The following is a 137,647-nucleotide window of genomic DNA, read 5'->3' on the forward strand; positions in this document are numbered from 1 at the left end:
TCTCACACACAAACGAAACGAAACATCCGGATTGGGTTATGATTTTATATAGTTTTGTGTATTGTTTTTTTTCTTCGTTTTCATTTTAATGCTTAAACTTGTCCTTTACGCAGAGACTGCATCATACAATTCCTACTCCCTTCCTGTGTTCGTGCGTGTTCGTGTACACACCCACACACACTCAAGCACACCCAGTTTAACGTTTATGATCACGATTGGGTTTTTTTTTGCTTTTCGTATTTAATTTTTTTCGCTTGTTGCCCCTGTTTACATATACGCGATGTAAACAGATTTTGCTCTTTTTTTATAATTGAAACGTCTTAGATCGATACACATTTGTTGTTATCATATATTTATATATTTGCTGGTCAAGCATATCCACCCCTTCAAACACACACACACACTCACACACTCGTGGCGTTCTTCCTTTTGCGCCATTTTTTGTTTTCCTTTACCTTAATGCTACATTTTACACATGAACAATTGGAAAGAAAATCTACCGCACACACGCATTCGGATTACAGCACGGCACCATCCCCACCACACAACACAGATCATTTCTCGCGATGGGAGCCCTTTGTGGCAGATCATTTTCACGGTGCGATTAGATTTGTCCACTTTCGCGCGGGTTAGACTCCTTTTTTCTTGCGTACGATTTACTGTTGGAAGCACATATTAAAGCCATATAGCTCGAGCGTTAGCGACGCTCGCTCTGCTTGGTGTTTTTGTTAAGAGTGTATTTAAGAAGGAAGACAAGAACAATCAACGTAGGCTCTTTGGAGTCGTAACAACCGTGCGGTGACACAGCAACCAGCAAAAGTTCCATATCAAAGGTGGACCAACAAAAACGGAAAACGCACGTTCCCGCGATAATGTTCCACTGCTCCACACAGCGCCCATCTGCGCGTGTGCGTATGTTGTTTGGGGGGTGGTTTAGACGCGCGCGTACACGATTGCTGTGATTCGATTCGATTTTCATTAGGCACTCGCTTGGTGAATCCAAAATCATAATATTACATATGCATGTACACACAACAAATAAACGGGGTGTTGCAGTGTTCCGTAAATATTATAGGGTATAAAAAAAAATAATAATAAACATGCAAAAAATAACACGGACCTTACCGCGGGGAAAGTATAAATTACTACAAATGTACAATGTGTGTTTTTTTGTTTATATATAGGTAAATAGCGCAGTAGAAAATTAATAATTATTTCCTTTAATTTTACACAATAATCGATGATAATAAAATAGTAATAAAATAATAATTATAATAATAATAATAATAATAATAATTACAAAATAGTAATAGCATTTCTCGTACGTATAAGACAAACAAAATAGAAAATAAAGGAAGAACTATAAAGATTATCCAGTGTTTTTTTGATTTTAGTTCCTGTCGCCCCTTTACCACCTCTTACTTAACCTCCCTTTTTTTTACTTCGTTGTCTTCTCAGTACACCGATCTTTCCGTTAGTGCTGATCTCCTTCCCGTTTATCGATGGCGCTTATGTCACACATTTTCCGGACATATCGAGCGAGAGAGAGTAACAACAGTAGTGGGGGGCAAAATATTCGCTATTCGAATCGCTTTTGCATTCCCCATTTCACCGCGTCTGTGTGTGCGTGTGTGTCACACTCACTCTAATGCGTTAGGAAGCTCCAATAATAGGAAATGAGCGTGTGAGGTGGTTTGGCCGCTTATTTTCTATAACATCTAAACGTGCTTTAGCTTAGTGATCACTTGTTTTTTTTTGTAGTTGTTGTTTTAGTGCCTTTTGTTTTGCTTGCGCCCCTCCTTCTTGCACACACCACCCCCTCTCCCCCGTTCCCTTAACGTTTACAATTCGTCTTTTGGAAGATTAATATAAAAGTTTAAATTAGTGTTCAAAACTCCCAAAACACACACATACGTTTTAGTTTGCAACGCACCAGAAAAAGAAAAAAACTTTGCATCACATATTTCTTCTGGTGGTAAGTAATCTCTATTCCCGTGGCAAAAACAAAAATGGAATTGACCCTCTTATTAAATGTGGCGGCTTCTTATACCACCAGCGTGATATCGTGTGGTCTTTTACATTGTCTTATTTTACAGTCTAGGGAATAGGTGGAAGAGTCGAGTCCCAGCAGTGTCTAGTTTGGCTACATTGGCCTGTCTTAATTTGGGATCATTCTTTAATTATCTTCTCAAAAGATGTATCTAATTACAAAAAAAGAACAAACAAAAAAAGGTAATTGTAAAGCCAATTCAAAGAAATTCGCTTATGTAGCTGATGTTTTCAATCGAATCGACTGTTAATAAAGTGGACCTCTATCTATTGTGGCAAGGATCAAGGGTGCGCTTGAACGTACGCGTAAGAGAGTGTGCGTGTTTGCTGCTGCCTAATTGCATATTTTATGTGCGCGGGGTGTTGTTCTCTTCATTTGCAGCCAGTTGCGCGACACAATACGCGAGAAATTATCGGCGCGTTTTGCGCGTATCTCTTGCGGGAAAGTGCATAGCATTTCTAACCGTTGTGTTGTTATCGTTTGCTTCGAAGGAAGTTGAGAATAAATAAAATAAATTAAAAAAGGGATTCTATCGGTTTGCGCGGACACACACGATTCGTTTTTACTGTCTAATTCATTATAATCATCCATATTTCACACACGCGAGAAAAAAAAAATCAAAAAATTCGTACCGTTCATAATGTATGTGTAATATAGCACATTAATATATAATTGTATAAAAAAAAAAACGAAATCAGTTTAATAATATGACTCCCTGTGCGGTCTTGTGGGATTTTGGGGAAGAAAGAGAGAGATACATATGTATGGAAAAAGCGGGATATTTGGATGAGACGAGCCCCTCCTCTCTTCTGTCGGAAACCCTTTTCTACTGGAATAGATAATTGATGGGTATGAATTTTATAACAAATGGCTAGATACGTATTTAATTCATTAATGCTCATAACTGCGTGCACGAGTCGTTTTCAGTTCGTTCATAAAAAGAAAAGGAAATAAAATGAAAAGGAAAAAGCATTAGGTGCCAAAAACAAGGGTAGTAGTAAATCAAACAAGCGCTCTCTAGAGGGGTACTAGCGAAGCTCATGATAACGAATAATAATGTGTACAAGATTAGCTTATCTGTGCAAGGGATAAAACAAAACACACCAAAAACTGGCGTAGTCTTTGCTCCTCTCTCTATTATTACCGACATATTATGTGTGGTTTGCGTAGATGTAATAAATAATCATTAAATAAATCTGAGTTTAGTGACTACAAATCTGTTCTTCCCCATTCGCACACAATAATAATATGGGCGTGTGGCGTAGCTGTACGTACAACAGCTGGAGAAGTTATAACAGAGCAGTTAGAAGTAGATAGATATCGGGATTCGATGGGAGCGAATAGCAGATAGTGCATTATGAGCTTCAGCAGTGGTGGCGCGTATTTGTGTCGTCGCTCTCATTCTCGTCATATTATACGTGGGGTTTGTCTAAAGTTCTGTCTTCTATTTGGCAAACTCTCTTATCCCTCTCCTTTCATTCTGTTTTAAGCGCATTTGCTTTATCTGCAGTTAAGTGCACACCGCTACAGATGCGTTTCCTGCGTGTGCGCGTGTGTGTACCCTCCCGTAAGGAAGATGGCGAAATAGGGGTGTGTGTCTGCTATCACCCAGTTCTTATTTCTCGGCTAATCTATTCTCACACGCAATTTCTGTTTTTGTTTTTTTGTTTTTATCGCTCAGGTGAATTTCGCAACACCTGCTAGACTTAACACTGTTTTGCCATTACACACACACACACACACACCCCCATGAGTTTCATCACTTCATTCGCTTGCCGTATGAGCGAACGAAAAGGTCAAAAGCTTTATGAAAACTAAACAACTATAAGGGGGAGCGAGCGAGCGCGCCAATTATTAAAAAAGAAATATTCCAATAATATTACTACTATCGTACCGTTTACATCACATAAGAAACTGAATCAGGCGACAAATAAGGGTGTATGTGTAAATATAGTGCGAAAAATCAATAAATAGTTCCTTCTATCCATTATAGTTCTCGTGTTTCGTTTAGTAAATATTTCCCTCCTCTCAAGCTCGCGCATTTCATATTTTATCCCCGAAAAACAAAGGCAATATGCACTCTCTCTTTCTCGTTCGAATAAGATTTAAATATAAATAGAGTCAAAAGAGTTATGTGTAACCCCACAACAAAACAAAACCCACCATTAGCTGAGACCTATTTTTCGCGGTAGCATATGTTGTGGGGCGGCGCAACACTATCAGCTGGTGTTGCGTCTCTGTATCGCCTGGATTTAAATTCAGGAACTTTAACACAATACAGATGAAAAAAGGATGCACACACAGTCAACCTGCGATAAAGTTATGCAAGTTATGTTAAATTCTTTACACAAATAGCAGAAAACGGTGAGATCGTCAAGAATTCGGCTTGACCATCACGCTATCTTTTGCGATGAAAAAAAAAACCACCAACCCTGCGTGCGTGCGCGGGGCCGCTGGTGCGACACAAAACTAAAGTCCCATTGAAAAAAAAAGGTCATCTTTTCCATATTACGTCATACAGAAGGACGTCAAAAATGTTCAAACAGAGTTATGCTTTCAACCGTACCTAAAGGTGTGTGCTGCTGCTGCTTCTACTGCCACTCTCTCCTATGATGTTGGGGGCGTTTTGATATTGTAGATTAAGAGTAGTGTGTTTCGACGACGGAGCTCAACATATTAAACACAGGAAGCCGTTCCTCCTGTTGCATACCGATAGCCGTCATATTGTTGACACCTGCGTGACCTCCACCACCCATCTTCATGGCGACTAGCGAGGGTGATGATGGTGGTGGTGTGCCCATCGGCGACAGGCCCTCGATCGGACTGGCCGGTGGGCTGGTTGGGAAGAGGAACGGTTGCGGAATGGCACCACCCTGCTGCAGCGTGGGACTGATCGCTTCCGGGAAGAAGTTCGCCATCGAGGTGGTTGGGCTCAGCGACAGTGAGCCGATCGGTGAGGCCCGATCCGACCCGGTGGACATCGACAGTGCCGGGCTGAGTGGCAACTGGTGATGGTGTTGTTGTTGCTGATGATGTTGCTGAAGCTGTTGCTGCTGCTGTTGCTGCTGAACATGAGCGATAGATGAGTGCTGCAGAATGGCCGTTTGCAGCTGTGCCATCGACATTGCCTTGTGCTGCTGCTGCTGTTGACTGTGGTGATGACCGTGTCCATGATGATGCTGCTGCTGATTGTTGCTGTTGAGCATACTGGGACCGTTGCCGGTTCTGGTCCCGGTCTGCGACGACTGGGACGATGCGTTGTTGCCGGCAGAGGCTGCAGCAGCCGCAGCCAACCGTGCATGATAAGCCGCCACGTTGCGGTTGTGGTTGCGCGCCTCTTCGGCATTGTGCACAAAGTGACAGCGTGGCCCGTACGGACAGAAGCCGACGCTGTGGAACGTGCGGCACAGTTCCGTCTTGTACTTCGGGTGGCGCTGCAGATTGCGCAGCTCCTGCATGCCGTGCGCGAACTGACACTTGTCACCGTACTTACACTCTCCCGCCTCCTCGTACGGTCGGCAGAGCTCGGTTTTGTATCTGTTTGTTGGCAAACAAAAAAAAAAACGATACGAGGAAAAGTGAGGATTAGCGAAAATTTGTGTAAACGACTCCGAACATTTGGCAGGCACGAGAAAAAAGGGGGTTCGAACAAAACACTTACCTCGAGGTATTTACTTGCTGTGGCAGCGGTTCGGACTGCGTTCGTTCCAACTTCCGGTGACCGGAGGAGGAGGAAGTGGTGTTGCTAGTAGTAGCGTGCTGGTTGCTGTTGTTGCCGTTGTTGCTGCTAATCGAGTTGACGCTATTGCTGCCGGTGCTGCCAAAGCTGATGTCCTGGGTCAGCTTGATCCCGTTCATGGCGATCATCTCCAGCAGATTTCCCACGATCTGACGGGTCGCTGGCTGAGACGCGGTACGGTACAGGGTATGATGGTGTGACGCTCCACCGCCGCCGCCGCCACCACCACCACCACCGGCTCCACCATTGTTGGCCTGTTGCTGCTGCTTGTGCTGGGCGGAAGTATCATCCAGATCCAGCAGCAGCCGACCGAGCGGAATCTTACGATGGAAATGCGGCGATTGCTGAGATTGCTGCTGCTCAATATGGTGGTTACCGTTTAGCGTTTGCTGACCGTTGCCATTGCTGTTGGTAGCGGCCAACGCAGCGGTAACGTTGAAGGTGGACGCAAACACGAACCCATTGCTGTTGCTGGACGCACCACCGACGGGGGTGATGTTGTGCACGTTGCCAGCGCCAACACCACCACCGCCGACGATCATCTGTGTGTTGCCTCGGGAAGTGTTTGTCTGGTTCTGGAATCGAAAAGAAAGAACACATATTGCAGATCAGTATCTATTGTTGGTGAAACATTATGTGTAAGCAATGAGAATGTTACTCTCATGAATCTTAGAATCTTCCTAAGATTCATGAGAGTGTCATACGGCTTAGTAGTACTTAGGAATATTTCAATTGTGTAGCAGAAGTCCAAGAACATTTGGAAATTCTGAACTTCTGAGATGAATCAATGAGAGATCCATTAATCCATCAGAGATCTATGAATCCGGCAGAGATCCAAGAATTCATCAGAGATCCAAGAATCCATCAGAGATCCAAGAATCCACCAGAGATCCATGAATCCATCAGAGATCCAAGAATCCATCAGAGATCTATGAATACATAAGAGATCCATGAATCCATCAGAGATCCACCAGAGATCCATGAATCCATCAGAGATCCACCAGAGATCCATGAATCCATCAGAGATCCAAGAATCCATCAGAGATCCACCAGAGATCCATGAATCCGCCAGAGATCCAAGAATCCGCCAGAGATCCATGAATCCATCAGAGATCCATGAATCCATTAGAGATCCATCAATCTATTGATACTCGACTAATGTCTCGAATGAAGCTACTGAAAAATTAATCTTCATTAAAAAGTTTCATCGAATAAAACACTAGAAAATAGTATCTTTCATATAAAAGAGAGCAACAAAACCTTTGCAGCCACTCCTCGTCGCTCTATCTTATCAACAGAACGCAATGCTCTGGCCCTTCCTCATTCGAGCAGTAAAAGGCAATACGATAACGGCCCCGGGCGCAGACACCTCTCAACGTATCATGACGTGTTTTGTTGTTGTTACTGCGCGAATCGAACACAACAGCTTGTGCAAAAAAAAACCTTGTCGGAATGTTGATAGCGGAATGCTCTCATCGAAACAACCCCCGTTTTTTTTTTGCCTGCCGATCGATAACGGGGGGAACACCACGTGCAAAAAAAAAAACACATTGCAAATAGGGGAGTACGCGCGCGTGTAACGTAATGTGAGACTGACCAGGCATCGGCGGCCCCGTAAACCCTAGGGAACGAATGACGATTCCAAACATCCCCCCGGAGGACTTCTTTCTTTCACTCGTTGCATAACGCGGCGCACACACACCAAAAAGTCCGTATCCATCTGGTTCCGCGCGCGGCTGATAAAAAAGAGCAGCTTTCGCGCGCCAAAAACACAACCACGAGGACGACGACCAACGCCACCCCTTTCTGTCTGGGGTGCAGACAAAACTTTCACAACCTTGCCGAAGGACGTCACCGACAGATCAAGGGGGGGGGGGACTGCTGCTGCCGAAAAACAGCCGGCGTTATTCGGACATCCGTACGCGCGCCCGCGTGCATATGACAGTTATTATGGCGTGTGGTATTGTTTTCTTTCCATTTGTCGAGTGTGTGAGTGTGTGTATGTTTTGATTACAATTCTTCATCCCTTCTTGTTCCACACGATGATTGAACACACCATGAGACAACAACATCATCGTCGGGGGCTACACGCACACACAACCGGGGAAGTCCCCCCGGGGGACATGTAAGGGTCGAGTATTCGAATGGCCACAGCCAACTTTTGGTTGTGTCATAATTCCTCTCCTCCCCCACTCCACCCCCCTCTTCTGAATCATGCAATCAACAGAAAACCCATCCACCCCTAACAAGCTCCGCGCGCGGCACCACCGAATGGTTCGCGTAAATGTTGCATATGGTGGTCAAACCGAAGTGAAAGTGTCCTAATTTCTCGGCCCGGTGGTGGTTCGTTCGGGAGGCAACAGAAAAAATAAGGCTTGTGGCAGCTTTTTTTCAGAAGGAACAGCGCGTTGGCGCCACACATTCGAGCCCACTTTCGCTACCCTCCTCGGTTGTTTTTTGGTCTCTTCGCAGCCGGTCTGGGGGCGGGTTACTCTCTTCACCGTAATTGAAGTCTAATGATATAAATGCACTTTTGGAGCTCTTCCTGGTGTTCGAATTTTCCCTTAGTCTTTGTTTTCTAAAATTCCAACTCTTATTACAAGATAATCAATTGCTCATTGTGATTTAAAAAAAAACCCTTGGAATTAAGACTCTTTTTCGCAATGAAACATAATCGACGAAGGATAAAGACGTATAGCCACGATTATCTATGTTGCGCCATTCCTAGGCTCGCTTCCTGTACTCATTCTTCTTGTACATGCGCTACACACCGGGCCAGCAGAAGCAGCAGCATGTGAATCTCTCTCGAAAGGTATCCCCCGCGAGATGATGATGATGATGTAACGGCGTAATCGTATTGAAGGAGAATGCCATCGAAATGGAAAGGATGGAAAGGAAAGGAAAAACACAACAAACGAACAAAATAACCGTTACAGCACACACACACACACACACATCGGGCCCCTGGCGGTTCCGATTGGGAATCTTTTCTTCTTCGTCTAAAGATTGCGTGAGCAGCTACAGACATAGGAGGCGTTGGAAAAAAGAAATACGAAGCTACATTCCAGCAGCAAAAACTAAAAATGAAAGCGAATCTAGGGCTTATCTCTCTCCTTTTCTCTTCTAGTCGTGGCCGCAAAAAAACATCACAATAATGTGTGTTTTTTTTTAAAGTTATAAACGAAAAATTTATTTCTCTTAACGTAGAACAGCTTCTATTTAACCGTCGTGCGAAAATCTCCACTTCCGCACGGTGAAGGTAAGCACAGAACCCCAACGTGTGACAAGTGGCGCTGAGATCTGAGGAAGTGTCTTTCACAACAGTGAGAACACATGGGAATTTTTGTTTGGCCAAATTACCCCGGACACAAACAAGGAAGGAACAAGGGACACACACAACAACGGTATTGTGTTGCACAAATGTGGGAGCCAAACATGGGGTGGTGGTTTTTGTTCTACGCAAGGGGGGGTGGTTGGTTGGTTGTTTGTGTGTTGCAACAAAAGTGGCAAAATGTCATCCGTAACGAAGGGGTTGGTGGTTATTGTTTCCATTTTTCGGCTGGCATTTCCCACGCATATATGTTGTTGTGCGACAGGAAAAGGGCCCTGGCTGGGGTGTGAATCGGTGAGAGATCCCCGCCTGCCATATGCATTGTCTCTTTGTGTCCTCCACCAATTCAGTGGGGATCACGGTTATTAGAAATATGTTTCCTGCATTAGGCAATCGTTGCTGCTATGACATGACACAAACTCTGGAAGTTCTTAAAAGTTGTCGAAAGATTTCCGCAACACTGGGCCGGACGAAGAGGTGATCATATTTATTAACAAAGTAAGCTTTGGAATATGGAACACATTTCGATACAAAAGGTGATGTATTTTTACAGTCCACAGATCGTTAAAGATATTATGCACCGAACCAAGGCGCGAGGAGACCCACAAGAAAACGCCGTTTTACGAAAACCGGTTCCAAAGCGCCTTCCTCTCTCCTTCCTTTCTTCGCACCTTATAGCGTCGTTTTGGGGTGGGAGTGAGAGCCCGTTTTCATGAAGTTCGCAGTACAACGCACCAAAGAACACAGCCACAATGGTGGTAACACGGTGCAGACGGACGACTATGGGGGTGTTTTGTAGCGCAATACATTCATGCCATCCAGAGATATCCAGACCAGTAGCATTACCGGAGTTTTCACGTAGCATATAAAAGCGTATGTAAGACAAGCTTCCGTTTCGAAAGTGAACGTGGGATTTTGTTACCGGTAGCAGGGTGGAATTCTTTTTCCTCGAGTGGCGTTGGATGGATTGCCCAATATTTCTCGTCTAATTCTGAAGTTTGACTGGAAATTTCTTGAGCTATTTTGCCACCTCGTCTATTTCAATTCTTATTCTCATTTCGCAACGAAATTGAGGTTTATGCATAATTTTGTCCAAATAGTCCAAACACACTTTAAACTTTCGAATGTCTGCTGCATTAGACGAGATACTTCCACCATGAAGACCTTTCCTTAGACTCAGGATTTTTGTTAGCCACGAGATCGTGCACACACGTTAGGGATGACAGCTCAGTAAGTAAGTGCAAGTGGTGGAAGGGATGCAATACAAGAGGGCCGCCGTTAAATCGTGCAAATGAAACTCCCCCCCCTTAGGGCGATCTAAAAACCGGTCTCGCCCCGAACCGAGGACAGAGGAGATCGAGGACCTAACCGAATCGATCAAGGCGAATCTGATTGTGACACACCGCCACCACCTTTTCCCACTCTCTCTCCTATAGATCTTCGTGTACCTGGGGAGGAGACCTAGAGTGGACCTGCAACAACATGCTAATAATTGTACCGCAACACCACACCTTTCCATTTCATTTGGCACGCTTTAGTGTTGCTTTAGAGCTGCCTCCATCTGCCCCCTCAGGGTAATCGAAGATCGCTGCTAAGGAAAACCCGCAGCACACTGCACTTTCCGGTCAAATATAGCATTACACCCTCCCTCACACTCAACACCGCCACTTAAGGCAACAAGGAAGTTAGTGGTTGACCGACCACACGGAGGTTTTCTATCAATTGCTCCAACAACCCCGGTGGGGGGGGGAGCTGTAGAGGATAATTTACGCGATCTGCAATTACTGCTATCGGCGCGTTAGGGAAAGATATGTTCAGTGCGGGAAGGTGTCTTTCGAGTGCTCCCTCTTCCGTTGGGCAGAGAGTTTAGCTTCAGGGTTATCTAGAAACTCTGAAGAATTAAGAGCAACTCTGGCTCGGAATTCCCAACCTCAACAAAATTCAGGCACCTCGATCACCAACCAAGATGGCGCCCTTGGGACCGAAGGTAGATAACAAGCGAAAAACTAACCTCACAATCTGCCCGATTTCCTCAATTCTCTTCATTATTGCATGCAAAACAAGCTCCAGTTTTCAATTTTCAATGATCACTCAGGGCGTCGGGGGGGAGATAGGCTAACCGACGTGATTCCCGGGCGACTCCTCTTCCGGTTGCCTTGTGTGCCGCACACTTCTCCTCCACGTCTCACAGAGTGAAAATGAAAGTGAAAAGGTAAAACCGTAACAACACTTCACGTCTTCGTGACATCCTTCTCCCTCTCTCCCTTTGCAAAGTTCCTCAACCAGCTCCCTTCACAAAAGCAAGCGGAGAGGAGGACGAGGAGGTGGCGATCGATTTTTCTCTTACCTTCACTTTTTTTTTGCGCTAGACTGCGCTCTGTGAGGGCGTGCTTTGATGGCCGTTGGTAGCGGACTAAAGAAATCAGTGCCCTTTTCCCGCTTCCTGCAAATGCGCGAAGGTGCAAGTGCAACACTTGCAGAGTGGCAACCCCGGCGTTTAATGCTTTAGTTTTTACAGTAGATTTCTCCCGTCTTTATCAGCCTCGTGCCTTGCGCGGATCTCATGCAAGAAGGTCGAAGGGGAAGGGCAAAAAGCTTTGGGGTGGATTTTCACTTTTCATCGAGGGCATAGCAACAAATATTGCGTACTTTAGACCAAAACTGAGGATGATCTTCCCTAAGCCAATCAACATCATAACAAAACCATTTGATAATGAAAATTTTGAACCAGCACTGTATGACACTTTTGTCTTATCATCTGCCGCGTTTACGTTAAAAGGTGACATAAGCTAAAAGAGCTCCGGCATTGCGAATCCGAGCATGTAACAACATTTTACGGTTGGATCCAAAAAGCCTAGGCGAAGGACTTGTTGGGCAACTTTCTTTCCATAGTCCCGGATATTGGGAAGTCCAAACGTTTCACAACCGCGCCTCTCCCGCCATCGACAAACACCTTGGGAGTTTTGTGATGTGCACGCAATTCGCGACGCGTGTCTTGGCACAAATTGTCCAATACCTCGAAACGTCGTGTGTCCTACATTTTCAGTGCAAACCTGGACCAAGACCCCGGGGGGCGTGTGGTTTGCTATTCCACAACATGGGGATATTGATAGCCACCTCGCGCGATCAACATTCGCACACACACACGTAATAGCAGCACGACGGTGGAGTCCCCGGTCGGGCACGCGCTGTTTTAATTCACAATTGAATGTGCTTGGTCAATGTCAGTTGGAGCTTTGAGTTCGCGCGCGCGATCGCTGTGTTTTGGGGGGAGGAAAGGGAGTTAGAGGTTTCGAATTCCGGCCCCGCGAGTTCACGGTGTGTCCGAAATGCGCGAGCGCGCTTCTTCGGATACGCTTTTACTTTCGTCAAGGTCAAACGCGACGCCAAAAAGCACTCGCAATGAAGCAGAAGAAGAAGAAGGAAGAGGAAAAACACCGGCAAGAAATGGGTTCGCACACACAAGCCGTTTTTGAGCCACAGCCAAGAGACAAAGGGGGACGTGGTGTGTGTGATGGGAGAGGTTCGATCTTTCAAGACACAAGAGGCCACCATACTAACTTCCCAATATACAGCCCCTTTCCCCATCCGTTGTCTCGGATTCACAATCAATCTGGGAAGGTTGTGTGTTGTGTGTGAACTCCGGGGGCACAACATGGGAGGGAAAATCGTTTGTTTGAGCTTGGGTGATTTAGGCCACCGGACGACGTACTGCTGCTCTCCGCGGCGGTGCGCGCCTGAACTTGTACGTTACACTTCACACACATTCTCTTGGTGCGCGACTAATCGTGCGATCGCATAAGCCTGCTGCCCTGCTGAATAATGAATGATCATTTTGGGGCGGAAACACTGCGGCGGTAGTGTGTAACACAGAGCCGCCGGTGGGGGACACCTTAAGTTCCGTTTGGCAAGGTGGTATTTGTGTCCAAAAAGTATTTTTCTTTGCTTAACCTGTGAACCAAGCCATAAACGATCAGATTATTTGAGGGAAAATAGAATATTAGAATTCGTGTCATAATTTTTCAATAATATTTATATTAACAATAAATCATTTCAGAAATAGAAATTAAAGTAATTCTCCAATTCTCTACTTGAAGATCGTATAATACCACTTCAACTCTCTCAACAACAATTGATCCCTGCTATATCTCGATTTTAAAAAGAATCTGCTGCTCATAGCTGTATAGTGCGTCTTGTCTCAAACGAGCCCCTCCTTGTTGGGGTGCCGTTTGCACACACACACACACATGGAGCAGTCACTTGGGGTTTTACCACCCATCACACAACTAACAAGTTTGTTGCGTGTCTACGGATAATTATTTTCGGGTAGTGCTAGCGACCATCACCCATCAATGTTTGGTTTCCTCTCGCTTCTCCAACAACACACAAGGAAGGGAAGCCCCGGGGGGTTGAGGAGAGTCAAGATACTCGAAAATATAGTCAAACAGGCAGCTGTGCGTCTCGACGAGTTGTGGGGAACGTACCTTATAATACGTCCGCTTTACACGATGGGTGGCTAGCTAGGAAGGGGAAACTTTACACCCCACGGATACAGTGGATAACCCCGCATACGGATCAGACGCTTGTGCAAAAAGTTTCATCATAGTACGGGGATTTCGTTATAAAAACACCTGCGAAACGAAATCAATCAACAAGACAGCAGCCTTCTCCTTCCAGCAGAGATAGACGCCATCGAGGTGTTTACATATGAGTTATTATAAATTATTATACTAACTGATATTTTATGCGTTATATTACAATGCTATAATATTGACTAAATTAGATTAATAATTTAAAAAAAGTTGCGCTTAATGCAGTTTTTGAAAAGAGTTACTCAAATGAACCTCAAGTGAGGGGAACTATTTAAACCAGAAATCCAGAGACTTCCAAAGATTCATGAACCCTTAGAATAATGGCGGATCAAGGATCTTTGGGGTCATAAATCTTGGAGGATTCTAGCATCCTGAATCAGATTCACCCAACACTAGTAATCATACTAAAATTATAGAAAAATATTAGTATTTATAGCATTGTATTATAGCATTGTCAAGGAAATTATAGCATTATTAACTCGATGATTCATTTTACGTTTTTTTGCGCTATTCGTTCTTGTTTTCGCTATAAATTTTATTTCTTATTCAAATTTGAAGACATTACATCATTACCTTTTGCTTTTGGTTTAGGGGGATACTGAAGCGCATCCCCTTGGAATTTTATTGTTGTTTTTAAAAATAAAAAGCGAATCAATAATCAAAACCCTGCATTATAAGATATAAATTAATTACATCCCTACAAGGGTTCGGTTATGTGCTGGACGTGTTCGGGGGGGTGATTTGGAAAACGAACATTGCAAAACAAAAAACTCGAAATTAACAGTTCAATTATCCAACATTTACACACACGCCCGATTTAGGAAGTTTGAATTACACACATTATAATAAATTATACTTCCCAGATAAGGGTGCGAGCTCACAGGGGTAGTTCTCTCTCTCTATTTGTCTCTCTGTTGTACAAAACGAAAGTGCGCTGCAACGCGAGTGCAATGGACTTGTCTACTTTTGAGCTTCAAAGCCGCCCACACACAACATCTGTGTGTGGGCACAAAAAACAGAGAGAGAGAGAGATCCGCAGAAATTGACAGCAAGGAAATGAGGGAAATTGAAATCGGCGCGCGCGTAACATAACGCTGCAGCAGCAATTGAATAACGTGATAAATTTTCATCTCGTTACCAACCACCCCCGCTGCTGCATGCATGGATATCGTGGGCTGTGCGCAAAAATGCAGCAGCAGCAGCAGCATAATAAAATTGTTGCGTGGGGGCGGCTACACACGCTGCCACTCGTCGTGCGCTCCACAAAAGGGCTTTTGGGGCTTGTGCGAGATGCAGGGACCCGGCCACTAATTATGAACTCAATCTGCAACATTTCCGCGCGAAAATCCTCCCACACACAGACACACAACAGAGAGATTGTTGTGTTTGGTTTTATGAAAGAGACTTCTCGTTTGTGAATTATAAAAGGCGCAAGATTGTTGGTGTCCACCCTCCTCGATCCCATATGCAACACGGTACTATCTTCCGCCCCGATTACTCATGAGTTGTTACACCACAAGATTACTATGCTGTAGTACTGATACACGCCTTCCGGTTTGATTGCTACTTAGTACAAGATGATTAAGCCCAATTCCTCCTAATGAGATGCAGGGTTACCCTATAGTGGGGGCCAATGTTAATGAGCCAATATCTGTGCTTATTTTACTAATTTGACAGAGCTAGTGGTTGGTGATGGTCAAAAAACCAACGACACATCCGGATATCCGGTATATTAATTTCGATTTTTTCCCCATTTTTTGGGCAACTCGGATTTTTGTAAAAAAAAAAATACTTCCCACTCCCTCTCTGTCTCTCATACACACAAGAGTTCCCCCGTATATTTTGAAACTGCATTCGAAAAAAACAATGCTTACCCAAACTCCTCTTAGCTCTCTCCCCTCAATTGATTTTACATTTCATCCGAGAAGCTGGGATAAACGTCCAAATACGGACACCAACCACCACCAAACCCGGACACACACTCCGGAGTGGAGAAAAAAGTGTGAAAAGAAAAAAAAACAACACAAACGATCGTCTGATTATGTAAAAGTCACCCCCTCACAACAAAACTCCTCTTGTTTTTTTTTTTTATAGTTTACCCAAGCCCGCGTTTCGGTTTGCCAATTTTTAAGGTTTGGTCACAACACCGTGAACCGCTTACACACATCCGTTTTTTTTTCTCTCTTTTTCTTCAGCTTCACAGATTGGGTGTGTGTGTGTGTGTGGGCTTTAAAAGTGTGGGGTGAGTCTCGTCCTGGGGGGGTGATGGTTTGCGCGGCTTTCGCGCCTTTTTTCACGCCAAAAAGAAGTTTGCGCCACCATGCGATTTTTGGAGTGGCTGTAAAAGTATGGTGTTGTGTGAGAGTTGAACTGTGGACTGTGTTTGTCCTGCACGGGTAAACGAAAAGATGCCGAGGAGTTTTGCAATGAATATGAAATGAAAGCAAAAGTTTCTTTGCCAGATGTACACAATGCGCAAGCAAAACACAATTCGCATTCGAAAGTGTAACCCTGTTCTGTTACATTATGGTAAGAATGTCAAAATTTTATGGCAAGGAGATTTTTATAGCACAAATTTTTTTATTATCGAGCAAGTTTTAGGTACCTAAATTAAAAAGAAAAGGTAAAAAAATAGATCTCTTCACTCACGCACTATTACACAACGCCAAACAGAGTCCGCTGGCACGCAATGGAAGACAAAACCAACGAGACAATCCCATGTGGCGGACCAGACTAGAGACCAGTACCAAGATGCCAAAGGAAAAAAGCGACTCCACACACACACACACATGTAACAAAATACGCACACAGACTCACCCCATTCGTTCCCTTAACTCCCGGACATAAACTCCTTCCCCCGAATCTTGCTTTACAACCGCGATCGCGTGATCTCTCGTGCGAAGAAGTATTTCCAACTTTAGCCGGTAACGAGATGACAAAAGCGGGACACCACCCCTTCTTCCACGCAACCCCTATATCAAACCTATTCACGCACCCCCTTTTCTCCTGGATGGATTTGAAAGAGAGAAGTGCAGAAACGAGAAAAAAAATTGCGGAAGAAAGAAATAATACTCCACAGAGCTACTGTCGGGTATTTTTTCCCCCCTTGCTGGGTAGTATAGCGCGCGCTTGGTTCCGCACTCGTAACACATCGAAGAAAAGAGCATCATCATCTGCGTATTCCGTTGAGGGGGGGAATTTTCGCTTTCAATATGTGTTGATGATGAAAGAGAGAAAGAAGGCACACAACGTTGTATAATTGGCGGAAAAGCGCAAAATGAAGATGAGAAGTCGGGAAAGAAATGGACTAGTCTGGGATGGTGGCGGAGTGCCTCTCGCACAGTTCCTCCATTAATGGAGGGGGGTTGATATGCGTAGGGGCTCTTCTATTGGAAATAACACGTAGAGATCATGGAGGATATATCATGGTATATCTCCGTAGGATGTTTGAAGTTTTTGGAAAAACTAAAGGAAATACCTTCAAGAACTCAATTTGTGAGACGAGATTTGGTTGAGAGTTGTCCCTTGAGTCCTTGGGGCAACAACATCAATTGGGCTGTAAGAACACTTGAACTTTGCAGAGAACAAGCTCATGGGATCGTGTATCTAGTGAGATGTTTGAAGTTGTTGGGAAAATAAAGGAAATCCCTTCAAGAATTCGATTTCTGAGATTTGATTGAATTGAGACTTGTCTATCACATACACGTGAGTAAATCTCTATTAGACAACAACATTCGTTGGCTGTATGAACGCTTGAATTTAGCAGACAACAAGCTCATGGGATCGTGTATCTAGTGAGATGTTTGAAATTGTTGGAAGACTAAAGGAAATCCCTTCAAGAAATCAATTTCTGAGGAGTGATTTAATTGAGGCTTGTCTCTTACATACACGCGAGTAAATCTCTATTAGACAACAACATTCGGTGGCTGTATGAACGCTTGAACTTTGCAGACAACAAGCTCAAGCGAGGAATGTTCAATCGATTCCCTCACACCCACAGAGAACCATCATCATGGGGGGGCACCATGATTATTAATAACCATGCTGCATAATCATCAGCGTGAGCTGTTGACGCCATTGCAAAGAGAAACGTTACATTGACTCCCAACACCCCAAAGCCTCGGGTAACTTGCGCGATACCATCGAACTGGAACCCGGTTTAGTTTTTGCGTGGGTGTTACGCGGCAATCATTGTGGAGTTGAAGCGATTTGCAAGTAAAAAGTTGTTTTTGGGTGAAGAAAAAAAAGTTAGGAACATTATCCTCACGAAGATGGTAGAATTAAATTTTATTTCATAAATAATATATATATATATTTTTTTTGTTATTTAAAGTAATACTTTTCAAGCTCCCAAGCTCAAGTTGGTTCCAGTGTTTTGAAGTTCTTGAGAAATAATTTAGCAGCATTACAAGAGCAATTAGTAATTCACGAACGCAACACAATTGTGGTTTATGGGAGAGCGCACAACTCTTCTTTTCCCATCTCTTCTGTGCGCAACCGAATATAGCCCCCAACTCTATATTACATTGGCTGATATATATATGCTCGACACAGCGCTTCACATGACCGGTCGCATAAATTGGGTGGCAGTAAATTGAAGAAGGAGTTATTCTACGCTGCTCTAAAACAAAGTTGCCATACATTAAAGTGGAGCTCTTCCTTCAGTGGAGTTGGGAGTCGTACACTTGTAGCTGTGTCCAGCTGTAAGTACTTCTATTGGAGGGAAGGAGTTGGATGTACCCCACATCATCCCCCACACACCACCAGGAGGATTGAATTGTGGCTTGAGTCACTCAACTAAATCCTTTACGCTCTCTTTTACTTTTACTTCAAACCAAGAGTTTATGTGACGCAAAACGGTTCATATTTTGAATTTATCTGCTAAATATGGGTACCACGTTATTTATGCAAGCCGTGCATACACTGACGTTGCGCATACGCATGCTTATACACGCAGGGGAAGCTTTGGAGAGCTTTGGAATGATAACACATCAACATACGCGTTTTCCGACACGCGCGCGCGCGCTTCCCCCGGGCAACATGTGCAGAATATAACAAAAAAGTGCGCCATTACACTTGACTTCCTTTTTTTTTCTTTACTATCATACCCCCTCACACTTCTTTCTTGCTCATGGCGCAAGGAATGACCACTTATCGTAACGTAAAAGTGTATAACCGAGCAGTGTGTGCTTGTGTTTGTTGTGTTTTCCCTTTGCGCGTTTTGTGCTGATGGAAGGGAAACGAGAATTCATTCAACGAGAACACCGAAGACGGGGCCACCACAGGGGCTGCTGCTGAAAAAGTGGCATGAAAAAAGGGAAAGGAAACTCGCCGCCCTGGAATGGTTCGGTTGGTTGGTTGGTGGAAGCGAAATTGAAAACGATTAATTTATGCAATTATTCTACCACGTTCTTTGGTGTGTGCGAGAGTGCTTTGGCCACTTGGCTGGTTGGTTCCGGTATAGTAACTCTTCTCCGAAAGCCATTCTCCCAGTCCCCTCTTCTCACAGGGGCGTTGGAAGATTGACGACACGGGCTCAAGACTTTGCAAAAACCCCAACGCCCGAACGCCTTAATGGTTCGATTAAAGCAAAAAATAGAAACATTAACACAGACAATAAAAAAACTCTTACTTTTCAAGTATACTCCCGGAACGGGCATGAGCGGGAAGTTATGGACCCACCACCTTATACCGCGAAACGAAGAAAACAAAAGCGCTTACCACCTGAACGCGGAACGTCGTCGTCGTCGTCGTCGTCTTCAAGCGCCACAAAAGGTTTGAAAGGGAAGAGTCTGTGGTAGTGGAATAGAGACCGCGACGACGCGTAACACACAATCGAATTGTGTTCATCACTTTTTTAGGGGATATGGACGATGTTGTGAAATGAAAAACCTCCCGCGCGCGCGACTGGCGAAAACAACACAAAGAAAAAAGTACTTGCGGGCCTCCTCCAATAGCAAATAAAGCGCCTATTTCATGTGAAGAAAACAAAAAGAAATGTGTGCGCTTCTGTCTGTGGAATAAAGGTTTCAGGAAGTTTCGAACACATAACAACACAATCAACAACAACATAACAAAAAAAAACTTGCACCAGACCACACAACACAGACTAGTCCCTCTTAGATAATCTTGCTTCCGACTCTTCCGGGGCCAGGGTGTGTGAGCGGATGATGACGACGAAGATGATGCGAGGAGTTGTGCAACTTAATTTCATCCCCGCGATCATCGCAACCCTCAGACTCCCCCTTTTTGTTTCTTTTCTTTCTCTCTTTCCCATCCACTTTCTGGTGCGTTGTGTTGTGGATAACAATTTTCCTTTCGTTCATCAACAACACAACCAACGGCCCACAAAGAGGGAAGATGAAATATTCGCACGGACCAACCAACGCGGGGTGGAGAAGAAAAGCTTTCTTCCGGTGTGGGGGGAAAGGGGAGAGGGGGAGAGATTTAACCCACATTCTTCACATACATGCTTTTATCGTCTGATCTTCCAATGCAAGGGGGAAAATTTTTAAAACCTAATCTCGTTTGTCAAATATTGCAGGGTTTCCAGCAACTAATTACCTTCAAATGTTGCCAAAATCACTAAAGATGTCCAAATATGAGTATATAACTATCGATGGAGGAATTCAAATGACATTTGGAATATTTTAATTATTAAAAAGTTAATTAACCTAATTTAATTATTAAAAAGTTAATTATTAAAAGTAAAGATTAACTTTACTTAGATTGCCCGAGATTGATAAGAAGTTGTCAATTACATCAAGAATCGTTCCAAAACTTTGATTAATAATGTCTGTCATTGTGAAACTGATTATTCTTCTTCCGTTTACATTTATTTATTCCTTATCAGAAGAATTAAAATTTTACAATTTCAATATTGTAATTTAGACAAAGAATTTTAAGAACTGCTTTGAATGACTTGATATTTCAATAAATATTTTTACAGAATGATTATATTTCTAAGTCTCGCGGAGGTTTACGTTAGTTATGGAAAAGATCTTCCACCTAAACTGCCTAAGGTTTGACAGTTATGAAACAGCTCTACAAAGTTATGAATTAAACAATTACGACACGAAGAATGTAATCGGTCGTTGAAAGATATTATAATTTTGATAGTGATGAGAAAGTTTCATGTTTTTTCTTCTTAATAGCCTATTAAGAAACCCTTTAAATTCCTGAATATCGTGTTGAATATTCGCATCAAAAAGTTACGGTGCATAAAGGGAATGCATTATTCATATTAATAATTATTTCACGATCACCAATATCTCCATTGAGTTCCACCCAAATTAAAGATCACTTAGTCATACACACTCCCTCCTCCCCCCCAAACATTGATCCAGTGTCGCATTTTCCCACACAAAAACAGGGGGAAGCGATCGCGATCGCACAAGGGAAGGGTGGTGAAAAAGGGCCGCACCTTATCAAGCATCAGCTATTCCGCCCCTTTGGCGTGGTTTTTAAACAGACATGCGCACACACCACCCTCCCTTTTAAACGTTAACAGGTTTTTCACAGTGTGACAAAATCCGGAAAACGTCACACACTCTGTTGGGGACTTTCCCTACTCCCTTTATACCACCACCACCACGCTTGGTTCGCGCTCTCCCTCGATGGGAAAATCAAATGTACCACATGATCACACACCGGTTTGCAGTTGCAGTTACACACAGAACAAGGGGAAAACTGTTGTCCAAGGTTGACAGCGGCGGAGCAATGGCAGATAACAACAGTTAGAAGATGCGCGCAACAGGGAAATGTTAACTGAGGGAAACTGAGACCCCAAAAGCCCACACATTCTACCAGCAGAATAACGATTCCGTTGCAAATATGCACGCCACCGTCGAGAGAGGGTGGCTTCACAAAAAGTTCCAAAGAATTTGAAACGTTTTGAACAAAACTGGAAGGGGGATCCAGCACAAAACAACGCACCCGCATATCATGAACTATTTTTCCCACCTCATTCTCACCCGACCGTATCTAGGGGTGTGGGGTGACGGTGGTGACCCTTTCTGGGTAGGGAGGATCATACCCGATGAGGATCGTACCCGAAAAATTACTATCAGAACGGAAGCAAACACAAAGCAGTCGTGGACGCACACACACACACACACGACCGTGACGACCTTGCGACCGTTTCCCCATCGCTCTTCCTTTTTTTTCTGTTCCACTTCATTTTTTTCTGCGCTCCCGGAAAAAGTGTTGCAACGAACCCTGCATTCTACCGGCTCTCGCTGACGGACATGTTGTTATGGGGTGGCCCCCACATCATGATGGCGCATATTATTGCAGAACTTTTTTTTTGCAGAAAAAAATCAACAACGATGCGTGTGTGTGTGTGTGTGTGAGGAGAGAAGGGGTTAACGATGCGTGAAGGAAGTATAGTGTATGCGCGCAAAAACAAACCCTCTACCCCTGTGTTTTATTTCCTTCATCATCATCTATCCAAACCGGCCACAAACCGGGGTCTTCTTCTCCTGCAGGTGTCTGTGTGTGTATTCGTTAGCGTAAATGATTTGAAAAATTCATTACTCACCATCACATCGAGGGGGGGTTTTATTTCGTGATCGCTCGATGATTCACCTGCGCCACACGGCGGAACACAACATTCTACAACGGCTTTATATAGAGCAACGTTTCAACAACGAGATCTTCGCATTGCATTACAATACACAACACAACCCCGGGCGAAAGAAACACACCAGGGAGGGTGAAGCGAAAAGTTACGGAAAAAAACAACACAACGCACATTAAGAATGCAAAAAACAATCCGGCAAACTTCCGCACAAACATGGCGTAAAACCCACACACACACACCCTTAATGGCAGAGTTTTTTTTTGGGTCGGGTGATGATGATATAAAAAGCGACGCACAAAACAGCACAACAGAAATCTAATCAATGCTAATGAGAGAACCGTGCAGGAACCGGTCATAACGCCACACAGCAGTAGCAGTGCGCGAGACTCACCACCTCTAACACGTCTCTGGTTAGTTGCGCGGACATTGTGCATCAACTCCACACACACATCAAGAAGAAGTCGCAAAGTCGATAAAAAACATTCTATTGAACTTTCCTTCGAGGCCGGCACACATGGCGCCAAAGTAATAGAATTTGGAGCAATAGACAACAATCAACCCCCGTCACACGAGCGCAAAGCATCAAAAAAGAAGGAGAAGAACAAATGGAACCACAACGCCCCTCTCTCCAACACAACCAAGAATGATTTGTGGTGATTTTAAATCAAGAGCAATTAATACAGCATGACCCACAACGCGCAATTTGGGGGGCGGCCGCATTTGTTTACGGAGCACCAAAGCGACGAGAAGCGACGACATCTCTCTTTCTACTATAACTACCCTTACCCATCGCATCGGGGGGTCTCTTCCCCGAAAAAGGAGATGAACTCCAAACCATCTGGACACAACGTATAAGCGCGGGATGGGGAGTACCGGGGACACAACAACACTTCTGAGAGACGCATCAATTGGTGTATTCAATTTCTTCTCATTGAAGCCAATTTGTGTGGCGAAAGGAACGCGCGCGCGTACACCATTGCGTCAAACGCGAGCCGAGGCGCGCGCAAAGGGAAGCCCTGAGACTCCGGGAAGCCAAGAGACACACAGAGACGATGATCACGGAGGGAAGAATATATGAAGTAAACTACTGCTCTGCATCAACTATGGAGCGAAAACCTTTTTATATGTCTCCTCTCTGTCCCATCACATGGCGATGGACCCATCAAGCAAGAGCTACTGGGGCCTAAGGTATTTTGAACGCAATATGTCTCATTGGGGCAAGCAAAAACCACCAAACAGTCAACATGTGTTTCCAGGAAGATATCGATCGTGCTGTGGTCGAGAGCGAGGGCTCTGTGTTCTAGATAAGTTGGCGAGCACAGTGGTTCTAGTTGCAGTAGAGTAATGATGTGGGGGGTGGGTTCTGTAAGTCTGAATCTCGTGGTGGTGATATCATGTGACACAATCCTCCGGAGTGGACCCGGTTCGTCTTGAAATGTATACACCACCGTGGTGCTCCTCTCTCGGAGATCAAGGTTTATACACCTTGAAGTTTGTGGTCAGAACCCTCTAATATTAAGATCTTCTTATTCGAGAATGACTTCAGTAGCTGTAGAACTTAATTTCTTATGAGTTCTCTTCTGATCTATCAACTATTATGTCCTGTTTGTTGTGATCATTCCCTACTCCGTGTGATCACGTCGTAAATCCGATCTCACTAAAGTTCTTTTAGATAATCAGCAAGGAAAATGAGGATCTTGGATAAGCTCTCAAGCTGGGAAGTATTTCTCTATAATTAGAATTGTTGAGATCGCCTAAATAGACTTTGATTTCAAAGGGATTCTTACGACTCTTTAATATTAATCCCTATATTCCTATTAATCATATTAGGAAGTAGTGATCGTCATACGATCATTCGTCTCTTTAAGTATCCGACTCTTTAAAGATTCATGGATCTCTGGATGGTTGTTGGATCTCTGGATGGTTGTTGGATATCTGAATGGTTCTTTAATCTTTGATGATTCATGAATGTCTAAGAACACTTTATATAGCGACTTGATTTATTCGACTGTTTAAAAACTCGGGGAACTTAGGATCTTGCAAAATAAATCTTTGAAGATTTATGTATCTTCATAATGGAGGTTCAGGATCTTTCTTCGAGACTGGTTTAGGCACATGAATCAGAGTCAGATTGCACCGCAAACACTCAAAATAACAATTAGTCCTAACACTCCAACTCGTCACACCCCTCTGCTTAATTTCGTTGCAGAAGGTGATTGCGAATTTAAAGACCGCGAATCGAAGTGTCTCTTTCCCTGTACGTCTCCGGGTGTGTGTCCCTTTAGTTCCGCATGAATACGGAACTGTGGTAAGCGCAGAAAAGACTTCGAGGACCTCCCCCACCACGCCCGATTGTGCACCTTTTTCCCTCGACTCTCTGTGGTCTGGGGAAAGATCATGCCGTAACACGGCGAGTGTGGGGAATCGGACAGGCAATATGCAGAAGCTGACAGAGTAAGGAGGAGGGTTCTCCTCCTTCCCAGTCAACCATGGCAAAAAAAAACAACCTCCTCCGGTACACCATAACGCCGTGGAGAGCAGTGAAAGTTATGACTTATTTGCTTGGGCTATTGCTGCGCCGCAGCGCGCTTGTTGCGGCTGCTGTCGATCGATCGAACTTTGGGAGGGCGCGCGCGCGCTCGCGCTCCACTTCCGGAGTAGTGTCCACCAGACCCGGGTCTATACTTTTCAAAAAAACAAACGGAAAAAAGGAAGCAAAAGCAGCACCCACCACACAACACACCGGGTTGGGTACCACAAAAAAAACAAAAAATCGTCACAACTATAAACCTTATGCAAACGACAGTTTCACTCTTGGATCGACTCGAAAAAAAAAATATTACCACAGCCGACCTTCTGGGAGGAGAGTATTTTACGTGGGAAGAAGTATGTGGCAAGGGTCCTCCTTTCCTCAAGGAGTGAGGGCAAATATTTTTTCTTTTGCAAAAAAATGAACCATCGTTTGTACTCCGCAACACGAGAAACTATCAAACCACAAAGGATAAGGATCTCACAAACCCTGGCTTTTTGGTCAAGTGACGCTTCTTGGCGCCATTTGTCCCATAACGCAACTAATATAGAAAATGGCACTCGAACCTGTGCGAATGTGTGCAGCGAGAGTAACGTCACCAGGATATTACAAACGGGGATCCTTACCTTGCGTGGGTACTCTCCAAAGTCGTAGAGTGACGCGCTGTGCATTATCGCAGTAGACATTGTTTGTTGCTACGGTGATGCGCGCTCGTAGTAAATTCAGGCTTATACGACGAAACGATGGGGCGCGCTTTGCAGGCACGATTTGCTTTTTAGTACGGCCACGGCACAACTAACACACAGCTAGGCACATATACGCACACTCCCGCCCGGACAGGCACTGATTTTTGTTGGCGGCGCGCTTTGTGAAGATAACGCGAATGGGATGATGATAAAACACACGTCGAAGCCCGCGCGCGCGGTTGCCGAGGGTAGGAATATTACCGTCGATTTTGATTCGCGCTCGTGGGGGTGAAAAGAATCGATTACCTTCGATCTTTTCTTGCGCACACACAAACACAAACAGAGCCTCGCGCACACACAGCACACTTCACTGTTGTATCATTTACACTCGCAGTTGCTTCTTTTGCTCGCACGGTGCACCGGGCATGGAAGAAAGGATCATTTGCCTTTTCGGCGTTCCAGCGAATATTAATAAAAACACACCGCACACCCCACAGATTCACACCGTCAGAAAAGGAATAAAACAAAAGCCTCCAAACAATTAAAAAAACGAAATAATTAGCAAATACACTTTTGCTTTCGTTTTTTTCCCGGGAACTGCTCCTACTTCCTGGGAAAGGTGTATTCCAGCAGCACACTATTAGCGATTTTCTTTTTTTTTCGTTACAGCGAACACAGGGAGAGACAACCGAGCGCGCGTGTATTTAAATAGCGTATTCGTTTTTTCTCGACTCCGGAAAATGCACTATTTTTTGCCGTTAAATAATGATTTTCACTGTTACAAAAAATTCACAAACCTCTTTTTCTTTCGCACTTTCTCGGTGGTATTGCAGAGTTCTTGAAACCGGGCTCGTACCAGTGTGGGCGATTTTTAACTTCGGAATCTCGCGCGGACGATCGCAGTAGACTTTGGAGGTTGAGTTGCGCCAGGGGAGGCCAAGTGAAAAAAAATCCGGGATCTGTTTTTTTCTCGTTTGTGCGCGTCTCGAAATAGGTGACGATCTGTTGGACAGCTGTCAGAACGCAAATGAAAATGGTTTCTTTTTAAGGGGATCACACACCTATCTTTACGGTTCACTAACAATTATTTCACTTTTGCCACTACTACTGCAGAACTTATCCACAAATTGTTCCCTTCGTTCGCGCTGTATCTTAGGAACAGCAGGGTTTGAGAGTAGATAACCGTTGGGAGCCCTTTGCTTTGTGACAGTTTACCCGAGGATGACTGAGGTATTTCTGTGGGGCGAGATAACAATATAAAAACAGCTTAATATCGCTACTGAATCACGTCAGTCATTTCAATTCTGACTCCCGCTTTCACGCTTAATAATACTTACATTTCGAGTGTGATTTCCAAGAAACGCTGTTGAATTCGCGGAAGCTCTACCAACATTCACACGTACACACGGCAAACTTGAAGTGCGCGCCGGTTTATGTTCTGCAATGCGCGGAAATTGCTGCACGAATAGAGTACCCGAACTATTTTTTCGCACTGCAGTAAAATGTCCACGGAAATGTTTCAACGTTCACCGGAAAAATGTCAGAACTGCACAAGATTTGCCGTTATTCAAACAATGTTCTTCTCAAACCTTTGCTCGAATGTTGCACTCTGTGCGTAACGCCGTGGAATGGGCGCCTCCAAACACACTTGTGCTCCTTGGTTCGCAGTACAAAACTTGGCTCAAAACCGAACTTCTTGTTCGCGACTGTTCCGCTCAATGTCCGCTCTACGATCTGCACTGGACGCCGCTCGTTTCAATTCTGTGCCCGTGTGTTGGAAGCGATTCCACTTGGTGGCTCCCGCATCGGAATCGGTACGGTCGCGCACAACTACGAGCGCAACCGACTTTTGCCGCACACACACACTAGCAGGCGGTGCGCGCATCGAGGGGAACGTGTGTGCGTGAATAGTTAACCGTGTTAATCGCAAGCCCACTAGTTGCGCGTGTGTGCAATCTGCTAAAGCTGGTGACTTTTCAAGCCAGGTTTGTGGCGCATGTAATTTTGCTTGTTTTGATGTGATGTGTTGAAATCCCCATTGAAAAAATGGTCCATAATTGTTCTTAATATAAAGCTAGACTATATACAGCTGAATACCAATTAGTTTTAATGTGTGAAACAACGATAAGAAGCGATTTTCGCTCCCTTCTACCAGCGTGTGCAGTAGTGAAGTGGGGCCTGTAAACGATGGCAAGAGTGCGTCAGCCAAATGAAAATGAAATGAAAGGGAAGAAAGGAGGAAACAAACAAAACAAGTGTCCAACACACAGGCACACATTCGCAATGCATGAGCCACAGCGAGCAAGCGGTGAGGAAAGAGAGTGCGCAACACACACCGATGCGCACGAGAACGAGATAGCGCACACATTATTTCCCCTGCCAGCGATGGAGTGGAGTGAGTGAGTGAGTGTGTGTGTGTCGGTATGTTTGCTTCGTCAGCGCGGTGTTGCGATGCGGTGCGATGTGCGCGTGTGTTGGTGCAATTGGTTCTTTGTTTGCATTTTACGTAGTGCGTTTTGTGCTCTCGCTAGTATCTGCTTTATCGCACGGTTCACGATGCGTGCATGTGCAATAATGTGCTTTTTTTCTTTATTGTTTTACGGCTGGAAATGTGACATTTTGTGCGGTAATTGTTAATCCGGCAGATCTGTGAAACGCGTGTGAGATATTGTGCATGTTTTGTGTAGTGTAGTGTACGGGAAAATTGGTGATAAATTGATTCGAAATTGGTGATAGCAATGGCGGACTAAGTAGCGTACCTCGTGGCCTTATCTTCCGGGACATTTCGACGCTTGGTTTGACGCGTCGCTCCGCGTCGAATACTAAACTACAAGCGTCGCTATTTGGAGTTCTAAAGGGCCCACTTTCGCTTCCTTTCTATTCCAAAATGGGAACAAAGCAGAATATGTAAGTTGCTACAATACAGTGTACTTGATTCGTTTGATGTTCACTTTTGCACAAAAAGCTTTAAAATTACAGGGTTCCAACAGGGTTTTCCAGTGCTTGTCCTACCTGTTGGAGTGTAATATTTTTTTATAACAACTGTTGACACCTGATAAATGAGAAGCATAAAATAATTTCCATTGCATCGCAGGGGATTCTGATGTGCTGCACTATTTCCCTGTCCCGTGCCTGTACCTGTGCTTCTATTATCTGCAACACAAGGCAAAATTGTCCCTCTTTTTGATCGTTTTTCAGATACTTCTTACCTCACAGGATCACTGGGCCAACGTTTAGGGCACCTGATTTTGGCAAGAGGGACTGACGTGTTAAGGGCATATTTTGTTCCTTGCCCTACCCTGTTATTATCGCCTTTTTTATACCGAAAATCTATGCTATATGTTAAAAAAAAAACCCCGACTCAAACCCCTAATGCATTAATACCTGCTCTTCCACATCAGCAGGACCTCGGAGAACCTTCCCGGTTGATGGAATATGTGAAAGCGAGATGCAGGGTTTTCAAAACATGGTCCAGATAAAGAATAGAATGATATGGAACGTAGGATTTCGTATACCTACCACATCCCTCGGAGTCCCTCGATCGCGCCACTCGTTTGCATAACCGTGACGAACGACGAAAGAGATCAGATGATCTTACCAGGAACAATGCGCGTGGAAACAACCGCCGCCAAAAACGTGAATCCCTTCCAGAAAACCGTTCGATTTTTGGGATGCGGAGATTACATAAAAAAGGCGATCCATCGTGATCCCTACTCCTGGCGCAAAAAAGGTTCTTATGTACTTCTCCTCACCAGGCCCGGTTCTGGCCACATTCATTTTCGGGCTCGTGAGCGAGGCCGGGCCTTATATTCGACGATCAGTTATTGCTTCCTTTTTGGTATTCTACGCACACACACACAACGGTCAGGATATAACCGGACCCATCCAACGGGGGTGTGTAGGAAGGGAAGAAGAAGCAAAACACCCGCCAGAAGAACCAAAGTCAAAGCAGAATTACCATTAAAAGTTGTATGTAATCGGAACCGAAGAAGGAACGGTCGAAAAGGGAATCGTCCGAAGGTGGAACGGAGGAGTACGGAGCAACGGGCCACGCATTGAAACAAGTTCTCAAAGTGGAAAAAGGATTCTTTCTACCCTGCCTGTGCCTGCCATCCCTGTGGCGCAGGTCCCCGTTCGTCCTGCCGATCACCGTACGGCACCCGGAATTTTCGGACAACGATGGTAGGATTTTATGATTCTGAACTGTTGGTGCGTTTTTTTTTGTAGGTTCTCCTCCTGCTGATGTTGTTATTTTGTTTCACTGTTTTCTTTCGCTGGTTCTCTTGCGCAGGTCCCGGGTGTGTTTTGCTTTCTTCCTGCAACTTGTTTAAGTTGTTTCTTCTTGCTTTCTTGATCGTTCGTTTTTTTTAGGGTACTATTGTTTATCATGTTTCTCGTATCGTTTATATAACTTCTATACTCATTTTAGCTTGTGTGTTGCTTTTCATTTTCGGTTCCTTCTTTGTGGGTTGTGTCCTGTTTCGTTGCCTCCAGGCCATCGGATCGTCGTATGTTGCATGATGCGAATGCGAGAAAGGAAGGAAAGCTAAAGCCGGAAGATTCCTTTGCTGCATCCACGGCGAAGGGTAAGTACGGTTTTCTGATTCTATTTTGTTTTTTTGAGAAACTTCATCTATATGCGCAGCATTTGTTGTATAATGTTGCTGTTTTTTTTATGAAATCCATTGTTTTAAACTCGCAGAACAGCATCCTCCAAGCTTCGCATCAGTCCGCTGTTTCTAATGATCTTGTTTTACGACCAGAGCCACACAGTTGGGTCGCGTCTTTCCTCGAACTGTGGGCATGATCCTTCCGAGCCAGGTTGGACTGTTTTGTAAACAAAACCAAGCGCATAGGAGAAGGATTATTATGCCCTGCGCTGGAAGTGTAAATCTTTAAGCATTTGATGATTTCGCCTCAAAGAAGGGGAAAGATGTTAAAATAATGAGACAAAGTTTTGATTGGTTTGTAGCAACCCAAATCCTCTAGACTGGTCGTTAACGACCGTAAGCAGGGAGCCTCCCATCAACGATGGCAAGTGTTGAGATAATTTATTGCGAAGCTGTTAAATTGGCAGCTGTAAAACTGGGCCTGATTGATCTGTTTCAGTTGCAGCGTTATGTTTAACACAATTAATTAGTAGCGAATTTTATGTGTCAGTGGTAGGTTTTATGGCGCACTTAAAGGAAATCGTTTAGAAACGGGCAAAAGAAATCGTTTTGCAAGATTTGATGTTCTTCTACATTTAAAATCCACAATGGTCAAGTGTCGTGCGGTTGTTTTAGTACGCGGCAGGTTTCGACATTCGATTATCTATAAAATGGTTTGCAAATTTCATTCGTCTGGCTCACCGTTCGTTAGGAACTGTCAGTGAAATGACGCAAATACAATGATTAATACCTTCGATGCACTCTCATCTTGCATTATCGATGATTGTGGTTGACCCCACAACCTCCGCACTTGTACTATCTGCTATTGGTAGAATACTTTCCCATGCTGCTTCAAAAACAGCTTACTGATAGATGTTTGATTGAAGCTGCACTATGAAACAAAAAAAAAACTTCTATCCCAAACACTGTTTCACTGCTTGTTAGCGTTTAGCCTTAAAAAATGTCGTGACCTTCCTTAACCAAGGCGCGCAGTGCGTTGATTTGACAGCAAAGAAATAAATAATTCTAACTAAATGTTAATAACTTTGCCTTGCCTCAAAATTGTAACCAGCAAAGCAAAATAGAAAAAAAAGTAAAACTAATTCCGTCTCAGAACTTTCGTGGTCTAAGCCTGTTGATTGTGGCGTTCCCCGTCCCCAGTTCGCGATGGTACGGACCGTTTGACGTTACAAAACTTAAACAAACGTCCCCTTATCTTGCGGACGGATGGTCGGGCTACTGACGGACGTCGGTCCCTAACAGGCTGCACTCCAGAGTTTACACTCTGGGAGCCAGATCAAAACCACCCCGTACAACGTTTCGGTCCGCCCGGTCCGAACGGTTTGTGTTTGGCATCGGTCTTATCAGCGGGTCGCGTCATTAACTCGCTTGTTATACAACAGGCCGTGACTAGGCGCGTACTGGACATTTCCAGGTCAGGCAGCAGCAACGCGCGAGCAACGCTAATGGGGCAACGGGGAGAATTTCGAGATGAATGTGGCAGGACAGGGGGGTTGATAGAAGCGCAGCGTTTCTTATCATTCGTGTGGCAACACGGAGTTGGTGTGTCGGAGAAGTCAAGGATGAAGTGACGGGGTTGAAAGTTCAGACTTTACAATGAAACTTCTATAAACGTTAGAGCTAATTTATGTACATTCAGTATGTCCAGTTCGTGTATTGGTAGGAGTCACTTTTGGAGTTACTCTTTGCTTCTTTTCTATAACATTAACAAACCCCCAGAAGTTGTGGTTATAAGCTAAATTATTGACTTATGGTAAATATTACTTTCGGGGAAAATATAAGAATATCTAATAATGGTGCACTTCTCGTTTAAGATCTTCAAGCAACAGACAAAAAACATCAAGAGAAGTCAATCAGAAGCGGCAGTACGAAAGTTTTACCAAACGCATGACAACACCATCGCCGCATCCTCACAAGCAATCGGAAAGTAGCTGTAACAAACTGTCAGCCGCCCGTCCATCTTCGTTCGAGCGTTTTCCTGTAGATGTACTTGTCTGCTTACGCTTTGTACGCGCCTGTTGTCTTTTGCCAACTAGACGCAGGGCGTGCCGCGGATTCTTATCGTGTAACGCACCAGATATTGCAAATATGTAAACACACATTTGCCCACATCCACACTGTGTCTCCGTACCACCCCACCACACCGGTGACTGCTGGGTGGAGGGTGCAGTTGCCAGAGCAGTACATTTTAATTAACACCCCAATAACCGGAGGCTGATGGAGTGCGTTTGAAGAACGGTCGATTAGATACGCAACCCCGCAAACATACATACGCGCGGTACTCGCCCTTACTCGCGCCTTTGCACGCTCGGGCCAAAGACCGATTGTGGTACGCGTTGTGTCGCCGATAGGCCACCCTCAAGCAAGCGGTAGAGTTCTTCCTGGAGTCACGAACCGCAATACCCGCGCGGTGTACGTGAGACATGCGCGATTCGCTTCCACGTGCTCGTGCCATAGCTCGCGCTCGCGCGCGGCAACCACATCAAATGTCCGTTCTGCGTTTGTTACTACAACAAACTGATACAATTCATTTCCCATCGCTTGTTTGTGTTGGGCTGTGGTCAGCCAGTGTCTATGTGGTCTTTCAGGTGCGTTCGGTGCCGATAAGATGATGGTGTGTTCGTTTTGCCCCGGTAGTCGTAGATTGTAGCATTGAATCCATCGTGTAGATTTGTTTCGGTTTCCATTTTAAAACTATTGCATTGTGTCGACATTCTGATTAGGACTGCAGCTGTTGGAATATAAATTATGTTATGATAATTTCATGCATATTAAGCGTCTTTCCGTGAGCCGTGATTATGCACGTTCAAAATGTTGTACCGTCACTTTTGTTTGGCAGCTTGTATGTCGAGCCGACATTAAGAAATGTTTGTCTCACCACCCTTGACACACCGAAACCTGACCTTGCGGCGGGATGATGAAATGGACCCCAGCAAGGATATCGAAAGTTGGGCGATTTGCATTCACTATCTGAAGTCTAATCATTTCGTGAATTCCGTGAATAATCCCGTGCGGTGGATATGAGGTGTGTGTGTGCTATAATTATGTATCATCTTATTAAGGCATTCGTATAGCCAATAGCGTATCAAATGGCGCACCAAATACGTGACAATATGAATAACTGTTTCATTCGTGATTTGTTCATTTGTTCCGCAAAGGCGATGGTCTTTACACCCGGTGGATATAGATATAGAGGACAATAATGCCTGATCTTGTTGTCGTCATAATTAAAGCAATCTTGCACTGTGATTGCATCATTTCATATTACGCATGGCTTTATCAGTGTCGAATATTTTTTATCAATAAGAGTTTTTAAGGCCAACAACTTTGGAAGACGCTGAATTAAAGGTTTTCATATATGAGGACCTGATTAGATTATGTTTTATATGCAGAATGATGTCGGAAGAACAAGAAGAGATGAACATCTTGCGTTGTATTGTCAATGGCAGAGTAAGAAATATTTTGCATATTGTGGGATTATAAGGAAGTCTCTATGCTGGTCAGAATACATTGTCAAGGGTTTTGAAGGAGAAAAGGACAGAATATCCACAAGGCAGGAGTAAGTAAACTTTCGTTGCGATAGGTATATTGCATATAGGTCTAAAAAATCATTGGATAATCGAGGGCGAGAAATATTATCTGCTTATGATTCTATAATGAACTATGTCTCATTGATAGATCATTGATCATTTATGATTCTGGGCATTGATTAGAATCAATCATATTATGATTGAATTACTTACTTAACTAATGATTGAAGTTTTACTTACTTATTTATCAGGCGCTACAATCGCTTCGCGGTCTTGGCCTGCTGGAGAAGTCCTCTGAACAACTACGTCTGCCAATCCATAATCCCGGCCTTTCTGGCGGACGTATCAACGCTATCATTGCACCTCAATTTTAGTATCCCTCGGCTCCTCTGTCCATTTGAACTACCCAAAAGGATTTTACGGGGTGGGTCGTCCGGTGTCATTCTCATGACGTGACCAGCCTACCTGAACCTGGCATGTCTAATCCTCTGTACGGCAGTGAGTTCGTCGTAGAGCTCCTAGAACTCATCATTGTAGTAGCTCCTCCATTATCCTTCCACACATACGGGGCCAAGAATCCTTCGTCGATTTTGGACAAAGTCCATGTCTAAGTGATGAAAGTGAGTACTGGAACGATATAAGTTCTATATAGTCCCAGCTTCGGCTGTCGTCGCGACAGGTGTTTTGAGTGGAGAAGTTTCCTCAGACTGTAGACATACCCTAGCGCGTATCTCAACATCAATGATCCTGTCGGCGCTGACTTTTGACCCAAGTTAGGTGAAATTTTGGACGACTTCGAAAGAGCACTCACCTATCTGTACGACACCTCTTCGGAAGTTAGGATTTGTTAGCAGGGCCGTTGATGGTGTCACCATCAATTTGGGTTTGAAGTTATAAATAGACAATAAATTCAACTTAATTAAAGTTGTAACAGAACTCGCGAAGCTCCGATGCAGTTCCCAATTCTTAAGATCTAAACCTCACCGTTAAATCTCTACTTCATCTCGGTGTACATAAAGCATGAAAACATGTATTTTTTATAATGCGGGTTCCAAGTATGAATCGTTACAGATTCAGAAGCTAAACACGAAAAAACTAGAGCACACCAATGAGCGATTGTTGCGACGTTTCATTGCGATCCTGTACCGCGCGCAAAGGACGGTCCCACGATAACGGTTCGATAGTCACCGTTTCAATTTATTTGCCAGCATAATTTCATGGACGGGTTCGGGGATCGTTCGCATCGTTCGGTGCCCCGTTGATTGTGGCAAACCCTCGCGTTCGATACGTTCCAATCGGGCAACAAATAAAACAAAAAAGCAACGCCGTCTGCCACCTTGGTTATATCTCGTTCGGCAAACGTGTTCCTTTTTTTTTTCGCCTGCCAAAATTCGCTCGCTTGAAGGTTTGGTTTCTTGGGCCCATTGCTGGTGGATGGGCTTTGGCTGCAAGAAGCCATGGCTGATTAAATCATGTACGGTTGTGTACGGATGGACCTGGCCAAACAGGTAAGGGTTTTGGGCAAGAATCCAAAACATGAACACAGTCAAACGGGTGAATTTAAAAAGAACCACAACATTGCACATTACTCGAGCAGTGGATGCTGTCAAAGAGGGAGTTTTTATAATTTATTTAAGAATGTTTTAGTGCAAGTTGCTTTTGGTAGAAATGCTGGTTTTGAATAATCTTTCTGAAAAATTCACCGCAATTTTGTAAACGAAAAAACCCCGAAATTTCTTTCTAAAACAAATACCACGTTTAAGATTACGACGGTGTGTGACGACTTGCTTTCCCAATAAGCATAATCCGTCCGTTCAATATACGCGATCGTACAGCTTTTTTTTTTGTCGCTTTCCGAACCTTTGGGGTTTTGTCCATTTTTCGCCAGCTTTTCGGTTGCGGCGTACGATTCAAGGTTAATTTATTCATAAACACTTTTTTCCGTTTCTTCTGCTTGCGGCACCTTTTTCCCCCGATCGTCACCGAGGGCCCCGCCGCGTTACGTCTCTCTTTCACAATGTGCGATATTCAATTTAAAAATTTTAAGTTTCGTCGCACGATTCACGCAACATGGCCACGCAAAAAAACTAACGCACGCAACCCCGGGTAAAAGCCGGGCGTGGTGAGCCGGGTGGGGGTAAGCAACCAGACGGTGAAAACAAAATGAAATGAATTTTCAAACCCCCCTGTGGGCCCGGGCGAAAACTGTGGATGAAACAAAGCAACGTAACCACCAAGAAATGGGAAGAAACGCCACGCCACGGTTGAAAAAAAAACCATCCACACTAAAATCCACATGGAGACACATGGGCGGGGGGTATATGTGAATGGGTTTGCCATGGTTGCTTCCACAACGATAAGATAGTGCCGACCGGGCCCCGGCCCCAGGTTCCGCATGGGCAACAGGGGGCAGGGCTGGGTTCGGTTTCATGTCGCGGTTAAACGATCGGCACAGGAGATGAAACGGTCCAAATGTGAGTTTTACGAATCGCCAATAGTCGTTCGATTTTGGGACGCGGTACGGCATTCGTTTTGTGTGCGAAGTCACGTAGCCGGTCGAGGCGGGCAGAAGGTCTAGACATTGTGCAGAACCTCCAGAAGTCTGAAAGGACTCGAACGTAGGCTCACATGCTGGAGGGTTTCGGTCGATACGTTACGTTCGGCAATTCATAGTTGGATTCGGTGGGGGTGAGAGATGTGGAAGAAAAAAAAAGTGCTATCCACTAACAGCTTGGTAATGGTCCTAGACGAGATCCACTCGCAGACCTCCAAAAAATTATAGGGGTCTAGACCGGTGCGGACCCTGGACCCTGGGCCCTGTTTAAAAAAGAGGGGTGAACCCCGCCATAGTTACCTCGGATGCAAAACCCATCTGAGCGGTTTTGATCTACGAACCTAATCTATAAACATAATGGTCAGTTGCCGATCCGAGTGCAGGACCTGCACGGGCAAGGTTGCTCCGGTCCGCGCAATAAATTTTGGACGTTCATCTTTGAACCCCGCAAACTTCGCAGCAGTGTTATTATTATTAGGCAAAGGCACACCGGTACCGGTGCGTAGTCTCCACTCGAACCTGAAACCTGAACATCCAAAACCGTTTGCCGATGATGGTTTTTCGCTTCGCGTGGCGGGCGTTATTTAATTTCGTTTTTATTACTCGAAGGCTACGGCGTTTCGATGTATCTGCGCACTTTGCGTACTGGAGGTTAGGTGCGGTGCGGTGCAACACTATGGTCACCCGGTGAAGATGGCTGAAGGTGGATGGGTTTTCACTTTCCAGCAGCAATCGGACGTACCACGAGGGCTGCGAAGGGCGCACGACGGTTGTGAGGATTCCGAGCGCCTCGGTTACTGCTACGTGATATCGGTCGAGGGTCAACACCGGGTAACGGAAGAAGTTTTCATTCGTTGTAATGTTTGCTGGTTGGAATATGAAATTCGTTCGTTGTGGTGAGAACCGGGTCAAGAACAGGGCGGATGCGGCATTGAAAATGCGAGTGGTTCATCTTCACGCAGACTGACTCAAGAGTCGATTTCTCTCCACATGTAAGAAGGACCCATGTTTTGTTTATTTGAGCTTTATTTAGTTCCATATTTAAGTATCAATTTCTTTTTTTGATAATGAATGAAGGAATTTCTTAATGTCTATTGCTCTTATCAGCTAGACTTATGACCACCTTTAATATTCATAGTAATGTCTATCAGTTCTTGTGTTTTGAACTAGAGACTTATGAATTCTTGGTCTTTCATTTCTGACAGACCCCTTTCCATCGCAATCACCAAGTTTATCCCATAATTCCTGTACTATTGGGACTTTAAATTGAGAAAATTTCAGGACTTTAAAAAATCATATTTAAAATAATTTAATCAGTATTTTATGTTACAAATCAGTTAAGTAAAATAAGATGATAATGCGGAAGATCGACATGTACAAGTCGGCCTGTCAGGTTCGTAATCATGGTTTTAAACTGCCTTGTTATGCCTTTTGTCTTCAAATGCATACAGAATGGGAGATAGTGTTTTGCTATATTCTTGGTATAAAGCTGCAGCAGCTCACAATACAAAACTTCCAATTGGTCCCACCAAATATGGAGCAATTTGAATATTTACTTAGATCAGGGATCGACACACCTTTCACGAAGAGGGCTAGATAGTAGACACACTCGTGATGCTGTGGGCCAGACACTCCAATCTCTTCTTCTTTATTGGCATAACAATTTCAAGAGGTCTAAGGCCTTCCTTTGATTTTATTTACCCGTAGCCCAATAGTCGGTCCTGCGCATGGGGGATTTTCGACCGGACTTGTCGTGTGAAGACCGACACCGATACTAATATACCATCGGGCCGCCCTGAACCCTCCAATAGGTGTCCGAAATAGGGGATATGTTAAAATTAGTGTTGTGCTTAATAGAGCTTTTGATAAGAGCCATCCAAATGAATCTTAAATGAGGAATCATTCAAATCGGGAAAAGACTCCCAACAGGATATCCCTTAAGGGCGTGATCATGAAGGAGGATGGGGAGAGGGCTTGGTTCGCTGACTGGTGCATGACTCTACGAAGGTTATGTTTTGGAAGATCGTGAAGATTGGTCGATTCATGGAACTTTGAGGATCCATGAATGTTTGAGAATTCAAAGATCTTCGAGGACAATGATGATTCACATATATGAAATGTTAATGTCGTGGGGAAGAGATTTTGTTTTGGTTGTGAGGTCTATATTTTCAATTGAGTCGGATCAAATCCCATTTGTATCGACCAAGTTGCCGCTAACAGACTTAGACATTCGACATCTCCCGGCTTCAAGCGATGTGAAATCCAAGTTACTGGCTCTTGTCTTATTTCCTTCCTTTGGAAACGATCTAAACCGGCTAGTTGAGCTGCCTTCTAATGGTTTATCAAGTTTAAATTGCATTTAGCATATATTATCATCTAATATTCCTCGCCTTTCAAGTATTTTATTTGAAATAATACTTAAATAAGATTTCGTGAACCAAATAATGATCAACAAAACTTATCCTATAATGGTTGCGCACATGAATATCTCTCTATAATAATTTGATGACCTTTCATAAACTCTAGAAGGCTTTAATAAACTCTAGAAGCTTATTTCGAATTGAAATTGTGATAAATTTACCCCTCCAATCTCCGAACTGCACATGATACGGACAGGGATACAATTAGGGTAGAGTTGCTGCAACAGTTCCAATCGGAACTCCCAGGAGATCCCGGAATGCTTGAAACGTCACCCAGCGCGTAGTGTTTCATCATTCAATGCGTAGCCCGCTGGTGTGCGACTGCCTCTCAGCCCAGTAGTGGGGCTGTCGATCGGGGCTGTTGACATGTTATTAATGAATTGAATGGAATTGAAACCCCTGCCGGAGCTGTCTTTTCGAAACCTGTTCCATTCTTGGTTGACGCATCGGTAAATACTCACCGATAATGTAACAAAAAAAAAAAAAAAAAACAAACAGGAGTATAAAACAAAAACAAACAAAAAAACAACGATTCACGCAGTTATTCGTATCCACTTGCCTACAAACACCTCACCGTTTTGGTGGGTACCCTTTGGTTGGTACGATCGAATAAATGTTGGAAACAATCCCAAGAGGAGAAGACAGGAATAAAAAAAAGCAAAGCAAAGAGTCAAAGTCAGCAATAACAACTGCTTAAAATAAATAACGCGACAAGCAAACGTCGCAAATGCTAACTTGTTTACGTTCGTAAATTGTACACACTGACCAAAAGAAGACAAAAAAAAAGGATCAGCGGCGGGAAGATACAACCCCAAGCCAAGTGAAGAGAACGACGGTGCGCGAGAAAAGACATCCAAGAACCCAGCATGAAAATTGCCAAAACGTGCCACCGAAACCGAATGGACCGGCGGGCAGTGAGTCGCGAACCACCGGGGGGGACACGGGCGAAGCACAAAACCACCGGTTAAGTAAACCGATATTTTTCAGCGAACCGGTCCTGGGCCGAAAGATTGGTCGAACCTCCAGGATCCAGTTTTGCGTCCGTCGATCGTCGGGGGGATTGCGGTTGGCAGGGATGGAATGGTGACGGCAGACAAGCCCGGTTTCGCGTTTAAGGTTTTGTTACCGAAGAGCTGCTTTTTTCTTTCGCCTTCGATTCGATCGCATGATTTGTCGACACGTACGTGGACAGTCACAGGGGGGACGCACGCAGGAGAACGGTGTTGGAGAGGGTTTTGCAAAAATTTTCGTTCGCCAGCGAGAAAGAACGTTGATAAAATTAAAACAAAGCCCCCTTCTGTTGCTCCCCGATACGCATCTCGCCCTCTGCCCGAACCAAAAAACGGATGGAAATGGTTTCATTCTCTTTCCCAACTATTCAGGATTCATTCGATTTTGGTGCGGTGAAACGGTGATTTTTGTCCGATTCTTCGGGGTCCAGTTCGGATGCTGGTACGAATGGTACCAAAAAAAAAATGCAGCAGTGGCAGGGCAAGAACAGGATTGTTGCCCAATCCGGAGAAAGGACAACCTGGCAGGACGATGACATTCCATTCAGGGAATTGTCCGCTGGGGAGATGTGGATTTTTTTCTTTCGTTGTTGTTGGTCCGGTCCGGTCGTTGCTGTATAATGCGAGGTGATCCTGTCTCGCAATACCCAAACGCCAAAAGGACAATGATTTGGTTCGTTATTCAAAGGGGTTGTGAATTCGCGAACATCCTCTCCACGAAACCCACTCCCCGGTCCCTTTAACGTTAACATATACCCGTGGAGGGTAATTTTTTGATCAACACTCCGGAAAACCCGTCCCGATGGTTCGTAAAATTTTGGCGACGTTGTTTTACCGAACGGCAACAACACACCGCCGATAAGTGGATACCATCCAAGCGTTGACCATTGAAAAGTGCATTTTCTTCGGCCTGGCTATCGACGCATCCGTTGTGCCGGGGCTTGGAATGTGAGCAGGCGAACGGAGCGAAATTGAAGCAACAATGTGTCGATCCATCACTTAAACCGCAGCCGTGCCGGCAGGCACCGCCTGATTACGACGGCGGTGGTGTGGACGATAATGTTGATGAAGATGATGCAACCACGCGGGGTTTATAATGTACCGGCGATGGGCCGCCGCCCCGGTACCAATTTCCTATCGCTTTAGGGCTGCTGTGTACCGATCATTTTTCAACCTTGAGAAATGCACAAGGAGGCGAGAAACGCACAAAACAAGGTCCAAAAAAAAACACGAAGACCAGAACCAATCTTTGCTGGCCGCGGCTTTTGATGGAAAGATTAATGGAAAAAAAACCCCGAAAAACATCACACAAACCACAGCGAAAATTCGGGCTTGCATCGTAAGGAGCAAACGGTTAAAGACAAAGAACGGTGGTTATAAATTCGCGGCTGGTGAATTTTTGGGGCAAAACATGTTGGTAACGGTGCAGCAGCAGGGATCGCAATCGTCCTGTAATGGGCGAAAAAATCCAAAAGAATACATCCATAAATATTTGTTTTAATTGATCACTGACTTAAAAACGCGAAGGTACACAATTAGGTTGAATTTTCTAAAATATTCTTAGGAATTTTGCTGGTTAATGCTTTTCTAAAAGAAATTTTAGAGTAATTGTCGTTTATATGAATCTTGATTGAAGACTTATTTGGAATCATGAGTCGATTCTCTTAAGAGTGAAGCAAGAGATCTCCAAGCTTTAATGGACCTCTACTCATCAGGTATTCATTAGTCTTTATTCATTTGAAACGAGTTATGAATCTGCTGATTATCATGAATCTTCAAATAGCAGATCAAACTCAATCACATTCATCGAAGAGTTTTTTTCGAATCATGAGATGACTCTCTAGTCTCATGAGATTAGACACCTCTAACATTACTGTGAGTGTTCGAAGATTAGAAGAAGTAATGCTCCTTATTACTGAGAATGAAATTTAATCAAAACGGGAGTACTAACAAGCAGTCAATGCAGTTCATAAGGGTATTAAAGCTCAGATTCTTTAAAAATTAGCGAGTATTATATTGCTTTATCTCCAAACTTTATTAACATTAAGAAACTTCAAAGATACAGTAGTGCTCCATTAGGGACACGACGGATGCCGGATATTCGGATAACACGGATAATAGGTACATTTCCTATGCTAAAATTAGTGTATAATGTGACATAGGTAGGGTTTTTCGTAAAGTATAATTTATTTTCCCTATGTGTTTTATTGTTGCAAAAGAAATTGTAGTTATTTGCTGTAAAAATTTGATCTTATTTGATCATATGCAATTGGGTTTTTCAATTCTTCCGTCAACTGTGTTGCCGGAATATGTCAAATTTCAAACTGCACGGATAACTGCAGATACCCGGTTAAATGGGAATCGGCGCTCCACTATACATAAAATGTGTAGTGTCTCTGTTTCAAAATATTTTTCAATTACAGTTTTTCCCGAGTTACGCGAATGCAAGATCCAATTCCATCATTCGAATAGTTTGTGTAATTTTATATGTGAAATTAAATTTTTCATTTGTCATTATTGGAAATTTTAACAAAACCACGTTTCATTCTACAATTATAAGAATAATTTTTCATAAAGCTGCGCTCTAATTATTGAAAAAACGTTAAAATTTCATTTATGTACGTGCTTCTTCACGTGGAAAGAAATATTCGTTCCCAGAATATTAAATTTAAGCGATATTATCAAGAGAATTCGATTTACGCGAATATTCGAGTCGAGCGAATTTTTTTTGGCACGCATTATTCGTGTGTCTCGGGAAATGTATTATATTCTAGATTCCTGGATAACTTTTACAGGATTTGCATGTTACATCTGTTACATACATCGATAAATTATCTAAACAATTGGAATGATAATTAATATGAAGTTGTTTGTGTATCGAACGGACTATGAGAAAATCACAGTCAACGATTTTTTTTCAACGATTAGTTATTTATTTTTTTATATAAAATTAATTTATTGTTAAAATAATTATCCTTGTCTCTATTTTAATTTAGTCCAAACATGCTTGGACAAAAGCAGACGCATTTAGACGAAATGCTTATACAGTTATATAATTTCCTATATAACTTCGTTATACAGCTTGCTTTTTGTCGGAAATATTGGTGCGGGCCAAAACTTTGCATCCACTACACATCCCTGCATAAAACGAGCTGCACATCAACAGCACGCTGGTGGGGCAACACCGTCAGATGCGGATGTTGGGCTGAATATGTCAGAAGTTATCACCGCTGCCCGGATGATGGGCGATAACGTACGCTTGTACGCCGTTGTTTTACCATTGACGCAGACGTGCATGCAAACCGTTTTTTTGTCAACAAACCGTCAAGCAAGGTTTCCGAGTTTGGCGAGTACCCCCGGCAGGAGCAAATATTGTTCGCCGTTGGCTTCACGCGCCGAACCTTTTGAAGTGATTCCGGCTCCCGCCGCACTATCAATCCGAGTGGTTTTGCATGCAAAGTTCGACTTGGTTCAATACCGAGGCACATGTTAACGGGTGGTGGTACCGTTCAGTCTTCTTTATGGAGGGTGGTTTCGCACATTTAAATCGATGCAAAATTAAAATCATTATTGATAATAACTTAAATAGGTTCTTTAAAAGTTAAGTCCTTTTATACGGGGATAGGTTTGTTAATTATATATTTATATACTAATTTTTGACCAAAAACGGAAGAACAAATCTCCCATAGTTCTAATCCATCGTATGTTTACTTTTCACCTTTAAACCATGATTATAGTTTCAACAGCGCGATAAGAGGCAGCTCTTCCCTGCAGATAATCTTTGACTTGAGAGAATCCTTCGTCTATTGCAGCGTACAAAACCCACTTTCGATTACGGCTACGCTCCAGTTTGTTTGTGGAAGCACTTGAAGTTGAAAAAAAAAGGCTAGATCAACAACAATGTTGCACTAATAAGGTACATGAGTGCAATAGTTAACGGTGATAAGGAAATTCCTACCAAGGATTTGGATTAAATAGTACATTTACTCGAGTTCGCCTTGAAATAGCACCACCAGGAGCGCTAAAGTAACATGAAAACGAACAATTTTAGCAACTTCAAGAAGAAATTAAGTTTATACACCTTTTATATATGCATTAATGATTCAAAACTTCGAAAATTGAGAGGTTCGATGTAAAACCACTTTACAGCGAAGCTTTAAAATTCACTCACTTTGTACCAAACCGCCGTAATCTTCCTTCAGACTTCAACAGACAATGGGTTGGAGAATACATTATCGGGCTGAAAAAAGGGTATTTGTGCCGCATCTCAAAAGATCGTCCCGTTCGTCACGATCGTCCTGCGGTAGAACCGCCATCATGTGTTTTGAAGGCATCAAGGGGCTCTTCAAGGCATCTGGGGAGGAATTGTTGCATAATTTTGGTCCTCTTTTTCTTTCTCTTGCGCATAATTACTATAATTGAGGCTTACCTCGGTTCGAGGCTAGTGTTTGGCGCACGGATGCCAAACCGACGGTTGGGGTATGGGTTGTATGATCCGGTGGCCAGTCTCTCCGGTGTGGTGTGCAGAAGTGTGGAGTGAGTGTTTTGCAACGTTTCACGTTGTTTGATGCTCTTGGGGGCTCACGGGAAAGAGAGAAAAAAAACCTGTTGGTTAATAACGATCATGTCACTCGTGAAGGTTTAATAGGAGTTATATGGCTTGCTTTTTTGTAAATATTGATTAAGCTCAGTTTAAGCTCAGATTAAGCTCACATTAAGCTCAGTGAATATCAATGCAATAGATAGACCTCAGTCAGCAATGAATCACATTGTTAAAAGAGATATTCCCTATTCAATAATATGCTACAAGCTCCATTAGCTTTCTATTCATGTAAATGGGCCAATTTAAATAATTTCGCCGGCTCGTAATGTAATTGACATCATTGACACACGGCCACATAGGGGGACGCTTTAGGGTCGGCCACCATATCGCGTCCCTGCGGGCAATGCCTTGTTTTGACTGACTCATCAAACAATTTAGGCAACATTTAGCGAATACTTTGGCACACAGGAATACACCACTCATTCAGCGTGACGCAGCACGATCAATTTAAAAGAGCTTTATTATGCTTTAAGGAACCCAGTGAGCAATTGGACTCCTCCCATGCATTTTTTATTCGGATCTCTCGTTCTGGCCTACATGCGACGCGAGATAAAAAATCGAGCACACACGTGATACACACGCAAAATCACGGTACGCGATCCACGCCCTCCATCGCGCGTATACGGATATCGCAACGCACCAACACATTCAAAGCAACCGACCGACAACGCGTGTGTCGACAGGTACCTGTGTACTGTGCTCGCGTCTGCCGACTTAGAGTAAAATTTTGTCCTTGCAGCTTACGCGCCTATGTACGCATAGGCGAACACATTCAAAGCGACAGACCGAGAACGCGTGTGTCGACAGGTACCTGTGTACTGTGCTCGCGTCTGCCGACCTAGAGTAAAATTTTGTCCTTGCAGCTTACGCGCCTATGTACGCATAGGCGAACACATTCAAAGCGACCGACCGATAACGCGTGTGTCGACAGGTACCTGTGTACTGTGCTCGCGTCTGCCGACCTAGAGTAAAATTTTGTCCTTGCAGCTTACGCGCCTTGCAGCTCAGCATATGCGGCTCGAAGCCCACATATTCAACCTCTCATTTAAAGCGTCCAACTGACTGGCGTGTGTGGATTTCTGCATTTAATCGTACTTAAATTATTATTTATTTATAAACCATCGGTTGTAAAGTATTGGCAACACTTTAACTAAACAATTGGAACACTTTTTCCTAAGATATTTGAAGGACAAGCGCACAAATTCAATGATCAAAACTAGGTATAATTTGATACATTCGAAGACATTGCTTTGTGGCGATCGGTAACACACGGGAGTATTTAACAATAGCAGGAAAAGTTTAAGTGTTAGATACATACATTGTTCTACAAAGTGGTTAAGAATAAGAAATGTAGTTTTTCTATACATATTAGTGGTGATTTTCCCACAATTTTTACATATTTTTAAGAATAACTAGAAAAGTAGCAGAGATAGATAAAAATGATGTTCTACAAAAATGTAAAGAATAAAATAATACATCTTTCTATGGTGTTTGAAAAGTTCTAAAACTTATACCAAAAATTTTTTTTCATTATTTTTCAATGCAAAAATTATTTCAAAATGCCTTAAATTTTATGTTTTATTTAAAAACAGCCAATCGCCAAGCCATTTGAATGTTTTTCAAAATTTTCAATGACAAAAATCCTTCCCGTTAGGCTTTGTTTATAAACCGTTAGCAACGCACGTGAGCCAAGCTACTCGCGCGACCCTGAAGGATGTACCTATTGCTGCTGCTCGACCGACTTAATCCAATATTCTCTTTCATTACAGCACTATCGCCACGCAAATATATGGGGAAAAAGAGTATCATTCTCTGATAACGGCTCTCACGAGAGAGCCAGAGAGTGGTGCTAGTTCCCCCACCCCCCTTTTTTTTTTTGCATAAAATCATATTTTTGCTACGATCCGGCGTAGGTCCACACGCTGCAAAAGCCGCCGGGCGACTGAAGCGGGCGTGGTTACGCGCCGCTTTATATACCATGCGGTGAGAGTGTGTGCGTGAAGGTTGAAGTTCGTCTTCCTGTCGGTTGTCTACTCGAAAGAAACTCAACTCAAAATTTGACTATGAGAACAAAAGAAACTCGACCAAGAGACTCCGCCTTTGCATGACTGGGAAGCAACAAATGTCAGTGCGCCTGCGGGTCTCCGATCCTATCGGGTTCGGAGAGGGGGAGTTCCTTTTTTTGTTATTAAAGGGGAGCAACACCATGTTTTATGATGAAGGCTCCGGCTCTGAATGAGCCATTTCGGAAGGTTAATTGATTCGCTGGGGCCGCCCGGGAGAAGGGGGTGGTGATGATGTTTTACTAGAACTCTGTCTGTCGTCATGTTCTGAAGATCCTGCCGGGTACACTCAACCAACCGATAAAAGCGAAACATTAAATTGTTCGCATCTTTTGCGAGATGAAGTTAAGGGCAATAAGCAGCGAAAAAAAAAGAACACAGAGACAACATTCTCATTATCGAGCAGCACAAAATGGACGCGAATGGTGGAAGAGTTATGCGCCGAGAACGAAGAGACGAAGGAAATTATTACCAAAAAATGCAAATACCACACCAAAAAAAAAAAAACGATCCTCTCGAAGCGGCACGGTGAAGACGATGACGACAGCGACAAACGTCTCTCGGAACGATGATGATTGCGATGCTGTTAACCGTCATCTTTTCGGAGCAGCGTTAAGAGCCTCCGACAACAAGTCTGGTGACTGGTTTTATGAATGTTTTTAATTTAGATAAGCAATACGATCGTTCCGTCCCTCCCAAGCCCCCAGAATGATACTGGAGGGGGAGGGGACGCCCCCGTACGGCATGTGTGCGTTCCGTCCCTTGTGGTTTTCCGCTTCTTGTTACCCCCGGAACGGCAAGGAATTCATGCACTGCGCGAATGCGTCTTTCCACACACCGAAATGTTATCTTTTCCACTCAATTATGCCACAGAGTTCGGTTCTGTTATGCTGTTATGGGCCGTCGGACCATTTTTGGCATGCAAAAAACAAAAAAAAAAGACACACCGAACCGGTCACAGCAGAACGGCAGCGCGATCTGTGTGCAAACTGGTTCCCCTGCCCGTACGAGCGCCAAAGGACGTTTCGTGACATGCTGCAAAAGCCTCTGGAGAAGGTTCATATGCTGCAGCTCCCGTATCGAGCCAGAGTTGCAGATGGAGTGTCATTGATGATAAACAGACATGGTTTGTGTGTGCGTTGTGTTTTTTTTTATTTTGCTTTCCTCTGTGTGCAAAAGGTGAAACATATGGCCCCAGCATACATGGTCCATGTCTTGGGTACGCTTATCATGTTTTCATCTGCTTGGAATGGTTCTCGTTTTGGGGGATGTTGTTGCATAATGAACCGTCGGGGTGAAATGTTTTGGCTACCGTGAAGTTTTCTCGAAGTTGCAATAAATTGGCAATGCTGTTCAGGACATATTGCCCATTTCAGTGAGCCCCTTGCCTTATTTCACGTGGTGCACATATTTTTAGTACCAGTAGTGTAGTTTTGCGGAAATGAATACTCCTTAAATATTTTTTGTTCAAAAATCTTTAAACTTCTTATATTACTGTGGTACGGAGAAGTCTGATCAATTGGCAATGTTTCAACCATTATTGAACTCTGTTGCAGTTGAATTAGAATAAGACGAGATCGATCTGCAATTCTTTCCACTTTCTAGAACTTTAATGCGTTAGAATCATTTTTTTTCAGATATTCGTTTTACTAACAATTGACTACTTTAGAAATTGAGAATGTCTTTAATATCGTCAATTTGTTTGTCAGCACGAGTAGTCGATAGTAAATAGATTTCAGATTTGCATCGACAAATTATAATTTTAGCTTGAACATAATTCAGAAATGGCTAAAACTTGGTAGATTGACCTCAAAACTCCTTTCAGAAAGAATGAAAAATGTCGGATCTACGCCAACATATTCTAGTATAGCCTAAACATAAAGCAGAAATGGTGAAATTTGTATGAAATGAACTCGAAAATCCTTAAAGAAAGAGGGATTGATTCCAGATCTATTACACAAAACTCTAGTTTAGCCGGAACATTATCCAGAAATGGCTAAGACTTTGCCAGAAATGATGAAGTTGGAAATTTTGCCAGAAAGTAAGAATTATTCCAGATCTACCTGCACAAATCTTAGTTCAACTTGGAGACATAATCCAGAAATGCGTAAACTTTGCCAATAATCCAGAAATGCCTAAAACTCAAACTCCTTTGAGGAAAAATGAAAAATCCTCAACAAATTCTAGTTTAGCCTGAACATAAAGTGGAAATGGTTAAATTTTTACCAAATGAATTCGAAAATCCTTAAAGAAAGAGGGATTGATTCCAGATCTATTAAGCAAAATTCTAGTTTAGCTTGAGCATTATCCAGAAATGGCTAAGACTTTGCCAGAAATGATGAAGTTGGAAATTTTGCCAGAAAGTAAGTTTTATTCCATATCTACCTGCACAAATCCTAGTTCAACTTGGAGACATAATCCAGAAATGCCTAAAACTTTGCCAATTAAACTCATAAAAACCCCATATGATAATGAGAAAGATTCCATATTTACTTCGACGGGTTCCAGTTTAGCTTGAACATAATCCAGAAATGGCTTAAAACTTTGCCAATTAAACCCCAAAAAACCATTATAGAAAGAGAGAAAAAATCCACGTCAACATTAAAAAAGTCGAATTAAACTCCAGCGAAAATCCAGAAATTGTTCAAATATTGCCATTAGCACTCGGAACCCCTGTAACGATTTTGTACAGTCGCAAAATAAACTATAGAGCCGAAAACCAAACAAAAAACAGAAGGCTATCAATCAGAAAAGCCACAATAATAAGCACCTAAGCATCAACTCGCATCTATCTGCATTATCGATCATACCGATAAGATCGATTTGATTAAACGCGCGTCCCAGTGTAATGTGAACCATCTTGGTTTGTTTTTTTTTTGGTTTGGTTTGTTGCTTCCGACATAAGTTATGCACCAAATAAACCGTGCCGAAAATGGAAGGGTTGCCCTGTTTTAATTTAAACGCAATCGGGTAACGCATCGGGCGGCCCTCGAAAAAAAAGAGGGCTAAAACTGATGAAGAGATCTTCAAATATTATTCATGTCCTTGTAAAACCATTCAAACGATCCATTAACCGATCGTACGGTCAGTCAATTTAATCCTTTTTTTTATACTTGTTTTGCTTCACTGCCTCGTTCTCGGTGCGGTGGTTCGGTGGCGAAAGGAGCTTCGTCATGCGGTGGTATCCTCGATCGCTGCTAGCGCTGATGTCCTACGCCCCAAAACGCAGGAACCGGTTCGTAGTGATCGTACCATGTTTAGGGCCTTATCGAGCGTTGAAATCTTTCGTAATTAGGAAAAGACGAAAAATGATGCCTTGAATCGGTGGTGTGACGGCGGACGGTGGTTGAAAACGAGCTTTTTTTTCGAAAAAGGATAGGTTAAGGATGAAGAGTAGAGCGAAAGAGCGGTGGAGAGAGAGAGAGGGAGAGAAAGAGGATGAAAAGTAAATAAACAAATAAGGCCAATGGAAAAATCTTCCTCAATCTAACCGGGAAAGGATTTTTCGTCTTTCTTTTTTTGCTCGGTCGAAATCCACTCCAAGATCATTTAACGTTTGAAGGAGGAGGTAAAAAAAAGGCACATGAAATCAAATACGTTCAAGCAGGGCTGACGCAGGAAGCGATAGCTCGGGTTGAGTTTTGTGTCTGTGTGTGTGTGTGTGTGTGTGAGACGAAGCAAAAAAAAAACACCAAGAAAAAACGAAATAAAATATTGAGTAAAATAATATTAGGGGTCGGTAATGTGAAATCTCGTCTCAGCAGAAGACCCACGAAATGGGTAAAAGGGTCTCCGGGACAGTTTACCGTAGGATCGTTCCAACTCGTATACTCTTTATCCTCGTCACGTTCGGTAATCGGAGATGGATGGATAATGAATTGTGTGGAAGCGTAAGGCCGAGATCCGTAAGGTCTTTGGTTGAGGACACTGAACAAAAAAAAACAACTCAAAAGAAAACAGGAGTTGACGGAGCCGTTGAAGGAGGTTGAAAAGTGAGGAGGAGGAGGAAAAAAAAACCCAACCCCCGAAAGGACCCTGAACAGGTCCTCGAGATCACTCGATAGATGGGGTTTAGTTGTTTTTTTTTCTCCTCCTCCTCGTGTGTGTACAGAAGGAGCCAACGAATGGTTCCGCTTCGAAACACTTGACGTGCGTTGCAGGGATTTCGGTGATTTAAATGGGAACCCACGACGCAAACGGGAAGGCCAGTAAGGATTGAAAGCAAACGCGGTGCGTTAAGATGCGAAGGAGAGACAGAAAAACAAAAGTAGAAAAATAGACACTGCGTTAGGATGTGAGGTTGGTTTGTCCCTTGCGATCACCCGGTACTGTGGTAAGTGCTTTGGACTTTGGAGCTGCTGGTCCGTGACGTACCCATATAGATGCACTTGCAACCCCAGGGTTCGTGTTCGTCGCTTTGGTACCGCGTATTTGTACTCGTTTCTTTAGCGATTATTTACGACATCACGCATCACCCGGCAGACAAGTGGTCGCAAACGTTCGGAGGATCGTTTTTCCTATGCAGGGGGGGGGATATATTTTCTTACAGCAGCGTTACATTCTTCCTAATCTCTGAAGGAAGCTGCGGAAATTTATTACAGTAGGCCGTTTGGTGTTTTTTTACCGTGTTACTGTTACAATGCACCATGAAATGACTGTTGCTTGTTTGTTGAAATTATCGCTCGGCTTGGCTGGCGGGAATCATATGTTTCGTTTCATATTTAGCAATAAATTTGTTAAATGTGACTGTTGGCTTAGGAACGAAGCGACTATCATCACGAGCGAGAGGATTTTATGTGCTTAAGGTATGATTTACATATGTAAACGAAAACTTCATTGGTGGTAAGGTGTATTATCGGGTTTTTGGTAAAGTTTTTTTTGTGAATAGGATGGATTAAAATCAAACATGATTTATGGACAGTTTCCGAGATCAACAGTGTTTGCAATATGACAGCTTATGAAGTTTATAGCACTAAATTCAAGCTAATTAATAAAAAAACCCTTAATTTGCCTTCAATTTAATTACTTACAAAATGTTTCTTGATGCTTTCCTTCAAAATTTTGTCCAAAATGTTAAATATAATATAAAAGCGAAGTTGACTCTACAACGTGGGAGTATAAACATTATGACATCAGGATCATCAGGATTATCATGCGACATACTCGAAAATTAGATACACTATAATTAGATATCTTACTACATGTGGAGCGGCCCGGTGGCATTATGGTAGCGGCACTGGTCTTCACACGAACGGACCGGACCAAAATCTCATCCGGACCCAATTCCTCGTAGCAAGGATTGACTATCCGGCTAAATGGGTAGAATAAGGTCTAGTAAGCCATAAATAAAAGGCAGGCATATGATCTAGTAGGTCGTTATGCCAAGAAGAGAGATAGAGAGAGAGATTAGATGGGTATAGTTTGTATGAATTTCTGTATTAAATTAATAATGTAACAACAAGAAAATTTATATTATTTAAGACCTATAGGTATGTATTTTTACTAAAAGTTGCGAACATAATATGCCTATTTTAAAAAGGTTTTATTTACTGTTAATCAGTCAATCCACAGCATATTGAGAGTTTCTACATAAACTGACAATTATACAAGGCTTTTGAGATGCATTGGTAAAACTGAATCCTTTTGAGGGTTTTATAGGAAGATTCAGTTAAAGTAACTTGGAGAGTTTAGACAAGTCCGATCTGCTCTCTGATCTGATCGCTTTTGAAGATGTAATGCATTTTATTTCTATATAGGCTGTCTGTTGGACATCGAATCGTCGGATCTATTCCGCTATTACCCTTTTCTAGCTTATTTGTTAAGTTGAAGTGGAATATGTAGAGGTAGATCTCAAATAATAATTTCGAACGCTGTCAAGATTTCCAAGGATTTCGAGTTCAGACGTCACAGTTAGCACCATTTCTTGATTCTTTTCAAGTTGAATTCGAATATGTAAAGGGTTCGACGGTTTGGGCAGTCCAGTGATATATTGGTAGCAGTCTTCACCGTTTTCAAATTCTCACATCACATTCCCCAGATCTTTAATCAAAAACTGAACTATATGGTCTTTAAATTTTCACAACTCACAATTAAACATACATTTTAAAATTTGGTTGAATAGTTATATGACAAAATGCTGTTGAAAATAAAATGATACCGAATATCACAACTAAGTATTTTTAATTACACGAAGTTGCTGGTATATATAGACTTACTTTAGCACTCTACACAGTACCTCGCACGGCAGGTCGGTATAAAGATCAGCCAGGAAAAGGGTAATACAACCAAATTTGTAGATAATCTACCGGTTTTCTGACCGTCTCTCGCCAACCTTCCGAGACGCCCACGTGCAAGCTGTACGTTAACGTGTGTTGCCTTTACTGCCCCATCCAACACGTTGGTCCACAACGTTGGACGACCACTCTCGATTCGATCCAACCGTAGCCAGCCGTACGCGTTGATTAACACCGCTGAAATGATCATATTAATTACTGGACCTGTTCGAGTGCGCAATCCACCCAATCGGCTAGCTCAGCCGGTTTGCGCCTTAAAGTCACGATCGCGGAAGCCTTTTGCGCCGTCGCTCCGGTGCGAACTCGATTGTAGATAAGTCACTCATGGAACAGGTCCATGATTGCTGCTGGCTCGTGAGGTTCATACGAGGTGTGTGTGTTTGGTTTTTTTGTTTGTAAATTCATCAAAGCCCTCCAAGTTCCGCTTCTCCTCAACATCCTAAAGTCGCGGTTCGTAATGTGTGTGGGGTTCGCTTGATGTTTGCTTACGGTTGTACTAGGGTTAGACTAACGGTTTTCGGGGTATGATCAAGAGATTTGGAAGGTTGACAGCGATCACATCTGTTCTGAGCACTTATAACGCAGACGTTTAATGAATTGCTCGTTTGAATCGAGCACTTTTCTGGGCAAACTTCCAGCTATGCTTCATTGCTGCAGTATGGGACGTAGCATTAATACTTTAGACATATAATGGGTAGGGTCAGTGTATAGAAAACCGCATCTACCTTCAATCAAATTACACTGTTCTGCAAAAACTTACCTCAGCAGTGGGCGAATCGTGCAGCTGGGACAAAACATAGACTCGCTTTTTTGCGGACATAGTCGCCGGTCATACGTTCCAGCCAGCCAAAGCTTTTCGTATGGGAACAGCAAGTCTTGCAGCTGCGCAGTTGAGCCTATAATTTTGCAGCCATGTTTTCCCTTTCGTTCGGCCACAATACGGGTATCCCCGGTGTAGTGTCTAATTTGATGGATCTAGGATTTTTTCTTCGTCGATCGGATAAATAATCAAACATCCAGGAAAAAAGGGCTGCGCTTGTTCTAATGTAGGAGATCACAAAGCGTTGACTCCGAGCTCAGTGGGATAGGAATTATGTTGGCGTCTTGGGAATAGAATTTCTGGTTTTTGCCATACCGGTCGTCGCCGTCGTTATGCATACACACCGTTGTCCAGCTGTCCAGCACCCTGGCGGGATCCTAGCAATCCCCGTGAGCTCTCCTGTAGCGCTTTGCGCTTGTAACATCGGTTCGTGGTACAAGACGCAAATCAAGCTTACAAAGATTGTGCCTCGATTGAATCGATGAAGGCGCACCGCTTGAATGCACTTCTGCGGTAACTGCTGCAACAGACAGCCGTCGCCCGGACACACCAGTCGTTACGGGCTCCGCAGTGCATTGGGCTATTTCCTGCCATACATGCAACATGCACTCCCGGTGGTGGTGCCATTACGTACGGTAAAAAGCGAAAGTGTAACTGCATGTGCGTTTTAGGTTCAGCAATTTATGGGCCAACGTTTATTTATAACGCCCGTTTTGCCACGCACCGCACATATTGGCACGGCTGGAATCGTTAATGGTTTTCCTGTTTCGTGTCACCGAATGGGTTAAACGTAGGGTTTTTGGTTTTTTTTCTTCTATTTTTATAAGGTTTTAGGTGTGTTTCCTGCATAATCGCATAGCATAGCATGATCCATGAACGATCGTATTATTTTACATATTTTTTTTTATAATGGAAGGCGAGCTTTACCGGGGGAATTTAAACTGAACGTTTGCAATATATTCATACCATTAATCACCGATTACAAAACCATTTTAACTCAGGAATGCATTAACTAATGCTGGTAGAGTTGAACTATAACAAAATAAACCTTAAATGTTGTATTAAAAGTTAGAACACCACTTAGATGAAGTATAATATTTCATGCTAACTTCGTCAATTATCGAACACTCCAGTTTATTGTGAGTAATACTATTCTTTATTATCTGCATTTATGTGTGTGCGTGTCTTCTATTGTTTCTGTAGGCTCAATGGTCTAGGGGTATGATTTTCGCTTCGGGTGCGAGAGGTCCCGGGTTCAAATCCCGGTTGAGCCCTCGCTATTTTATAGCAAAGGAAGAGAAGCTTTTGTAGAGGTGCCTTTCTTTATTGTGACTGATGTCTTTCGATGCTGGTGTCTGGGTGTGCGTGTGCCTTCTATTGTTTCTGTAGGCTCAATGGTCTAGGGGTATGATTTTCGCTTCGGGTGCGAGAGGTCCCGGGTTCAAATCCCGGTTGAGCCCTCGTTATTTTATAGCAAAGGAAGAGAAGCTTTTGTAGAGGTGCCTTTCTTTATTGTGACTGATGTCATTCGATACTGTTGTCTGGGTTTGTGTGGGTCTTCTATTGTTTCTGAAGGCTCAATGGTCTAGGGGTATGATTCTCGCTTTGGGTGCGAGAGGTCCCGGGTTCAAATCCCGGTTGAGCCCTCGTTATTTTATAGCAAAGTAATAAAAGCTATTGCAGAGGACACTTTTCCTTATTGTGACTGATGTCATTCGGTGCTGTTGTCTGGGTGTGTGTGTGGCTTCTATTGTTTCTGTAGGCTCAATGGTCTAGGGGTATGATTCTCGCTTTGGGTGCGAGAGGTCCCGGGTTCAAATCCCGGTTGAGCCCTCGCTATTTTATAGCAAAGGAAGAGAAGCTTTTGTAGCGGACGCTTTTCCTTATTGTGACTTGTGTTAATCGATGCTGTTGTCTGGGTGTGTGTGGCTTCTATTGTTTCTGTAGGCTCAATGGTCTAGGGGTATGATTTTCGCTTCGGGTGCGAGAGGTCCCGGGTTCAAATCCCGGTTGAGCCCTCGTTATTTTATAGCAAAGGAAGAGAAGCTTTTGTAGAGGTGCCTTTCTTTATTGTGACTGATGTCATTCGATACTGTTGTCTGGGTTTGTGTGGGTCTTCTATTGTTTCTGAAGGCTCAATGGTCTAGGGGTATGATTCTCGCTTTGGGTGCGAGAGGTCCCGGGTTCAAATCCCGGTTGAGCCCTCGTTATTTTATAGCAAAGTAATAAAAGCTATTGCAGAGGACACTTTTCCTTATTGTGACTGATGTCATTCGATGCTGTTGTCTGGGTGTGTGTGTGGCTTCTATTGTTTCTGTAGGCTCAATGGTCTAGGGGTATGATTCTCGCTTTGGGTGCGAGAGGTCCCGGGTTCAAATCCCGGTTGAGCCCTCGCTATTTTATAGCAAAGGAAGAGAAGCTCTTGTAGAGGACGCTTTTCCTTATTGTGACTGGTGTCTTTCGATGCTGTTGTCTGGGTGTGTGTGTGGCTTCTATTGTTTCTGTAGGCTCAATGGTCTAGGGGTATGATTTTTGCTTCGGGTGCGAGAGGTCCCGGGTTCAAATCCCGGTTGAGCCCTCGCTATTTTATAGCAAAGGAAGAGAAGCTATTGCAGAGGACACTTTTCCTTATTGTGACTGGTGTTAATCGATGCTGGTGTCTGGGTGTGTGTGTGCCTTCTATTGTTTCTGTAGGCTCAATGGTCTAGGGGTATGATTTTCGCTTCGGGTGCGAGAGGTCCCGGGTTCAAATCCCGGTTGAGCCCTCGTTATTTTATAGCAAAGGAAGAGAAGCTCTTGTAGAGGACGCTTTTCTTTATTGTGACTGGTGTTAATCGATGCTGGTGTCTGGGTGTGTGTGCCTTCTATTGTTTCTGTAGGCTCAATGGTCTAGGGGTATGATTCTCGCTTCGGGTGCGAGAGGTCCCGGGTTCAAATCCCGGTTGAGCCCTCGTTATTTTATAGCAAAGAAAGAGAAGCTATTGCAGAGGACACTTTTCCTTATTGTGACTGGTGTTAATCGATGCTGGTGTCTGGGTGTGTGTGTGCCTTCTATTGTTTCTGTAGGCTCAATGGTCTAGGGGTATGATTCTCGCTTTGGGTGCGAGAGGTCCCGGGTTCAAATCCCGGTTGAGCCCTCGTTATTTTATAGCAAAGGAAGAGAAGCTCTTGCAGAGGACACCTTTCCTTATTGTGGCTGGTGTCTTTAGATGCTGGTGTCTAGGTTTGTGTGTGGTTTCTATTGTTTCTGTAGGCTCAATGGTCTAGGGGTATGATTCTCGCTTTGGGTGCGAGAGGTCCCGGGTTCAAATCCCGGTTGAGCCCTCGCTATTTTATAGCAAAGGAAGAGAAGCTTTTGTAGAGGACACTTTTCCTTATTGTGACTGGTGTTAATCGATGCTGTTGTCTGGGTGTGTGTGGCTTCTATTGTTTCTGTAGGCTCAATGGTCTAGGGGTATGATTCTCGCTTCGGGTGCGAGAGGTCCCGGGTTCAAATCCCGGTTGAGCCCTCGCTATTTTATAGCAAAGGAAGAGAAGCTCTTGTAGAGGACGCTTTTCCTTATTGTGACTTGTGTTAATCGATGCTGGTGTCTGCGTGTGTGTGTGGCTTCTATTGTTTCTGTAGGCTCAATGGTCTAGGGGTATGATACTCGCTTCGGGTGCGAGAGGTCCCGGGTTCAAATCCCGATTGAGCCCTCGTTATTTTATAGCAAAGGAAGAGAAGCTCTTGTAAAGGACGCTTTTCTTTATTGTGACTGGTGTTAATCGATGCTGGTGTCTGGGTGTGTGTGTGCCTTCTATTGTTTCTGTGGGCTCAATGGTGTAGGGGTATGATTCTCGCTTCGGGTGCGAGAGGTCCCGGGTTCAAATCCCGGTTGAGCCCTCGTTATTTTATAGCAAAGGAAGAGAAGCTCTTGTAGACGACGCTTTTCCTTATTGTGACTGGTGTCATTCGATATTGGTGTCTGGGTGTGTGTGTGCCTTCTATTGTTTCTGTAGGCTCAATGGTCTAGGGGTATGATTCTCGCTTTGGGTGCGAGAGGTCCCGGGTTCAAATCCCGGTTGAGCCCTCGCTATTTTATAGCAAAGGAAGAGAAGCTTTTGTAGAGGTGCCTTTCTTTATTGTGACTGATGTCATTCGATACTGTTGTCTGGGTTTGTGTGTGTCTTCTATTGTTTCTGTAGGCTCAATGGTCTAGGGGTATGATTCTCGCTTTGGGTGCGAGAGGTCCCGGGTTCAAATCCCGGTTGAGCCCTCGCTATTTTATAGCAAAGGAAGAGTAGCTCTTGTAGAGGACGCTTTTCTTTATTGTGACTGATGTCTTTCGATGCTGGTGTCTGGGTGTGTGTGTGGCTTCTATTGTTTCTGTAGGCTCAATGGTCTAGGGGTATGATTCTCGCTTTGGGTGCGAGAGGTCCCGGGTTCAAATCCCGGTTGAGCCCTCGCTATTTTATAGCAAAGGAAGAGAAGCTTTTGTAGAGGTGCCTTTCTTTATTGTGACTGATGTCATTCGATACTGCTGTCTGGGTTTGTGTGTGTCTTCTATTGTTTCTGTAGGCTCAATGGTCTAGGGGTATGATTCTCGCTTTGGGTGCGAGAGGTCCCGGGTTCAAATCCCAGTTGAGCCCTCGTTATTTTATAGCTAAGTAATAAAAGCTATTGCAGAGGACACTTTTCCTTATTGTGCCTGGTGTTAATCGATGCTGTTGTCTGGGTGTGTGTGTGGCTTCTATTGTTTCTGTAGGCTCAATGGTCTAGGGGTATGATTCTCGCTTTGGGTGCGAGAGGTCCCGGGTTCAAATCCCGGTTGAGCCCTCGCTATTTTATAGCAAAGGAAGAGAAGCTTTTGTAGCGGACGCTTTTCTTTATTGTGACTGGTGTTAATCGATGCTGGTGTCTGGGTGTGTGTGTGTCTTCTATTGTTTCTGTAGGCTCAATGGTCTAGGGGTATGATTTTCGCTTCGGGTGCGAGAGGTCCCGGGTTCAAATCCCGGTTGAGCCCTCGTTATTTTATAGCAAAGTAATAAAAGCTATTGCAGAGGACACTTTTCCTTATTGTGACTGATGTCATTCGATACTGTTGTCTGGGTTTGTGTGGATCTTCTATTGTTTCTGAAGGCTCAATGGTCTAGGGGTATGATTCTCGCTTTGGGTGCGAGAGGTCCCGGGTTCAAATCCCGGTTGAGCCCTCGTTATTTTATAGCAAAGGAAGAGAAGCTCTTGTAGAGGACGCTTTTCCTTATTGTGACTGGTGTTAATCGATGCTGGTGTCTGGGTGTGTGTGTGTGTGTGGCTTCTATTGTTTCTGTAGGCTCAATCGTCTCCTGTCTCCTGTCGGTCCTGTCGGTCCTGTCGTGTGAAGACCGACACCGTGATCACCCGATGTTTTGTAATAGTATTTGCAAAACTGATAATACTTCTGTATGAATATGGGACAGTTTGTTTGAATATTTGCTGTTCATACGTCAAAATTAACTTCTTGAGAACAGACCACGATTCCTAGTGGAAAAGTGCTTGTGGATTTTCCAGTTCTCGATGTCAGCAACGTAAATCGACACACGGAACTGTCGTAGAGTGTTTTGTTAAAAAAATCCATCGTTCTATCCATCGTTCTTCTTTGCGGTTATCTTCGCTTTGTGGGGGTCTTTTCTGCCGATCGGGCGGCAAATATGTCCCTCCATGAGCTGTCAACGTGGTCTTCCGTTTGAGTCCGTCATTCATGAAAACAAGCCGTTGAAGAACGCGTCTCGTTTGTCGCATTTATGTGTTCAACGTTTTTTTTTTGCTCACTCACATCGTCGCTTCAAAATGGCTCGGAATCGTTTTGTGACGCGGCAGGAGAGCGTTGTATTTATTTTCCATCTTGCTTCTTTGAAAGGTTTTGATGATGGCCGGTTTGCTTGCACGGTTTGCTGCTTGCTTTTTCTGCTGTGTGCGAGAACGCTAAAGAATGTGTATTTATGGGTTGGGTAAAGCTGTTCTCCTGAAAATAAACATACGATGAAGAGAGTTCCTAACGAGTTCCGCCTTTGCCAACGTAGACTGTTAATGCCAGGGACTGTTTGGAAGGTTCTGTTTGAGCAAATGGTTCTTTAAAGTGTCGTCGGAAAATATTACCCCCAATGTACGGGAGTTTAGATGAGCAGTGTCTTGTGTGGTAATGTTCATTAGAATAAAAAAGGAAAACATTTTAAATATTGTTAATATTTTCTTTCACTTTTATGCACTTTTCGGTACGTGTTCTCTCAGTGTGCTTGCTTTGTTTCCTGTTTGTTCCAAGGGTTTTCATAAATCGGTGATGTTTCCTGTCCTTTTTTACAATATTACGCTTATATGATCTGGGAGATGCCCCTTTATTCTTGCTGTTTTTGTAAGTCTTTTAGAACCCAAAATTTGAAAGTCGTACTTTCAGTTTAAAACAATCTGAAAACTCCGAACAGGTTGTGAAGAAAAATTATGCCACAGAATGCATCCGCAGACGAACGATCTCGTGTATCCCCGAGGAGTCGGTACGGCGAGAAAGGAATGCATAAATAATTATGATTAATCAAGGCTTGCGGAATGGTTGCAGCAAACAACAAAGGAGCCTAACCATCATGTTGGTCACGAAAGGGTCTTCCATCACGAACCGCGCCGTGGCCGAACAACAAAATAAAGCAAAATGCACACATCCTGTTGTCGAATGATTGTACCCAATGAATGATCGTCTTTTCGTCTCCCGGTGTCTTTTTGGCTGTAAAAGAGTTATTGGAACTTTAAAAACAAACAAGCAAAACAGCAACTTCCTAACCATGGCTGATATCTTTGTCATGTTAATAACTTTAAGAAACAGTCAATGTAAATCAAATAACGTTTTGAGCGAAGGTTTCCAAATAAAACCGAACCGAACATCTCGCTGATCCGATCTTCAATTGACGAATTAATCAAGCGTATAACCCGCGTGCAGATGAATATAACATCGCTGGATGAATGATTGCACCGGCGTCGGAAGGGTGTGCACTTGGGAACTGCCTGCAGAGATGCGACACTAAACCTCTGACGTTGTACGACAGACGGCTGGTGTTAAATAAAGATCAATTTATTTTAAATTCGTACCACCACCACGATCATGGTTACGCTTTTGCAAGGCAGCAGTGTGCTGCATCGCGGTTTACCCGCGGTTCTTTGGAACACAGTTTGGAGTAAAAGTTCTGCCATGCGTTGGGACCTTAAGCTACTACCCAACAGATACACCCGCGTCTCCGCGGTTCTTACACGATTCGACAACCCGCAATGGGTCACATGAACGATCTGCGTTCTGGTCGTTTGAGGTAATCAAAGCCAAACCACCGAACCGGGTGATCCACATTCGTTCGACGGTTTACGTTGGGTATGGTTTCCCCCGGGGGGTTGGGAAAGACACACATTGAATGACTAAATTAGCCCATCAGGTCCCAAAGATCGTGGTTTATTCGTTTGCTTCTTCGGACCAATTTAGACTAATTTAAAAATATGAAACAATAATAGCGCTAACTGTCTGTGGCTATTCGATCTGTTTCGCTGCTTGCCATTTTGTTTTTGTTTTATCGTGGGTTTCGCTCTCGGGTGTCTCTTGGGAAGATCGTCCCCGCTCTTGCGGCTGGTGACAATGTTCGAATAACAGATCGTGTGGACCATTTTATCGTGAGCTTGTACGCTATGGATTTTAATTATCCACAATTAGGCTGTCGCCTGGCGTTTAGATTGGCTTTTTTCTTCTTTATATTTCTTTGTCGTGTGACGGGAGAACAGCTTTACGCTTCATTAGCATTTAGGTATTCTTGCTTTCGGATGCTTCATAATTGATTTTTCGATTGTTCTGAAGGTGTTTAAGCGGTTCTGGTCATAAGTTGGTAATGCTAAACTTATATATTCTGAGTAAAATGATAAAAAATTAACCTACCTATAAGACTACGTAAACAAGATGTTGAGATCTCTAAACGTTTTATTCATTTATTTATTCTCTTCAAAGCTGAAAGTGATAGGAAAGTGATTCGATTTTCACCAAACGTCGAATGTTGTCTAGATGACGGAGTCTAGAGTCTGAGTTTGACTGTCAAATTAAAAAACACTGTTCCAATAATTGTTCTAAAACAGGCTTTTTCGAGTAGAACCACCTCTGGAACTCTCTCAGAAATCAAGAGTCTTAGATCTCCAATTAGACTCTTTAAAAAATACATACACCTTTAGCTAAATAGACAATCCTTGCAGAGGCTACAGTCAGTATAGCTCCTCTTGCCATTCTAGCTGATACTGTGTGTCGCACCATGGACAGTAATACGCTTCAGATATCCGGTAAACGGACAACTGAAAGAATACCAACACCTTATACATATGCGAACGGCATCTCATAGTCAACGGCACGGTTGTAACTTGTCTGCGAGGTAGAATTGGAGATGAACATCCCCATTCATGCATCACACAGTTTGGAGGATGACCGTCAGAGATCAGGGGAGGTACGGCCAATGAATATGCTGAATACGTGAGGCGACAAACATATCGCGTCACATCAAACGAAACTGTGGCTGTGTTTTACAGCTACGGTCTAATCCCTCCCGACCGGATCTGCGTTCCGTCTGGAAAGGTGTTGAATTAATTCTAAACGACCACAGCCGTCCGAGAGGGACAAGATGCTGGCGCTGAATGTATAAGTGATAATTTACAAACTGTATGTTTTACTGTTAATGTTTGTGCCGCCGGTTTGTGGTGATCGTACAAAACAAAACAAACATGGTCGCGTAGCATATGCAGCACGGCGTTAAGAACCATCGCTCCTCTTTTCTTCATATTTCACTATCTCACTATACGTTGAAAAGACTCGCGCGTCAAATGAATAATGGTCCGCCTAAAGAGCCTGCCCGACGACACGAATTTACGTTGCTGTTGAAAGTTGAGGTTGGAAAACAAATGGCTGCCCCGAAGAAACAAAACCCCAATCGCCGGATGATCATCGGTCTCAACTGTCAAAGTTCGACGCACGTGGACGTGCCGGGCATCAGATGTCAAAAAAATCGGACAAAAAATAGGTCCAGGTTGCGTGTGTGTAATTTCGGGGACGGGGACCTAGGGCACGGGAAGGGACTGCGCGGGACTGACCTCGAACGTTAGATTTGGGTGTCATACGCGTGGCAGCCTCGTGCGCGCACTACCTCCGCAGCGGTCCGGGGGCCTTGCTCCGGTATCTGGTTGATTCGACACACCGATCCGCCATCGGTTCCTGCGGGTGTTCGAAATGGTTCGTGGCTGGTGTTTGGGTATTGGAGAGCCTCCAGTGTTTGGACAAGTTTACGGTTGTTTCGTTTCTTCGTTTATTTTTTGCGCAAAAAAACTTGTTCAAACATTACCCAAACGTCGCCGAACGATGCGATCGGTCGGATCGAGTTTGGTTAGGCTCAGGGTCTTCTGCACAGGGGGAAGATTAAGCGAAGAAAAGCAAGAAGCACGAACAGAAGAATGAAAAAAAAAACACACTCCATCCCACAGCACCACGGAGATTGTAGGATTCCGGGGACGCAAATTGTGCAAACATTAGGCCGCAACGAATGCATAATATATGTATTGCAGAGTTAATAAACTGCCGTATCGACCGTTCGCATTATCGCATCGGTGCGGCGCTGGGGGCAACAGCAATGGTTTACCGACCCCGTGTCGTCCTCGCACAGGAAGTGCGTCGTCGTCAACAACAATCGCCTATCGACACGGAATGATGCATAGAGCGAGCAGAAACTACGAAAGAAGTTGGTTTTGTTGTTTGCTTAGGTGTTTTTATATATTTAGATTCGTGCGTTTAAGCCCGCAATAACACGTAAGAACTGTGATATTATTTGGCAACGAATGGAAGATAAGCTTGAGTTAGGGGGAAAAATACACACACAGACGCTGGTTTAAGCAAATAAACAGCATGAAGGTTGAAATACGAACTGTTTTTCGAAAAAAAAAAACAGGCTTGTTTGCTGGTGCTGATATGGTCCAAGAAAGGCGTTAAATATATTCTGTAGTTTGGAACTTTGGAAATTTGAAACAAACAATGCATCGAGAGTTCCTTTCTGAGAGCAAAATATGCAAGTTGAAGTTAAATGATTTATCTCTACTTATAGCTGATATAGTGATGATCTATCTTTGGAGCTCTCGATCGATGAGATAACAGATGATAATACCTTGTGGTTTAAAAATATCTTAATCCTAGCTATTGTAAACCTTCAAGCTACCTAATACAACATGAAATCGTTAGATTATCTTAGGAGTTCTGAAGCAAATTGTACTGAATTCTATCTCAACTAAGATTGAAGTGATTGAAGTATTCCGAGGATTTTCAGCACAAACTTCATGTCGACTCTTAAAGAATCAATCAGAATCAGCGGAGCCTGCTGTGTGAGCCAATATTATGAGCCAACTGGAGTTCTGAAGCAATTTACTGAATTCTATCTCAGCTAAGTTTTAAGTGTTTGAAGTAATATTCCGAGGATTTTCGGCATAAACTACATGTCGTCTCTTAAAGAATCAATCAGAATCAGCGGAGCCTGCTGTCTGAGCCAATATTATGCAAGTATAGACTGTTTTGCAAGTATAGACCACATATATGGAACTGGAGTTCTAAAGCAAATATACTGAATTCTATCTCAGCTAAGTTTTAAGCGGTTCAATTAATGTTCTGAGGAATTTCGGCATAAACTACATGTCGTCTCTTAAAGAATCAATCAGAATCAGCGGAGCCTGCTGTCTGAGCCAATATTATGAAAGTATAGACCACATATATGGAACAGGAGTTCTGAAGCAATTACACTGAATTCTATCTCAGCTGAATTTGAAGTGGTTGAAGTAGTATTCGGAGGATTTTCAGCACAAACTACATGTCTACTCTTAAAGAATCGTGACTATTTTAATCGAAGGTATTACTAGATATAGACTTTTTATGTTTCGCAGAAGAAAGCATTGCTGAGGTAGAGTGCGTTGGCTTGTGCATCTATCTGAGCCAATATCTTCACTCTTTGCAAGTATAGACCACATATATGATATAGGAGGACATTCAATATTTGAAACCACTATTAGACGAACAGCTGAGAATTAAAGCTTTTGTTGACGAAGTTGTAATAAATACATCACTCCATCGATCTCTAGTTAGATCATCGATATTGTAGTTCCATCACAGATTTGGCAAGAATTAAGGTTTTTTAAATTCAGGAAATTTTATATATTGTTTAAGAGATCACAAGAATACCTATTTTATAGTCTAGAATACCTAGATACGGAAAAAATTCTTTAAAATTAAAATATCAAGCATGCTTTCCAGACACCTTTGAAGCTGTTTTGATAGGGATTGCAATGCTCACCTTGGCGGAAGCAATGTCCCATTCAAGTAGTACAGTGGGCGAGCGTTACGTACAGCGAGGGTAAGAGAATTTGCACCGTAGCTTCCGCAGCAAAGCAATCCAACATTTCGATTCCCATGCATACAATAAATAAATAATATTTATAACACTCGACAGTCCTCTAGGTCTGGTTTGGTAAGGTGTCTCGCGTCCGTCAATAATTAGAGCGTGACCACAAAAACCGCAGTTGCGGCAGGGGCGCTTGGCTTTCACTTTCACCTCTTTCCCAATTCAGTGAGCATTTCATTTTACACACTGTTTTTTTATGACCTTTTCGTAACGATTTCTCGTTTGCAGATTTGACCTGCCCGCCGCGCCCGGTAGTTTGCAGCAGCATATTTCCATTGTTTTTACATGTTGAACCGGAAGGTTTTTCGCATGGTGGAATGAACCCTCTTCAAATACTGCATTCGTCAGACGAGAAATGCAAAAACGACGATGAACCAAGGCAGTTCATTTGGGGAAAGACCTATGTAAATGCAGGTTGGGTCAGATAGGCGGTAAGTAGTTCTTAAAAATAAACTTATTAGCTGTTCATTTAAAATCGCTCATAAGTAAGCGCTTTTTGCCCGGGCGGTGGTTCATTGTTTAGAAATGGTTTCTTGCATAATGACGAGATAAAATGGCCATCAAGATGTTATTTGAACGCACTTGCATCAAGAGTCAACGTGCGCTCTTGGGTGCACGTCGAGTTTAGATCGACGATAGGCAACCGGGCCCGTCAGGTTTTAAGTTCGTCTCCGTAGTGGACTTTGTTACAGCGCTCACTACACTTTTCCGGCGTGAGATTTAATGAACCATTCGCAGCTTTTCTCGTTTGCATTCGAAACCAAGTGACACACAATGGGTGTTGTGCAATGTGCAACTCGTGTAGCAGCGGTGGTGGTGCGGTCGAGACAGAGAAAAGCTCATGACCATGGTCAAAAGAAAGCTTCAAAGTCGTTGATCATTGGTACGGTACGCAGCTTCACATGGCACCGAGGTGTTAAAAGCAAACAATGGCCGCATTTATCCAAATAGCTCAGCGCGAGGTGCGTTGATTTTCCTTTCGATTCGGTAGCGCTGACCGTGTGGCAGCAGCAGAAGCTTTACCAAACAACGAACCAAAACGCAAAACTACCACGATTCCGATCTGGCGGCATGCCGTTTGCGCACACCAACCACCAGCCACTGTATGAAATAACGCAGAGGAAAAAGGCCATTTGCACGAAAGTCCGCCGCCATTACGTCACAGCAGCAGCAGGATCACGACCGTTACAGCAAAGCGTCCGTGCCCGCACACGTGTCCGCGAGGTAAAGCAGCGAGGTGAAATATTTTACCGAAGCTGGTAATGTAACGTTGTCGGTATGGTGGAAAACATTGCACGGCTTCCAATTGCCTGGCCACTTCTTCCCAGTGCAGTGAGCCAAGCGGCGTGTGTGTGCTTTAACGTGCACACATGTATGGCGTAATCCGTGCACCGTGACGACCCACACACACTCACACACGCGCCCCGCAGTTGTGGTATGGCGGCAACACTGACGGACTGTGGTCAGTCAGTGGAGCTGTGTGGAGTTGCCTTATTTTGTCTGGCTCCTTTGGGGTCATGATTGCGTGCGTGAGATTTCGGTGGAAAACCGGCATGCCGTTACAGGATGGATTCGCTTGATCGGTAGTTATCTCTTTCGCTCGAACCGTAATGTAATTCGTCACGGTTTAAAGGCCCGGTTCGGGGTGGATGAGGTAAGCCAAGATGCCCGTCCATTCCATTCCATTCATCATACGCACATGTCAACATGTTTAATGTCGTCCGCAAAAGGGAAAGGGAAATTAAAGTCGCACGTTTCGGTATGTTTACAATTATTTTTCAAAAATTACTCTGTTCAGTGACATAAGGTTTTGGGAAGCTGTAGAACAAGCTTTTGAAGTTGTCAATGAGTTAAAAGGGAAAAGAATTGTAATTTGAAGTTGAATCTTTCTACACTAGCGTTGGTTCTGACTTATATTCAAGAATTGGAATGAAGCTATTGAACAATTTTAAGTCTGAATCAATCATTAATCTTCAAAGATTCAAAAGTATTGAGATATGTTGAAATCTCCAGAGACTTAAGGATCGTAAATAAATCAGTACTCTTCAGAGACTCTGGAATCTTGAGAAATAGAATTATGTCCGGAAATTGAGGAATCTTTCAGAAGCTCTTTGAAGAAATATTATATTTAATTATCTGAGAGGAATGGCGAGGTATTGTAGAACAAGCTTCTGAAATTGTTAATAAGTTAAAAGGAAAAAGAATTGTAATCTGATGTCAAACGTAGAAATCAAGTTTGGAATTTGCTGAATCTTTTTATACTAGCGTTGGTTTCAACTTATATCCAAGAATTGGAAAGAAGCTATTGAACAATTTAGAGTCTGAATCAATCATTAATCTTAAGAGATTCAAAAATATTAGGATATCTTGAAATCTCCAGAGACTTAAGGATCGTAAATAAATCAGTACTCTTCAGAGACTCTGGAATCTTGAGAAATAGAATTATGTCCGGAAATTGAGGAATCTTTCAGAAGCTCTTTGAAGAATTATTATATTTAATTATCTGAGAGGAATGGCGAGGTATTGTAGAACAAGCTTCTGAAGTTGTTAATAAGTTAAAAGGAAAAAGAATTGTAATCTGATGTCAAACGTAGAAATCAAGTTTGGAATTAGTTGAATCTTTTTATTCTAGCCTTGGATCCGACTTATATCCACGAATTGGAATGAAGCTATCGAACAATTTAGAGTCTGAATCAATCATTAATCTTCAGAGATTCAAAAATATTGAGATATCTTGAGATCTCCAGAGATTTAAGGATCGTAAACAAATCAGTACTCTTCAGAGACTCCGAAATCTTCAGAAATAGATTTATGTCCGGAAATTGAGGAATCTTTCAGAAGCTCTTTGAAGAATTCTTATATTTAATTATCTGAGAGGAATGACGTCTCTCTTATGTCAGATGATTTCAACTCGTGATTCGAATGACTCTTCGCTGAAGAATAGTATGAATGGCTCTCCTAGTACAAACTTCACCTGTTGTTAGAGATATATGCGTAAATGAAATATTCTATTCCTCTGGTCGTCTATCATTTTGATTTCTCTTTAAATTACACCACAATCCATTTTTTTGCGTTTTATTACATTGAAGCAACTTCCATTTTCCCATAAATGAGAGCTAATTAAGTGGAAGCTCCGTTTTGGACATCCCCATCAAGTTGAACATCCTATACCATCTTGATGGCGGGGGTATACGCGTGATGAATAATGCCTCAATTAACCAATCAATCAAAATTCATGTTGTGACGATGACTCCACACCGCTGCCAGGTTCGCTAGCACATCATCACGACACGGGTGCTTAAATTACGTTCCATTCATATACACGAACGCTGAGTGGGATTTTTCGGGATGTTTGCTCACCTTCTTGCACGACACACTACACCGATGAGTCATGGAGGATTACTTGTTCTATTGCAAGGTGCTTTTTGAGTTGCGTTTGCTGACTCGAAAAGAAAAAAAAATATAATAATAAGATTTGTTCCACCGTGCTGAGTGTGTTCCACCATTCGAGTCGAGTTGGGGTGTCTATAATTAAGCAGTAGTGAATTGCAACATGCTGTTTAGCTACCGATCGTTGTAATTGCAAAAGAAAATTTACCTCCAAAAAAGCACGAAAAAAAAATCGTAAAGCGAAAGTCAGACGTACGGCAGGAAACTGTGTTCCAACTGTAAATGCGTTGGAGTTTTGAAAGGGCCGCACGGTGGAAACACAAATCGCAAAAACGGCACGCTGCCGTAAAATTGTGTTGCCGATGTGGCTGTTGTTATGAAATCGGCTTAGTAAACAACGATCGACGGTGTGATTGTAACGGTTTGCTTTGGAATGGACGCTTTAGAACACGTATTATAACAAGGAAGTGCTCGACAAACTGATTACAACCAGTGGTTTATGGTGGTGCAGTACGGCTGATAAGAATTATCGCTCTTATGCAGTTGTCACAGTTGAATTAATATTTTAATGTGGTTCCTTATTCGATAACACTTTTATATATTTCTGTAACAAATTAAACTATAATAAATGTGCAATTTAAGCATTAATCTTGCTGTATGGTTTGCGGACCATGTACGGTAGACACGTCACGGTGTAAAGGAATATTAGCCGTCTTTACAACACTTATTGAAATTAGTTGCAATTCCAACATAAAGTCTAACTATAACTAGAGCAGCTACATATGACATAAAAGATCGCACTCATTGAGTAGCACCTTTATATTGACCAATCTCTAAATACCCCGTTTAACCCCTCATTACTTGTAATTATTCACCATGACTCACTTTAGTTATAACTTACTATAATTTAAATTTACTGGTCCGACTCCAAAGCTTGAAGTTTTGAAGTTTCGGATTTCGTCCGTAAATCTTTAACAGCTTCGTTTATATGAGAGACGATCAAAATTTATTACTGGTCTTTTACTCGTTTGCAACAGGAATACAGGGCTGGATCCTCGAAATGCAATCCCTTTTTATTTGCATTGATGGTGGCGCCCTCTCGCGTCATTCGTTCTAAGCTCCGATCCTCTAGATGGGCAGGATGTGTCAAAAACTTTGACAAGTATGCTGCAAAATAGTGAAGTTCTTTAAATGCTGCCATAATTGCAGGTTTTATTCTTCTTGGAAAATCTCCCTTAATGAGACAGTTTCAAAGCTCTTGGACATTTGCATTTGAAATGTTTTCTCCAGTTTAATATTACCAGAGAATATACCTGCCTAGCGTGTTTATCATGACATCCTCATTAAGAATGTCTCCGTAACTTATCAACTGGTCCCATGCTGACTAGACTAGATATTAATTTTCTACTTCTTCATATAAACCAGACTTGGACTTCGGTTTCACTCAATGTTGGTCATTGAGTCATTGGTCAACATTGATCTTTACATTTCGTTTCAAGTATTCATTGGATGGCTGGGCTGTACATTGATCTTGCATGATTCTATTTGTACACAAAATACTCCACTCTCACTCTTCCAACATCTGAACCTTGAGGTAGAAGATCTTGGACGTGTAGCGCTAATATCTAGAATAGATCTGTGTTGAACTCGCGTACCGTTTTCTGCTCTCGCCAGCTACTTGCATTATTCCGTGTTTTATGACCATCTGTATTTACCGTCGAAATGTTTGATCAAAGTCTGCACATGTTCGGGGCGAGTTCGACGGCCTCATCTAGCAGCGGCTTTGTTTGAAAACGTCCCTGAACGGCACGGTCGGCTAACTATTTTTATCTACCGCGTGTACGCGTGCCTGCTTTGCTTATACACGCAACAAGCGACACTAACCACCATCAAATGGTTCAACCCCGGTCGGTACAATCACATCACAAAGAGTTGACGAGCTTTAACACCACCTAGGTCCAGCTAGGTGGCGTATAGGCTTGGGATTTCCGTGATTTCACAGCACCGCGGTTCACGCGTTCGTTTCAGTGGTCCGTGTGTACGGTCTTCACCGGGCGGTACTGAATTGACCTTAACACACTCTTCCGCATTTGTGCCGGCTGCTGGCACTGGGGAGCTGGTGTTGCTGCTGTTGTGGAGTGGGGTTATACCAATATGCCAACCGGTCTCCACCGCAAGGACCGAGGGTAGAACAGACGCCGGCTGGTCGGAATAAATATCGTTCATTATTTATCGCCGCAGCAGTATCATTCCATAAATTTATTCCACACTCAAGCGGATCGGCTGGCTAGGTGACGTAGAACCGTTGGTGGTGTGCGTATCTACGGGGTTGTGCTTGAGAGTATAGTGCATATACGCATGGGAGTCACCGGTTGCTTGAGATCCGCGTTGAAGCATCTGCCTCAACTACTGACCCGACCTGTGCATCCGTTCGCTGTTTTGAGGCAAGATTTTGCTGCTTGTCATCGCCGTACGTACGGTACTGCTCTGGTGCACGTTGTGTTTGAATGGTACGTGGCTCAGTTATGAAGTGCTGAATCGCCCAATAGAAAGGGCGCTTGTGAAGAACCCTCCAGACACCCTCTGGTTTCGAACGAGAACCAGGAAACGAGGCGCACACAACCACGGAAACCTGACGTACCGGCGGACGAGCCGGAGGTGATTACAAAAGCCACAGAACCGGTTCCCCAACCACCGGCAAAGAGGCTGTGCGGCTATCGGTGGAATCGGTTCTCCGGATCCATCCCATCTCGCATCCTCCTTTCTGCCTCCACCGTCCCGTTCAGAAGTTTCGGCAAAGATGAAGATAATTATTTTTCGAAGAAGACCAACAATCGCCCCAGACCGAAACGCGTCGATCGCAAACTCCAAACGAGCGCGGTGTGGCTCGGTTTTTTGGCAGATATGTTTCAGATGCGGTTTGTTTTTTTTTTTGTGTTGCTCCGTTCTTCTGCTCTTCTCGAATTTGGTTTGGCTTGCGGAGTACTATCGCAAAGGACCCCCGGTGCCCAGTCGGGTCCGGCTGTAGCTTTTGGAGAACCCCCGGTTCTCGCGTTGCGGACAAGTTGAAGGTCATATGCTGGTAGAATAGAACATCCCAGAGCATAGAACGAGGGGGCTCTGTATGAGATGAAGCCGGGCAGCAAAGATGCAGGCCCCCACAATTACAGAGCTCGGCTGGGAAGGTGGAACCGATCCAGGTGGAGGGGGGAAGATTCGATTGAATCGATTACGATTATTACGTCGCGCTTGCCACAATGATAAATCGTTCGGAAAAGCTGCAGGCGGGTTTTTTTTTGGCAAAACGGACGTCGCTACGTCGGGCCCATCCGGTTGAAAATTTGCCCAAGAAATCGATTAAAGATCGCTGTAAACCGCAAGAGATGGTTAAAGGAAAATTTGTACCCATAAGAACCGGGTGAGTTTGGCCAATATGCTGCTCATAAGATCAGAATCTGTATTATGGGTGAGGTATCTCCGTACATCTGAAGTTGATACTACCTGTAACTGTTGGGGGAAAAAAAGCTCTAGCATAATTATACACACCAATAGGTGCGAGTCATTTTCCAGCTCTCCAAGCCAGCCCAAGATTACCACATTAGCGGCAAAAAAAAGCAACATTCGCACTCATCAACCGTCCAGGCGTGCTTTACCGTACAAGGCAACCAGAGGTTCGGTCGACGGTGTCGTGACTATTCAATTAGGTGGTGATAAAATGAGGAAATCGCATGTCTGCTGAATGAGTTCCTCATTTCATGGACCACATGGACCGGTAGTGGGGGGATAGAGGGAAGGAGGCCCCCTTCTTAGCCAGAAGCTGTTCTATTCTTGAGGACCGGTTCGTCACCTGGTGGGTTGCTTCACCACGAGATGGGAGGTAATACCTTAGAAAACACCGTCCGCAAAGCCGACCGTCCGCACGAGAGCTGGGGGGTGTAGAGATACGCGCCGTCTAGGCTCCGTTGGCACACCGATCGGACGCGGAGGTTATTCAAGCTGCCATAATGGTGAATGATTTATGGTATCAGAGTTTATTGTTGTACATCCTTGTCTGCTGTGTGTGTGATTTTTTTTTGGTTCTCTCCGTTGTTCAGTTCGCCATTGTACCCGTCAGAAGCGCCGGCGGAAATAAACGTTTAGGTACTTGAAGCGAGATTTTTTTTTTTCTCTCGCGGCTCGCGGTTGTTGGAAACCATGTTCTTCTAATTAGATTCTGCCGAAATAGTTGCCACTACGCTGCTGTTTCCTTTTTTTTTTTTGGTTAGTTTGTTTCGTTTAAGCTTGAACTAGTGCCATTCTAGCCGTTTCGGTGGCAATCATGTAGGCTATTGAAATGTTCTTTTATTACACCTGAATGGTGCTTGCCAATGTTTTTAGCACCCGTATGTTATTTATTTGGCTTTCTTGTAACGTATGGACGAGGATACAACTTTTAAATAAACCTATTAAATTTAAGTGTAATTAAATGGATTTAATACTACAGTGTAATATGAATGTTGCAAAGTTTCGGATTTCGTCCGTAAATTTTTAACAGCCTCGTTTATATGAGCGACGATCAAAATTTATTGTTGGTCTTTTACTCGTTTGCAAGAGGAGTAGGGCTCGATCCTTGAAATGCTACCCCTTTTTATTTGCATTGATGGTGGCGCCCTCTCCCGTCATTTGTTCTAAGCTCCGATCCTCTAGATAGGCAGGTTGTGTTAAAAACTTGGGCAATGAATATACTCAAACATTCTTATGGTTGTGTATATTGATGTTGTATAGAGGATAACATACTTAAACGGTGATATGAACTAGAACTTCATAAACCTGTTGACTCTAGTTGTTACTCTGAAGTTCCTGAGGGTAACACCAGAAAAGATTGAAGAAGTCTGTTATTGTAACGATTCATTTTTAAATAATGCACTTTTAAATTCTAAAACCTAAACTTCGATCGTGAACAAGAGCGCGAGCTATGAAATATCTTGTTATTATACGCATTAAATTTCCATTTGCAGAGGTTGGTTTATACAAAGTCTTCGTATTTATTTTAAAGATGCTAACGAAAACGCTAGAACAGTTAAGAACATTTTTATACTACTTCGTCTGTGATTGTTTGGGTACTAACACTTCAACTTCAGGACCATGGAGTTAAAGTCTTCGTCATTGAGACTAAAAGACCTGGCATTTGTATGACCAGTTGGCCAATAATTAGACATATTGGTCTGATTTACAGTTCAGTTAATAGTATATTTAGACTACTGAACCTGATTTGACTTCAAGTCCTGAATATGAAGGTGGCCACACCTGTGTTACTAAATCGACTTATGACGCCCGCTGGATTAGACCAAACATCACGGGACGAAACTAAGGAAGTCGTGATTTGATGTTATGTACTGAAACTTAATTTAGTATGAAAATGTTAAGTTAATTTGATTGTTGAAGAAATATTCCGTATTCCCTTGGCATAGTGTTCTGGGACACCGATAATCTTTGATTGAATATTAATTTGCTTCTGATAAATGTGAAAATAATTATGACACAAAAATTCTAAACCACTTATGATTTTATATTAATTTATCACCATCGAGCTGTACGGTATCACATATGAAACATAATTCCACCGAAGCCTTCAATTTCAACTGACGGAACCAATTTAGAAATACGAAGCACACGGCATCATTATCTTCAACTATAACCATCACTTTCTTGATCAAACGTTCTGTCGATAGTGAAAACCCACATTAAATATTGTCGTAATTTAAAACAAAAAACGTAATTAGGGATAACATAACAACCAATCCGGTGCCAACGAAACATAAGTCATAATTTTCCTCCAAAGCAAATAAACCAAACATTGTCGACAACCGTTACGTTTTGCCAACACGCGTTTCCCATAAAAACCAAACTCGTTAAAATATGTTTTACACACATTTTACGATTCTACGCTACCCCCCCTCCCAAAGGCTCATTAATTTTTGTCCAAAAATCTCCGATTACGGACGCACACGCCGTGGCTGTGGCGGCTCTGTGCGGTATCGATCGTGGACCCGCACGATCGAATATCCCTTTTGTGCTGCTGCCCGGGCGTAAGAGCCATCAAACATGTTGCGATCGTCGTTGATAGAGGGAGGGTTACGAATTACGAATGCTGTACGAGTGGGCCATGTACAAGTGCCGCCGTCATGGTTGATCGTCGCTGTCGCTAACAAGCAAACGCCATAAAACTCATCACGAAACGTAAACGTCTATCATCCGTTGCGTTCTCGGTTGTGTCTCGCATGGTTGTTATGGTGGGCCCTTTATTGAATCGAACTGTTAGCTTAGCGTGCGTTAGCAGTGAACTCGATCGTCTGCTGTGTCGCGTTGGTTTTGTGAGTAATGGTGGCGCAAACGTATAGCGACCGAAAGCCAAACGGGAGTGCGCATCATGCAACGCCAAAGTGTAATGATTTTGTAATCAGCGTAAATTATGTCCTAAGGCTTGCTTTGGCTGGTACCCGTATACGTTGGGTAAACACATCTCTATTTTATGTTGAAGAGAAGTATCTGTAAAAGAGCAATAAAAAACAATATAAAATAAAAAGTTAAATTTGATTAACAAATTATATAATTACGCTTAATGTTGTTCGTACATAAATTTTTTTTTTAAACAAACACTTTCGATAAAGAACAATGTTTGCTCTTTTTTAGTGTTTACTCGGGAATTTTTTTAGCAGGATGACAGTTCATCTGTACTACTACTTTATAACAGCTAGCCATTTGACAAACCTGTCAAATTTGACATTAGGACTGTGAGCAGTAAAGTTGTCAATTTTAGTAATTAAAAATACCCCCAAGAAAACCTGAAATGCCAAAAGCTCGAACATAAATAACAAATACCTTTTACAATAATGAAACACTTACACATTTTAATTATTAAATCCAAATGTCAAACAACGCTGTACCTTTCATCCGTGTTGTTCCATTATCCGGGGGTAACCTTGGTGCAGGTAATAAACAATAATTATTCGTAAGATTTAAATACGCTGCAAATAAAAATCAAATGGTAAAACCCACCACTCACGTGGTCGTGGGAGATATTCCTGCAACATCTTCTACTTCTTACTGGATAATTAATACTGGGATTAGTTCAGTGCATCTCCCATTCATCAACACCATTTACACAAATCGTAAGGCAAAGCAAGTAGGCAAGGCGTGCGTGGAATGAATTTGTCTTCCCATCCATGATAACAGCATTACCGCTGCCAGCAAGCTGCGGATTTGCAGTCGGATGAAAAACGGCCAGTTCCGTCGCAAATAGTGTGTGCTGTGCGGTGCTGTGCATTACCAAGAACTCACCGTCAGGATTGATCTAACCTCCCGGTGTGGGGTTGTACTAGAAGCCTGAATGAACTGAACCGGTTTCTAGGTTGTGATTCATAACCTGCAAATGGCATCGTTAATTAGCGTACCACGCGGAAAAAGGGGAACCGATTGGGGATGATGGGTTGAAGGTCTGGCGGTCGTACAGTGCCTGCCAACCTTTGGTGTACAGCTCGTCTGTTTAGCTTTCGCGACCTGCGGCAGATTCTCTGGAACAATATGCCAACGATCGCTTACGGCGACATCTTACTCATTCGCCCAGATCCTAGGTTACCTCCCCGTAGGCGTTGGGCATAGTACCGATGATGCCAAAAGGGTACTCCAAGCGCTGAAACAGTGATCATAAATCTTGCCAGCATCCAGTGACATTCGCGCTCTCTCTCTCTCTCTTTGTCACAGCGTTCGGTGCCGGGACTGCGAGTGAATGTGCTGTAGTGCGCTTGATTTCACAGAATTAGTGGCAATTTGCATCTGATTTATTCACACTTACTGCAGTAATCGAATCAATTACTTTTGTCGTTGCCTACGTATAGCATCACAGCTTCCCGTATCGACAAGTTTACGAGCGATTTAGGGCTTGCGATTGAGAAAATGGTCCTATTGCATAAAGTACTTCATCAGATTACTTAATTTGTTTACGCATTTGTCTTAAGTTAAGTAATATTTTGTGCTTGTTTATGATGTAAATTCTATTTCCATTCGAAAATCGTGACCTTAAATTTTATTCTGCATAAAATATCACGTCTCGCACACATATTCATGATCCTTTTTTTTTTTAATCAAAACTCTTCCCTTTCCATCCAAGCAAACAATAAACTTGATCGATTGCACATCAATGCATCATGCGGGTTGTTTTTTTTTCTTTCCATAACCTCAAGCAATATGTATAACCGTCGCACGATTTATATAAAAGAATTGACCGACTGCAACATTGTTGCGCAATTGGTAGCCGCCGGTGCGTGTACAGTGCTCCGGTAGCATACAGCGTATCCGTGCGCCGCACAAAACGATCGTAACCTCCCGCTTACGATCGTTCCGATTTTTGAGCAATCAATTTGCACCGTGATTTGCGCACGGCGTCCAAAAAAAAACGGCATTCGGACGGCGAAAATCAAAAATGGGCCCGCTATAAATCAAAACCCGTGTCCCGGGCAGCGTTTCGATGCTGCAACTGGGCAGTTTAATGCGAAGCTGTCGAACGTAGAATAAATAGCGCCATTGAAGCTGATTGTTGATTATGTGTTTTTTTCTTTGCGGTTCGGTTAATGCCACCAAAATAATGAAGTAAACGAGTAACGTTTGCATATGGAAGAACCAACGAGGATGATGTATGCCCCATACCGAAGAAGTAAGTCTCTCGTGATGGTCGTGTTTCACAACCGATGGATGATGTTATTAATGAAACGATTTAAAAGATGCGTAAACAAGAGGAAACCGAACTATCTTTCGCCGCACGTACACGAATGCAACGGGCAACGAAAATGCAAATGCCCAAGAACAGTCTCGGGAATGGCGGACCCCACCCTGTAACCAGCGCCACACTAAAGGCTTTTATCGATAATTCTCCTTTATCTTGGGTGATGGGTGATTTTTTTATGCATAAATTTACCTTCCAACACAATGCCCACCCATTCATTCAGACACTCGTGTTCGCGTATCAAGTACCGAGGCCTTCCACGGTTTGGGGGTTTGGAACATCTCGCAAGGGAAATGCTTTCAATGAATATTAATTTTGTGACAACAGTGTCGTTGCTGCTGGTGAAGAGATTTTTTTGTTGTACGTTTATGATTCCATTAGTACAATGCTCAATGCTGTGAAAGTGATGAGTAATGCTTCAATTATGCATGCGTGTTCGAGGTTCGAATGGTTCTAATACTTTTTAGGGGTGTAATGGGATGTTTAGTGTGTGTTTTATTTATTTTATATCGAAGAAACATGTGCTTGAGTGAGTCACTCAACAAATTTCAGAACTCGGTCATATTAAGCATTTATGTTGATTCTTCTATTTCAGATTGTTTATAGAATTCACAGAATATGTTACGTAGGTTTACACGATTGTTTTATTGTGGTTGTGAAATATTTTTGGCAGATCTCTAAATTGAATAAATCCTATTCTCAAGTCCTATTTAAAATCGATGTGTAAAACTAAATTCTTACGTCGACAAGACAATTTTGTTATTATAATGCTGATATTTTCGTGAAAAATCTAGTTCGGTTCTTCAAATAATGAAAATAATGTACACAAAACGTTCTGCTCCGCTTTATGGATATGGACAACACGAAGGAGAACGTGTTTCACCCAATCGCCATTTCCGGTCAATCACATCCGGACTTAATGTAGGACCAGATATCAATCTTCTGTTAAATATGATCTTATAGAAGGGGTCTTGATGTGGTAAGATAATGGAAAGAATACATTTCTTGGTAGAATTATATAGTAGATAGACAAACGTCTGTATCTCTACAGATAGATTCCATAAAAACATACTTCTTCGATCAACTTGGAAAATATGTTACACATGTTATTACTCTGCCATACATCTGAAATTATAAGCCAATCAGATCGTACTGTTCTAGAAGATGTCTAATATCTTCAATGTCAGTTTAAGTCTATAAGACATTTGTTTAACATAGTCCTAGATGCGTAACTTATGCTTTTTTATCTCGTTCTAAGGCTATTTTTGGTGAGTAATGGATGTTTTTTTGTCAACGTGATCTTAACTCACTCGATCAAGACTTCGTGATTGGTAGTAATTCTCTATCTGGACCTTTTACCTGAGGTATATTCACCTGATCTAGTCATTGAACTCCCCACACTTCTTTTAGTCTCCCCTCAGCAAACAAGATCTTTGAAGTTTGCCTCAAATGTTACGTAATAATAGCATGAAATATTACAGAATAACTACGTTAAATGACAACTCTTGCCTATATTAATATGTCGATTTAACTGGTTCACAACTTCTATCAGGATTTGTGATCTATTTTGGGACTTTAAGTACCAATGTATGGACGTAGTATCAATAGATCGTAATGTTCTAGAATGTGTCGAATATCTTCAATGTCAAAGTAAGTCTATAATACATTTGTTTAACGTACTCCAAGAGTATGTTTTTTATGTCATTCTAAGGGTACTTCTGGTGAGAAATTGATGATTTTTTGATGATCACCTAAACATATTGCTCCATTTGGGTTCTTATTACGAACTTACCGGATCAAGACTTCCTGATTGGTAGTAATTCTCTATCTAGATCATTTTATCTGAGGTATATCCACTTGATCTAGTCATTGAACTCCCCACACTTCTTTTAGTCTCCCCTCAGCAAACAAGATCTTTGAAGTTTGCCTCAAATGTTACGTAATAATAGCATGAAATATTACAGAATAACTACGTTAAATGACAACTCTTGCCTATATTAATATGTCGATTTAACTGGTTCACAACTTCTATCAGGATTTGTGATCTATTTTGGGACTTTAAGTACCAATGTATGGACGTAGTATCAATAGATCGTAATGTTCTAGAATGTGTCGAATATCTTCAATGTCAAAGTAAGTCTATAATACATTTGTTTAACGTACTCCAAGAGTATGTTTTTTATGTCATTCTAAGGGTACTTCTGGTGAGAAATTGATGATTTTTTGATGATCACCTAAACATATTGCTCCATTTGGGTTCTTATTACGAACTTACCGGATCAAGACTTCCTGATTGGTAGTAATTCTCTATCTAGATCATTTTATCTACCTGTTCTAGTCATTCAAATACCCAAACTTCCCTCAGCAAACAAGAACTTTGATGTTTGCCTCAAATGTTGCATAATAATAACATGAAGTATGACAGAATTACTACATTCAATGACAACTCTTGTCTTTATTAATATGTTGACTAAACTGGTTGACTATTTCTATCAGGATTTGTGATCTATTTTGGGCCTTTAAGAACCAAAATCCATAGATTTCCATGTATGGACATAGCATCAATAGAACTGTGGAATATCAATAGCTATTGTACTTCTTTACCTGCTTAGTATTATTAAGCACAAAAAATCGCAATACGAGAAATAATAGAGAAAAAAAACACACCCATTAGCAAAAGGGTACTTGTGGCCAAATTTACTTTCGCTCTCCTTATAATTTACTTATTTCCTACGCCAATCTTTCCACAAATCGAACCCATAATACGCCACTGACGTAAGCGATGATACTTGCACAACAGCGCACCGCAAAGGGAAGCAAAAAGCTCACTTCTCTTAATGTACCGTTTAAGTCACTTTCAACGCTAGACGACGAACGGTGATTTGCCTTTTTTTGTTGTTGTTGCCTCTATTACTATTTATTTCTCTTTCGTTGACGATAGACCGTCATCTCATCAGATTAGGGTTGAGCGTTTTTTTTCTCGCTCGCGTTTTCGAGGGGTGTGTTTTTCACGGTTGGAAGGAACTAGGAAGTGTTGGCGCGTTCGCGTGAAAATGTTGGAAGGAAGAGGTAAAAAACCGTGAACGTCATAAGCATTTAAAAAAAAGACACAAGTTACCACACCTCGGCTAAACGTTACTTTAACTGCAGCTTAACGATCGAATTGTACACCTAGATTGAATGGGTTTGTGCTGGTTGACGCGTTACTTAATTTCTCGCCCGATTTACTAAGCGGTACTGATAAGTGATATCAAACCTCCCTGACTGTGCAAAACGGAGCAGTGGTAGTGAAGCAGGGAAGGGTGAAAAAAAAAAACATTATCGCCCGCCGATGGAAAGGTGTTCTTGTCGGAAGCATTCTAATCGCTTTCCATTCATTTATCATCGCGATCAAAATAAAAATGAAACCGATTGCAACTTCCCTCCATTAGCGTCGTATATTGTTCCCAGTCATTATCGAGCTCTCGCTTTTTATAGCATATAGCAAAACATAAAGGCACGAAGTGTAAAAGAGCAATAACAACCAAAAAAGAAAAAAAAATAATAACATCGAACATAAATTAGGTGAGTAGATCACTGGAGAAGGCATCGTGGTTTTTTTGTTATGCTTCTTCTTTTGTTCCTTCCTCGTCGGTGTGTTGTGGTGTGCAATTACTTTTATTCTGTTTGAATTTTCATACTCGCGCGCGCCGTTTGACCTTCTCGCATTAGTGCGGTGTGTGGGGCGGAGCTCTTGAGCTATTTCGAGATCTTACCGATGATCGTCGGGGTCTTTCCACGGGGATATCTCCACTTTGTGCCTGGTCGGGTGGAAAGAATTGGCCACGATGTAGGGAAATATGGGGGTGGTGATACCTTTCCGCTTGGGGCTTGGTTCTACCACTGGCTCACTTTGGTTGCGATGCGGCAAAAATACTGCAAATCATCTCGCGAAATTAACGTGCGGATACAACCGTACAGCCCGTGCATCCGTACCCGGTTGTACACGCACAATGGGAGCGTCGAGATGTTTCAGGTTTAGGGTTAGAATTTCAAAAGAATTAGCAACGAGTACGATCCGAGTGTGTGCTGTTTTTTCCTCTTTCAATCCCTCGTTCACTTCAAACTTCAACCAAGCCAAACCGGGCAAGGCTGCGCCGTGATGGATTATGATCGTGTACGGTTGATAAGCGCGCGAAGAGTTGGAATATTCCGCTGGTGGAGATGGTGATGGAGCCCATGCGCGGCGTGTTGTTAAACAGCAGGGTAGGTTACAGTGCTTGTGAGGGTTGGATTTTCATGAAGATGGTACGGCTCAGGTTTTGGAATTTCGCGAATCAACAGCAAGCAGTAAGGGGTAGAAACGGGACAGCGGAGAAGGCAGAGAAGGCGATTTCGGGGATGATATTCTTGAGGGTGACCTTCAAACGCGCCGAATGACGTCGTGACGCAGCATCCGTGAAGTGTTTTGATAGGGTTTGGTGTTGCACGGCGTGTTGAGTAGTTTGTGTTTTTTTTATTGATAATTAAATCAGCATTTTTGTGCGGTTGTGTTGCTTTCCGCGTTTGTTTGTTTGGTTTGGCAATCGTCTAGCACCGTGTTGGTGCACGTGTTTTATTGGGATGACTACAGATAATGGCCTGTTATTGAATTTCACAATGAGTCAACGGGGATCGCAAGGTGTATTGCAGAAGTATTGCAACACAAATTGTTCGCTGGTGGAATTGGCATGGAATTTATCAACACTGTGTTAAGTTGCGCTCTATTTGACTATTCTAGAGTGATGTATTCTTTCGCAGAATTGCTGCAGTTTGAATTATGAGTTGTGTTTGCTGTTGTGGTTAGTATATAAGAGATCTTTGGATCTTTAGCTATTTTACTAGAATTAAATGATTGTTTATTTGGTTTGTGTAAAATTCTGGTAATCTGAAAAAGGTTTTCCAAGATTTCCAGAAATTGAAGTTCAGCTCATGAAGCAATTCTTTATTACATTCTGAGTAATTCTACTTGTAAGATCTTCGGATCTCTTAGACTAATCGTTTAATTCGTTTAAATATCATCCGCTATTTGGGTAGAGTCTGAATAATTCTACACGTAGGACTTTCGGATCTCTTAGACTAATCGTTTTATTCGTTCGTCTTCCGTTATTTGGGTAGAGTCTGATTAATTCTACATGAAGGATCCTGAGAACTCTCAGATTAATTGTTTTATTCATTTAGATATCTTCCGCTATTTGGGTAGTTTCTGAATAATTCTACATGAAGGATGCTGGGAACTCTTAGATTAATTGTTTTATTCGTGTAAATATCATCCGCTATTGGGCTAGAATCTGAATAATTCTACATGTAGGATTTTCGGATCTCTTAGACTAATCGTTTAATTCGTTTAGATATCTTCCAGTATTTGGGTAGAGTCTGAATAATCCTACATGAAGGAACTCTTGGGAACATGTGAACATGTCTTGGGAACTCTTAGACTAATTGTTTTATTTGTTTAAATATCTTCCGCTATTTGGGTAGAGTCCGAATAATTCTACATGAAGGATCCTGGGAACTCTGAGACTAATTGTTATATCCGTTTAAATATCATCCGCTATTGGGGTAGAATCTGAATAATTCTACATGTAGTATCTGCAGAACTTTTGGACTAATCGTTTCACTCGTTTAAATATCTTCCTATATTTGGGTAGAATATGAATAATTCTACATGTAGGACTTTCGGATCTCTTGGAATAATCATATTATTCGTTCGTCTTCCGCTATTTGGAGAGAGTCTGAATCATTCTATATCTTGGGTAATCTAAGACTAATTGTTTTATTCGTTTAGATATCTTCTGCCATTTGGGTAGAGTCTTTTTTGTATAGCCAGAGAGGGACTTCTGTAATAAGTAGCAAATATCAGGTCCAAAATTTGAGAATTGTGCAAGTAGTGTGTCCCAACTTTTCATGTCTTGAGAGTCGTGCACCGTATCTCTTCAAGAAAATAAGAATTGATCAAATTAAATTGGACCAAAGCACATCTGTATTATTTGATGTCAGAAAGATATTCACCGGCAAGTTGTTTAATCCTCCATTTTGTCGGTAATGAGAAGAAAGCAATGAAGTATCTCCCTTTTAAGGAATCTAAAAATTTGCTCACCACTCTCCGAAACGAATTCTAAAACATTCACAATTCCCCGAGTCTTAAAGCTGCTCATTAAACAAGACCATATATGGGAAGGCCGATCGTGAAGGACAGTGCGGCGAGGGAAAAGATTCGACATGCCAAATTAACGCCATGATTAAGATGACCAGTGTCACCGTGTTTATTGTTAACAAATACACACACTCGCGCACATCCGCTTCCCCGGGGCAAACCATACGCAAGGGTGTCTCGGCTTGATCTTCCCAAATGATCTTCCCGTGGTTGTCGGAAGGTGCTTTCCCCTTGGGCACGGGGAATTACCTTGAGGCCCGCGAGGTAAACAATCGTATAATGGTGCTATAAAAATACACCAATACACTATAGCACCACGGCACGGTGGTGCAGGTTTGGTTTTTTTTTTGCGTGCGATTGGATGATGCGTGAATAAAATATATGATTCTCGCGAATGCTAATGATTTCATGTTCCGGGTGCGCCTTATTTCGCCCGCGTGTGTGTGTGCGTGTGTTGCGTCTTCTAATGCTCTCCGGCTCATTTCTCATTCCAGCAGAAACCTTTCTTGATTCTGCATATGTTTTCGGTTTTTCCTTCGAGTTCTCGTGTGGAATTTCAGGTTCGTTTTCTGAAGAAAACCCATTACCACATTTCGGCACCCTGTGCGCGCTCCGGTGGACCGTTCTTTCCAGCACTTTCCTTCCACGAACGGTTCTAGAATTGGTGGAATTTTTGTTGTTGCCGTTGTTGGCAGACCGTTCTTAAAACACACAGCACCAGGGAAAAGGAAGACGGACCGCGAATGGGTAGTGCTTTTTTTTGTTGTCTCTCCTGTTGCTGTTTGGTGCTGATGGGTGATATTTTTATCTTCCACCATGTTTGGCTTAATTCGTGAACCTTCTCCACCGAAGTTCTCTTTGGACAGGTTTTTGGAGCATTGGGGGCAGTTCGCCGCATTCAAGAACACATCTTGCCCGCAGGTTCTTTAGCGTTTTGCTGCCCGACGCTGGCAACGATGACGGCTGACCACGATAAGGCAACGGGTGGGAGCGTGTTTTTGGGGTGAGACGGCTGGCGGGGTAAAAGTTCGCAATACCGCCTGGCAGAACACCTTAATGTATTCACGTGGATCAACATGTTCCGGGGGAAAGGGGAGGATCACCTTCTCGAGAGATTTTTCGGAAACATGCCGACAGGTTCTGGCCGGCCGTTTGGTTCAGCTGTCCCCAGCCTAGCATTGGTAAGGGATGGAAGTCTCACTGGTGTGACGCGGTGGAAGAACCAGTTCTGTTTGCTGGCAGACCACCAAGCACCAACCAAACGCCGCGATCGTAACGGCAGGGTTGTTGTCGATCGGGGCGCTTTTTTGTTTCGCCATTGTGCAAACCCTTCTCCTAGTTGAAACGATATTCATACCACATGGCGGGTTCCGGGTGGCTCTGGCACTGGCCACGGTGCTGGCGGAACGGCGGTGCAGAGCTAAGCGAATTTTAATGAAATTCTCACGTGCAAAGTAAACCCGCCCCGGGAGAAGGCAATCATTGACAGCGTACAATAATCGATCGAGCTTGCAAATGTGCAGCACACACATGTGTTCCAGTGCGGCGGGACGGCTGTTGGGCACATTTATTAAGAATGCAAAGAAAAAAAAACAATACACACAAAATAATAATTTGGAAAAACACGCCTAGAATAGATAAATTCTTCGCCTTTATGTTAATGAATGTCCATTGATAGCTTCGCTACATAGGACGCGGTGGGCGTATGTGTTGTGATAAAGGAAGACTCTTAAAATGCTAAACAGTTATAGTTTAAGAGAAAAAAAAATGGAAATAACTCTAGCCAAAACTGGTTCGCCACGGAACGAATCCCATAACTTTAGCGATATCAATTTGCATTAAAATTAATTCTCCCGCCGTGATACTCCTGCTGCATGCGGCGAGCGAAACTGACAGTTAAAAACTGTGGCGGATAAATTATAATGGGCATCGGTTGCCCCGATTAATAGATAGTGTGCAAATGGCATAGATCGTCCTTAGAATCGCATGACTAATGTACCACGATGTGCGGTGGTAAAGATTGCTCCAATAAATTTAGCGAATTTCCGAGTGGAGTTTTATGCATCGGTCTGCCGTCGTTTGATACGGATGTTTAGTATCACCTTCATCTAGTACGTCATTTAGCAAGTGGAAGGTATTTTTCTGCGAACGAAATGTTAAAGCACGATCCATGGAAGTGGAAATGTTGAAAAATGTTTGATGAAATATTGAATAATGCTTCTATTGTTATCGTTGCAACTTGTATTAGAACTGAACTCAGTTGTTTAAACGTGTACGAATCGAATACGCTCTTTAAGTAAATAAGCTATGGAGTTAGTCAAATTATCTAAATGAAGAATAGCCAAATATGCTTCAAGATGGATGGGATAATTTATACTTTTGTATTGATAAAGTTCAACTGTTTATAAAAAGAGCTTTACAAAGGATTTATTTTATGCTTTCCACTTCGATTTGGATTTTTATCGTTATCTACATACATTCAAGCATTCAATATTTTATATTATTTTCCTAAAAGACTGATTTTACATATTTGCCATTTCGCCAATCTTATTTCTTGATATAGTAGTAGATTAATTCATTGAGGTTAATTACAAGCCGATTTGTTGTATAATTGTTTCATGTCTACTAAAGCACGTCATCCAAACATGGGTGACACGAAAAGGTTCCAAGAACCAGCGTCACCCAAATATTAGTGACGCTCACGTGCACTCCAAATAATATCCTTCTTTATCGCATTTTTAATACAGAATTAATAAAACTCTTTCGTGTGAATTAGGAATGAACAATAAATCAATAAATGTAGCCTTCAATAGAGAAGTGTTGCATTTCGTAATGAATATAATTATTTTTTACGTTTTTGTTGCACGATGTTGAAACAATTTCTTCACATATCTGTTGGTTTTGGATAGCTCACAAAGAATTTATTAAAGTAGGTTTTTTTATTCGCTTGTTGAACATTTTTTTCTGTTGTTTATTACATACCTCTGATAATATATTTTGTAAATTTTTGAGAATCCCCGAAAATGTGAAGAACATAGTATCATGTTTTACTCTGACATCTAATGCGATTGTTAATTCGATTTGTTTTCGGGAAAACCAATCTTAGATTATCTATTAATGGATTTTTTTTAAATTAGTGTTATTGTACTGTTTTAGAGCATTACAAGTACATGTACAATCGTTTGTCTAAGCAATATAATGTAAAAATTGTCTATAAATTAGAGTTTTTGATTCAGTCGTGCATTTTTGGCAAATGGCGATGATAAAATGTTGGGCCCGCACGAAATTTCACTAATTCGTGTTGGGTTCCGGACATATTGAATTGTATTTTGAATAAAGAGTTGTATACTCTGAGGTGTTGTAGGTACGATGGTCTTTGAATTTGTATATTTTCTATATTATTATATTATATTATATGCAATTTCGACATAATATGTCGATCATAATGGAAATATAAAATAAAAAATATTGTATTATATTGTATTATATTATTTTATATATTTATATTAATCTCGACATGTTGAATGTTGAATGATCCCTAGGATTGCTAGCCCTAGTATTCATTGGTATGTTTTGCATTTTGTTAGCACAAATTATGATTAGAAAAAAAAATATTACCGGTTGTGCAGATACACTATCTTCCATAAGCGTATGAATCATAATGTAAAACAAACGAATCATTAGAAAACCCTTTACGCCGTTTATTGAACTGCACTTTTGCATTAATTGGTCATTTTTATTCTGTACTAGCGCTTTACCACAACGATTGCTAATGCGCCCGGTGTCTCATCCATCAGCAATTGGCTGATCGGTTATGGAATATTAAACTATTACTTACTTTGCAGTTGTACGATTAACATTTAAATTCCTCACCCATGCAAACCCAGCCAGCGGCATGGTTCTCTCCTTACCATTTCCCTTGCTACTCGCTATATTCTGCAGTTCACGCGAGAACTTCCGAAAGCAACTGCACATGAAGGCATGTAATGTGGTCGAACCAAAATGCAACCTCCCTGGCGGCGAAGGAAATAATGAACGAAAATATGCTTCACGATGGGCACAGGGCAATGCACACAGTCAGGCCACCGAAAGCGACACCAACGGAACATGCCACTGTGTCCACCGGTCGGGTACTGCATGTGTCGGCGGCGCCGCCCGTACGACACGCGGTCATGTAAGCAAATAAATTAAAATTTGACAGATTTATGATAATCCGATTGCCAAACCGCTTATTTGCCAGTTTATTTCGTGGATGGTTTCCAAGGGGTTTCCGCCACACCACGGGACCACCCCTACGAGGTTGTTCCTCCGAGTGAGTTACTTTACTGACGACAGGTAAAGGCTATCTTGAGGTTGGCTTTAGGTTTTATTTTCTGTCAGTGCTCTACCCTCCCCGTACACCCGTAGCGTCTGGCGATTCGCACGGTGGCGTAATGTGTTCCGTTTCGCACAAAAACCCCTTCTTTTTGTTCGTCGAAGATACAGATGCAGACATGGTTCGTAGTTGCATGATTGCTGGGAGTTGGGTAGGTGTAAGATTCCGGAACTGGTACGGTTTGCACGATCGCCCGTAAAACTTGGGCCTATAGCGTTGGAAACACTCGCGTGTAAATTCATGTGACACAGTGCGTCTGCGGTGCAGAGTTGTTCACCGACCGGACCTGGCAAGAATTTATGGTTGATGAGTTGAACTTCCCAAACGTGGAGTTGGTAATGTTATAGCGGTAGATGCGACTACTAAAGGACTTTAAAACTATTTTATCATCTAGCTATATAAAGGTGTTATAGTAAAGTTTGTATAATTTAAACAAACTCACAATAAGTTTGTTTAACATAAAAATTATGAAGCAAAATTTTTCATCTTCTTTAATCTCTAATAAAATCCCCTTACATTATCTCATAATTAGAAAAAAACATCACACAAAAAGGGAAGACTCTTATACAAATAAGCTTCAATGCTTCAAGATACAACAAAAAAAACCCAAGCAATCTTAAGCCACGACAAACGAATCAAACTTGTCAGACGCTCAAACGCCATTCGAGAGGCCAAACGACCATTCGAGAGGCAAATGGAACCGCCGGTTGTGTACTTAGCCCTGTCAGGGTCGTCTGTGGATTGCACCTCCGTTAAGATGGCTCGCTCGTACTTTGTCAGTTTCTAGTGTCAGAAGAGTGTGTGCGTGTCTGTGTGCGAATGGGTTTTGCTTCTGTTTGTACAATTTATTTGAAGTACATGGGGTAAATGAACGAAATATACACACAACAATAACAAGAAGAAAAAAAAATGGTTGTTACAGCGGATTTTTTGACATTTGTGCAAGCTGTTTGAGTGTGGGTACACAATTTAAGTAAACCGGTAATGTCAAGTCACAGTCAAGTCTTTGGTTTTGTGATTTTACATTTATTGTGCAATAACCAAAAAAAAAAACACATTATATATCAGTTTTATTTTTCTGTAGCTTTACCTTAAACTTAAAGAGAACAAGGCAGCGATACTGATGAAGCAGGTGGCATATTGCTTGAATATTATGAATCAATATTTACACTTGTATTTATCGGCATCATGATCTAATTTGTAGAGCAAAAAAAACTTCTTTTCGACTTGTTGGCTACGTGATCCGCTTCCCCATCGCACATCAACAATTTTGTGAGATTTTTCAAAGAACCAGAACAAACATCTAGCCCCTGACCGCAGATAAATCAGGCGGACCGGAAATGTGCCATTGGCTGTCTGCAACGGCTCCAAACTGTGGTCTCCCTCCTTTAATAATTTTCTCGCGCATATGGTGCTCGGCTGTTGGTAGTGACTTATCATATCTGTTTGTCCAGTCATTCGCATCGTCATAAACATGATAACGACAGCACAGCGTGAGCGTGAGCCGTTTGCAATCAGATGGGTACCGAACGCGTGAGGGACGCGCAAAAAACAATTGCACACTGTGCGTTAGTATAGCTGCGAGGGCTCCGCCGGACGCAACTAATCTGCACGAGTTCCTGTGAGTCAGTCAAAAACGCTCAAAACAAAAAAAAAACCCTTACACTCGCCATATAAGTGCGACACATGTGGAGGATAGTTTTCCAAACCGGAGCTGCATACCGTCTAACAACCTCTCGCCAAGATGGGCTGCACGGAGTGGGTAGAAACGAACCAAAAGAACAAACCACAGAGTAACGCAATAGGCACAGGTGCGTGGCATAACGATAAGTGTTATTCTTCGTTTATACAACTCCTTATCAACGAGCCACCCGATTCGATAAACGAATAAACCCTAAAGCGGGGTGCAGTGATGTGAGTTGATGTGCGGTGCATACTGTAAGACACGATGCAAGTGTGTTGTGTGGGGTGGGGGGTGTAAGAAAATGCCCCACCTAGCCGTGAGAGACCACGGCGGTATCAAAACAAATCAACGCGATAATAGGTTGTTTTTTTTGTACGAGTGAGGAAGCCTTCAGGGCATCGCAACTACTGTGCGACGATAAGATTCCATGGCTGTAATGCGCAGCTTAAATTTATAGCAGTTCATTCATAATGGTTTAAGGCTGCTGATAAGCGTGTGCGTGTGTGTGTGTGTGTGTGTGAAAAGACAAAACACAAGTTACTCATCATTCACATGTGTTAAAGTTAAAATTAAAATGTTACTCATCATTTCGGATATTCATGATAGCTGTGATGTGTCATTATATTAGCTATAAATAAAATGGATCTCAAAATAGTCTTTGTACACAGTACTACAGGGATGCGTATCAAATAACTTTACGTATTCGTAAAAAAGAAGAAATCACACAACACAAGAAGAAGTATGGATAAATATGCTATAATTACTCAGCTCATTGTTTTCGTACGGTGAATCAGAAATAAAATTGAAAGTGGATAAAAGACCTTGATTCTCAATTAAGAAAATTCATGAATCTTTCAAAACCCTTGATCGTTAATGCTTCTTGAATCGCCAAAGATGGATGAATCGGTTCATCCGATTCATTCATTCATTCATGAATCTTCACAGCATCGTGAATCTCTGTGTAGACTCATAGGTCACTAACGATTTCTGATTCAACATTAATTCTTAATGATTCTGCTTGTGGCCTTACACCGCATTGAGCTTTTGGCTTATCATTTAATCAATTCTTGAATTATCAATAAACTCGTGAATCTAAAAACGTTCTCGCTCAATCCGTAAATCCGTAAATTTATAAATCTCTGAAGATTCCTGAAGAGTCTTTGGAGGACTCTTTATGGCTTTTCATCCTATTGAGGTTTTGACTAATGATTTAATAAATTTTTGAATTTTCAATAAAAACCTGAATCTAAAAACATTTGAACAATCTACTCAATATCCGTAAACTTATTAATGTCTAAAGATTCCTGATCCTCCAAAGACTCTTTATAGCAAACCTGAAGATCCTGCAAAGACTCTTTATAGCTTTTCATTCTATTGAGGTTTTGGTCTATCATTATTAGAAATGATTCTGGCTATTCCAAAGATTGATTAGTCTCCAAAGACTCGTGAATATTTGTACATTCATAAATCACTGTAGATTCTAGAATCTCCAACGAATCTTTGTGGCTTTAGCATCTAATAAGGGTTTGGCCTGATTCTTCTTGATTTCCCTTAACTTTCATGCAGTTGCAGTAGCTTTGTTTTGTCATTCACAACAGCATCACGTCTATCAGTATCCCCCAAATCTGCTATAATGTTGTCTATTTACTCGTGTAGGAGTGTTAACGCTGCTTGCCACTGGCATGTACCACGCTGGTACGCTGTACGATCCGGGATATGAAAACCACGAATGGACGCACAATCGATCGGATTCGGCCATCCTAGTAACGCTGATACTCTTCCATATTGCGGCAATTTTGGGTTCTTTTACGGGATGGTTTCTAATCGAGCGTTACACCAAGAAACAGATCAACGTAAGTTGTTGCCCTGGTTTGGCCCAGAGTTCCGTCAATGTTGCACACCACATACTGTACAAGCTTCGATTCGCTTTTTCTCTCTACCACCACAGTTCGTGATAATGTCGCTTGTAATTGTTGGCTGCACCGTAAGCATCGCATTATCCCACAACTTAATTGGTATCGCGTTTGCCCGCGCCCTGATGGGGATCGCACACGGTATGGCCTATCTGGTGGTGCTGATACATGGAGGCGAAATACTGATCAAGGAGTTACGTGGCGTTATTATAGCGGCGGTTAGCTTTTGCATCATTTCCGGTGTGCTGATCGGTGGCGCCATGAGCACGGTGGAGGTGGAATCTCTCGCACCGTATCAATTTATGGGCATTATAGGACTGTGTTACTTGCCGATAGCTTTCTTTCTGAACCTTATCGTATGCTATGAGTCTCCCGTGTTTCTGCTGAAACGTAACCTTGATTCGGATGCGATCCGCAGCATGATGAAGCTGCGCAACGAGTCGACCGAGACGTGGGAAATTCGCAATGAAATGACCGAATTCAAGACGATGCTCTCGGAGGACGCCACAACGACGCTATCAATCTTTCGGGAAGGAAACCTACGACCGCTGGTGCTTATCGCGCTCGGAAAGATCGCATCCGTGCTCTCCTTCAACTACGCCGTCAACAGCGTCAAAGTGAACGTCATCGAGGAAGTTTTGGATATTACCGAGTCCAGTGCCCGACTTTCCATCGTCATCGTAACCTCGATAAGAATGATAGTCGGCATGTTTGCCATGTTTCTGGTCGATGTGCTCGGCCGCAGAGCGTTACAGCTGGTCTCCACCGTATCTACCGGGCTGATACTGGTAGCGATGGGTATCGTCTACCTGGCAACCGATTCCCTCAAGCCCGACATCGGTATGGCCATTTTCTTGGCCTGTGAAGTGGGTGCCTCCCTGGGCCTTACCTTCATCCCGGACGTACTCTGCTCGGAAGCGTTCAACACGAAGAAGAAAGCGCTGTCGATTGTTGTGGTACAGGTGCTGGAAAACGTGCTGCATGTGATTGTGTTTTCCGTCGTCTACAAGTGGGACTTTACCGTGTACGATCGCTATGGTGGAACGCTTCTGGTAGCTGGTTTACCACTGCTGGCCATCGGGTATGCGCTGTACCGGAAGCTTCCGGAAACGTCCAAGATGTCGATACGGCAGGCAAGGATTGAGTTTTACAAGCGGGAAGGTATCGTATTCGGTGGTAGCAAAAATTCAGTTGAAGTACTCTATGATTGATGTAGTGTATTTCGGCAGTAGCGTAAGAAATGTAACGTGATGTGATGATAGTAGATGATGTGAACTATGAAATATAGTGTATACTATTTAAAAATGATATCATTTACGCTTTGATTTATTTCTTACTATTATAGCAAGTTAATGGAGTGAAGCCTCGGTAGAAAGCAAAAATAAGGACGATTCCTGTTTATTTAATTAAAATATACAGACAGTCCCCGAGATACGCGGTTCCTCTTATACGCGGATTCGGAGGTACGCGGTTTTTGGAAATTTGACAGATGAGCTAGTTTATTAAACAAAATCTAAGCAAAAAGATGAAAATTGGCCGAAAAAACTTTTCGTTGTCACATAAAACATTTCTTTCTAACTTTTTTGAATGTATTCTTTCTTAAAATCGCCTGATTCGGTGAAAAAATTAAGTCCAGAGAAGGAAGTCGACTCTGTGACTTTGAAGTATAAACCAAATTGCACCAGGATTCGACTTACGCGGATTTTTAACGGGTTATAGCGGTCCGCTATAATAGCGTATCTCGGGGACTGCCTGTACATACTTGACAGCTTAGTCTCGTGATAACGATAGTGGTTATATACTATAGTATAAAATGCATGATCAAGTAGCAAATATTTATCTAGCGATTTCATGTATTAAGCTCCTTATTGATCAGTATGTACTGGCAGTCCCCGAGATACGTGGTTTTTGGAAATTTGACAGCTTAGCTAATTTAAAGCACAAAATCTAAGCAAAAAGAGGGAAACATTGATCGAAAATACCTTTCGTTGTTATATAAAACATTTGTTTTGTAACTTATTTTAATGTATTGTTTCTGAAATCGTCTGATTTGCGGAATAAATTAAGTGCAGAGAAGGAAGTCGACTCTGTGACTTTGAAGTATAAATAAAATTATACCAGAATTCGACTTACGCAGAAATTCGAGTTACGCGAATTTTTCCCGGGTTATAGCGGTCCACTATAATCGCGTATATCGCGGACTGCCTGTATTATGTTATGTATTATGTTACGGTAAAGGCGTACAGAAAGACAAGCGTTTTATATTGTTTTGTTATAAATGTTAGGTCTCATTAACAGAGAATTTGTGGCTATATTGTGAGTGCACTAAGCCCCCGAAATACTTGGTATCCCTTAACGCGAATACGAAGATACACGGTTTTTGATGAAATTGACAACTGAGTTAATTTCTAGAACAAAATTTAAACAAAAAAGCATAAAGTTGGATAAAATGCCTTCTTTTGTCATATAAAACATTTATTTTTAGTTATTATTAATGTTCTCTTTCAAAAATTCGCCTCGCTAATAAATAGAGTGCAGAGAGGGAAGTCGACTCTGTGACTATGAGGTATAAACGAAATTGCACCAGGATTCGACTTCGAAATTCGAGAAACGCGTATTTTTCCCGGGTTATAGCGGTTCGCTATAATAGCGTATCTCGGGGACTGCCTGTATATTGCATACAAATTAAGGGAACTGATTTTGTACGACTTTCAGGATTCACTTAATCCGAGATATGAAGTAGCTTCCAATAGTGATTAAATTTCACACCGTAAGAAACTTTAGGCCTACTTTGTTAAGCATTTTATGATGGGGCAATGAAAACATTCCGACACACCTAATTCCGTTCAAGATGTATAACCACTTCATTCTACTACACCGTTTGTCTATTTCTAGGGCAAATAAATGCTGTCAATCGTTAAGTACCTCTCAAGAAAAACCCAATTTACATGTATTTTCAATCGAGAACAGCCGGGGCAATTAATTAAGAGCTTGATTTTCCATTTCTCAGCGAACCATCGTCAACCGTCTTATCAAGTTCTTGAGCGCAAAACGGGCAACTTTCGCTAAACACAGCCCTGTTCTGCCCTCGGTGCCTTATCAGCCATTTTCGCTTTCGTTGGTTCGTGTTCGCCATTAACATTGTATTGCGGGGTTACACACCGTGGACACACGCACTCCCGGCGGCGTGCCCTGCAATGCGTAAAGCAACCGACACCGAATGAAGCGTAGCGTGTGTATATATTTCCTCCTTCACTAATCACGATCAATCAGCCGCGAAGCTGTGCGGTAGTTGTGTGTGTGCCCATTACGATGAAACCGTCAGCAATATTTGTACAACCTAGATTGCATTACCGCCGTTGCAATGCTGCGCTCTCGAGGTTTGCATTCACTGCACAGTTGTCAATTAGAATTATGACACCGGCGTCTATTACAGGGTTGTCCGCATGGACGAGGGTGGTACCGAAGATGTTGTGGACCTTTCGTATTGATTGATACACTGTCGAGCAGTGCTGCATTATGACAATGTAAGTTGCACAGAGAGGTTTGCATAGTAGCAAACTAAACAACCGGTTTATTAGCAGATTTATTTCCAACAAAGACGACGTAGCTGGTGGCGTTGCTGCTTTGACAATCGCTGTTGCTCACCAAACTCATCTTCCGGGTCACATTCGCTGATTCGAAACCAGTTTTCGGCAATCCTTGTTATTGTGGTGCCTGTTTATTTTCTTGCTTTATATTTTCGGTTCCATAATCTCTCTAGAGCAGGCCATTAGGGGTCTGTGCTGTTTTAACAAAAGTTTACATAACCTAAGCCATACCGCATCTTGACCCGTTTTTTTGTGTACTTTTGGTTCACTTCCACTAACGATAAGCCCGGTAAAAATGGTTTCTTTTTCCGTTGCCTTTTTTTTTGTTGTGTTCCAATTTCATCAGTACTTCTCGTTTCCTGTATCAGCATTGATAGCCCCGGCCTGTGCTGGTTCGCTTGTTTACAAACAGTCGCGGGAAGGGCAACCCAAACTGCAAGCAAGATGATGAATACAATTAAAACACGTGCGCATGAGGAGGGCCCCGTATGATTAAGTAGACAAGGATGTACTGGCCCAAAGCCCGAGACATTCAAACAAATGTCGTCCGGGACGTGAGAGATAGAAAGAAGGTGGAAGAGTGTCGAGTGGGAGGGGGGAGAAAAATGTAATCAATAGATTTGAAATCGACCACATAAATGAAGCGGTTCGCAGCGCTTGTGTCGATACGTGTGCTACGGTCATAAATTTCAATTGCACGATTGTTCGTACGAGTGGCGAGCATCAAGCAGCTTTGGTGACAATAACATACTGTATTAGGTACAATGTATCTGTTTGTGTTTTGTGTTTCTTCCACACATAGCAAAAGGAAAGACATCATTCAATTTGGTGCTTCCGTTGCTGGATCCGAAATGGATACCGAAAAGGCACTTGCAACTGCTGTACAAATTAAAGGATGTTTATTTTGTTTGTTTCGCTACTGGTTGGATGTTTAAGTTTTATGCAAAGAAGTTTGATAAAGTGAAGATTTTAAAGGAAGCCATTTGTTATGAAAAACTTTGCTAACTGATTACCATTTATTGTCAACTGATTTATCATGAATGTTTCAAAAATTAATAAAGACTATAATAAAATAGTAGTCAAGCAATGAAGTTGTATGCAGCAGCTGAAAATTAATAATGTAATCTGTAATTTATTCTAACATGGTAATATGGGACATTGTAACATGGGAAAAGACAAATGACAACGCATAAATTAGAAAATATGAATTAACCACATGAATCATAACAAATGAACTCAGAATGAACGTAGAAGTATTAGAGAGTAAACAGCATTATGTTAGATAACATTTATGATTACAGGCATTCCCCGAGATACGCGGATCCTCTTATACGCGGATTCTGAGATACGCGGTTTTTGGAAATTTGACAGCTGAGCTAGTTTATAGCACAAAATTTAAGCAAAAAGGTGAAAAATTGGTCGAAAATATCTTTTATGACACATAAAATATTTGTTTTTAGCTTATTTTAATGTAACCTTTCTAAAAAGCGCCTGATCCGTTGCATAAATCAAATGCAGAGAAGGAAGTCGACTCTGTGACTTTGAGGTATAAACGAAATTGCGTCAGCGGTCCGCTATAATAGCGTATCTCGGGAACTGCCTGTAGTTCTTTTTTGTATTTGCTTCGTTTTGTTATAGCAAAAGCACATTTTAATACCTCCGTTATCAACTCTTTCGAAGTGTGCGTAGAGTTTGTTAGCCATTCGATCACTCGTTTCGTCGTTTGTGATCTACAAACCCTTGCCTTGGGTTGTTCTGTTGGACATCAACTAGATCGTCTATATTTGGCAATATGGCCACAGAAGCATCTCTGTTGTTTTAAAAACCAAAGATTTGATTGAACTAAATACAAAGCCTTCAAGTGCATTTTCACAGCCCCAAGAAAGGAATGTTTCAACAGCAATACGAATTGTATTACGAAGAGTTATGGTCAATAAAGGCCGGATATTCATATACTTCCTTACATTAGTTCATCAGGACATCTCATTAAGAGAAATTAATTGAATAGGAACACAATATTTTAAACAATTTTTGTATAATAAACGATCGATGAATAGGAAATCTCCTCCAGGAGAGTTCGTTCGGAGAATCGTTCAAACGACGTTGAACGTGTTTTGCAGTTCAATACTGTAATTTGTCCTCAAAATACTATTACAACGGGCCATTATGCATTATGCGTAGCATTACGATGCATTCTACAATTCAGACGACTTTTTGAAAGAACATTTTAACAATTCATCAAATAAATTTATTACACGCTAAATCACAATAATTTAGTGGATTAGAACGCTTTATCAGCCATTTTTATTAAATCTATTTTGCGTGAATTTTGGTCAATAAATTAATTAAGTTATGTATTCTAGCTATTTAAAATTGATCGTTTTAGCTCGAGCACGTTTTCAAATTTATATTCTGTAAAAGCTATGTTCAAAATACTGAAATCATGTTCGAATATCATTTATTTTATTACTTCGTTGGACTGCCTCCCCAGTTCCTTCCCCCAGGGTTATTAACTTTTTGAAGTATGGGTTCCAACTACTATACCGCTTAGAGCCCTTGTCCCTTGAGTATTGAGTATCTAGTTTGACCCGTCACTGGTAGAGGAATAAAACTTTCACAAGACAGGACAGAAACAAAATCTCATCTACTCCGGTACTCTACTCTATACTCCGGTATTACTTTATACGCCGGATGTAGATGAAGGATCTCTGGACTAAATAAATACTTGGAAAAGCCTGAACATTACGAAGATGTCTTCAGTTCCCGAGAACCTATTAATTCTTGATTGCTCAGGAATAGAAAAACATGATAGTTCCCAGTAGAATTTTTGAGTTGTAGACAGAGTGTAACGCATAAAATTTCAAGAACACTAAATAGACCTGCAATTCATCAGATTTATTTTTATTAATCTTTGTAATTTAAGCCTGAGATTACATTTGTTAATAGTATGTAAGGGCTTTTGGGGTTTATTTTTAGAATCTAATCTCTTATACATAATCTTCAAGACTGCATGAGTAGCTTCCTCAACGTTTAAGAACGATTCTTAACAAACCTTTCCATAAAAAATAGCTGGCAAAAGTTATATCATTTGTATGCGGATAACGATCGACACGAATTTTCGAGGAATCGGCAGCAAACGCCGTAAACTAAAACAAGCAGACGACAGAAACATAAACTACACAAAAAAGGGCTCGAGAGAGAGAGAAAACAAAAAAGAAACACAGCGAGTTGAAGCTGAATTTTTCGTCTGGCAATGGCATTGTTTGCATTCGGTCTGCGGCAAAAACCCGCACAACATATTTATCTCAATGTGTTTCTTGTGTCGTTTTTTGCATGTTTTATTTTTCAGCCACTGCCAGACGTGTGCAAATCATAACCAACATGCGTGTGTTTGTGTGTGTGTGGTAGCATTATGCACTTTTGATTATGGTTACACCACCAGCAAAATGTTGGTAAAGTTGCAAGACGCACAACGCTGACTTTAAAATGTTCATGCTTCGTGAAATTAATTTGTTTCGCAAATAAAAACAAAACAAAAAAAAACATTCACTTGCACTTGATGGCAGAACATTGGCACTTTGTAGCGCTGATAAAAAAAAATTCCCTCCCCCCGTTGTGTGGGGTAAGCAAATGTGTGGTGCAGAGTCAGCAGAAACTGTTTTTTTGCTCGTTTCGAGTGTGTGTGGTTGGTATCGATTTGATGCGGTTCAAATTTCTGCCCAATGGGAAGTAGCTGCAGTAGACCAACTGGTTGGTTTGCAAACTCACTCGATCAGCACGAAACACGTTGCCTAACTGGGGGGGTTAAAAGATTGCACACAAAAAAAAACGAAATACTGCAGCGGTGGTACCGCACAAACACAAAAACCGAACATGAATGAATCCGATTGATTAAACATTGTACGACACTGTTGCAATTAAGGGGCCGTAATGTATCGGACGTTCCGGATCACATCGGGCCCCCCAAGATTTAGGTTCCGATTAAACGCATGAGGAAGTGTAGCTGCATCTGGCGTTGCATTCAAACTGCAGACAGTGCATTCAATGGATGCACAGGGCCGTAAACATTCCGTGCAGGAAGTGGCTTCTGTCGCATAAAGTATTTTTGTTTGTTGTGCAAGTCGCGTGTTTAACTGTTTACTCAACAACTAAGTAAAATTAAGTCCCATATCATGTTTTGCTGCGCACGCTGATCACTAAATCAATTTTGATGAAATGGCAGGAATAGCTCACTTTCACGTCCCCGCTGAGCGAACGGCTGACAGCTTCCCAAGCGCAAATGATTATTAACGGCAACACATGACTAATTTAGCGAACGATAGGGCAGAAGAAGTTTCAATTGCACTGCGCTGAATGAGTTTATTAACTTCAGCGCAATCATCGGGCGCTTTAGGCGAGATGGGGGATCGTTTGATGAACCAGCTTTACCACCTACAATAACTACCTACAAACCCACCCCAAAACCCCCTCGCACACCCTGAAGGAACTGAGCATTAGCATTAGTTGGGTTGGCTGTTTTTAATTTCACCCTTCCTCATAGTACCGCTCGGTGTTGGTACCCGAATGTCACTTTAGATTGCAATTGCGCCATACGGCGACGAGCACAGCGCTTAAATGTACACATTCACGACCCAACGACCCGGTTTGATCCGGTGTGCGATGCTCCACCAGCGTTTGCAAGAGATGCGATGATTCACCGGTTCCCCCCAACATTAGCACGCCGATTCTGGCCGGGAGTCGGGAAAGTCGCTCGTCAGGACTGTGAATGGTTGTGCAAAACAAACTGTGCACTTCACAGCACGAAACGGGCGCCGGGGATGTGTGTTTTTTTTTTATTATGGCTACCGCTCTTCAAAGCAAGGCGATTACGATCGGTGATCATTCCGTGGGTGCTTTCAAATGCGTGTAGATATGGCTGCACGAGATGGGAGACCTTGACAGGGATGATGGTGTTTGCGGTACGCTTGACAATAAATAGGGAGCATTAGCTGGATTTTACTGTTTAACCTGTTTATGTTTATGCTTTTACTAGTGGGGTGGTAGTGTACTCTTCACCAGTTTTCGAAATTAGTTTGTATTTATCCGGCAACATCTTCGGGGTGTCTTCTTTTTCCAAAGTTCCCGTGGCACTTTGTTCTAAAAGTTGTAAGCCGAAAAACAAAGCATTGGGTCGCTGCTGTATCCCAGGGTTTCAAAACAAAAAGTATGTTTGTCTTGATATTTTTTTACAAAATTTGCGAACATCACAACTCAAATACGGTTCATTCCATTCAAATGTAGTTCAATATTTGAATTTGTTATTCATTTTTCTGTCACCGGACCTGGCTGGCTTTCTTTATCTTGATTCTGCAGTTCAAACTTATCTTTATGTACATTTTTGAGTGCAATAAGGTTATTCTTATAATACGCTACCACCTTTAATCATTTTTGGGATAAAACATTTTATTAATAAAAAATTACATAAACGGAAATCATGGTTATAATATTGATTTTGTACTGACTTTTGTTGGGGCGGTTTCTATGAGGTCCACCTATCAACAGGTTGTTTTCAGAAGTTGATTTATTACAGCCCCAGCTACCTGAAGAAGACAAAATTTAATCCGCAAAATGTCCATGAATTAAATCTAACATCTCAAACTCCTCATTTTAAAAATAATCTTCCGTAACATTAAACTAAGAAAAAATAATAAGCAATGGTTTTGCGTTGTATCGAAATAATGTAAAACGTTCAATTTTTAATTTAATTTTGTCCATTTTATCGAAAATCAATTAAAATTTTGAATAGCTTTAGCATTAATCGCTATAAGAATAATATTTTCATAATTTATTTTAAAATGATTTTTTGTTCATCAAATGCGATTGGTGAAAGCTCTTTTTAATATCTCATTATAAGAGCATTTGCATAGAGATAACCGTATCTCGTTTAGCAGGAAATAATGAGGTAGTAAAATAAGTTTTATGCAAAACATGCCGAATGCACAGTGAAGTTACCAAAACATGCTGAATGTATCGTTTGTATTTTATCACTTATGGTACAGTCTTATTATTATTATTATTATTATTATTATTATTATTATTATTATTATTATTATTATTATTATTATTATTATTATTATTATTATTATTATTATTATTATTATTATTATTATTATTATTATTATTATTATTATTATTATTATTATTTTTATTATTATTATTATTATTATTATTATTATTATTATTTACTAATAAAGCCATCTCGCTTATATTTGCCTAAATAACTATAATAAGCCAAATAATATAACAGGTGGGCTGATAATTGTTTGGCCTAACACATTTATCGCGATAGAAGATTTTTATCCATATCATATTTCGTTTGTACCAACCTTCAAACGAATTCTGACCAAATTTGACAGTATTCGGGCCATAACCTAATGAGCTAGAGCTTTTTGTGTGACGCTACTTTTGTGTTTTTAATAATCATGGAAAAGAAGGAATTTCGCATGATGATAAAGTATTGCATTTTGACGGGGAAAATACAGTTGAAGTCAAAAATTGGCTTGATGAAGAGTCTTTGGACACTGCTCTACCAAAATCTACCATAAAATATTGATATGCTAAATTTAAAAGTGGTGAAATTAGCTCTGAGGACGGTGAACACAGTGGAAGCCCCAAAAGAGGTGGGAAACAGAAGAAAACATTAAAAAAAATCACAAAATTATTAAGAGCACCTATAATGTGAAGTTGATCGAGATAGCTGACACCCTAAAGATGTCTAAGGAACGTGTTGGACATATCGTTCACGAGTATTTGGATATGCGATAGCTCTGTGCAAAATGGCTGCCGCGCGAGCTCACATTTAAACAAAAACAACAACGATTTGACGATTCGGAGCAGTGTTTGGAGCTGTTTAAGCGAAATAAATCCGAGTTTTTGCGTCAATATGTTACCATGGATGAGTCTTGGCTTCTCTACTTCATTCCAAAGTCCTTCAGACAGTCATCCGAGTGGACAGGACGCGATGAACCTGCCCCAAAGCGGGGAAAACGCAACAATCAGCTGGCAAGGTTATGGCTTCAGTTTTTTGGGATTCGCATAGAATAATCTTCATCGACTATCTTGAGAAAGAAAAGACCATTAACAGCAACTACTATATCAAGTTATTGGAGCGTTTGAAGGACGAAATTGCCAAAAAACGGCCATATTTGAAGAAAAAAAAGTTTTGTTTCATCAAGAAAACGCACCGTGCCACAAATCAGTGAAAACAATGGCAAAACTTCATGAATTAGACCACGAATTGTTTCGCCACCCACCGAATTTCGTAGATCTGGTTCTTAGTGACTCATTCTTTTTCTCAGATCCCAAAAAGATGTCCTCTGAGAAGAAATTTTCGTCGGATAAAGAGGTGTTCGCCGAAACTGAGGCCTTTTTTGAGGCAAAGGACAAATACTACTACAAAATGGGGATTGAAAAATTGAAAGACCGCTTCAATCGGTGTATCACCCTTGAAGGGGGGACGTATGTTGAATACAAAAAAATAATTTGGCCAAAAAAAAGTGTTTTACTGTCTTAGGCCAAACAATTATCAGCCCACCTGTTAAGTGAACAGACAATGGGGCAGATCATACCATAAGTTGCAATGCTTAACTTTCAGCCTGAATATGTCAAATAATCCAGGTACTGGGCTGTTTTATTCAAAACAGATTCGTAAAGTACATAGAATTTTGACATTCAGAATGGGATTAAGGATCATTTTTTAGAGACCACAATTAGAGAATAATCGATTGTAATTAAAAATTTATATTTTTATAAAAAAAATCAATTTATTTAAAACGAATTATAAATCTGGTTACTAAAACTATTAAAAAAAAAACAGGTTCAATAAACCTTTTTTTGTTGATTTCATAAAAAAAGTTAAGATATTTGGCATACGGGAAACATGACCTAACCTGGTTCAGGTCAGCAATCAAAATGCGTTGTTGTGACATTTGTTGAGCACCTGACCGAATCTTTCACTAGGAAAATAATTTAATCCTTTTTTCCTAGGCCTAATTCGGCTTGTAATTCGTATGCGAGTGCTGAAAGTGCATAAGCCTGGAAACGTCAAAATGCATACACAAAAACTGGCTTAGAGTATGATTTCGGCCAAAAACAGAAAAACAAAGATTCACGTATCGATTCTCAAGAGAGAGATCGACGAAACGAATTTATTATTTTTAAAAGAGAGTCGTTAGAGCCAAATTTTGTTGATCAAAATTCCGTTCTTAAAAGTGGTCCTGTGCTTAAATTCCTGCCTGTCAATTTTTTCCGTTGATAAGGTAGAGTAAGAATAGGCACTGTGCCGTCATTCGAGTATCCTAGCACTTTAACATGCTTATGTTGCATTGCGGGACCAAGGATAAGTTCACCAGGGTTACCAGGATAAGTCTAATAAGTTTATATGAGTCTGATTGAAGCGTAATATTTGATACACATATGCTAAGAGATTATAAGAGATTTAGCAAAAAAAATGCAATTACTAACTTTCGGATGAACAAATAAGATGAAAAATGTTTATGAAACTTTATCATTATGCCTATAGGCAAGTTATAACATTGTAGAAAATTAGCACAAAGGATATTGAAATATTTCCGTTAATTTTGCTCCTTACCCAAACATTAAATTTTATATATAAAGATTTATTTACAAGCTAACAGATTCTTTAATGTGCATCGTTTTAATACACATTACTGATTTAACCGATACACAGAAAAATAATCAAAATAATATTAAAAAAAACACAAAATTTTGCAAATAAAATTCCAACCGAGAGCTGCCTGCCAAATGGTTCCATACCCTCGTAAAAGAACAAATAGCTCTCACAAGTGTTCATTTTTCATGACTCCTTTCCTCCTAGTGGCTCGTCGCACAAGTAGCTCGAAAACAACGAACATTGAATTACGAAAAAAAAAAACAAAACCAAAAAAACACCCATCCAAACGGCTAACCTTGACATAAGAACCTCACGCACGCAAGTGCCAACATCCGGCCAATAATTACACTCGCAATAAATTAGTGAGCCTTTTAGGGGGTACCAAAAAGGGGGCGCATACTGGATCTTCGTACGGGGCCAAGCACTGCCCGCGTACGCATGTCACGGGACGGGTGAAAAACGGAAAGCAAGAGAAACACACACACGAACAGAACCATTCCGGCTTCAAGAATGATCGTTATGCGTGAAGAGCCGTTTCCTTCTTGAGCAGCAAGCGGGGCACTAAAAATAAATACCACCGTGTATACGCGCTCCTTGCGACTTGTCGCGCTGAAGGGTTCTCAGTGGGGAAATCGCACGACCACGTGTTCGGCCCATGTTGCGTTTGCTGTTCAGGAAAAATGGAAAACCCGTTTTTTTTCCTCCCCGCGACAGCCATGGGAAAATGGTTGCGTTAGTGAGATCCCGAGCGCGAGTTTCAAGGAACGCCATAGTGTGCCGTCCGGGAGGTAAGAAAATTCCTCCATCGTGTCCGGGTTTAACTGGAGATGGATTGGAAAATGGTATGTTTACAAACAGCTTTCGTACGAGTTGAACATTATTATCTCACCATCAGTATATGGAGAGACCAATTCTAAGCCCAATGTTTGAAGTTGTTAAATTGAAGCGTTGACATAAATCAGGAGGGTTCTTTCGTGTTTATTTGGGATGTGAATGTTTGAGGGAAATATGGTTTATGAAAGATATTTTATTCTTTAGTTCAAGAATGTATATTCTCTTATCGCTAAGAGTGCTAGAAATTTCTCAAAAATGAGAAAAACATGGTGATTTGGACGGGAAATGTCCAATGTAAGCTCTAAAGGCATTACAATTTTTGGACTCCATTTTAAATAGATCTTATAAATGTTATTGCAATAAAATATAATATTCGAAAAATGCAATAAAACATAATATTGCTAAATAACTATTTCGAAAATACGGCATTGCCGTCATAATAGAAATGTAGTAAATAACTATTTGATAGAAAATATACATATTTAGTCAAAAAAGGATTTGTGAATAATTTTTGAAGATATTTAAATCAATTGCTTTAAATAAAATGCTAACTTAATAAAAATAAAAGATATTTCAAATGAAGTATTAAAATGTTTATATTTTAGCCTTATTTGTTTAAATTTGTATTCTCCAATAACATTATTGGAATACTATTAATATGGAACTCTCAATTAAAGAAGCAAACCAAACTTAAATTGTGAATTTTACTTTCCATTAGCGATCCTTTTTTTGTGATAAGGAAAAAACCCTGATCCCTTACAGAAGTTTTTACTTTTGGAATCTTTCGTTCTCGTTACCTTCAAGACGACACAATTATTGGACTCTATCTTGAATAGATCTCAAAAATGTTTAAATTGTAATAAAATATCAAATTACTAAATAACTATTTTGTAGAAAAAATACATTTATAGTCAAAAAAGATTTGCAAATAAATTTTAAAGATATTTAAATCAAATAAATAATGCTTAATAATGCTAAATAATTTAAATAATTCTTAAAGATCGAAGATATTTCAAATAAAATATTAAAATATTTATATTTTAGCCTAATTTTTATTTTCTTCACATTCAAATGTTAGCTGTTTTAAATTTGTATTCGCCAATAACATTATTGGAATACTATTAATATAGAGCTCTCAATTAAAGAAGCAAACCAAACTTAAGTTGAGAATTTTACTTTCCATTAGCGATCCTTATTTGTGATAAGGAAAAAAAACCCCTATCCCTTACAGAAGTTTTTACTTTTGGAATCTTTCGCTCTCGTTACCTTCAAGACGACACTTCCGGTTATTTGCAAGGGTTATTGCGGAGACAGAACGCTTTCGGCCGGCTTCTCGCTTCACCTTCTTCCCGTTCAGATGTTGACCTTTGCCTTCGCCCAAAACGGTGCAAAGATTCAGGTATATGACCCTTTCTCGACATCGACCCGTTTCTCGTGCACGTGCGTTTTTGTGGTTTCGACACGGACTTTTGCCATGCCCTGGTCTGAAGTATGCTGCTGCTGCTGTGTTATAGAAAAAAAAATGTTATAAATTATAGCCAGCAGGACGTTAAGGGTCGTGCAGGTTACGGTCGATTGCCGTGGAAAGGCGACAGCAAGGCGTTACGGTGAAATCTGTTTCCCCGCTCGATCTTCGACCTTCGATAAGGAAGCTTAGACCGAGGCCGTTCCGCATTTAAGGGAACACTACGTCCGAGGAAACATCTTCCTGTCTGGTTTATGGTTTTTGGGTACGGAGATTTGAACGTAAAGCAGCTAAAGGAAACAGAAACGGAAAAGCGACCCGAGCCCGTGCGGGATAATAATATTAAAATTTTTAAAACAAAGCATAAACACCAAATTCTTCTTGCACACATCCGTGTTTTTCGGGAGGGTACGGTTTCTCTGGTAGAATTTGTGAAAACTGTACGGTACATTATGGAACCAAGGCTCTTAAAATTTAGCTGCGAGACGCCCAGTTTCGCCATGTCCCCTAGGGTCTGTGCAATTGCTTTACCCAGCCAGCACCAGCATTGATGCTGTGGCCCCCGGTAAAGAGGCTTTCTATGTTGGCACCAAGATTTATGGTGATGATGTTGGGAGATAAAGCAGTTGGGAGGATAGAGAAGACACACCAAGAAAGACACAAAAAAACAGCTACAAAAACACGTGCACCACAGAACTATGCCCAGAACGGACGGTTCCGAAACCGCAGGCCTGCGCTACGAAGAACCAAAATCCCGCAAAGCCAAGCAACGCGATAGGAGGAGTGCGAGACAAAAACAAAACTACGCCGAATCGAGACCCCAAAAAATGACGAAAGGCGAAGCACCGAGGGAGAGCGGTGTGTGCATGTGTAATTTGCAATTTCCTGGCGTCAGTTTTTGTTTTTGAATGAAGTATGATTACTCTTGTGCCAGGGATCCTGCGTTCCCCCTCCTCATCCCTCCAGTACTGCCCATAATGCTCTGAGGGTTTTTGTTTATTTTTTTTTTTTTGCCCAAAACAGACTCGTCTGTCCTTCGCCTCGCAAGATGAGGGTTTTGTTTCAAATTTTGAGTTTCATTTTTTTGTTTTTGCGCCACGTTTTACACATTGAACCGCTGCTGCCCTATGCTGATGGGGTCTGATGATGCCCGGACCCTTTTTCCGGCCCGGCTGTGTCATAAAAATGGATGATGATGGGTACGAGATGGATGATTTCGGACGGAGAACGCTGGGCAAACGACGGGAAGAAGAAAAAAAACTGTTTTTATTTTGGCAAACGCAGAATGTGTTAAAACTTGAGCGGCATAAATTGATGCTGAAGTCCCGAAAACACCGCGCGGGGACATGGCTGACATAGTGAAACATATTTGGACCATATGTGGGATGCAAATGTTTTTTGGTGGGGTTTTTTTTCTTTGCAGAGTGTCTGTTGCTTTTCTTTCTTTCGCAATTTTCGGATTGGTTTCATCCGGATGGAGGACATGCAACGCGTATGCAATTGCCGGGAATTGTGAATTTTTGAATGATAGTAGACATATAATTTCCACGATTGAAGTTTTGCACGAATGCACATTCTAAGGAAGCTGGATTTGTAAGCTAAGCTACGTAGCAGAATCCATTATGTCTCGGGTTTCTATTCAAGCACCAAGATGCAAAAATGACAAATTCTAGCAGCTGGTATGAATTCTTAGAAGAAAGTAGCGATAGAATTCGATGAAGATCATGGTACATATAAGTCTCCTAAACTAAAATCCTTTTTACTGAGGATATGCGCATTCTAGATCCTAGAACCTAGAACTAGAACTGTCTAAACCTCAGACTACTCAGGGCCATTCGAGTACTAGAGGGGAAAAACTTCGGAGAACACCGTCTAAAAATTTATACATACCTTGAGATGAAGTACCTGAAGAGATATACGTTTTTGGTGTATGAGTTTGCTATGTATCAAATGTTTTCCAATGTATATCCAAGCATAAGTTGAGTTGATTGATGGGATTTAAGCTAAATTTTTCAAGCTTTTTTTCAAGAATTATTTTTTTCTAAATCAGTGGGAATCTTAATCTGAAGTACTTTTCACTTAATTTGTATACATTTCCTACTCCGAACATTGCAAGGGTATCTTAACCCGGGTGTACTTGGCCCAAATAATTTTTTTTGTAATAATGATAGTTTATTCATGTAATAGAGAAACAGCTGACATTCTCGAACATATCGTTGATAATAAAGTTTTCATTTAAAACACCTAAAACTGGACCTATTTTCAGTAAAATATGCAAAAGTACAAGAATATGTTAAATTGAGTTTTATCATACTCATTACTATTACTATACTATTCATTATACTATACTATACTATCATTATTATACTATTTCACTTAATATATATGTCAAAATATTGAAATACAAACTTACTCCCCTTATACAAGGAGTATTTCCAAGACTGACTAACACCTTCAGGCTTCAGATTGGGTTAATTGTATTATCCTCTAAAGATGATGAAAGAACAGTTAAAACAAGGCGCTTGTTGAGTTGTTATATTGTCCTCAAAATTTAGTTTATTTTTTTAATGACTCTGAATTTAAAACATTTAAAATCAATTAAATACGAGGACACTTTGATTTGACGGTCTTACTCGTTCACTGTCTTTTTTTATTCTGTTCTTTTTAAATGACAGCTGTCAAAATTGTGGTCGTCGCTCAAAGCGCGTTTACACGTATATACATCCCTTTTTTTAATTTTTTTAAATCTTCTACAAACAGTATGAAGAATAATGTATAAAACAATAATATGCTACGAGATCAGATAAGGCGTACAACTTTATTTTACTTTTTTATCTTCTTATCAAAATAAAACATTGATATTTCACATTTTATAAGGGTATATTGGAGTCTTAAAGTACTGGTTTACAGAAAAATAATATTAATAAATTAATATATTGGTGAATTAATTAGTTCCTCAAGCATATATCGAAACTCACCTTCTAGATAAAAGGTTCGTAGCTTATTTTCTATAGAAATCCTTTGAATGCTACATTCAATTAAAGGTGCGCATGCTCGGTAACACTTCATCGTGCAACATTTTAATGTAGGCGGGGAAAAGAGTTCTAACCAAAAAAAAAAAAACATTTATTCTAAACAAGTCGTCCATCGGCATCGATACAAATTTCTCGTAAACAGTATTCACTCATCATACGCATTCCCGTATGCGCATGCGCCGCGGTGAAAAGCATCCCTCTTCAAACGTGTTAATGTCGTAAAGTATCGGGATGCAAGAAGTGAAATCCCGGTAGACAAGGGAACGACACCGTGTAGAACGTGAATGGATGCCGTATGCTATCTAATTAGGAGTTGATTAGTTTATCGCTGTCTGTTTCACCCCTTTTTTTGTCACGGCACGGTTCGGTGTCAATTATGGTATGGCTCCCCCCCTACCGTGAATGCAGCCGGGTCATATTGGAGGGAAAAGATTACATAAACATCTGCATTTTGTCACATTGTTTCGTGGGAACGTAGCACGTAGCATTACCGGTGCCGGTTGTATTAGAACCGGCGGAAACCGGTGTGGAAGATAAACAAACTTATCATCCGTGGTGTTGTTTCATTTTTTTTCACACAGATTTGATCGGTGTTGATGATGATATCGTTTAAGTGACTTATGAAAATCTGTGATCGTTTGATTTATTATGCTATTTTTTTTAAAGAGTTTTTTATAAATCCTAGTTGCTTTTTTTCTACAAGTGTCTTGTAATAATCTCCCAGACATTCATCGAAACTGTTCCGAAAATTGAGTGACAGTTAATCGATTATGAGATGATGCAGAAACCCGTATTCAAATCGGCTGTTGCCCATCAGTCATTTAGTTTCCAAAACGTCCAGAACAATGCCACCGGACAGTGCAAAAGCCGGAAGAGAACAATGGTACCAGAAACACCCGACCCGATCGTTACGAGATTTTTTTTTCTTTCCTATCTTCCTTCGCAATATCTTAAAAACGCACTCAGAGCACCGTATTTCTCCCACATCCTTCCTACAGCTGTGTGCCGCAGAACGTACACTTTTTGTGCAAAAAAAAACCCTTCGAAAACGTACGAAATCCGATGAGCAATTGGATCGGGTCACGGGAAAATCTTCCCGTCACCGAGTAGATCTGCCACATGTGTTGTTTGCTCGGAACGCTCTTTCAGCTCCCTTTTTGGCAGCACTTCGTGCGCTAGACCGGGACACGAGACGGGAAACCCTAGCTCTCATCGTACCGCGGCAGCATCTGTACGGTTGCGATGCGTGGGAATTTCAACATGTGCAAGATATTAAGGTTTGCTCGCTCAGCAGCGCACATAAAGGAGCGCCTAAAAAGCAGAAAAAAGAACAAAAAAGGGCCACCTTCCTTCGCTTTCCCTCGCGCGCTGCATTGGTTTTTCACAGTCATCCATTTTTCTGTTCTTCCTTGGGTTTTTTTTTGTGTGTGTGCCTGGGTTCACATTGCCGGTTCAAAACATCCTTCTTATTATGCTGATAAAATCCTTCGCATTATCTGGTGGATTCTGGGATTCGAATATTCGTTCACTTTCAAACCTTGAACCTCCCGCAAGCAATTGTAAATTTTCTCTCTCCCTGCTGCCCGCATTCGCACTTCCTCCTACTGGTGCCATTCAAACGTTGCTTGACACGGCAAGACAGAACAGATTTTCATCCTGCGTTTCGGGCAGATTTTGCCGTTTTTTTCTGTTATTTAGGACGATGGACGTTGTTTGCATAAGGTCTAACGAATGGTTGGCAGCACCTCCCGCCAGCGCATCGTATGCAGCGTATGCAACTAATTATTGTCTCATTTTAAATGCAAATGAAAACGCCAAAATAAATATGACTGTGGATGGTGACGTTATGCGCAATAAAGTTTAGCTTTTTTATGAACCACAAAACCGTCTTTGACTGGATGGGTCTCGTTTCCGGGGCGACAGAGTGTCAAGTTTCATCTGTTTCGGACAACTTTAACCCATGCTGGAGGTATAAATTCGAGCGGTTTAATTACTTAATTGTTTGAGTTGCTCATTAGCTAAGCTACAAAAAAAAACATTAAAACCACTTAAAGGACATTCTTTTTTAAGTGCTGAATGACAACAAAAATTACCACTAACCTATGAGGTGAATTCAATAACAAAATGGTAATTTATGTATACATTTTAAAGCACACTCGTTGGGGCGACCGGTGGTGTATGGGTAGCAGCGCCGGTATGCACACGACAGGGCCGGTCCAAAATCCCGTCAGAACCAATTCCTCCTGGCAAGGACTGAATATCCCGCTACGTAGGTAGCATAACGTCTCTAATAAGCCAGAAATGGCAGGCATGATCTTAGAAGGTTCGTTACGCTAAGAAGCGAAAGAGCATACTCATTAGGTAAAATAAGGCATAAGGATATTTTATTGTTGGTTTTCTTTGTTTTGCAATAGGAATTTTCCTTATATTGCCATAAAACCACCTTTTCTGCCAGAAAATTAGCAATTTGAGCAAATAATTTAATGCATTATCAACGATCTATAAGAGTAATAGAGCATATATTGTTCTAAAATTAATTCCGCATTACAAGAAGACATGTTTACATAACTTGCTCCAATTTATGACACAGTTACGGTAATTAAATCGTAGTTTACACGACATAATTCATATAATATTTATTTGTAATAAATCCGTGTATACTAATTAATTAAAAAGTAGCCCCGACGCTTTCTGTAATGTTGCTTTGATATTGTATTACTATCTAAACACTTAACAAAGTTTTAACTAAATATGTTTAAGTTTCACATCGTCAGATATGTCTTTTTGTTCATGTTTAGCTAAGAATGTTTTTACAAAACATTTTTTTCCCCAAAAAAAATTTAATTCGCTATTTTTTGTTATTTTTTACTTAACTGTCCCTTTTTATTTTTTACTCAAAGCTATTTCAGACATAACGCTGTTTGGGTTTTTATCTTGAAAGTTAATTAGGTGTTTTTTTTACACTATTTTTCAATAAGTATGTTATTTGTTTGGAATTCTTTTATTTCTTCATTCAATCATTCATTTATTCAATGATCCTTTTTCTCTATAATAGTATTAAATGCTTTGATTTTTATTTAACATTTGGTCTTCTTTTTATTCGTTCGTTGACTTATGTTGTTGTTGTTCTTTCATCTATTTTCCCCTATGGTAGTGTTTTATTTAGATGTAGCATATTTTACGTGCAAGAAACTATGTTTTTTATGTTTTTGTTTTCGTTTTATTCATTGTAATTTTATTATTCATTATTAATTCTTGTAATTTACGTTTTAAAATTGTGTAAAATTGTGTGTATAGATTCACAAGTCATAACTTATGTACATAATTATCAAAAACTTTATTTTCTTGTTTTTTTTCATCAAAATTATTTTAAATCAATTTTGAGTACAATCACCTTACTAATTAATCATCATTATTGTGGCTAATATCGCTAATGAATGAATTTTGTGGAGAATTTCATAAAACAGTATGTGAACGGTATCTAACATTTAGACCCGACATTTGGACCAATATTGCAGGATATGATTACTAATATCTTTCGCACGTATGAAAATACTTCAATTTCTTCCCAAATTTACAATAACATCGTCCACCCAGTGTCGTCCACTCTCATTCGTGCCGTTTCCTCCCGAGCACAATGAACCCACTTCCGGGAGAGGTGCGCAAAAAAAATGGCAAAAACAAAACCGAGGTAGACAAATGCGACAGCATGACCAAACAGCCAACAGCGAGATGAAAAACAACACATGTCCAAAACGAGCGACGAGAAACGAGAGTGAAACCATTCAAAGCCCTTTCTTCGCCCGGTTATGTTTCGCGCACACACACGCGGTCCGCGCGGTTAAAGGAAAGGATCAGCGGGCGCACGGACATGCACGAGATCAAGACATGATTGGATAATCGGCTATAAATTGATCGTCTCGCACCCACACACACACACACCCAACGCTGCGCAAAAAAAGTGCATCACCCGCGTGCGTTGCGTGAAAAGATCGCAGACGCTTTTCTTCCGCGTCGACGGACATGCACATATGCACAGCCGTATGCGTGCATGTTCGATTTTCCTCCTCCTAACTTCCGATAGAACGCCATCGGAAGGGTGTTGGAACGTGGCGGAAATATGCGGAGCGAATGATTTGATGCAAATTTGCAATTCGCTCGAGATTTTACTGCCGGTTTTGAAGAGTGGAATGAAAAGAGTGGAAAAAAGAAGCCACCATCAGTGAGGCACGATCGAGTGAAAGGTGCTGCGCACACACACGCACACCAATGGAGCCTGAAACATGGTGTGGCAGTCTTTAAGAAGCCACGAAGGTGCATTGCAACGGGTGAAACAGTCTCACTGTTTGGGTCCTTTTCTCGCGCTCGCTCTGATGTGCATAAAGTGCATAAAGAATGAAGGTGAAAGGGGTTCACTCGATCGTGTGATGATGTAGATCGGGCCCGAGGGTTTTGTGGTGGAGGCGAAAGGAAGTTACGGAAGAAGCGATGCATAAATGTGCATATAGGCAACAGCAAGAAAATGCATAAAGACTCCGAGTTCGAGTCCGAGTGGGAACACGGTACGGGGCGTTAAGTTTGGGAGGAAAAAATGTAAACTAGCAGCAATAAAGAAGCAGCTCTTAATAAGCCTTCTCGGTATCATTAACGCCATTGATTTACGGTTCAATTTTGTCTACCATCTTACGCATGCTACGGACTGTTGGGTTTAGCAAAAAACAAAAACCCCTCCCGGACCCACGCGCATTCCCTTACGCCTTTGACTGGCCCTCAACGGTTTGGGCTTGTTCTTCAGCTTGATCTCGTCGGTTCGAAGGCTTAGATTCCGACCTGCTGGCGCCACACTTGTCACTGAATTCCTGCACACCACCCTGGCCTTACTCGCTGAAGGATCTGTTCCGTTGACGAAAGCGACCGGTTTGACCTGCAAGAGAGGCGGACCCACGGAGAGCCTCTTATACAATGATAATTATAATATCTCAACCACCCATCACCCCGCTACGGCTTGGACGGTTTTGGGGCGGCAGGCTTTCTACGCAATTCGCCCTCCTCCGGTCCAAATTCCGGTTCCGACGACAACTAACCACTGCTTGGGTTTGTTGAAAAGGGGGAAGCATGGCATGGCGCTAGGAAGCAGCTAGGAGGCCAACATCATCGCGCGTGGGTCAACTTTCTTTTCCACCAAGCTAACGCAGGCTATCGATTAATCGCGGATATCGCCGATCGCTCGCAGATCGATCGATATCGGCCGTTGCGCTGGAAGGACTTTCGCATTCATGTCGGCAATGTGCGAGAGGCCGTCGGATGAACGGGTGGTAAAGAGATTGGAGGAACACATCTAGGAGAAATAAATCAAAACAAGAGTAATGGGGAGAAGTTACGTAAAAAGTTTAGGATTGTTTTAGCAAAGCCTGTTAAGCAATGGATGCTAGGAATAACTAATTTTGTTTTTAATTCGGGTTGGACTATTTGCTATTGATATTTACTCAAATTTAGATTCTGTTATGATGAAACATAAAAGGGAAATTATTTTTATTTAATTTCATTTTTAAAGCTCACCCAGTAGAACCGTCTCATTAATTTGTGTTTACTAGCCCGGTGTGTTATCGGCCCGGTTACAGGGCTATGCAACAGGACTCCGTTGTGTACGCAAACTCAAAGATGATTAAAAAGAGGTTTTCTTCCCAATTGGTAGAAGTTGTTAATTTTATTGCATTTAGTTTATTTGCATTTATCAAATTTCTCACCTCGGGCCACTGGCTCCCATAAAAAACTTTTTGACAAAGGATATTCCAAGTCACATAGAGCTATTAGTGTTGTTTTAGGCTTTAACAGACCTTGAACTTTAGCAGCTTCGTCTCATAGTCTGAGATAGCCATTTGTCTGATCTGGACATCTATCGTCGTGTTTTAGATACTTGGCCATTTTAGTTTATTAGTCCCAGTCCCAGTGGTCAGTTATCACGAATGAAATGTATCGTAAACATATACGACACGTCCTGTTTGCGTTCAGCTCCCACCTGGACTGCAATGCCCATTTTAACTTGAGACGACCAAATTACACTTAAGCACTTCTTAACAATCTTGCGTCAGATTTTACCCCTTGTTGCTTACTATGCATTCTTGCTTTTCGTAGGCACCGCACATAATTTCATCGAAAGTCGACTTCTTTCACAATTACCCAACCGATTACCCAAATTTTTATCTGACGTTTTCCTTGGATACAGTATATTTGAGTCATGTCTTTCCAGTAACAGACACATACGTGTTTATATTTCATACGGACCAATCCCTCATTCCCAGGAACAATTATCCAGGTTACGAGTAAATACAGTTTAAAAAGCTCAGAATTAGCAAGTCAAAATCTCTTGATTTTCCGCTCAGCAATGGATTATTGGATTTCCGCTTGTGTAATGGATTAATGAAGCACTAGCGATTAAAGTCCTATAAAAACCTATAAATACCACAAATATGGTCGGCAACAATTCTGCAATTGCAAACCCGAAATATCCGGTGAAGTACAATGATCAAGATGATGATGGAAGCAAGTTCTCTTGTTCGGATAATCCAGGAAGAATTATGGTTTAATTATGGTACCGATTAATGGATCTTTTGCACATTAATGAATCTTTAATAAGAATTTTCAGACGCAAGTAGTTTTAATCGTGCTTCTATCATATAAAAATCTCATAATTCTAAATTGATAAAAGTATTTTATGAGTAGCTTCTGTTATAAATCTGTTTGCTTTGGATAAAAACGACAAACAGACAGTCCCCGAAATACACTATTATAAAGGACTGGTACAATCTACGAGAGATCCTCGTATCTATCTCGAAATCTCGTATATTCCATACGCAGGCAGCTCTCCAAGTAACACCATTATAGCAGACCGCTATAATCCGTGATGGATTCGCGTATGTCGAACTCTAGTACTAGTGTGAACATCGTTTATACGTCGTGATTACAGAGTCGACTCCCATTATCTGTTCTTTATTTATTCCACATTTTAGGTGACTTTATGAAACAAAACAATAACAAATATTAAAAACTAATGTTTATATCAAAATAGAAGTCATTTTGTATATTTTTTTTACATTCTTGCCTAACTTTTGTCTTCTTTTAACTTACTCACCTAGCAATACAGCCTGGCCGTTCTTCTTCTTGACTATAAAAAAAAACAACTCATCTGTAAATTTTCAAATTCCGCATTTAAGAGGAGTATCTTGGAAGTTGCCTTATTAGATAAGCTATATTAGATTTTTGTTATTTAATTATATGTTATCAGGTCACTGAGTGACGTTTAAAAAACCACTTAATAGTGTTCCTATTTTTCTAAAGACAATATTTAAACATTTTGCATTTTTCATTTGCTTCCTTGTGCTCTGCTAGATTGATTTAGCATTTCCCCATTCGAACGATCTGTCTAAGTGCAGCCAAAAAAAAATGCAACCACATATTAATGCACATGCACCTTCAAAGTGTCCCTCTGGCCACCCGTAACACACCCTTCCCCCAGCTTCAGCTTCAGCCTAATCGACACGAGTTTTCGATCGCTAATCGGCTAAACCGCAGCCGTCGATCCATGCGCGTCGGTTGCGCTTAAGATTGCGCAAAAACGCAAGTTGTGTCACGTCACGCGTGTGACGATCGGGCCCGCACCAAAAGCAGCAAAAGAAGTCTATACCACCCCCCTCCGTGTGCTGATGCAGTCGAAGATTTCCGCATTGGGCATGCTGGGGTATGGTTGTTGCTAGGAAATTGTTCCAAACGTGCGCGAACATGGCATAAACAGGGCCGAAAACAACACACAGCACACAGCGCAAAACTTGCTCCCACTCGCTTCCCAAAAGCCACCCTCATGCTGGTGTGAAAGTGGTCGCGGTAACGCGGATTTTGTTTGGCTAACGCACGCTTTAGACAGGCGCTGTCGATGTCGAGTGGTTCGATCTAAGCTCCCGGACTGGTGTGGGGGGGGGGGGAGGCCGCAGTGATTTTCCGCCATTATTTTCATACTCATTTCACTTTCAACGCACCGAGAGCAGCCGGTCATTCGATTGCAATTAAAAACGATTTCTTTATGCTGTGGCTGGGGTATAATATGGTGGGGGCTATGCTGTCGCATGAAAAGCGCCATTGTCAAGTGGGGGAGGAAATATCAATTAAACGCAAACCACGGCCGACCGATCGGGCCGTCAAAACGCGGGCGGGAAAATTCAATTTCATTGTCCATGAGGTAATTTATGGCGCGTGTGCAATTGTGCAGTACACTCGCATCGCATACTGATAGTACACACGCTCTGTGCGCTGTGTGCGTTTATCCGGACAGTGTCGTCGGTTTTTTTGTTGTTGCTGTTGAGGGATGAACTAGATTTTGTGACACGCGACACAAATGTCGGACCGTCGTGATCGACGTGACTCTCACGCATGCTACACGCGGGCTGCTACCCATTCGGGGGTCGGGTCTCGTGCCAGATGATGTAACAGACCCCGCGATAAGTGGATCAAATACGCCGGGAGGTTTTGTAATTGACGACCCTATCGAGGGTGATTTGAGGAAGAACTGGTGTAGCGGTAACGATCCAGGGCGGTTAGGCGCGATTTAGGTGCACGCACGCACGCAGCGCCAAAATACGATCGAAATGTCGATCGGACGTCGTTACGCAGGTACGTATTCGGTGGCAGGTTGACGTTGCGTTCGATTAGGTGCATACGTCGTCGGGATTTTTGCATTCGACACCGGTGTTGGCCAGTCGGGTGCGTTTGCTGCTGCTGACCTGGAAACGAAGCGTGCATGCGTGACACAACGCGGTTTTGACGTTTGGCGGATTTACCCTCCGACGCCTTAGGCAACTGTTTGGCGACATCGGTTTGGACGGGAATCGATGGGAAATGTATTTAATTGACCCATATTTCTGAACACGTGCTCCGCAAGCGGTTTGCAAAACAACGTGTCGTATGGTAAAGCCCACTGGAATGGTAATAAGTTTGAAAGCCACGGGGTAAAGAAAACGACAACAAATGTTTAATTTTATTATAGCAAATCAATTATATTTTGGAATTTTAGAGGACGGGTTTTAGAACGGGATAAGTTAGCATTTTCTTAAATAAAAAATGAACATTAAACTGTAAAATTTTATATTGGCGTTGTTACACGCCGAGCTTCTTCGGCAGACCACGCGAAGGACTGATCCTTTTGCTGAAGACTCAGTGCGACGGTAACGGAGTTTTCCCGGTGAAGCAGAGGTGGTTATTCGTCCCGCTTACCAGACCTTCCCGCTAGTTGCTCCTTATCCAATGCTTGGGGAGCCTATTCAGACAGAAGGGGGTAAGGTGCCGAAAACCAGAGCTCTGATAAAAGAAACCTTCACTCTTCGCTGTTTCTACTTCAACCGATTAACGAAAACTGCTTTATTCAACAATTGCTCCCGCTTATATACCCATTTTAACAAAAAATCATAGCTTCCTTAAACTATTTTTCATGCGGCTTACAATATTACTTTTTCCTATGGATACTTCGATCCAAAAAATTCCAAATCGCAACATTCTCCCCTCCATAATTCAACCCGGTGAATTATGCAATATAATATCTTCAGCGTTGTGATTTTGTTTCAATTTCCTTGATTCTTAATTGCGCGATTCGATCTTGTATTTCTTCTTCATTGGGCTGCTCGCATTATCCGATTGATCTCTTTTGCCAGGTTTCTTCGAAAATTTGTTCACTACTAGAAGATGCTCTTTCGGCGTCACATCTATGACTGCAACCTTTATAGCTGGTCTTTTTATCAATCCTTGTATAGTTTTTACAATAACCGATCGTACCTGTCCATCCGGGGCTATTGCTGTTTCCACTACCTTTCCCTTTAACCATTTTCCAGGTGGAGCATTATCATTACTGACCACCAAATGCTTATTTTCTGCTTCGTGTTTTGCCCAATACGTTTCAGATCGACTTTGTAGCTAAAATAATCATTTCGAGTATTCCATTGAACACCTAAAATCTTTTCCATAGCTTCATCCTTTTCTTTAATATCAACCAAAGTTCTTACTTGATGGCGTTCTTGGGAGATGTTGTTCATTAACTCCTGTTTGTTTGACACAAAGTTTCGAATATAAAATCCTCCATCATCGTGGGCTTCGATGACTTGTTTTACTGTTGCGATTGCTTTCTCCATCGAAAAGAAACTATCGAGGTAATCATCCACATAGTGTTGATTTTTAATAGGTTCGAGTGCTAACGGATACTTGTTTTTGTTCTCCTCGGCATTTCGATTTTTAGCAACCTGAGCACACGCTGGTGAACACGTTGCTCCAAACGTCATAACCTGCATGACGTAGGTATCGGGATTCTTACTAGAGTTGCCGTCTCGCCATAAAATTCGCTGTGCGTCTTGATCCTCTGGACGTATTCTTACTTGATGAAACATCTCCTTGATGTCCCCGCATATACAGATGGGACCTTCACGGAATCTCAAAAGTACTCCAAACAATGATGCCATTTCATCTGGTCCGGTTAGCAATACTGAATTTAAAGAAACACCGTTAATCGTTGCTGCGGCGTCGAAAACTAACCTTGGTTTCGGAATTGGCTTATTTTTGTTTACTATCACGAAATGTGGGATGTAGAATGTTCTTGGAGAGTGTCGAGATATTTCTTCCTGACTCAGCTTACGCAGATATCCTTTCTGCTGATACTCCTTGAAGGTATTGCACAGCCACGTTTTCAATTCCGGGTTTTTATCTAGTTGCTTTTCTTGTGTTACCAAGCGACGAAGTGCGTTGTTATAGCTATTCGGTAAAACGATGTCGTCATTCTTCCAAAGCAAGCCTACTTCGTATCGACCATCCTTTTTCTTGAGTGTTTGCTGAATAATAGACTTGGCTCTTTCTATCGCTTGACATTTCACTGTTTTCACAGGTTTCACTCCAAACTCCTCGGTTGAAAAATATCTTTTTATCATATCGGTCATCAATTCTTCGCTTTTATGAATCAATATGTGATTCTCTTCCATTTTTGCGTTTGATTTGTCAATGCCAAAAATCAACCAACCAAGCTTTGTTTTAATCGCCATTGGTTCATCTGGTCGTCCCATTTTCCGGCCTAATGGCATTAATAAATGGCTATGATTCAATCCAATCAATATAGTAGGATATGCCTTTTCATAATCCGTTATTTTAATATCTTTCAGATACGGATATCGAACTGCTAGCTTTGTCCCAGACAGTGACTGGTTTGGCAATTGTAAGTTCTTCACCGTTCGAATGCCTTTTAACTCGTGCTCTTTCTTTTCGTTGACGCCACGGATCATGCAGTTTACTCTTCTGCTATTATCTTCTTTCATCGAAAGATTTTGCGTCCATGTAAGCATAAGAGGGTCCTTTGCTCCGTCCAACTTTAATTTATTTGCCATCTTTTCTTCAATTAATGTTAGTGATGATCCAGCATCCAGGAAAGCGTGGGTTTTCACAGTAATATTCCCATTTCGTAACACAACAGGAACAATTTGATAATATACGTTCTGTATAGTCTGATGATAATTCATCCTCGCTGTGTTTTCAATGTGCAACAACTGGTGATGATGTTCTTTGCAACCTTGAATACCACATTCCTTGGCCGTGTAACAGTTGCTCATATTATGATTGTTAGATTTTAAACATGCTTGACACTGTTTGCTGTCTATAGCTACCTTGAGCCGCTCATCTGCTGGGATATTCTCAAAACGTTCACATCGATGCAATGCATGGGATCCATTGCAAAGTGGGCATGATTGTTGAGGGATACGCGGTTGAATGCTTCCTTGGTGTGAATTAGATGGTTTTACGAATGGTCGAGTGTTTCGCGGTTGCTGTCCTGAAGGTGTATTTCGAGGATATATAGGCCGTTTATAATTCAATTGTGGTGGACGTTGGTGATTCGATGGAACACTTACATTTTGAGGCTGGTTAAAATTTACCGATTGTCGTGGTCGTTCTGCGTTTTTAGGCAGCTTTCTAATCTTTTCAGCAATAGGAAGAAGCCATTGGCTGAAATGTAGCACGTTCGGTACTTCGTAGGCTTTCTCAATATGTTCTTTGTATTCTATCCATTTCAATTGCTTGCTTGTAGATAACTTGAAGGCTAATTCATCTACTAAACGATGATCTTGTAAATATGCCTCCCATTTCATAGCCTTGAGGTTAGTAATCATGTCTTCTAATGCATCTGATAGCTCGGGAATCTTCATTTCATTATCGAGCTTCACTCTCAAGACTTCTTTTAACAAATCGTTGTACACTTGTTTTGGTCTTCCAAATTGTTCTTCTAGTTTCAAAATGATGGTTGGAACATTATCCGGATCAAGGAATAATCTCCGAACACATCGTTCCGCATCTCCTTTCAATGCATGCTGAAGACGGTTAAGATTCTCTAAATTGCTGAATTCTCCTTCCTTAGAGGTTTCTTCAAAGGTTCGTTTGAACTTGGACCAATCTTTGGGTTTTCCATCAAAATATGGCAATTTGCTAAGCGACATGCGCTTCATACTTGTTGCTGCGTTCAGACCACTTGCTTTCAAAGCTTCTACTAACGCTTGGATTGTTGAATCATTCTTGGACATCCGTGAATATTCAGCTCTATCGTCGTTACACTTCTCACACGTAAATGTTTCATCATATTTCGGTAATCGCAGTATCTTTGCACATGAAGCGTGATACCAGCGATCACATTCATCGCAGCGTACCATTTCATTGGGATCGTCAGCTTCGTAGCACAAACGACAATTTCCGTTTTCATTTTCCACGAAATATAGTTTCCTGTTCGCCATGGTTGAAAGTTAGTATACCTGCGCAATTGTTAATCAAAACGCAGATTCCTTTCCGATGAACAGGAATTAATCAATTATCTTCAATCGAAATGTTCTACGTCACGGATTCTTCGATAGAACGATTCTGTTTTCAAAACGATATCTTCTTTTCTCGGTTCGACGGTACGACGTCTTCTGATTTCTTCCTCTCTGGAGCCACCAAATGTTACACGCCGAGCTTCTTCGGCAGACCACGCGAAGGACTGATCCTTTTGCTGAAGACTCAGTGCGACGGTAACGGAGTTTTCCCGGTGAAGCAGAGGTGGTTATTCGTCCCGCTTACCAGACCTTCCCGCTAGTTGCTCCTTATCCAATGCTTGGGGAGCCTATTCAGACAGAAGGGGGTAAGGTGCCGAAAACCAGAGCTCTGATAAAAGAAACCTTCACTCTTCGCTGTTTCTACTTCAACCGATTAACGAAAACTGCTTTATTCAACAATTGCTCCCGCTTATATACCCATTTTAACAAAAAATCATAGCTTCCTTAAACTATTTTTCATGCGGCTTACAATATTACTTTTTCCTATGGATACTTCGATCCAAAAAATTCCAAATCGCAACAGGCGTAATTGAACAAAGAGCTAAATAGAACTATAAAACCATTACACTATCATCTGGATAGATTTTGTCGAGATGTCGAGATGGGTTGGGCCGAATCAAGATTCTATACCAAATTGTGAGAGTGTTGAACTTTCAATAGGAAAATAATTACTTACTTACTTACTTATTTACTTATCCGGCGCTAAAATCGTTTCGCGGTCTTGGTCGGCTGCAGAAGTCTTCTAAACTGTTCACGGTCGAGCACTTTCGTCTGCCATTCCATTATCTCGGTATTTCTCCTCTGTCCAAGTGGACGACCTTAAAGGACTTTACGGGCTGGGTCGTCCGGTGTCATTCTCATGACGTGACCATCTCACCGGAACTGTTCCACAGTGAGTTCGCCGTAGCTTCGGTATCTTCGAATGTGGCTAACAGGGTTCCGTCAGTTTTGGACAAAGTCTATGTCTCAGTGGCGTATGTGAGTACTGGAACTATATATGTAAGTTCTATATAGCGACAGATGTTTTGAGTAGAGAAGATTCCTCAGACTGTAGAAATACTGGTTACCAGCCAGCACCTTAGCGCGTATCTCTCAACATCAATGTTATTATCGGTGCTGACTTATGAGCCAAGATAGGTGAACTTTTGGATGCCCTATTTGTCGTCTATTTGCACATCACCCACCATCAACCTGGTTTTAGCCTCCTTAATCTCCAACCCGAGGTTTTCGGTCGCCAGCTCAATCCTTTGGTAAGCACGTGCTACGTAGAAGATCCGTAAATCGATGATGTCTATGTCATCAGCGAGTTCCTGGATTTGGATTGACTTATAGAAGATGGTCCCTGAAGTTTCCATCTCCGAGGCGCTGATGGCTTTCTCTAGCGCTAGGTTGAATAGTAGACAAGCCCATCTCCTTGGTGACGACCCTGGTTGCTAGCAAAGGACCTTGAGAGTTCAGTCCATCCACCATAACCTGGCATGGCACGTTGGTCATTGTCATTCATACTAGTCTGGTAAGTTTGGCCGGGATTCCAAAAGAGCTTGATGTCGTATCCGGCTTTGAAGTCAATGAAGAGATAGAAGAAGTGTAACTGCTCCTTCGCCATCTTCTCCAAGATTTGCCGCATGGTAAGATCTGATCATTGGTTGATTTTCCGTTGCGAAATCCTCTCTGGTAGCGGTACCAACTACCTTTTCAACGAATGGGACAAGACGATCTTGTAGTACGAGGGGGGAATAAGGGGGGAATATAAGGAGAATATCTTGTAGGCGGTACTCAACACCGTAATACCACTGTAATTGCTGCACTCTAGCTTATCTCCAATCTTGTATTCTTGGGTAGATGATACCAAGATTCCAAACACAAGGCATCGATCCACTATCGCATACCTCAATAATAATTCGATGAATTTCGTTCACTAATAGTGCACCTGCATTTTTAATCAGCTCGGCTACTATTCTATCGGTGCTTGATGCCTTTTTATTCTTGAGTCGACGGATGGTAACATAATTAGTCTATCTCAATTGTGTCGATTACCACAATTAATATTTCTTCATTGAGGATACACCTCATAGTAGATGCTCTTGAGGTAGTTGCTCATAAATAATACAAATTCCAAATCTACTAATACGTTTGTAATTGAAACGAGTCACAAGGTTCAATAAATTGTTTCCGAGAGAATTTTTAATATTTCAGCCTATATGTAGCATCAAATGATGTGAGTCACTCTGAATTTATATTATTATGAATTATGCACTATTGAAGTGTAGGGAATGAATCACCCTGTGCTTTGTGAGGCGAAAGCTGGCAACACGGTTGTCAGTAGGTAGCTAGCGAGGATAGTTGAGGATAGTCTGTTTCGGGAACTGCGCGATGTTGGTTGCAATTACAATAAAGAAACTTGCATTTTTTAATACCCGTTCCTACAGAAATTTAAAATAGGAATTAAATAATATTCCCGAATTATTCCAAGTTCCAAAAGTTCCAAAAACCGCTTTTTATCGATACTGCGTATAAGAAGAATTGTGTATTATGGGAACTACCTATACTATTTATACGTACTATATTTATACAGAGTAAAACTCAGTGTTAAAACCATTTATAAGCATATCAGTTGAACATCATCTGCAACCTGTTGACTTCCCGTTACTCTTATTGAGATATTTTTTTTTAAAACCAGAAATTCGTTAGCATTTATCTTCAATACTTTGCAGGAAATACATCACATGTTGCTGTTTTATTCAATAAAGCACGAAAACGTTCAAACACAACGAAACATGTGAATAAATATTTATGCAAACTGCAACGGAATCAAGCATATCTTCTACATATTGCTTGAAAGTTCCTGCAACTGCTGTTGCACATGTGTTGCACCAGATGTAACATCTTTTTATGGGTAAAATTCTGTTTTATGGTAGCATTACTGTAATGTGTGAGCCGATGTATGCTAATGAAAAATTATCCCAATAGCAAATGCCTGTTTTTGCTTCCAGCCATCAAGCGAGTGCTAATTTGTCTTTAAAACAGCCAAGTACGATCGAGCATTCTCACGGCAAGCGCAGACAAAACACTTCCATCGTGTGCGGAATGCCATTGAACTTCGCGAAGATGTGAAATAGCATCATCGTTCACGGGCGTAATGGAGCTCAAACAGGCCGGATACCCCCAAGGGGAGCCGGGGCAGGATGGGGGTAGGTGGTTAGGGGACAACCAAACAAACAAACAAACTTACAAGCGAAACCCAAACCAGACGGTCGCGGCCAGCCTGCGCTGGTGTTAATAAAAACGGTAAACGAACGGGCTTAGAAAGAAACGCATCGCGTCTCGCGGCTGGTAATTATAGATGCAGCTTGAAAATATATGCATTTTGCAAAAAATAACAGAAAAATGTGCGTAATGCAACCGGTGGATTGCGCCCGTTCGTGACAATCGGGCTTCTTGCTGGTGGCTGGTTGTCGCCTTCCCATTCCATCGGCAGCGGCCCTCGGACGGAACGGTTGACAGTGAAATGGTTTGCCATTTGCCGGAGCGTAGGCGGTTCCAGGTTGGATAAACATCACAATCAACCGGTGTGTGCAATATGTGTGCTGCACTTTGCTGTGCAAATGCGATGCGCGCGGGGGTGCATTGTACCCGGGCAGCGCACTCCGTTTGTTGTCATAGTTTGTTGTCTTGTTTTCGCTGCGATACGGCGACCAGGAAGGAGTGATCGGTCGCTGTGCAAGAAAGTGTGTAGTCGTGGATTTGTACGTCCATTTTTACAACATCCCCAGTGTTGGTCATGCATGAGGATTTGTGGACAATTGATTGAGCCGGGCAATGCCCAATCCCTCTTGCAGCGACACTGCTCAGTAGCATGGGGGAGATGACTTTTTGAATATAATTTTATTAATTATAATTTTAAGACTATTTGGTAAAAATGTCGTGTTTTATTGGGGAAGGCTAATAATGCTCTAGTAAATTAATAACAAAACAATGTTGTAATGCTGGCAATTCCGAATGGAAATTGTGGGAATCCGTATGCAATCCACACAATACATAACTGTCATTTCAATGGCAAACCTCCAGAAACTAGACAGGTGGGGAAAAATCTGGAGTATTGCTGTTAGTTTGTAGATGTCCGACGTATTTCGGGTCATTACGGAGTTATTGGAGTTTTCTGGAATACCGAGTCAATACCAAACGCAACATTGAAGACGATATCGAAGTCAACTTAGGATTAGTCTAGAAGAATCGCATTCTTTTACTCAAGAATCGTCTTCAAACCCCAATTATTCAACGAAGAAAACGGATTGGATTCGCGAAGGCTTTCCAGAATACCCATAATTAATCACATCACTGACATGTCTTATCCGAATAATGATATTCATCATTGTTTTGATCCTTCTTTTTAATTACTGGCACTACAACCTCAAAAGATATTCTTCTTGGCGTAACGACCAAGGTCATACAGGGTCAAAACACATTGCTGCGTAAATAAAGTTGAAATTATTTAATTGTCACACGTCTACCAGCAAAAGATATATTTTAGAAACTCTCTGGATGAAGTCAGTTTATACGTTTTGGGTAGCTTTCCAAATCAACCGCAACGAACTTTTCACTGTTTTAATGTCTCAACGACAAAAAGGCCGCTGTTGTATCCTTCATCGGTGCAACCGAAGAAATATCATCCAATAATTTAATTTAGCTAAATTAAACGCTATTTTTTGTTTATCTGCGTTCAAGATCGTTGCAGCAATTGTAAAATTGCTAATATATAGCTTTTACTGAACTTTTATCAAATCCCAACACTCAGAATCGAAAACTGTAATATCAGAAAAGCAAACGGTAATTTACGTTCAATCGCCTTAATCATAAAGATGATTCAGGGTAGTATGTTGCCTGTCTATTAGGTAACCCTGTAAAATTGGTATTACAATGATTTTAAAAAAATAATTGCTCACGGATGACATTTTATTCCTCCCTTTCTTCTCTTACAATGGTGAAAACTTTGTCTCAGTAGGGTGCATCTAATGTAATGCTTAACATATTCCTTTTACAGGCCAGCCAAAGCCTCCCTAAATGAAAATGCAACCCAGCACCATTTCGAAGCAACACATACAAGGGTTTCTGTTTGCTGCTCGATTGTTTTGCTTTCAAACGTTACGAGAAGCCTGTTGAGTTAGTTCTACCGAAAAAAAAGGAGTTTTAAGTTTCTCTACAGGTCCCTTTTCTCCAAATCTTCCGATTTGATCCCTTGCAGGTGTACTGTTGAACATGTGAAAAGGGGGAAAAAACAAGCAAAGTGCAAAAGGATCTAAAATGAAGGAAAAATCAGGGATCAAATTAGATAGAGCGAATGAAACAAAATAGCAACAGATCGAAAACGAAGTGTGCAAAGAGAATAAAGAATAAAGCTGCGTAGAAAGAGGGGACCTGATTTATATTCAACGCACCACAGCGAAACAAAGAAGACAAACAAGGCCCAGCAGACAAACGCGCTAACAGGAAAGAATAACAGCACGAAGGGCAAAGGATCACGGGGAAGTAGGGAACGTCTCATACCGTCCTTCATTATCCTCTCCGACCCGTTTGTTTGATCGTTCACTTTCCACATCCTCGATATTTGAGTTCTCGCTGGCAACCTTAGCTCGACCTGAGGCCATAAATCGGTGATCACTAATACTACGGTTGACCTAAAATCCTGACAACATCCGAAACTTCTATTTAATAGTTCTGGCATGTGAAAAGGAGTCATGCTTGTTGCGAAGAGTAAGGCCAGCTCTACTCTTCTAAAACAAAAGTTGTAAAATCCCAAGCAAGTGGAACTTGTTTTTTCCAGCTTTGAAAGATTCCAACTGAACTAAACAGTTCGAACGAATTCAACCGAAATCATCGTCAATCAATCGATACAACCGAAGGGCACGAAGGGCCAACCGAGCGAACCCAGGAAAGCAATCAAAACGCAACGGCATAAATTTGAGAATTAAAGTTTTCAACGAGAATCTTGGAAGCAATGGATCCTTTTCCGACCCTTGGGTGAATTAAAAGGCCACAAGATATAATTACACGATCGAAACCTTTTTTCGAAGGTGAAGGTAAAGGATCCGGTCGACTGGTAGGGATCGTTCGTTATGCACGCTTCAACAACAACAAAAAAACGAGGGTAAGAAACAAGGACGATCGGGTCAGTTTTGGGACCCGTACGGGAGTGTTTTGTTTACTGCGCCCCTCCTGCACGTGTCCTGCATGTGTCCAACGTATCCGAGATTGATGATGATTAATGTTACGTCACTTGCCAACATACACGGGGTGCTTTTAATAAGACGGTGGTTTCGGTTCAGTTTGTCTCCGTTGCACTTTCGACAAAAAAAAACCGGAAACAATTTGAAGTACCATAGATGAAAACGGTGAGTTAAAAAAATACAATTAAATATGATGGTGTTAAAAACCGGTATAAAAGAAATTAAAGAAATTGAAATATTACAATAATTTAATTTTAGGGGTTGTAATATATAGTAAAAGCTTTTAAGTTTTTTTTTAATTTAATTTATATAACGACGGCAATGACGTATTTTCAAACAAAAAAAACTTTTAAGTATTAATTATTAATTTATGCTGAACATAATGCAAAACGCTGTCAATTTTTTAATTGTTTCTGCTACGATATACAATCCAGAAAAAATGAAATCTTGATCGATCAAGTTTTAATTTGATTTTATTGAAAGACATATAAATAAGAATAAAACTTAGTTTTAACCATTCTATTGCCATGGTTTACGTTTGGACTCGTGTCATGACGTTAGGTTTCATACACTGACAGCTGAGGTTCTAATCTCATTTGGAGCGGGTTTCAATACAGAAGGATTTTAAGTAAGGAAGAATATAAACAGAAAAGAGGGTAGATTTTACGACATTTTGGTTATCAAATTTGCTTAAGGACCATATAAATTATATGTTTGTGTATTTATTTCTTAAGGTTGCGTTAGTTACGGAGGGGTCAACGTTGCAAGCAGATGAATCTTAATTAACTGAAAATTAATTTTTCCTTCTTAATTTTGTTTTTTGAAGAATTAAAATTAGGTGACAACTTTATCGAGAAAATATTATAAAATACATCATCTGGCAACTCATGGCAATATGAAGTGATATACTGAATATTCGTAGGATTCCGACAATTAATTGCGGAAATAAATTACTTTGTATCGCATTGGGTGATTGCATGATCATCATCACATCAGCAATAAAGATCCTCTATTCATGCTGGTGCTGATCACTGCCAACCTAGCAGAACGATTCTTGCCGCGTCCCGTGCACCACCTCACGCTTCTTTCCGATTTTTAATAGTTCTCAGGTCAGCTGAGTATTGACCGCTCCCAGCCAACGAGCGCGAGCATTGGTTGATAATGGTAAATAAATAAACCGGACACGTCATAACAACAGCCGCATCCTGCTTTACTACATCCTCAATCCCGCTGCCGCGTGCAATGTTGGCCCTCTCACACAGTTGCCGTCCGAGGCTTCTGAGGTCTTTCCCGTACTTTGCCCGCTGGCATAGAGGCTGAATTCAATTAACAATTTAAATTATACATTATCGAGTGACACAAACCCATCGACATCGACGCCTACCGGCACGGGTTGTTTGCCGGGGGCATGTAGAACGTAACTCCTGTCACGCGTCACTCGACGCGGGTTTTACAAATGCGCGACATGTTGTGAACATTACCGGTGGAATGCTAAAGTTTGGGCTACGCCGCCCCGGTGGATCACTGTGCATGGGTGGAAAACCCGCTAACGATCGGTTTCAGAAATGGCCATTTCTTAAAGTGGTAGAATTCTTTAGAACCTCGCACAGCGCGCCGGACTTATGTGTCGGAAAGGGTCGAAAAGAACGCTTACCATCTTCACTTTTACGATCCGATCTCGCACGGGTGTGTTGGAGGTAGCGTGGCCACATCCGCGATCGGGCCCACGGTGGGTTTGGTATAGTCTAATGAACCAATAAGAATGCTGACCGTGGAAAGTCCAGCCGCACGGTGCGAGGTCTGTGGACGCGAATATGCCGGACGATCGGATTACGCGTAGAATGCGTGAATGTGTTTTTATTCGTAAAATTCTTCGAAACGCCGCTGACCAGAATCGTAAACGGACCGGAACGTGTGGTGCGTACAGGTTACGGAGCGAAATTTTTATGAGCCAACGAAGAATTAACTAGTGTTAAACTTCTTTTTCAAATAAATCCGTAACTTACGGGTAGAAGAATAAAATGAAGTTTTTGAAATAGTGATCAGTGAAGCAGTTATCAAACCAGTTAAGAATGAAGTCTTTTAAGGTTATCATCTTTAGTAAGAAGCTGTTAGTATTCTAATTGTCAAGTTCCAATTAACGTTTAAGCATTCTAATTTGTATATTTTAAGTATTTATTATTTAGTATTCAACGCCTCTATAACAAACGAATATTTTTGTGTATTATGAAACAATGGATAAGAAATATTCATATGAATCTTCATTGAAGAGCTATTCATGTCATGAATTAACTATCAAAATATTTATAAATTCTCACAGGTTCCGTCTTCAGAGATTCATCATACTCTGAGGATTCATTCTCTGAGGAAATTCATTATATTTATAATCATTCAAAATGCATCGTAGATAGGGATTCATAAACCTTTCAAGATTTACAAATCCTTGATAACTCATATATTCTTGAGGACTCATAAATCTGTAAGGAGTCTAGGAGTCTATAAGGAGAATGGATTCTAGAACATTAATTATTTAAGAAGAATGGTGTGCCAGATATTGCTCATATTGTATATTATTTATTGAGCTTAAAGATTCATTATGATTCTTGAATCTGAATCAGATTTACTCAACCCTACAGGCGATTTTACAACAGCAGTTTTCAATGTGTGAAAACATCGTTATAAACACGTACAATCCCTTGTTCTCAGCTTGAACTTACGATTTTTTCAATATGTATTTCAAGTGCAGTAATAGAACTACTAACCCTGTTTCAAAACAAACCAGTAAAATGCCTTAAACTCACCTTGAAGTATAGCTTCATCTAAATATAATGAGAATATTTCGATAAAATTCAACAAACTCCCTTTCGATTGTATGATGTAATCGAAATCGATGAATTTATTCAATTGAGTGCTTATTGTCCTACAATCACTTTAAAAAAATTGATATTTCTCTCTCTCTCTCCTTCTCTCTTTGTTTATTTCTCACCATCCAGTCTATTTAATTATCCACTCGTAGAACCACGTCTTTAGACTAACCAATTTGTGCTTTAATTGTAGCGACCAATAAGCCAGCAGGAGTTCCAATGCTTGTGCTTTCATTGGCGTTCCGGCTCGTCAGTTTCCGCCGGGCTCCGCAGGTCGATGGAGTTCCTGTGCGCGCGCGCGCGCGCCTACCTAGCCAAGCGCCATAATTAAACGAGCGAAAGGCCTAATCCAGACCGGGGCCTGATTTACGGCCAAACCGCACAGCCAAACCGACACGGAATCGGTACAAAACATGTGTACGGTCAGGCGTGTTTTGCATACCCGGCCAAGCGCAAATATGCTCGCGCAATCGTTTCCGCAGTGACGGTACGGCGGTATTTCTGGTACCGTTTTAGTTTTGTGTTTTTTTTTTCGTTGTTGTTGTTGTTCCTCTACTTCCCTCTTGATCGATGCTGACAGTTTTGTCGTGTGGGCTGGTGCCACGCGTTTTCCTCTCTAAGTCGCGATTAGTCCGGTGTTTCTGGAATGTGAATGTGGGTGTGTGGGAGGGGTGGGACGAACCTTTCTAAGCGGAAGTTCTCCTGCCCAAAAAGGCACAGTTAGGAAGTGTATGTGTGACACCGATTAAAGTTCCTTTCTAATATTGCAGTGTGGTTAAAAAAAACTAATAAGTAAAATTATAGATAAATAGAAAAATAATATTCAATATTTCAGGAAAACTTAAATGCAAGTACTGAGAAATCTTATAAACCAATAAATATTAGAAAAAAGTAGCAAAAAAACAACAATACTCAAAATATAAAAGAACAACATGAAAGCGAAAAGAAACAAAAGAAACATAAAATCGACAAACTGCAATGAACATACCGAACGTGTTTATATAACCAGTCTAAATGTGTAAAAATGAAACCAACCTTAAAAAAAACATGCACCTTTAATGAAGTTTGCCAGCAGCGACATATGAAAGTGAGAGTGACAAATCGCTTATGACAGCATAATGGCATAATTGGGAATTTCCTCTTACTCTGCTTGCTCCTCTTCTGTACTTCTTTTAACCCTCATAATCTCCCCAGTGCGATGATGACATTTGCAATCTTGATCTCACACACGCACACACACACACACTCCGATTGATACAAATCTTACGCGTGAAACCAAATTGACAGGAAGCATTACCTCACACACATTCCCTAGGGTAATTTTCTAGCTTTTTCCCCGCAAGGGGCTATTCAAAGGGTTCGTCGCTTAAGCGCACATAAATCGAGTGCAGTCTAAAGAGGAGAAAAACAGCATGGGCGCTTGCGATTATGTTTAAACACAAAACAATGATCACAAACAAAGTGTTGGTTAAGGTGCGGTAAACGTGTCCATTAAACAAAAAAAAAATCCCGGGCGCTTGAGAGTTGACGCGTCGAAGCTATTTTTTGAGCCGTTTTTTTTTGTTTTCTTAAAGAGCTACAAATAAAATGCCTCAGTGTGAACTGCCGGCTGCTGTGAACCACCTTCTCCATCGTCTCCGCATCATCGCCGGCGATCGTCGTGATCGTTCACTGTTTGTGTGACCTTTACCAAGGTGCTTTCATAACGTTTTTCCAGTCCCCGACCGTAGTAATGGTTGATATTGTAGGTTTTTTTTTGTTGTTGTTGTTGTATATGTCCATTACCAGCAGATGAACAAATTTTGATGGGCTGTGGCCGATGCCATGGGAATTTGCATCGTGTGTATTAGCATGCTGGGTGCTGTGCGAATGGGACGGGAATGTAGGAGTGTGCTCGTCGGGAGTGTGTCAGTAAACACATCTTCCCTTGGCAAACCAGTCAATAAACGGCACACGGCGGACAAAGAGAATCGTTCTGAGTGCGCGCGGTCGTACAGCACGGCGGTAAACGGATGCGAAATGTTGAACCGTGCGAACGATGATGAAGCTCAGCTGATCGTTTGCCAAGTAAGACACACCAGCAGATCCGGGTTCGGGTCCGCATTGGACGATCTGTTCCGCGTGTACGCTCCGCGTTACGCAGACATTGTCTTGGATCATAAATCCTCCCCACGCAATCTTCTGCGTGTCCAGCTGGTCGGAACGATAGAACCGTGGAAGTATATGGGGGCCATACGGAAGGTAATTAGACTGATTGGAATCTAAACCAAATGAGTGTGTTTTAAGCACTGAAATAATTTTTATTTCTATTGAATCACTAATTGATTGTTAGTTATTCTTTGAGACATTGTTTTTGTTGAATTCTGTCAAAATTTAATTCTGACCTATTTGGTTTAAAAATCGTATAAATGTAAACAATCAAACACGAGCAATGCTTTTACGCACTGGAACAGAAACGAATAAGTGATGCGAATCGGTGATGCAGGATTTATGACTATTTGGGCGGTTAGTAACATAGTTGATTATGTATTAAGCCTTTTAGAAACGTTCAAATATTGGAATTCGTAGTGCGAATTCATCAATTGGGGTTTTATGGGTTCTAATCTCGGTCTACGAAAACCTCACAGTTAGAGGTACTGATTATTATAGTTAGCGGACAAAACCAAGATCTCAGACTTTTTTCAATTGATCACCTACAAATTAACCTTATTAACTCGATGGTGAATACGTTGCGTTCGAAGTGATAAGTTTATTGAATTAATATATATTTAATTAATTTTATTTATTCAAACACTTTTAATAGCTATCAAAGCCTACATAACAATTACAAATATTTACCCAGAAAATAACATCATGAAACAAAAACGTAAACGTAAACTGTTGCAGGTAAATAAAATAAGGAAATAAATAACATTATTATATCGTCAAACTACGCTTTGCAAAAGGTTCAAAGTTTGACAGAAGTCGACATTCTTTCCTAACGACTGCTATATATGTTTTAATAATTTTGATCAGACGATCGCCGGGCCCAAACGATCTCCTGAGTCGTGCCTGAAACGTAAATAAATCTAAAATAGTAAAAAGAGCCATAAATAAGGTTATGTAAAACCAAACACATAATCGTCAAAAGATTGCTGGTCCCATAACATATGAACTGATCAATTCCAAAACTCCTGACAATACTGTCAATGCAAATTACTGAGAGATTAATTGTCAGTCCCTTTGCAGTATGGAATTAAGTCTACTGTTGTGTGTTATGAATCTTTTGAAAAGAATCATTTATATGAATCCTTAGTGAAGAATCATTCAAATCAGGAGTCGACTCCTTAGAAGATTCATTAATCCTCAGCGCAGTGGCGGATCTAGCCCCTTGTTATAACCAATTAACAGATGATTCAGATTCATTTATTCATTAGTAAGATTCATTCTGATACATGAATCGGAATCAGATTTACCTAACACTAATTCACTCTTATAAAGATGTGTAGCAACATGCTGTACGTGATGTTTCTTATCGTTTGTCGTATACGACAGTTTCGAGAGCACTTCCTCCTATGGTTTCAAATTAGATTTTAATTTTTTTCAGGAATTCATATGCACTAACCATTATATCCGATCTAATACGATCATCATATACGATCATTATCTAATTTACCGGCTTTTACAGTTCTATTTTGTTCTGAATCTGAATAGCTATTACCACGCATGGAATCCCCAATATATCGGCCATGCCGTCATAAATAATTGGTTTACATTCCGAATACGATGCACCGTCCAAGTGGATGCTTTCGTATGTCACTGGTCGGCACTTCCGATTTCGAAACGTGCAAATGAGGCCCATTGTTGAACCATTTTCTGCTTAACACACGCCACCAATGTGTGTAACACAACGCGGAAAACCCGTTGCCATCGCTGCGTTACTCTTTTGTGTCGATCATGGCATGAGGATCGCGGAACAAGGACGGGGCGGTAGGAAGTGCGAGTGGGTGGAAAAGCCCCCTGCCCGTCCCATTACAATGTAATTTAGTGTTGGGCTTAACGGTGACGAGAAGCCGGAACCATCCGTACGTTCGGTAACAAACACATGACCCACTTCCGGAACGTCCGGAGCCAACACCGTGGGGGGACGGGAGCAACTCATCACACGTACCCTGGTGCAGCATGGTGGTTCACTTCCTACCGCATGTGCGAGGTGCGGAAAAGTGGAAACAAAAGAAAATGCCACCCACTAACTAACTGGCAGTGAAAGTGGTGAAAAATGTATGATTGATTGTGAATGTGGTCAAGCGGTTCCGATGGCTGCATCGCACACTGTACCAACCTAATTGGGTGTGTACGGCAGTAGCTTTATTTAGACAGAACGCTCGCGTAACGTTAGAATGGAAAATTGGACTGTTGTCGACGGCTTTTGTTGCTTCTGTTTTGGGGTATTTGTAACAGTCTTTTTTGTGAATTGTTTGACGAACAACAAGCGAACGCGTCATCAAATTGAATTAAGCTGTTTGTTGTTCACTTGAAACATGTTGTTCTCATGTACAATATATTGTGAACACATTTTTACACAGTGCATTCTTTTATTCTTGGAATGATGTTTTTCTCAATAAGTTTTAAAAAAAGAAATAACTGGAATAAATAGTTTTCTATTGAAATTTAGAATAATTTGATCATTTATGATTTCTTTTTAAATGTCTTTTCCTATCTTTTATCGTTTGTTGTTGTTTTATTGATACAAAGTATTGTTGTAAAGTTTTTCGATAATAAAACTCGATGAATGTTATCCTGTTCATAAACCTTAAACATGTATTTTAATGAATCTTAGTGATAATTAATAATAATTTAAATTTAATTTAATTTAAATGTAAGCTTTTAAAAAATTAAATCGTATAATAGTTTCTTTTTATATTAAAAATGAATTTATAGCATATGCTATAAAAATATATAAAAAAAAATATTCACATTGCCGAAACCCGGGATTGAACCGGGGACCTTTAGATCTTCAGTCTAACGCTCTCCCAACTGAGCTATTTCGGCTGGTTGAAAGATTGCCGTCTGTAGCAGATCGGCTTATCGGGTACCATTGCTCTGTAAGCATAGTCTTATCATGGTTTTTTCGTTATTTGAAGCTTGCTACTTACTGCATTTTTTACATTTTTTGTAGCTTATCATTTTAATTGCATTGAAGGGAAAATATGGTTAGTCGCTGTATTCATTACTTATAGATCGTAGGGAGTAGTTGTACGCTTATCTCTTCATTACACATTTTAATATGCATTGAAATTGATTACTCTACTCCGTTGATAGAACACTTATATTCACTGTTGCTGAAACCATTCTATTTTTATAAGAAAGTTCATTTTCAAACATTTAATATTTTCTTAATAGACCATAGTCTTTTATCGGCTTCCTACTTGAGAAATATCCTTGTTTTTGTCTACTTATCAAATGGTCTCAAATGAGCTTCACTAATGAGGTTCACTTAGAAGCTTGTAGTTGTTCATAAAAATTAACCTAAATACAGTGAACATTCTAATGCAATGCAATCTGAACCTAACGGTTGCTATTCTATATTGATAAAGTCTAACCACTCGGAGGATACTGCATTCCGCGTGGAAAAGGTTCTACTTTTACCCAACCACCAGCATAAATGTGTTTTATTAACCGTTACGAAAGCAAAGCGACAATCACCCATCACCGATATTGTTTTAAACACAGAATTGTTTCACAACCGCGTGTCCCTTTCACGGTAACCCCGCCTGCCAGGAGAGTACGGCTGAACGTTGAAGTACCGATCGAGTCCCTACCATAGGGGTACGCGCGCTGCATGGAAGTCCTCGAGCGGACAATTGGCCCTAAACGCGTGCTGGTCACGTGTGAACGCTTTTGTTGTACTTTCCCCACGTTATAGCGTCACCCGGATGAAGCGTCAAGCAAAACGGGTACATTAAATACTTCCGATTTCGGGGCGAAGGTCCCTTCCGTGGCAGGCGGGAATCTCTGAACCGCCATAGAGGTCCCTTCGCGCTGCATGCGAAAATGCACCTCAACGATGCGGGCTTAGTTCATCAATTTATTACCACAAAACCCTCGTTGTGAGGCCCCTCTCGGTGAGTCGTAGCACGCGGTGTTGCGGCGTCCATTCTGAAGGAGGGTTGGCGTGGAAGATCGCTAGTTTCTGAGTACCACTTCAAGCGGATCTGACCGGTTTTTGTTACTTTTTCGGGATGGGAAAACTCGTTACCGTTCCCGGTGTTTGGTTTCCCGTTTGCTGCACCCTTTAGCATGGGACCGGTTGATTTTTTCACTTTCCATCAATTGAGAGTCATTCAGAATCCTTGCTGTCTGTAACTGCCGTTCGGAACGGGAACAACACAGCGGAGGGGAAATGCACAGTTATTCAGAGTAGGGAGACAAACGATACCCCTCAGCTGGTAAGGGGATTTGTTTGGGAGCGTGATGCCACTGTTGACATGCCGGTACATAAGGGTCACAATTAGCGCATTAAGTGAGGTTTATGGTGCTGCCGGTATAATAAACTAACTAAAGAGGCTTCCCTCAATTGATGGCCAGCCCAAAGCGAAGGGGATGAAAGCCGTCCTGCATCATTATAAAACGATATAATAATGCTTGTGGAAGAAGTTGTTCGTGAATATCTAGGCGCTCGTGATAGGATTTGGTGCGAAAAAGGCGTTAATCCTCGTAAAGATTAAATACCGTTTCATATCCCTCGCCAGTTGTTGAAACATATCATTTACATAATTGAGCAAGAAGATACTCCTGTGAAATACCTTGAACTAATTACATTAGATCTTAATGTAGTCAATTGCCCCACTTTATTAGTCTTAAATCCTTGAGAGCAAAT

At 41.6% G+C, this 137,647-nt stretch overlaps 3 protein-coding genes and 23 non-coding genes across 26 annotated transcripts; 24 read left to right on the forward strand and 2 right to left on the reverse strand.

Annotated features, from left to right (window-relative positions):
* Positions 1–202: 202 nt before the first annotated feature.
* On the reverse strand, positions 203–27,028 carry LOC128306659 (protein TIS11-like). Its single transcript, XM_053044241.1, has 4 exons — positions 26,847–27,028; positions 25,450–26,745; positions 5,712–6,364; positions 203–5,587 (listed from the first exon to the last, which is right to left on the reverse strand). Exons 2-4 carry the CDS (start codon positions 25,507–25,509, stop codon positions 4,690–4,692), a joined length of 1,611 nt encoding a protein of 536 aa, XP_052900201.1. The 5' UTR covers positions 25,510–26,745; positions 26,847–27,028; the 3' UTR covers positions 203–4,689.
* Positions 27,029–28,224: 1,196 nt separating this feature from the next.
* On the forward strand, positions 28,225–65,357 carry LOC128299305 (uncharacterized). Its single transcript, XM_053035227.1, has 3 exons — positions 28,225–28,416; positions 30,004–30,095; positions 65,158–65,357. The coding sequence occupies exons 1-3, from the start codon at positions 28,397–28,399 to the stop codon at positions 65,355–65,357; spliced, it is 312 nt and encodes a 103-aa protein (XP_052891187.1). The 5' UTR covers positions 28,225–28,396.
* Trnap-cgg (transfer RNA proline (anticodon CGG)) lies at positions 54,675–54,746 on the forward strand. The gene has a single exon. It is a non-coding gene; the product is annotated as a tRNA-Pro (tRNA).
* On the forward strand, positions 54,861–54,932 carry Trnap-cgg (transfer RNA proline (anticodon CGG)). The gene has a single exon. It is a non-coding gene; the product is annotated as a tRNA-Pro (tRNA).
* Positions 55,047–55,118, forward strand: Trnap-ugg (transfer RNA proline (anticodon UGG)). The gene has a single exon. It is a non-coding gene; the product is annotated as a tRNA-Pro (tRNA).
* On the forward strand, positions 55,234–55,305 carry Trnap-ugg (transfer RNA proline (anticodon UGG)). Its single transcript has one exon. It is a non-coding gene; the product is annotated as a tRNA-Pro (tRNA).
* Positions 55,419–55,490, forward strand: Trnap-cgg (transfer RNA proline (anticodon CGG)). The gene has a single exon. It is a non-coding gene; the product is annotated as a tRNA-Pro (tRNA).
* On the forward strand, positions 55,605–55,676 carry Trnap-ugg (transfer RNA proline (anticodon UGG)). The gene has a single exon. It is a non-coding gene; the product is annotated as a tRNA-Pro (tRNA).
* Trnap-ugg (transfer RNA proline (anticodon UGG)) lies at positions 55,792–55,863 on the forward strand. The gene has a single exon. It is a non-coding gene; the product is annotated as a tRNA-Pro (tRNA).
* Positions 55,979–56,050, forward strand: Trnap-cgg (transfer RNA proline (anticodon CGG)). The gene has a single exon. It is a non-coding gene; the product is annotated as a tRNA-Pro (tRNA).
* Positions 56,166–56,237, forward strand: Trnap-cgg (transfer RNA proline (anticodon CGG)). The gene has a single exon. It is a non-coding gene; the product is annotated as a tRNA-Pro (tRNA).
* Positions 56,351–56,422, forward strand: Trnap-cgg (transfer RNA proline (anticodon CGG)). The gene has a single exon. It is a non-coding gene; the product is annotated as a tRNA-Pro (tRNA).
* Trnap-ugg (transfer RNA proline (anticodon UGG)) lies at positions 56,538–56,609 on the forward strand. The gene has a single exon. It is a non-coding gene; the product is annotated as a tRNA-Pro (tRNA).
* On the forward strand, positions 56,725–56,796 carry Trnap-ugg (transfer RNA proline (anticodon UGG)). Its single transcript has one exon. It is a non-coding gene; the product is annotated as a tRNA-Pro (tRNA).
* Positions 56,910–56,981, forward strand: Trnap-cgg (transfer RNA proline (anticodon CGG)). The gene has a single exon. It is a non-coding gene; the product is annotated as a tRNA-Pro (tRNA).
* Positions 57,097–57,168, forward strand: Trnap-cgg (transfer RNA proline (anticodon CGG)). The gene has a single exon. It is a non-coding gene; the product is annotated as a tRNA-Pro (tRNA).
* Positions 57,284–57,355, forward strand: Trnap-cgg (transfer RNA proline (anticodon CGG)). The gene has a single exon. It is a non-coding gene; the product is annotated as a tRNA-Pro (tRNA).
* Positions 57,471–57,542, forward strand: Trnap-ugg (transfer RNA proline (anticodon UGG)). Its single transcript has one exon. It is a non-coding gene; the product is annotated as a tRNA-Pro (tRNA).
* On the forward strand, positions 57,657–57,728 carry Trnap-ugg (transfer RNA proline (anticodon UGG)). Its single transcript has one exon. It is a non-coding gene; the product is annotated as a tRNA-Pro (tRNA).
* On the forward strand, positions 57,844–57,915 carry Trnap-ugg (transfer RNA proline (anticodon UGG)). The gene has a single exon. It is a non-coding gene; the product is annotated as a tRNA-Pro (tRNA).
* On the forward strand, positions 58,030–58,101 carry Trnap-ugg (transfer RNA proline (anticodon UGG)). Its single transcript has one exon. It is a non-coding gene; the product is annotated as a tRNA-Pro (tRNA).
* Positions 58,217–58,288, forward strand: Trnap-ugg (transfer RNA proline (anticodon UGG)). Its single transcript has one exon. It is a non-coding gene; the product is annotated as a tRNA-Pro (tRNA).
* On the forward strand, positions 58,404–58,475 carry Trnap-cgg (transfer RNA proline (anticodon CGG)). Its single transcript has one exon. It is a non-coding gene; the product is annotated as a tRNA-Pro (tRNA).
* On the forward strand, positions 58,591–58,662 carry Trnap-ugg (transfer RNA proline (anticodon UGG)). Its single transcript has one exon. It is a non-coding gene; the product is annotated as a tRNA-Pro (tRNA).
* Positions 65,358–89,330: 23,973 nt separating the features above from the next.
* Positions 89,331–92,438, forward strand: LOC128297883 (uncharacterized). The gene is made up of 3 exons (XM_053033597.1): positions 89,331–89,441; positions 90,971–91,167; positions 91,263–92,438. Exons 1-3 carry the CDS (start codon positions 89,375–89,377, stop codon positions 92,436–92,438), a joined length of 1,440 nt encoding a protein of 479 aa, XP_052889557.1. The 5' UTR covers positions 89,331–89,374.
* Positions 92,439–135,746: 43,308 nt separating this feature from the next.
* Trnaf-gaa (transfer RNA phenylalanine (anticodon GAA)) lies at positions 135,747–135,819 on the reverse strand. Its single transcript has one exon. It is a non-coding gene; the product is annotated as a tRNA-Phe (tRNA).
* Positions 135,820–137,647: the final 1,828 nt, after the last annotated feature.

Source organism: Anopheles moucheti, chromosome 2, assembly GCF_943734755.1.
Source record: "Anopheles moucheti chromosome 2, idAnoMoucSN_F20_07, whole genome shotgun sequence".
Lineage (NCBI taxonomy): Eukaryota > Metazoa > Arthropoda > Insecta > Diptera > Culicidae > Anopheles > Anopheles moucheti.

Excerpts from the sequence above, each read along its gene's own strand:
- LOC128306659 (XM_053044241.1), bottom strand. The coding sequence starts at position 25,509 with ATGTCTACTGCGATAATGCACAGCGCGTCACTCTACGACTTTGGAGAG. Across the intron at positions 6,365-25,449 it reads TTGGAGAGTACCCACGCAAG|AACCAGACAAACACTTCCCG; the intron begins GTAAGGATCCCC and ends TTTCGATTCCAG. Across the intron at positions 5,588-5,711 it reads CAGCAAGTAAATACCTCGAG|ATACAAAACCGAGCTCTGCC; the intron begins GTAAGTGTTTTG and ends GCCAACAAACAG.
- LOC128299305 (XM_053035227.1), top strand. The coding sequence starts at position 28,397 with ATGGGAACAAAGCAGAATAT. Across the intron at positions 28,417-30,003 it reads ATGGGAACAAAGCAGAATAT|GCCATCGGATCGTCGTATGT; the intron begins GTAAGTTGCTAC and ends CGTTGCCTCCAG. Across the intron at positions 30,096-65,157 it reads TGCTGCATCCACGGCGAAGG|ATTTGACCTGCCCGCCGCGC; the intron begins GTAAGTACGGTT and ends TCTCGTTTGCAG.
- LOC128297883 (XM_053033597.1), top strand. The coding sequence starts at position 89,375 with ATGGGCTGCACGGAGTGGGTAGAAACGAACCAAAAGAACAAACCACAG. Across the intron at positions 89,442-90,970 it reads GAGTAACGCAATAGGCACAG|GAGTGTTAACGCTGCTTGCC; the intron begins GTGCGTGGCATA and ends TTACTCGTGTAG. Across the intron at positions 91,168-91,262 it reads ACACCAAGAAACAGATCAAC|TTCGTGATAATGTCGCTTGT; the intron begins GTAAGTTGTTGC and ends CTACCACCACAG.